Here is a 144,179-nt window from a genome sequence, read left to right on the forward strand (position 1 = left end):
GGGAAGTGGGGGCAGCATCCATGTGTCCTGGTGCTGGAGGGCAGGTGTGAGCCAGTGGCATTGCTCCATGAACATGGCCTTAGTAATTCAAAAATTATGCAGCCAGGGTTCGTTGCCCCAGTCCCGCATTATGAGACAGTCCCACCACTCACCACTGGTGGGATACTGCCAGAGGTGCCATCAGACCCAAGGAAGGGGGTGCACAATTTGCACCATGGGGGGTGGTGTGCAGTAAGGCAGAGATGCGGTTAGCCAGCTGGAGTCACTGCTGGACAGCCACAAGCAGGCTGGCCATAGCCAGGAGAAATTCCCCATTGGGGTGCTGCTGGGCATCTATGGTGACCTACCTAAGCAGAGCTTAGCAGGTGCATCTGCTGGAACATGCTGCAGCCAGCCTGAGCCCTCAGCCTGTGCAGAGGGAAGGTGTTTGCAGCTCGCCATGGCTCCCAGGAGGGCTTGTCAAACATGCGACCCCATCTGCACCATTTCCTGTTCCTTTGTTTGAAAAGGGAGCCCAGCGCTGTGCAGTCATGCTTTCGAAAGGGCAAAGGGTCTCTTTCAAAAGGATGAATCGCGCCCTCGTCCGCTTTCTGTGCGTGGTCACCGTCTTTCAAAAGGCGAACTTTCCAAGTGTGGATTTCGAAATGTCACCTTTCAAAATTCTGCTGTACTGTGGCCGCAGCCCAGAATGCATTCTGAAACAGCACCCAGTATTTCAAAATAGCACATCTAGACACATACGGACTGCATCTACACTACCCCTCCCTTTCTGAAGGGGCATGCAAATGTAATTTTTTTTCAGGAAGAAGGGTGCTTTTGATAGTGAGGCTTCCTTTTGAAGGAATCACATCTACACAGCTATTTTGCATTTCAAAAGCAGCACTGTCAATGCAGCAAGCGGCCACACTTATGCAAATGAGACATTGAATATTCATACCAGCACCTCATTAGCATTTTCAATCTGCTGTATTTACATGCCCCTTCTGAAAGGGAGGGGTAATGTAGAGGCAGCTACTTCCTATTGCAAAATCATGCCATTGGATGCCATTACGGCTTATTTTGAAACAGCACTATTCCATATCTTACCTGTGCCTGTTTCAAAATAGGTGTTATTCCTCCCGCAATGGTGTTTATGAAATTTGAAATAACGCTCCAGCTACTTCTAATTTATTTCAAAATAGCATGTGCATAGTGTACACGCTCAAAAAGTTATTTTGAAATAACTGCTGTCAGATGTGTTAGCCTAGGAGATTAAACAATGATTCCAAAGGGGTGTGTGTTAACCTTGCCTTACTTGTACCATAATTTTAGCAATTTTTGCACTACTGCAACCTTCTAGCTGTTATTTATTTTGCATGTGAAGTCCAGTGCACAGTGCCACTGAAGTATTATTAGGAAGTCACTGGGTCACATTGGCTACATCTACATGTGAAGCCTACATCGAAGTAGCCTATTTCGATGTGGCGACATCGAAATAGGCTATTTCGATGAATAACGTCTACACGTCCTCCAGGGCTGGCAACGTCGATGTTCAACTTCGACGTTGCGCGGCACCACATCGAAATAGACGCAGCGAGGGAACGTCTACACGCCACTGTAGCACACATCGAAATAAGGGTGCCAGGCACAGCTGCAGACAGGGTCACAGGGCGGACTCAACAGCCAGCCGCTCCCTTAAAGGGCCCCTCCCAGACACACTTGCACTAAACAGCACAAGATACACAGAGCCGACAACGAGTTGCAGACCCTGTGCATGCAGCATGAATCCCCCGCTGCAGCAGCAGCAGCCAGAAGCCCTGGGCTAAGGACTGCTGCACACGGTGACCATAGAGCCCCGCACGGGCTGGAGAGAGAGCATCTCTCAACCCCCCAGCTGATGGCTGCCATGGAGGGCCCCACAATTTCGACGTTGCGGGACGCGGATTGTCTACACGGTCCCTACTTCGACGTTGAACGTCGAAGTAGGGCGCTATTCCGATCCCCTCATGAGGTTAGCGACTTCGACGTCTCGCCGCCTAACGTCGAAGTTAACTTCGAAATAGCGCCCGACGCGTGTAGCCGCGACGGGCGCTATTTCGAAGTTAGTGCCGCTACTTCGAAGTAGCATGCACGTGTAGACGCAGCTATTAGGTCACACACAAACAATTCAATAATGTAAGTGGGAAGAAACAGTAGATGGTTTACGTGCCTCATCTCTTTCCATGGAGATCAAGCACATACCCACAATCCCAAATTATTATAATTCTAGATTTTTTGGCCAACTTCTCCGTCACTTTCCAAAAAAGGAGAGAGACTGGATTATCCTCAATGTTGGTGTTTTAGTTTTCGCTCCTTAGACTGCTACAGAAAGCTGACTATGATGGTTAAAGAAATGCTTTATATACACTCTTAAAAATAGACATTTTTACTATTGGCATCAGTACAGTGCCTCCCACAATTAAATGTGACTACTATACAAAACACATGAAAATGTATTGCTGAGAGGAAGTATTATTGATGACAGGATGTAAGAGATTAATAAGTATAATTTAATCACTGTATTAGATCACCTATGATTCTAGGATTCTAAATTGACAAGGTGTAAAAAGAACTAAGAAAAAAATCCCACACATGGCATTCAAATCAACATTCTTAATGCTTTCAACTTCACTTCAGTACGTTTCTAACCTCACTAATTAGTCACTATTTCCATTTCCCAGAGTAGCGCACCCAGCGTTGCTCATGCTGTCATGGTTTTAGCCATTGTGAAAAGACAAGACGCAGCATAATTACTGATCATCTCTCAATGAGTCACAGAGAAGAGAAAACCAGATAGACTGCCAGCCTCATACCAAAAAAAAGTAACAAGTTAGTGTTTAGGAAAAATGGGTTTGAGTTTATAAATAAATCCTTAAAATGGAAGCACAGTTAACATTTACCTTGAGGGGACAGAAAAATAGGACTCGTGGTTATTTAGTCAGACATCTGAAGCAGACAAAAGAAAGAGCAAGCTTCTTCAAACAGACAAAGCCAAACTAGAAGTATTGCAAGGGGCACTACAATAAATTTAAGAAAAGCATGAAGTTATAAGGAATAAAAATTATGCCCTATAAACCTATTTCTCCCTCTCCCATACCGATCACGACACTGCTAATTCAAAGCAAGAGTGAGTGATTCACACTTAACTGTGTACTGAGCTACTGCTTAGCTTCTGGCAAGTTATAAGTATGGTGAACACTAACTTAAAATTGTTTCCATACTGTAAAAAAGGATTAGTTTTTCCTTAGACCTGACATATACTTCAGTCCCATACTGTCATTCCTGTACATTAATACTAGACCAGGAATAATTTATGAAGAAAGGCTATGAAAGTTCATGTTTACATTTTCCTGCAATGCCAATATTTTTAGCCTCCATTCCTACCTTTGTTCTCATTTTTAGGATATTAGAAGTGTGCATGTTTCAAATATTAACAAATAAAGTTGAACCTATCACACTTACCAGCATAGTCTTTCAAAGGACATGTGAAAACAGGCATGACTATCTTCTCAGCGCTGGTAAGTTATGAACACAGTTTTGCACTTCCTCCTGCATTGTCCTCATATTTTCTACGTTTTCCATCTCTATGATGCAGTGATTGCAATTTACTCATGCAAACATAAAGCAAAAAGGTTATTGGGAAAACACAGTATACTGAATCCTTGCTTGGGATAAACTAGTGGTGCAAACTAGAATTTTCTTCGGTTTCATCCTTAGGTACATTTTCCTTCTAATCATCACCTTTTTATCTGCAAAAGGAAGAATTCAGGCACTTGTGTGTGTATAAACAGAGAGAGAGATTACCAGCAAACATGAAAGCACTCCTATAGCACTTTAAAGACTAACAAAATAATTCATTAGGTGATGTGCTTTCGTGGGATAGGCCCACTTCTTTCCAGATCTGAAGTGGGTCTGTTCCACGAAAGCTCATCACTGAATAATTATTTTGTTAGTCGTTGAAGTGCTACAGGAGTGCTTTCATGTTTTGTAAAAAAAACTTCAGTATGACAATATTCCTAGCTATGCACTTTAGTACCACATCATAAATATCTTCAATTTCTGCCGTGTCTTCTTAAATACAAAGAGGCATATTTGAGATACAGCAAGTCTACCCGATAAAGAAAAAAAATCATATGTAATTCCAAAGAGCTTATTAAGATAGGATTTAGAGAATTAAAGGTTATTCTATTTTCAGTTAAGTATTCCACACAATTTAACTCAAAGCTTGAGAACTTCAGTATATGAAGTTGTAATAAATCTTATAAACTACATATTTAAGGGATTTGTTTATTTTTGATTTACAAATGGCAGGCACCCAACGTTTCTTTTTATGTCTTATAAAAGTTTACAGATTTAACATTTCTTATATTATCTGTTCCTATGGCAGAAAATCCCATTATAGGAAAAAGCACTTTTTCCTTAGTCCCATATTTTAAATTCCGGAATACCCATTTAATAACCATCTGTTTTCAGATTGCTTTTCCTCCTACTTAACTTGTCAGATATTATTTAGGAATTAAAGAACATATTAATCTTATGGTATTAAAATGTAGATCCAGTATGTTCTCATTACAGTTCTGAAAACAGAAAACCGCAAACATGAATATGAAAAACAGCAAAAATACAGTATCTTATAAGGAAAAATGTGCTTTCAGATATAATTTTAATGGATAATTCATGTGGAATGACAAAACAAACATACTTAATGTGAAAAGTGACTATCATGAATTCAACAGGGTGATGATGAGTTTGTATGAACAAAAATAATAATCCACACAGGTCAAATTATAAAGAAATGCCTAGGGATTTTAAATGGTAAAGTTCATATAGGAAAGATTAGCAATCATTATGCTCAAAATAATGCAATTACTTCAGTAATTTATTCTTTCAGTATCACAGATTCCTTTAAAGAGTATTATGGACAAGAAAAATCAACTCAATGGCTTCATAGTTCTCAGCTACTCAGTTTAAAGGAATTATCAAAGGAACTATGTTAAAAACAAGTTATGGTTGCAGAGAGAAAAGGGTGTTTAACTGTAAATTTCAAAATTTTGATACATTTATGCCTTTTTTCAAGTTCACCAAAATACCAACAATGGAAAAAGCTAAGTCATCTGAGGCACTTTCTGCAGGAAAAATAATCTACATTTCCCAACAGCATATTTTCAAGTCCCATAAAAGATGCACAGGAAGACAACTGTAATATTCCTAATGTATTTGTCACAGCTAAGTGTAACACCTTAAATCACATCAGCCCCAACTGTTGGAAATGTCTCTCACTTCATGGTGTGGTTCTAGACCAGCGGTTTTCAACTTGAGCTCCAGCTGGTGCGGGGTTTGTCAATATCCTCTCCCGGTGGTTCTTTGCAAAGCTGCTGTGATGGGAAATGCTAACCCTGTAGGACCTTGTTCATGCCACGAGGCAGCTGAAATGCTGCTTCCCAGCCCATTGGGGAACCCACATCTCTCCCTGCTGTGGCAAGTGGGGAGGGTGGGCAGGAGCCCTGTGAGTAATCCAGTACTTGATTACTCAACATTCCATTCCTCTTTAGCTTGTTGTATGCACTACTATGTTGTAAACCTTTCTAGCTAAGACTGGAAACATAGTAAATAAATAAATGGGATGTGTATGAGCAATTGAAAAAAATGGGTGTGTCGTGGAATTGTTTGCCTCACTGAAGCATACCATGTTACTGAAAAGGTTGGGGACCACTGTTCTAGACCATGATAGCTTTGTATCACTGCAAAGAATATATACAAAAGTATCTTCAAAAGGAGGGGTAGTTTAAAGTACTTAACAGAGTGTAAGCATCTGTTCTTTCAAAATTAGATATATGCCCAAGTGAAGGAAAGCATTTTTCTTTAACTTTTAACAAGAACAGCAAAAAAAGCTGTTCAAAAGGGACATGAAAACATATGTGTTTTATATAGTTTTCATATTAATTCAAAATTTACCTTTCCAGATGTATTCAAAAACATACAGGATTTAAATACAGCACAAACATTTTAATTAGAACATATCACGTGGGCATGCATGTCAGTGTGTCAAATTAAAGCAGTGTTAAAAATGTTTTAATATAAAATTGTAGGCAATTAAGTTTTAAAGTAAAATTCAAGTGTTACATTAAAACAACATTCAGGTTTCTTGCCATTCAACATGTATTTCTGCTGCTAAAACAAAACTGATACACAGAAAGGTTTCCTCACTTTTAGGCATGAGTTCGCTACTGAATATTGTGAATTAAATTAATTTAGGATGTACAGTAAACCCTCAAGTTATGCGAGGGTTGCAACTCCCACATAAGTCAAATTTTGGAGCAAGTCAGGGGAACGAATCCTGGTTCCCTTGGGCTTGCAGGAGTCAGGAAATTGACCGACTGGGTTGGTCAATTTCCTGGCTCCCTTCAGCTGGTGACATGCCTGTGAAATACCTTTAACTTTACAAATTGCTCTCAATTAAGCTTAACTACCCTAGAGATAAGCCTTCTCCACACATGCCCCTTAACGTACTTTTCACTTGATTTACTAGTGATGCTGCTGCTCAGTTGGGGAAAGCCACTTCTCTCCTAATAACAAAAGCAGAGCAAAACAGCAGCCTCCTTGGAGCTTCCAGAACAGCAGGAGGGCCAGGGTTTTTTTGCCGCTGTCTGATGCCTGGGACCACAATGGAATTTATCCCCTATTTTGCTGTCCTTAGTTCTGCTGTGCACCCAGCAGCACAGGTGTAGCAGGTAAGCGGGGGGGGGGGGGGGGGGGCAAGGTCCAGGGTTTTCACTTGTGTTATTATCCACCTTTGCCAAGTATGCTCTGAGTCCATGAGCTGCAGTGGTTCTCTGTGCCCTGCTTTTCTTATTAGGAGAGAAGTGGCTTTCCCCAACCAAGCAGCAACATCCTGGGATAATCAAGTGAGAAGTATGTTAAAATTCCTACTTCATGAAGTTGAGGCTCAGTTCAAAGCAGTATGTTGCTCAGCAGCAGCAGCAGCCCCGCAATCTCTCCAGCACCTGAGAGATGCACAGGCAGGGTGAGGTGGGGAACAGGATCAACCTTCCTGGGTTCCTGGACTGCGCCCCATGTACTGCCTCATGCCAAGGAGAGCAGAAGTGGCATGCCAGCACTGCAGCCCCAGGGTGCCCTCCCCATTCATGGCTGCTTTTCAGAGGCTTCTTCCAAGCAGATCTTCTGCAAAGTTGGTTGCCAAAAATAGCCCCCAAAATTACAGAATTGATCCTAGCAAAGATGGGAGGAGGTGAACTATAAATGCTCCCTCAGACTCAACTTGCATTAATGTGAACACACGTAAGTCGAGTTCATGTAAAGCGAGGGTCCACTATACTTTAATTTTCAAGCAGGATTCATCTTTCCCTTACCTCCCCTGTGAAATTCAGGTTTGTGCTGGATTTTCTCCTCTTTCTTACAAGTATGGTAACTTCAATTTTTCACTTACCAAGACAATTTTTATTTTTTTTGAGATTGACTCTTGGAGATAGCATATCTTGCTAAACCATTTTAATCTCTGACAGAGTATACAATTGGTCTTAGCCAACCAGAACTTAAAAAATATTTTATGACTAATACAAAACGTAGTAAAGGACATGGCAATTCTTGAATCAGGTGTGTAATTAATAAAGCACTGTCTCTGTGTTCCTCTTCTAGCCATCATCTAGGGCTAAGAAGTTCAACAACTTGCATTTCTGTGCTCTCAGTGTTTTCTTTCTTTTTTCAACAAAAACATTGATTCTGCTTTCAGATACGGAAATGGTTCTCACTAAATTTAGTGGGAGTTTTATGGTTATAGCTAAGTGTAGAATTAATTGGTGTGTGAATTTTGAAGATTTTCAATAGAGAGGATGCATTTCTTTTAGTGAAGGAGTTCTCATATCTTTCCAATCTTTGAGGAAGGAAGCAAGGGAAAGATGATAAAAATCAAGAGTAGAATATAAGGAGCCAGAAGTAATGTTAAAAATTCAATCACGCAATCCTTTTCAAGCCCATAAAATTTACTAATCCAGGAAAGTCACAAATAGGTCTACCAACTGAGTCAATATTTTATTCTTACTGAATGTGCCTATTTACAATAAAAATTAAAACAAGAAGTTAATAGTTAAGGCAGATTTCGATCAAATGCATTCCAAAATCGCACAGTTATATTGGTCAGAGGTTCAAATGTTTCTCCCAGGCCAAAGACTTAAACTTGCTGTGAATTTTTGTTTGTAATGCTAACACATTTGTCTAATGACAATTTCGTTCAGTATTTTAACTATTTTATTCTCTAAGTTTTCATGGAATACACAATTAAACATTACATATACCGTACTGTATATTTCACACTCCAGATTGAAGATGATTTCATGTTTTTACAAAAAAGATGAAATGACTAAGTACATTTACAGGCTTTGTGCAGTTAGACCACCATATGCATAGATTTACTAATGCTAGAAGTCTTCTCTTCAGTATCTCATAGTACTGGATGCTCTAAAGTAGGAGAGGAATTTGTAACACAGACTAACCACGAAGTACCAGATGTTTCTTGCCATTTGTGATCTTGCAATGAAAATACGCCAGATCAGGATCACAAGGATTGTATTGAAACCATAACGTATGTTTCTTAACCTGGGAAAAAATTAAGGAAAAGTAAAAATTGTTAAGTGTTGCGAAAACACCAAGTGCTACAGATGAAAGATGACACACAGATGCAATCTCTAACTTGTTATGGAATTTAAGTTATTCCACATTTCTCACACCCTAAATTGCACTGTGGGCCAAATTAACTGAATGAATTCCAGAGGCTGGGCCCAGACTTAATCAAGAAAGGGACTCGACAGGAATGGAAAGCAAAGCCAGTCACATAAGTGGGTTAGAAACTGTATTACAGAATGAAGAGAAAATGTGTCAACAGTAAAGTGATATCAAGCAAATTCAATTCCAACACATGGTCATTTCCTCATGTATTCTGAGAAAACTAATCCTTAGTTTCCATTTAACCATCAAAATACAAATAAATAAATAAACAAAGACATCTCACCACATTTATTTCCTTAACAGACTCAGCATACACAGTATTGATTGTGACTGACAAAAAAATTGTGCTTTTTTTCCAGCTTCAGGAGTCTTAGAATTCAACTACAACTTCAGACTTACTCCTTTTGTGCTCATCTACACAAGGGTAACTCCTCACCACAGGAACACCCCTTTTCTCTTAAAAAGCCCAAAGCACTCACACAGCCAAGGAGCGTAAATCAAGATAAGAGGGTTTTCCCCCTCGAAATAATTGTTCCAGCTCCGTGAATGACTTTTGCCCCCACCCACAAGTCAAAAATGACTGTTTGTGAAACAAGCACAGGCACTGTCAACTTCACTAGCCTCAAGAGGCTTCCAACACGCCCAGGTAGGTACTCACTCCAGTCAGCACTGTGGGCTCTTCTACCTCATTCCCAAGTGACCATAAGATGCCCTCCCCATACCTTCCCACAAGCCCCAGGAATTCTGAAAGGCATTTCTCCAGGAAGTCAGCACTGTGAACTCAGATGCTTTTCCTGCCCCCAGGTGAACCAAAACCACCAGCACCCTCTGCAACCCTAGGAATTTTAAATGGCTTTTCCCCAGCTTGTCTGCATTTTAAGCTCTGCTGCTTCCCCCCAGTCCCCGCACAGGTTAGCGGAAAGCGCCCTGCCCCCACAAGCCCTGCGAATTTCAAAAGCCATTTCCTGCCCTCTCCTCAGCCTCATGGGATGCTTGCACTACCTTTGCTGGCTTTCTCTGCCCTCATTGTTTCAGTCTTCCAACAGTGGCTATCACTCCAAAAAGACTCTTGCTTGAAGTCAGGCTGAGCTGCTTGACCTACTGAGTGTGTGGGGCAAGGAGTCAGGTTTTTCCCAGCTTCATGGGAAATGGAGGATCGGGGACACCTATGAACCGATTTCATGCTCCCTGTGAGAAAAGGGTTATAAAAAAGATGCACAAAAGTGTAGGGCTAAGGTAAAAAGGAGCTTCCCCAGGCATACCACAGGGCTTGGGCAGCAAACGCTCTGCGGCTGCCCCCCCGTACACGCCCGTGTTATGAGCAGTTGGAGTCAACACTGGGGTACAGTCTACAGCAGAACCAAACAGCCCTGTTGATACCTGTACTGGGGAGTCCCAGCACAGTCCAGATCAGCAGGGGCAGCAGTCTTTGGATGAGGATCCCTGCAACCAAGAATGGACTCTGGGCTCCTAGCCCTCAGCAAGCACTCAGGAACTCTTCATCAGCCAAGATAAGATCCACACACAACCAAGCCTTGAATTGCAGCAGGAGAGCACACAGCAGAGTTGACAAGAGGCACACATCTCGGGTACATTCCTGTTTTTCTTTTTTAAATAGAACTGGAAGGAACCTCAAGAGGTTGTTGAGCCCAATCCACTGCACTCACAACAGGACCTCTCACCATCGACAACAGTTTTGTTTTTTTTTTGTTTTTCAATCTAATCTGCCCTCTCAAGGACTGAGCTCATAACCCTGGGTTTAGCAGGCAATGCTCTAACCCCTGAGTTCTTCCCCCACTCCCAACATTTGTGTAAGCATTTCTGGGGAAAGGTGGAGTTTGGGGGTGGGGTGGGGAGTCAGGAAACTGGCTAAAAATGGTGGTGGAGCAGGCAGTTTTGATAAAATGTTGGGATCCCACAAGGTCTCCATAAAACAAACATTGTTATGAGATACAGTGGGTTAACTTTGTGCGTGTATGTGCGTGCGTTTCTAACAACTGCCTCTTGAATGACAGATGCCTATACTGCCTTTCTCAAATCTCAAGAGGCTTAGGAAGAGGTCAAGACAAGAGATCTTCAAAGAAATCATGGAGAACTGTGACCACTAAACGGCAGTACTATGGCACCAAGAAAGGGAAAACCTAAAGCAAAACCTGAGGGTAGCACAGATGTATCTCAGGGGCCAAGACACTGAAAGAATAGTTCAGCCAACAGAGGAACAGACAGAGGTAATGTGCTCCATAGCCCAGACCAAAGAACAGCATTGGCAAAGGTTATCCCATGTTCACCTTCAAAGACAGATTAATTCTGCTGCCAGGACACCTCCACTGCCATGACATGACCCACCCTGGCATGTCTCCCTGCTCCCCTCCCCTTCCCAAACCACTCAATCTGCCTCCACAGCTCTGAGCATGGAGATATCTGGTCTCTGACACAGCTGTCACCCTTTACCTCTTCCCTCTCTTTTCAATACCCAACCCTAATCCCTTGCTGCTGCGTTTCAAATTTGCACAGCTGGATTCAAGAAAGCGAAGCTGTGTTGAGTACCCTTATTCTTAACACTTGTTTGGAGAACACTGGTAGCAGGAGCTGGAAGGGCAGAGTGGATGAGAGAGTCATCCAACCCCAAACACCCACAAATCCCACAAATATTCTCAGTGTTCCTCAGGGCCTCTCTGAGATTAGTGGCCACCTTATGGGTGGCCCTGAGAGCATCAGGGTCTGGCTATTCAAAAGTACCGGCCAGATGCTCTGTCTTTGTGCACCAGCCATGTGCATATACCTCCCTGTTACTCTGACATAGATTGTGATGGTAACACCATGTAATCAGGACCACGGGGAATGTGGTCTTAAAGTAAGCCAAGCCTCCCATATAAGTATCTCCAACTTGCCTCCAAGCCTCCAAATGTGCATTCAACAATCCTGTGGCATCTGCTGAGCTTGTTGCTGAACTGCTCCATGCTGCTGTCTAGCTGCCCAGTGTAAGGCTTCAAGAGCCAGGGCTATAAGGAGTAGGCAGGGTCCCCTAACATTATGATGGGCATTTACAGTCCCCTCCCAAACTTACTTTGCACTCTGGAAAGCAAGTGCCGTCCTGCAGCTTTCTGTACAGACCACTGTTCCTCAAAATGCATGCATCACTTAAATTAAAAAAAAATCATGCACCTTTCCAGACCACCCTGCATTTATGCCTATAAAACAGCCATGGTGATCTACAAGAACTTGAAGCACCGTTGGTAAGTGCCACTTACAGTTGGTGTACTCTGAGGCCAGGTGGTGGTGGTGGGCAGCCAGGGAAGGCAACCCCATTTCTTCAAAACAAGCCAGCCACAATCTCATCCTCATTCCCCATTCCAAACAGATTGCTACCCTGTGGTTGCTGATCAGGGGTAGCCAGTTTCCCCAGAGCAATGGCAACACACTTCTCAAGGCGAGACCACCTCTCATCTAGGTGTCCTTGTGGTGAAGTGACAGTGTCCACTCAGCACAGAGCTCAAGGAAGGTGACTTTACACTTCCTAAAGGTCTGTAGCCACTGTTCATCATCCGATACCTGCAGGACAAGGCTGTAGCAGACGCAATGGTCCATGGTGAAAAGGCTGTGACAGAGCAGGAAGCATCTGCTGCTTTCTGACCCTGCAGGACATGAAGTGGCAACAGCTCGCCTATGCCTCCTTCTGCTCTCTGTTCACTCAGACAGAAAGCTCAATATTGAGGCTGCTGCGCTGCAAGTCAACCACACCCCTGATGCACAGCATCCCAGAGCCATGATTTCTCTCTCAGGGAAGCATGGAAAGCAGGATCAAGGATGACCAGCAGCTGATGGAACAATTTCCTCATTTCCAGGAAACGCTGCACTTCCTGTTGACTTCCCACAATGCCTACTACGGGAATGAGATGCCAGCCATGGTGGGATACATGCCCAAAATGCATTGCTTTTTTTCCCCAAAATGAGGGCCTTTAAATGAATGCTTAAAATGCTATGGCAGCGTGAATGTAATTTTTCAGTTGTTACTTATTTTCACGTTAGAAAGTCAAAAAAAGAAGAAGAAAACCTGCAGCATAAGCACAGCCTTTGAGGATGGAATCTCAACAGGTGATTTACAAAGCTTTAAGAAACTTAATTTTCATTGTTATTCATCTTTAATAATAGTTTTCAAAGGTATGGGTGGCCCTGAACTATACAAGATTTTGTAGCATCTCTAATCTGCTGTCATTCAGTTTTTGCTCTTTCTTTAAAATAAGCACAATTAGTATGGCTGTTGCAGACATAGCTCAAAACACTCCCCTCCCCACAGCACAAACACAAGTGAACTACTTTACTCTCTAGATCAGGTGAATCATTTGCCGGCTCCTTTAAAAACAAAACAAAACAGTTATAACTATTTGTGTCAGATTAAAACTTTTATCTTGCTTCCTGACTACAGACAGATATGTTCTTCTGTTCTTATAGCAGATGTAATTAAACTGATCCGTCACTTTGCCAAGTTAGATTAAACTGCTTCATGCATTTTAAACGACTGGCTGAGCAACCCTCTTCACACCAGGCACTTACGTAAAACATATAGTGACAATTACAGCCTGTAAAAGAACTGTAAGAGCTGAACTGAAAATGACTAAGTTTATGATTTCTATTGCATCTGGACAAAAATATTTTAATGTTCTTGTAATCAGCTGTGTAGGATTTACAGTTCTGTGAATTACAATACAACTTAATATATGGAGCGATTACGGGACTTTGGTTACACAGCAAAAAAATTACTGGCAACGGAAGTCATTCACAATTTGTGATAAACAGTGCTGCTCAGTATCTGTGAATGTGCGAGATTCTGAAGACAGTCAAAGCTGTCTTTATGCAAGCTATTGGCTTTTTGTTTATTTTTAGCACCCAATTCATCTAAGTGCCATAACTGTAACTACTATGTTACTTTGCTTCCAGAAAATAGATGACACTAAGTTCTCTTCTCACTTTTCCTTAGCAATTGGCAGCAGAAATGCTCAATAGATAGAGCTCTGGTGATCTCTAGCTGGCTTTTGTTGCTGTACTTTACCTGGCTAGAGACAAAACACAGCAGTACATTGCTCCTTCCAGTCTTTTGCTGGAATTCCCATAAACATGTCCAGAAAGGGTGAAAATAGTTTTACTGACTACAACGTGCGTAGGACTATGTTTTGCATGCAGATTGGTCAGACCGCTCAAAAGCAGGCCAGTAATCTCTATCACTCATGTCCAAACAAGTTCACCTATTGAAAGGGATGGAATTCACTACTACTGAACCTGGACAATAACCCAGTCAGCACTGTGAAAGCAGATGGAAGAAATGCTCCCAGCTAACACTCAGGTACCTAGGAAACAGGGAAGCAGTTGCTTTGCAAGCCATTTTTTCCAGAGCTCGTAACCGTCCACTTACTTCAGTACAGATACTGTTTCATGTCCCAGACAAATGTCTGTCTCTCTATTTATATTAAATCAAGGCTATTCTCTTACACTGACATTGCCAGAGCTCATTCATTCTTCATCCAGGGAAGCAGTTCTGTGCAGTAAGGGCTGCACCTCTCTAGTCTGGCACTCTCTTGTCTGGCAAGATTTTAGTTAGCCTGACGACCATTTATTAGTGCAGCTAAGTTTCCCGTGGTCCCATAAAGCTTCTTTACAGCCACCAGTCCTGGCTCTCAGTGTTCTGTGCTGTTACGAGGCTGTAATTTATCCCTAAATGTGTCAAAGATCAATCACAGTGAGCAAAGTGTTGGTAATGCTGCTAGACAATATTCACCTTGCGTGGTCCAGAAAATCTCTTGTTTGGTACCAATCAGGTCCTGAGGGTGCCACACTAGAGAGGTTCAACCTGTAGTAGTTTATCTGAAGGGCCATCCTCTGCTTAGACCCTACATCAGTCCTAGATTCAAATTCTAGACAGCTGGTAACTTATAAATGACTGAAGAAGTTCACAGTCCTGAATGAATAACAAATCTGAGAAAAAGGACATGCCAGAGCCCAAGCCTCTTGCAACCAAAAAGACAGTTTAAAATAGCAGGGTCTACCTGACACTAACAGAACAGTTTAAATGGCAAAAATGCAACTTCTGTTGTGTTGGTGAGAGGGAGAAGGAAGGATCAGGTTGGGAGTTAGAAGGCAGAGAAAAGGAGTTACAACAGAAGGACTCAAAACAGTAGAACCAACTGAGAAATGGGTTCTCTATTACAAAGGAGAGGGAATAAAAGACAGACACTTTTCTGAACAGAACCAGTCTCCCGAAGTGTTATACTGAATTCTGACATCAATGGATTTATCGCTGTCAGAGGAGGAATGCAATTATATTAATAAAGAATGATTAGCATAAGATGGGACTGAGGTGACTAAAGATAGGAAAAACAATATGCAGAAAGAGAGTAATATATTAATAAATAACCAAAATGTAAACCTACTTCTTTAAGTGTTTCCTCGCTGCAGGGAGACCAGACATTTCCTCATTCAATACATACTTCTTAGTTCCCATACAGTAATTCTCCATGTATTCTGCCCAGTTTAATTGTCGAACGTCAAAATTAAACATCTATATAGGAAGAACATGTAACAGTTAAAACGTTTGAGGAAAACAATTACACAAACTCACATAAGTGCAAGAACAAAAATTGATCTGTCACTGTCAAGATAGCTCCATCACAGAATGATTTCAGGGAAATAATTGTGTCCCTGTTACTTTCACCAAAACCATTAGCAGCCAAAAATTCCAAAGCTGTAGGTTTTTTTCTGACTCTAACCAAAGGCTTCTTGCATGACTTTCACCAATACAGCAAGTCACTCAGTGACTCATTTTGCCCTTCTAGAAGATTTCTCAGAAATGGGTTGCTTTGCTATTCCGCTTTATCTTACAGGGTTTGTGAGTCTGTCTCTATTGCAATTAAAAACCCATGACTGTCCCATGCCAACTGACTCTCTGGGCGCAGGCCTACTGAGTGTTTTTAATGTAGATAATCTGTCTAAAATACTTGGAGGCCTAGATATTTATATAATTGTTTTCCATTGTGAGGCGTTCAAACTGACAGCATTTACATTACTGAGTATTATTTAATGTCAATTGATTAAAAGGTCTAAAATTGTTATTTTAGTCCTTTAGACATTTTGTACGTCACCTATGCAGTTCTGAACAAGGTGCAATTCTTTTAAAGCACACTAGATTTGCAGGAGTTTATATTCTGCATGTATTCTGTGTGGTTACTACCTAGGAATTTTTCCATCATTGCAGTAGCGTTAGGAAACTTCAATGTGGATTTATGGATTGCATAATATCAAAACAGTCTGATGGTAGCTATGACAAGTCTCAAAGAACTAAAATTTTCTAGAGGTTTTAACTTTACAAATGCTGCAGTTTTCAGATAACAGAACTAGACACGTCACAAAATGAGCAAAAGTCAAACAACTGGGTAAGATGAAAACATTTCCATGTAATTTGCGGGGAGGGATAGCTCAGTGGTTTGAGCATTGGCCTGCTAAACCAAGGGTTTTAGGACTCTGGAGCAAATAGTTTTTTTTTGTTTTGTTTTGTTTGTTTTTGTTTTTTTTTTTTAAAGGCAGGGTGGGGGAATGGTGCTTGGTCCTGCCAAGTGGGCAGGGGACTGGACTCGATGACCTCCAGAGGTCCCTTCCAGTTCTATGAGATGTGTATCTCCATATATATATAATTTATCCAGATCAATATTGTACATATAATCTATGCTAACTCTTCAGAATCCATACTGCCAATTCACAAAACAGGCATCTTCACTCCACGTGGAATACAAGGATTTAAATCAAATAGGCCAGATTATACTATTAAGGCAAATTTTTCTTGGCACCAGCATGAAAGTGAATTTGCCAATAACCACAAGAGAAATCCAGAGAGTTTATGAATTTTTCACCACCAACATATCCAGCAGGCCCGCTAGTCACATTGTAGGATATGAGTCAGGATGTGCAACAGCTTTTAGCATCCTGGAGTCCACACACCACCTCACGGTATTTATGCTTTTTCACGTACCACTGCAATAGGAGATGCCAATGAGTCTTCTGATTTAATAACAACTCCTCCCATAATCAGCATGCTTCCCACATCCTCCTGAATTTCCTTCCGTACATCTCCTTTAGCATGATATGTTTTGCTAGGAGTAAGGTGTGGTCCTGATTTTCAATGGACTTAACAGTTAAACATGGCTGGCTGATGCTTCAAAAGGGATAAAATCTCCTGCTTCTGGACTGGGATCAGACCTTCACACATCTCAGACCTCTCCAAAAGAATCTCTTCCTTACCCCCTCCCTCCCCACCGACAATTTCAATTAAAAGGGCAGTAAACATTGCCTCATCGGTGGAACAAGTCATATAGACTATACCTCCCTTTCATCACAAACTTTCAACTGGTTGGCATGTAAATTTGTACAGCTCCTCTGCCATGGCACTTTTTTATATCCTAAGTGACTTCGCTGACTCTCTCTCGAAAACATCTGCCCTAAAAATCCTGTATTTCATTGCCCCTCACTGGAATCAATCTCCTAAATCAAAAAGACTTTTTTCAGCATTCTTTTCATACTAAGATTACTCAAAAGGCTGACTCTTTTGAAGGTTCTGCTGCACAAAATCCATCTTGGTCTTAAGTCTCTTTAACATTAGTGACAAGCTCCTCTATGGGATGCCAGGTCTCCTCTGTATTGTTCTCTCAAGAGCACTGAATCAAATCTAGGGTTACCCCCATGTCTCTCATAAATTAAGGGGCTGAAAACAGATTCTTGGGGAACAGTCCTATACACAAACAATTAAAGAAGTAACTCATCCCAATCATGCTCAACTAGTAACCTACATCTTAAACACAGCTTTCAAAATCCCATTAAGTCTCTCCACTACATCATTAGTGTCTGGATGATAGTGGTGGCCTTTGCATATCTCACTTCACACAATTCCAGAAACAGCAAGTTATGTACTGAAGGGCAAGACACCAGTCCACAAGGTGCTCTGAGGCTGAGGAGCTAATTCCCAAGGAGACCAGCAGGAAGTGCCCCAAGAGTGAATTACACCCCATTACAAAGTGGTGGAGAATGTGAAAAGTTATGGTCCACTCCTGGTACAAGGGGACTGGTGAGGACTAGGTGAACTGTGTCAGAGACACAGGAAGTGTGGATGGCAGGGAAATGGACCCCAGGTATGAGGAAGCTTACTCTGCAGAGGGCTTAGGTACTCTCCCAGTATGGGCACTGGAAAGGAAGCTCCCACAGAGAGGGCTGTTGACACTGTTTGGACAATTACTGAGAGCCCAGCAGCAGTAGTAGTGCAAGACCCTGGAGTGGCCTCCAGAGATCCATGGTCCAGGTGCCAGAGCAGCAGCTAGTAATACTCTGGCTACTGACAGAAGAGATCTGGGGAAGATGCAGATATAGTGAGAAAAGGCAGGATGATAGGGCAAGACACCTGGTGGCAGAGAACACACTATGCTACACCTGGTCCAACTGAATCACAATGAAGAAATGTGTAGTTTAATTCAACTTCCAGTACCCAATCTTAGGTAAACAGATTCAGTTCTTTTGTATCCTTAAATGACTGAAGAGTAAATTACACAGAAATTACTTGCCTTTTTGTCTTCAGGGGTTAGCTGGTTCATCAGCATATTGACATTCTCAGTGTTCCAAATCCAAGAATTGCTTGTAAAATACTCTATTAACATCATGGCCTTGTGAAGACGGGTTATTGTTTTCATCATCCTGTTGCCCAAGGGAAGGGATTGACAAATTACAAGAGCAAAAAGTAAGTCCAAAATCAACATACCTATAACCAACTAAGCTGAACTCAAACTTCCCCACACCTTAATGCCTTAACTCAAAGCAGGAACTTCCAAGTCACCCGAGCACACCAAGCATGAATATCTTTAAACAGTAATGGAACAGTCTTTCATATTTTATATTTTTAAAATGTATTGTAGACCACATCTTTGCCAGCTGCTCCAGTTTGAAGTTTTGATTCAGCAACGTCAAATGGTGTTTTAATGGTTTTAAAGTGTTTTTTTAAAAAGTATTTAGAAAAGAAATATGACAGTGCAAAATGGATGATAGTAGAGGAGCATCTTCCTACTAGCTTTTCTTGAAATTCTAAAATGCGAACAGGTTGAAAAAGACATCCTATTCGTGTTAAAAATCCATCTGTATGCATAATACATTTAACTTGGGGAAAAGCATTTATGGCCATTTTTTTGGTGTTGCTGATCTGCTGTGCACAGCTGAGGATGGGGGAGGGGAAGAGTACTATGTCTGTACGTATAAAAAGATCATATTTGTGCTCCCTTAATCCCAATGGCAACTCGATACTTGGGGACTAGCCCAAGATAGAGCAGCCCTATTACAGCAAGAAACAGAATCTACTAGCAGAAGATTGACATAGCAAATTAATGGCCTGGCCCTGCTGCCATCTCTTGGTTTCACTTTGCTGGCCACAGACTGATTCAAGGGTCTCCATGTCATGGAGGGTCCTTCTCACAGAAGGGCAATCCTTCAGAGCTGCCCATGACCACAGAACACTGCAAAGCAGCACTCCTAAGGATATAGCACCAAATACGCAGAAATATTCCATTATCCTTTATTATCCAACTTAAGCCACTCTATAAAACATAACATTTGGAGAAAAGTAGGATTCAATTATTATAAATTTGGGCAAATTCCTTGTTCAACAAGGTCATATGAACATGGATCCAAGAAACAATGAATTTTGCCCAGAAGTGAAGTGTGCATAACTAGCAAATTTTCCATCTTGTGAGGACAGCAAATTGTTTGATATTGTAATACCAAGGCTAGTCAGTCAAATTTTCTATGGCTCCAAATGGCATTTCTACAACCCATATTCTTTACCTTACTTGCGCACAAAAGGATCAATTTCTTTCTGCTTTAGCAGACCCCCGCAAGAAATCATTTCCATCCTGATCTTTGTAACTGAATAGGCTGATTTGTGTAAGCAAAGGGGTGGAGAAGAACAACAAAACAAAACTCATCACCAATATGAAACGTCCTGTGTACCACAAAAATTCGTTCCTTATAGTACAATCACCATTCATTGGAAACAAGGGTCACGTACAGGTACTGTTGAGAGTTGCCTCTAAGCATTCACACATGTAGGTTTGATACAATGCTGCTTGATGATTAGTCAGAGAATCTCAACCAAAGCAGAGTCCATTGAACTACGAACGATTTCTAGCAACTAACTTTGCTCCTCAAGGATCTCTATGTACTCCTACTTGTGGAAGGATCATGAACTTCCTTGTCCACAGGAGCTACGTAGGAGATCATTACACTCTTTTTTCCCATGCAGTCAGAACTACTAGAGGTCTTAGAATGATATGCTAGGAGAAACCTGAAAAATCTTCCATTGTAGCGTTTCCCAATTTTATTTGGCCACAGAACCCTTTTAAACTTCAAAGAATTTTGTGGAATCCCTAACAACAGTCTTTTATATGGAGCTGAAAAAGTAGACTATAAATAAGTAAGGATAAGAATAAACAAATGCTAAACAAGGTCATGAGATCAACATTTAGTGTAACTGCACATTTAACTTAGAGTAAATATGGGGATTTACTTTGGTATATAACAGGCAATTGCACCACTGACTGGCTGCGCATGCAGAGGTGAGCAGTGACATCATTACCCCAATTCTTTAGCTAAGCTGGCATTACATAGGGGCACTTATCATGGTAAACATAAATGAAAATTGTTTTTAATAAAATTTATAAATGCTTAAATTTTTTTCAAATCATAAAATGTTATTGTAATGGAAATTCCTCATGGAACCCTTATTTTCACTTTGCAGAACCCTGGGATTCCGTGGAACTAGTAGTAGCACTAGTAGTAGGCATCCTTCAGTCTACATAGACTATGGATCGCGCCCTTCGTAGTTCCATTTGGAATCATCATTTGCAGTGTCAACTGTGACTGTGAAGGCCCACACGAGAGTGAAAGTCCTTGCTGCATGTGTCATGAGTGTCTGGCACGTCCTTACTGTGCTTTCTGCGGGCTCGCTTCTCCTCTGCTAGCTGTCTGATCCTCTTCTCACCCTTCTGAAGGCCCTTGTGTAGTTCCTGCGTCCATCTCTTCAGATCGTCTGCCAGCTCCTCCCAGCTGTCTGGCTCAATGTCTACCTCCCTGCGGTCCCTCTTGCAAACATCTTTGTAGCGCAATTGGGGGTGTCCGGGAGGTCTTTTGCCAGAGGCTAGCTTGCCATACAGGATGTCTTTTGGGATCCTTCCATCATTCATCCTGTGGATGTGGCCAAGCCAGCAGAGCTGCCGCTGCCTGAGGAGGGTGTGCATGGTTGGGATTCCAGCTTGCTCAAGGACAGCGGTGTTGGACACTCTGTCCTTCCATAATATTCCAAGGATGCACCTGAGGCAGCGCAAGTGGAAGACGTTCAGCCTCTTTTCCTGGCGGGTGCACAGGGTCCAAGACTCGCTGCCGTAAAGGAGGGTGCTAAGGATGCAGGCTCTGTAGACTTGCATTTTGGTGTGGGTGTACAGCTTGTTGTTATTCCACACTCTCTTGCCGAGTCTGGACAGAGTTGTGGCTGCTTTTACGATCCTCCTATTTAGCTCAGTCTCCAATGACAGGGTATCAGTGATGGTGGACCCAAGGTAAATGAACTCGTGGAAGACCTCTAACGTATAGTTGTCAATGCTGATTGATGGAGGTTCAGCAACGTCCTGACCAAGAACGTTTGTCGTCTTTAGGCTGATGGAAAGCCCGAAGTCCTTGCATGCTTTGGAGAACTGATCCAGCAGTTTCTGAAGCTGGTCTTGTGTGTGTGACACTACAGCAGCGTCATCTGCAAACAGCATATCTCTGATGAGGACTTCCCGCACCTTAGATTTAGCTTTCAGTCTTGCAAGACTAAACAGTTTCCCATCAGATCACGTGTGCAAAAAGATGCTCTCTGTTGAAGATCCAAAGGTGTGCTTCAGGAGGAGTGCGAAGATGATCCCGAACAATGTCAGAGCAAGGGTGCATCCTTGTTTGACACCGCTCCTGATGCTGAAAACATCCAATAATGTGCTGTCATATTGGATGGTTCCTCTCATATCTTCATGGGAAGACTGGATCATCTTGAGTAACCATGGTGGACAGCCTATCTTGTGGAGCAGTTTGAACAGTCCATCCCTGCTGACCAAGTAGAAGGCCTTGGTCAGGTCGATGAAGGTGACAGAGTGGCTTCCTCTGCTCCCTGCATTTCTCCTGCAGCTGCCTGAGAGAGAAGACCATGTCAACGGTAGATCTCTCAGCATGGAATCTGCACTGGGATTCGGGATGCACCCTCTCAGCAATCTTACAGAGTCTGCCGAGAATGATGCAAGCGAACAGTTTACCAGTGATGCTTAGGAGGGAGACCCCACAGTAATTGTTGCAGTTGCTTCTGTCTCCTTTGTTCTTATACAAGGTTACAATATTAGCGTTGCGCATATCCTGTGGAACCTCTCCCTCTGTCCAGCACAGGCACAGTAGCTCATGAAGAGGTTCCAGAAGGGTGTCCGTGACACACTTGATTACCTCTGGTGGTATACCGTCCTGGCCTGGGGCCTTTCCTACCGCAATGCTGTCGATGGCCTTCTTCGGTTCGTCCACAGTTGGTTCCTGATCCAGTTCGTCCATTACTGGTAGGAGCTCGACGGCATTGAGGGCTGTATCAACCACAATGCTCTCGCATGAGTACAGCTCAGAGTTGTGCTCGACCCAGCACTCCATTTGGCTTTGTCAGCGATGACTTCATCAGATTTGGATTTCAGAGGTGCCATCTTGTTCTGGGTGGGTCCTAATGCCTTCTTGATGCCCTCGTACATTCCCCTGAAATTACCAGACTCAGCACTGGTCTGGATGCTGCTGCATAGCTCGAGTCAGTAGTTGTTGGCACAGCGCCTGACTGTCTGCTCTACTGTTTTTCTGGCTGCTTTGAGTGCTTACAGGATACTCTGGCTCGGTGAGCATTTGTGCTCCAGGAGTGCAGAGTGCTTCTTGTCGATGGCTGGAATCATCTCATCGGAGTTAGCTTCGAACCAGTCATTTGCATTTCTAGCTCTTCTTCCAAACACCGACAAGGCCGTGCTGTAAATTGTATCCCACCGATGCTGCCATCTGGATGTCACATCGACACCCCCAGGGCCGCTGCGCAGATTCTCCTCGAGGATCACTCCCAACTTTTGGGCTCTCTCTGAGTTTGCTGTCTTTCTGGAATCAATGTGGGGCCTTCCAGTTGGTTTAGAGTGGTACAGCTTCTTAGGTCTCACCTTGAGTTTGGAGCAAACTGGCGAGTGATCTGTATCACAGTTGGCACTATGATAGCTGCGTGTCAGGACGTTTTTGAGGTTATCATGTCTAGTGATGACCACATCTAGTTCATGCCAGTGTTTTGAGTGTGGGTGTCTCCATGACACTCTGTGCTGTGGCTTGGTTTGGAAAAATGTGTTTGTGATGCACAGATTATGGTACATGCAAAGTTCGAGAAGATGCTGTCCGTTTTCATTCATTTTCCCACACCGAAGTGGCCTAAGCAGGAAGGCCATGAGTCACAATTGGCTCCAACTCTTGCACTGAAGTCACCCAAAATGTACACTTGTTCGCGACCAGGTATTTGCGCTATTGCAGCGCTAAGCACGTCATACAACTTGTCTTTTACTTCTGGTGTGGCGTACAGGGTTGGAGCGTAAGCGCTGATCAGGTGGACAGGACGGGCGCAAGTTTGAAGTATGACCTGAAGGAGTCTTTCTGATCCGCCCATGACTAATTCCACCATTTGTAGAAGGGCGTTTCTGATGGCAAAGCCAACACCATACTCCCTGGGTTCTTCTTGGGCTTTACCCTGCCAGAAAAAGGTGTAGTCCTTTTCCTTTAGAGATCCCGAAGCTGCGAGTTGCGTCTCTTGCAGAGCAGCAATGCCAACTTGGAGCCTCTTCAGTTCCTCATTGATGACAGCGGTCTTTCGGGTGTCACTGATGGCCTGAAGATCTTCAGTCAAACTGGTCAGCACAGTCTGCACATTCCAGCAAGCAAGCTTAAAACTTTGATGGTTTCCTTTTCTTGTTGATTTTCTTATTGGTTTGCCTGGTGCTCAAATTTCAGTCACTTGTCAGGTTCGGGAACATTAAGCCTCGTGAACCCAGTGAGGCAGGTGAACTGTGGCGGGACAGTATCCTATTGGCTGGGGGCTGCCCAGCTTTAGGCGGGCGGTGACTGTCCACTGAGATGCCATGATCTCTCACACCGCTGAAGGCAACCCCTGGCGCTCGTTCTCTACGCCAATCGAGCAAGAGCTTATAATCGGTATCTGTTACCTCCCGTGTTGGTTCAACACTGTTAAGCGATGCTGGAGTACCTCTCCAGGCGCGAGCCTGGGCAATTTTTTTTTTGGGACCCTGGGCTGCCCAGACACCAGTGTCCCCCTCTTGGATTTACTGATATAGTCCCAAGGAGAGGATAACCTCTACGTCTGGTACCCGCTCAGTTGTGGGAGTTGCCGGGTCAATGCCAGAAGTGGGCACAGAACCATCTTAGGACTCCCCTCCGGATTTTCTGTCAGGGTTTACTCCCCTAGCCTTGCTCCTTCCCAGGATAACCCACAAGGGAGCGGGGCATGGAGAATGTGGGTAACGACCCCACTACCTCTTGCACCTCCCTGGCACCACGTGTCCCCATAGCTCCCCGTTCTGTGTAATACCATTTGGGAAACACTGCTCCTTTGGGACTGACCTCTAATGTATAGTTGTCAATGTTGATTGATGGGGATTCAGCAACATCCTGACCGAGTACGTTTGTCTTCTTTAGGCTGATGGTAAGCCCGAAGTCCTTGCACGCTTTGGAGGACTGATCCAGCAGTTTTTGAAGCTGGTCTTCTGTGTCAGACACTACAGCAGCATCATCTGTGAACAGCATGTCTCTAATGAGCACTTCCCACACCTTAGACTTAGACTTCAGCCTTGCAAGATTAAACAGTTTCCCATCAGATCTTGTGTGCAGCAAGATGCCCTCTGTTGAAGATCCAAAGGCATGCTTCAGGAGGAGTGCGAAGAAGATCCCAAACAACGTCGGAGCAAGCACGCATCCTTGTTTGACGCTGTTCCTGGTTCTGAAAGCATCCGATAATGCGCCGTCATATTGGATGGTTCCTCTCATGTCTTCGTGGAACGACTCGATCATCTTGAGTAACTGTGGAGGACAGCCTATCTTGTGGAGCAGTTTGAACAGACCATCCCTGCTGACCAGGTCAAAGGCCTTGGTCACGTTGATGAAGGCTATGTAGAGTGGCTTCCTCTGCTCCCTGCATTTCTCCTGCAGCTGCCTTAGAGAGAAGACCATGTCAATGGTAGACCTCTCTGCGCGGAATCCACACTGCAATTCAGGGTACACCCTCTCAGCAATCTTCTGGAGTCTGCCAAGGATGACGTGAGCAAACAGTTTACCAGTGACACTTAGGAGGGAGATTCCACAGTAGTTGTTGCAGTTGTTTCTGTCTCCTTTGTTCTTATACAACGTTACAATGTTAGTGTCGCGCATATCCTGAGGAACCTCACCCTCTTTCCAGCACAGGCACAGTAGCTCATATAGGGGTTCCAGGAGCGTGTCCGCAGCACACTTGATTACCTCTGATGGTATACCATCCTGGCCTGGGGCTTTTCCTGCTGCAATGCTGTCGATGGCTCTCTTCAGTTCATCCACAGTTGGTTCCTGATCCAGTTTGTCCATTACTGGTAGGAGCTCGACGGCATCGAGGGCTGCGTCAACTACAACGTTCTCGCGTGAGTACAGCTCGGAGTAGTGATCAACCCAGTGCTCCATCTGTTTGGCTTTGTCAGCGATGACTTCATCAGATTTGGATTTCAGAGGTGCCATCTTGTTCTGGGTGGGTCCTAATGCCTTCTTCATACCCTCGTACAATCCTCTGAGATAACCAAAGTCAGCACAGGTCTGGATGCTGCTGCATAGCTGGAGCCAGTGGTTGTCAGCACAGCGCCTGGCTGTCTGCTGTACTGTTTTCTGGCCGCTCTAAGTGCTTGCTGGGTACTCTGGCTCGGTGAGCGTTTGTACTCCAGGAGTGCAGCGCGCTTCTTTTCAATGACTGGAATCATCTCATCGGAGTTAGCTTCGAACCAGTCATTCGTGTTTCTAGCTCTTCTTCCAAACACCAACAAGGCTGTGTTGTAAACTGTATCCCTCAGATGTTGCCATTTGGATGTCACATCGGTGCCCCCCAGGTCCGCTGCGCAGATCTTCCTGGAGGGTCTCTCTGAACTTTTCAGCTTTCTCCGAGTTTGACATCTTTCTGGCGTCAATGCGGGGCCTTCCAGCAGATTTAGAGCGGTACAGCTTCTTGGGTCTCAGCTTGAACTTGGAGCAAACTAGCGAGTGATCTGTATCACAGTCAGCACTATGATAGCTGCGTGTCAGAAGGATGTTTTTGAGGTCATTATGGCTAGTGATGACCATGTCTAGTTGATACCAGTGCTCCGAGCGTGGGTGTCTCCACGACACTCTGTGCTGTGGCTTTGTTTGGAAGAATGTGTTTGTGATGCACAGATTGTGGTATGTGCACAGTTCAAGGAGACGCTGTCCATTGTCATTCAATTTTCCCACACCGAAAACACAACAAGGTAGTGCCAAATATAGTGCCCATCTTTAACAAAGGAAAGGAGGACAACCAAGGGAATTATAGACCAGTCAGCCTTACCTGTAATGACATAACTGGCTCTGTGGATGTGGGGAAATCAATGGATGTGATATACCTTGACTTTAGCAAAGCTTTGATACAATCTCCCACAATATTCTCACCTGTAAGTATTTCATCCAGTTCTGCCCCTCCACCCCAGTAATGAAAGGATGTGGATGCACTGGAGTGGGTTCAGAGGAGGGCAACAAAAATGATTAAGGGGCTGGAACACATGACCTATGAGGAGAGGGTGAGAGATTTGGGCTTATTTAGCTTGCAGAAGAGAAAACTGATAGATGATTTAATAGCACACTTCAACTTCCTGAAAGGGAGCTCTGAAGAGTAAGGAGAGAGACTGTTCTCAGTGGTGGCAGGTGACATTAAAAAGAGCAATAGTCTGAAGTTTCAGAGGGAGAGGTGTAGGTTGGATATTAGGAAAAACTTTCACCAGGAGGGTGGTGAAGCACTGTAAAGTGTTACTGAGAGAGGTCATGGAATCTCCAGCCCTAGAGGTTTATAAGTCCCGGCTTGACATAGTCATGGCTAGGATGATTTAGTTCGGGTTGATCTTGGTTTAGGTGGGGGGCTGGACTAAATGACCTCTTGAGGTCCCTTCCAGCCCTATGATTCTATGATAAGTTAAGGAAGTAAGGATTGGATAAATGGACTATAAGGTGGATTGAGAACAGGCTACAAGGTTGGGCCAACAGGTTGTGATCAATGTCTCTATGTCTGGTTGGCAATCAGTTTCAAGTGAAGTGTGCTAAGGATCAGTTCTAGGGCTGGTATTATTCAACATCTTTATTAATGACCTGCATGAGGGAATGGATTGCACCCAAGCATTATTACAGGCTGAGGACCAATTGGTTAAGTGGCACTGCAGCAGAAAATGACCTGGAGATCACAGAGGATGAGAAGCCGGATACGAGTCAACAGTGTGCCCTTGTAGCCAAGAAGGCTAATGGAATATTGGGGTGCATTATGAGGAGCATTTCCAGCAGATCTAGAGAAGTTATTATTCCAGTTGATCTGGCATTTGTGAGGCCACATCTGGAGTACTGCATCCACTTCTGCCGCCCCCCCCAGTACAGAAAGGATGCGGATGCATTGGACAGGGCCCAGCAGAGGGCAACGAAAATGATTGGGGGCTGGAGCACATGACCTACGAAATGAGGATGAGAGATCTGGGCTCACTTGGTCCGCAGAAGAGAAGAGCAAGGGGGGATTTCATAGCAGCCCTCATCTTCCTATAGAGGAGGCTCTAAAGATGCTGTTTTCAGTAGTGATGGATGGCAGAACAAAGAGCAATGGTCTCAAGTTAAAGGTAGAAGTACAGGTGTAAGTTGGATATTAGGAAAAACTATTCCACCAGGAGGATGAAGGAGCATTGGAATGCTTTACGTAGAGAGGTTGTGGAATCTCCATCCTCAGAGGTGTTAAAGTCCTAGCTTGAGAAAATCCTGGCTGGGATGATTTAGATAGGGTTGCTCTTGTTTTGGGCAGGGGGCTGAACTCTGACCTCCTGAGGTCCCTTCCACACCTAAAACATTTTAAGATCTTCATGAAGACTTTGTAGATCAATGGAACTGGGGAAAGGAGTGTGTATAAATTAGCATTCCCAAAAATGTGAGCAAGAAGATTCTGACAGGGCACCTCTGTTGATTCCTCAAAAGGGACAGAAAACATCCCCTTTTCCTTTTCTGCCTGGATGTGAACAAGTTCACTGGGGAATATCTCACCTCTGAATAGGATGCTGACCTCCTCTGGATGGAGAGACTACACAGTATGAGATGAGAAGGCCCTGGTGATTTGATCTGCCAATATGTTCCTGACCTGTGGAGGTGTGAAGCTATTAGATGGATGTCACACTGTACACTGAATTCCCATGAAATGATCTGGGACCTTGACCGCATAGTCCATGCTGAAACTTGAGATACAGACTGACATTAGCCACATATACCAGACCACATGTCATGATCTCAGCGCACCAGTCTTCAGGGAGTAAATAATGGAGGCCAGATAGACCATGCGAAACTTCAAGTTCTTCAGTGACTTGTTGAGGCAGCACAGGTCCAGAATAAGTCTGTGGCTTCCTTTGCTTTTGGCATTAAGAAATGGTAATAATAGAACTCTTTCCCAATTCATATCTGGAGGGACCTCCTCCATCACTCTGGAGTACAGGAGGTTCTCAAACTCATAAGGGGAAGTTACTCACCAGAAAGGTCCCTGAGGAAGGGCAGAAAGAGGGGGGCAGGTCAGAGGGCAGGAACTGCAGGATGTTGCCTAAAGATACAATGAGCACCCTATGGTCCAGAGGTCAACCATGACCAAGCTGACCAGAAGGCTCTCAGGCAGTTGAGGAAAGAATAGCAGCCCTGATTGAACAAGCTGATGGAGTCCCACAGGTTGAACCATTGGAACTAGCAGGGCCTGATCGTTAGACACCTGAAATTGCTAAATGTCTGTCAAATTTTCCTGCCAAAATAAAGATGCCAAGAAGCTGGACTTATATTTCATTGTGCCACTTGCTTTGCCATTAAAAACCGACTTGACCAGGAACCCCACTGGAGGGCAGGTATCCAAGTATTCAAATCCCTTTGCCAGGACATTGTACTACTTTGCCACCTTCTTGGAGCCAGACACAACGGAAGAAGGGGTCTGCCACAAAGACTTAGCAACTTTTGGGATACTCAGGTAGATGAGCAACATGATCACCACCACTATGGAGAAGGGTATTAAAAGAAAAAGGTTGACCTTCAAGTTCAGGCTTGCTGTCACCCTGATGCTGCGTGAAGCCATTAGGGAAGCTGCTTGTTTGTGAGGGGCCCGTCGCTGCTTAGGCTCAAGATAACACATACCAGTGCACTGCCGGAAAAGGGGCAGCTTCCCCTTGCTTGTGTGGGGACAACTCCTTGCAAGTCTGGTTCTGCCATGTTGCCAAATCTCACGGCATTGTACTCCAACTGCACTGCAGGCTCTGCTAGGGCAGTTTGTGTGATGTGGCCTGGGAGGAAAGATGGGTGTACAGGATTAGCACAAAAACGGTGCAATGCTGCTACTGAGTGGGCCACTGCCTCTGCTTTCACATCACCATCGAAGAAGCTGCACTGGTACTGTGAGCCAGTGATATGCTTTTACAAGTGAGGGGCTAAATTCTCTCTCCAACTCAGATCGCTCTCCTTCCAGTAACCAGGACAGGGTGCGAGTCTGTAAACTGACCTTCTGTGGTGACCAGTAAGGAGATGGCAAAGATTGGTGCCTGACCAAAGAGTGGCACCTGGGAGCTAAAGAAAGATGCTGCAGCTGGTAATGGCCTGCAGCTGGAGGGGGAATAGACACTGGGGGACCACCTAGCAGATGTTGATCTGGGCCATAATGATCTTGGTGAGAGGCCCAGTTGTACTGTGGGTGCAATATTGTGACTCAATTGTCTAGTGCTTTGTACAGAGAGATCTTGGCACGAGGGACCCAGGTCTTCAACTATGCACCCAGGCTGTGGTGCCAGGTTCCTAGGCACAGAGATGAGGAACTGTCTCCTACTTTAGAGGTCATACCCATAACTACCTTGCCTTCAGATGCCAGAGCCTTAGCTGGGTCTGATACCTGGCTTGTCAACTTGTGGTGACCAGCCTACTTGATCTTTCTCCACCAGGCCCACTTCATGAACAGACGGGCCTACAAGGGGCTGGAATTCTCTGTCACTCCTGGGAGACAGAAGTGGATCCCTGGTGAACTAGGGGACCCAGAGTGGTACCCCCAAGTGGCTCCATAGTGTTTATGTAGCCTAACTCTGATCTTTTTGCACACATCTTCCTTTTCCTGAGGTGCTAGCAGTCTTTGACTTGAGCCAGTAGCAAGGGGAAGTGGTGCTAGATGGAGTCCGGTGCTGACATGCCCATGATGAAATGCTGGCCTTGGAACAACATCTGATGCAGGACAAACTGCAGTCTCCATGAGGGGACCGCCTCATGGTAGCAGATATCCCACTCCTTTTGCATTCAAGGGTGGATCCTGTTGTAGATGCTGCACTTGTCTTTTCTGTGGGACTTCCCCCCAAACACTTTGGAGAGCTGTTGTAGGGGTTGCTTATGGGCACTGGCTTAATACTTGGGGAACAAGGCATGCCCTTGTTCTGAGGAGACGTCCCGGATGGGATTCTAAAAGGAGACAGGAGAACAGACTGTAAGAACCTCTAACTCTAACACAAGACAAGAGTGACAAGAAGGAACTGAGATGGTGCAAGGTTGATGATGACTAATTTAACTGCATGAGCATGGCACTCAGGGGAGCACTGTAGCCAATCCTACAGACACCAGTAAGGGAAAAGTCACCAACAAACCTAGAATGGAATTGACATTAGCATGAGGAACTATCATTCCAGTGACATCTCAAATTTAATCCCTGTCATCTTCTGAACATCTAAAAAGGAAGTTGGCATTTAAAGTGGGTGGGGAGGTTAACTGAAGCAGTTAAAAACTTACATACCATTCATTACTATAAGAAGTTATTTGTCTTCTGGTTACATACAAAGTCTAGGGAATGACTGCTAGGCACTGTACAAACAAACAAACAAACAAAAAAAAAAGATGGTTCTTGCCCTGAAGAGCTTACTGTGTAAGAAATGTATTTGCATGTTGATATGCACAAACAAGGCTGCTCTCCTCACCCTCTACTGATATCTTTTACTTGAGACAATTCCAAGATCAAGCAGGCCTGGTACATATTAAAATAATGGCCTATTGAGTGTTTGTTTTTGTTTTTTAATGTACTGATGACATCTTTGCTTTTGCCCACACAAAGAGCTAGACTCTACGATAGTGAATGGCCATTATTTACTTTTCAACTCTCCATTATGATGGCAATGTACTGAGAAAATAAATATATTTCTAAAAATTGGCTTGCCATAAAAAGGCAGCAAAGAAGTCTAGAAGAGATTGTACCATTTTTGAAGTTTGGAACAATGGAAAGTTAGGAGTGTAAATTACTGTGTGTAATTTAGTTTTATTTATTCTTTTCCCCACGTCAAAAGAAGTTAGTGAGATAAAAATATTATATACTAAATGGATGGATGTTGACATAATACAAGTAATCAATAACTGGAAATTTAAATACAAGTAAGTAATACCTGAAAAATTACTACATATAGGAGCTAAAACTGCATCATCTATAACAAAACATAGAAGTTATATGCCATATTTGTGAAATTTTTGTCTTCATATTCAGCTTATAATAGCAACAACCACCTCAGAACAGGACACTTTAGGACCTCGTGACTGACTGTCCGTATGAGCCTAAAGCACAGTTCAAAGTCAACTCTTCCCAGGAAGTAATTTTTTTCCCTCAGAATATCCAGCCAGTTGATTGTTATTACTTATACCAGTAGATTTAAGATAAAGCTTTATGGAACCAGCATATCTACAAGCCCCCACACCTTCCTAGCACACAATTTTTAGTGCTTTCCTTCTTACCACAGTCTCAAACAGAGAAAAACAAACATAGTGCAATAACTTGGGTAGCATACGGCTGACCGCAGTCCAGCACAGATGCAAAAGGGGGTTAGAATGGATAGTAACATTGGGGTGTGCTTGTTTTAAAGGATTCATCTTGAAAATCAAATGTATGTAATATCCTGTAGGAAAAAAATTGGGATCAAAGTATTTTGAATATTTGTTATTCAGAGAAAAATGCCCGTAGTTAGGTACTGACTACAAAATTCTCCTGATGTAACAATGATGATTCAGATCTTAGCACAAAATACCAGAACAATGCATTCTCATTATTGCCAGAGAGGGGCGGAAAAAGTCTTGAAATATAAGTTCTCCTCTTAGAGAGATAACTTAACCTTAATAAACAAGCATAATCTGGAAAGTAGGTCAGTAATGATATGCAATTTTCATGTCACTATGAGATTGTTTAAACACCGGAGGGAAAAGGTAAGACAGAGCTAAGTCACCATTACCTTGGGCTTCTTCCAGTAATCCTGAGGTAGACATCGTACAAAAATGCTGGGGCCTTATGGCTTACAGCAATCCAGTAATGATATAAAAGATGATTGGAGGTTAAATTTACATTGGGCCGTCTGAAGGCCTGTTCGAGAGGATTCCTCTTGAAAGTGGAAATTACATGGTATTCTGAGAAAAAAAAAGTGTGTGCAATAGGTTGTGTAATTACTAGGTAAAATTTAATTGTTTTCCAAGCACATTACAGTTTTACTCTTACTGACGTTAATTCAAATGTAAACAAATCCTTAACATTTCCGTGACCCGCCATCAGCTAAAACAAAATCATGAAACTGTTCAACTTGAATGGATGTTGGACTGCCACTTTGTCCCAAGAAGTATTTCATACACCCACAACTCTAGTGGAGGCTTGAATATAGTATTTCACTGCAGCGCCTCTTTCTGCTCCTCTTTTCTGCTTGGGGGGGGGGGGGGGGAAAACTAGTCAATCTCCTGGGGGCAAATTTAAATATGCCCATATATTTAGCAATAGACCTAATCTTACTACACATTATTTGAACCTTCCTTTTCACCAGATCGTAGGCATTTCTAAGCATAACATTCACTTCTTAAACATGTTAAGAAAAAAGTTTAGAGTTTTATTCTGCATTGCTTGCACATCCCACGTTCACTGACATCAACAGGAATTTTAGCCGTCAAAGACATGCAATATAGGGGCCTTAAATAATTACAGGCACATTTACTTCAGCTTTCTAGACATTTCCTACATTTTTCACACTGGTTTCTTGGAGAAAATGTGTTCTTATCGCAAACTACATTGTGGATTTAACTAAAAACCAGTAGCTCTCCAAACAATTTGCCTTGAAAATTAAATGTTTGGAATTATGTTTGAAAATTATGATTGAAAATCCTTAGAACTACAGGTTCAGCCACCCTAGCCTGGTACTATCTGTAATCCAGCATGACTTCAGGTAGCCTGATGACTAGTTCATGTGGCCAAGTTTCCTGCAATCCCATAAAGATTGTTTAGAGCCAACAGTTCAGGATTAAACTGTTCTATGCTGTTATTCAGCTGTAATTTATCCCCAAATGGCTTCTAAGAGCCCAGTAAGCAGTGGAAGTGTTGGTAATGCTGCTAAACAATATTGACCTCTTGTGGTCTGGCAAATTCTCTCATTTGGCACAGGTCAGGTCCCAAGGATGCTGGACTAGAGTGGTTCAACCTGTACTTTTAAACTAACTACAGTGCAGTCTGTGAAATGAAAATAGATAAATATTTGGAATAAACATATTCCAACCTTACTAAGATTTCTGCTCCAAAACATATGCCTTAAAAATGTAAGAAATTACATATTTTCATTTAATAAAAAACAAAATATTATAGAATACAATAAATATTAATATTAGAAAGATTAGACTAGCTGAAAGTGTTATGATTTGAAAACAGATTGCCAAATGTAAGGACTATTCTTCTCTTGAATTAATATTTGATCTCTCAAAGGTAAAAACAATAACCACATCAATCTGACTCTACTCTAAAGCTAATTTGCCATCATACCACTTAAGTGTGCTGCAGTGTGCAAAATCCATCTCCCTTTTGGGCTATTGTTGTATTTGTTACTCATATTACTGCAGTCTGTATGAGCCCTAATCATGGACCAGGAGCTCACTCTTACAGGCACTGTACAAAACACAGAACACAAAGTTCTAGATCCATTTAGCAAGACTACTGCTAAAGCCAGCATTGAATGCTCTGCCAACATCACAGTCTCTGCTGCGCCTCCGAACAGTGCTTTATTCATCAGTAGAGTGATGAATTGCAGGCAGAATAGGTTGTGGGAACAATCAGAAAAGCATCAAGACTCCCACATTTTATGTGAAGATGGAACTGGGAGGAGTTACTGCCAGGAAAATAAATAGTGTATGGCAGGAGAACAAACAAGGAACAGAGAATACAATTAAAAAGTGATGGAACCCATTGTAAAGTTGAGAGGTATGACGGGAATTTGATTCTCAAAATGCTATCTTTTTTTTAACATCAGTGGTCTCAAGTTCTTAGAAAAAATTACTGAAATTGCTAACAAAGGCTTTCTAGAAACAGTTTTAATGGCCACATTGTGGGGGTTTCATTATTCAATATACTTTAAGAGACAACTTTTTCTTTTAACAAGAGTATGTATAGAAAGGACACAGCATACCAACTTCACCCCAGTGGAAAGGATTAGTGCCACCTGTTGTGCAGTTGTACACCATGATGTTTCTTGGTCTGAAAAGAGCATCAAATAGAACTAGTTAAAAATGAATTAAAATTTGTTACACAATAACTCAAACTATAACCACTCTTATTCCCTAAACTTGAGACATCTGGATAGTGGGGGTGCGGGAGAAACCAACCTAACTGCCTTAACTTGATTTCTACTCTTCAGGCTTTCTTCTTCCCAACAGCTTTCTCTCAAGAAATAAATAATTAAACTTCAACTCTAGAATACTTATAAATTTGAAATTGACAGTCATAAGGATCAGGAAGGAATTTCCACTCCCTCATCTACAGCACTGAACAACTGACTAAACACTATCAGATAGTGGCCATTGCCATAGGCAGGATACAGGTTTATGGCCTAATATGTAGAATCCTAAGTTCCCTAATACAGTGGAAAAAGCAAACTACACATTAGTAGTTAAATACTTGGTTAGATTTATAGAAACATGAAACAACCACTCCTCCAGCTAATTAAACAAGAACTGCATTGTCACCTGCTATACCTATTAACTCCAGAATACCAAGCTGCTGCCAGTGTTGTGTTGACAACTACATCTACTGGAACAAGATCTGCAACTGCACTGTTGGAGGCTCTCATTGTTCGAAGAATTCCTTTTCCTGCCTTAAATAACAGAAACAGAAGACATGAGTAAAACATTTAACATAATGTGTTGCCTTTCAAAGGCACACATATTAAAATGCTTACTTACCGCAATAAAAAGACCACTGGGCCCATTAAAGTTATCAATCCATCCCTATTGTGTAAAAAGCCAAAAACAAAAAAGGAGTTTCAGTAAAAGGTTACTGATTTCAACATAGTTTGTCTGACAAACAATTTACAGTTACAATTTAAGGAGACACCATATTCCCCATTTCTACTTACCGTTAGAAAATAAAGGTACTTTCATTTGAAACAGCTTTGTTTGCATACCCGTGAAAGAGCATGCATTAAAAAGCTACTACAATTCCAGCAGAAGAACTGCACACAAGTAGCTAACTCCTCAAATTGAGCTGCTTTGTATTCATTTGTAAAAGGTTACTGTAATGCTACCATTTATTAAGTTATCACCTATTTACAGTCTGAAGTAAGTTTCCTAACAGCAGCTATAAAGCTAAGTCATACTGTAACAAGAACTTCATGCAGTGACACAGAAAAGTTGCCACCTATCAACACTACGTTTTTGGGGAACTAGGGCATAAAACTAAGTGAAGACATATGCGCACATGGATCCCGCTTGGGGCATCAGCTTGAACAAAAGATAAAACACTGAAACTGACAAGGGTGGACACCTAAATCCACACAACAAGGGTGATTGGATTAGGGAACTATCCCCAGCCTTCATCTGCATCTGAGATAGGGAAGCACAAATTGCACTGAATTCTGGGATACAGAAGCAGGGCAGCATTGCCTAGTGGGAAACCTCTGCTTCAGATGCTAATAAAAGCATGCCTGCCTGCACCCAGATCAGTAATTATCAGACTCATTTTAGTAATAAATCATTTACAGGTATCCAATATAGTGAAACTGTCTAATTCCATAATGAGCCCCCACAAAGAACCTCCACCCAGAGCCAGGAATGATCAGTTTCTACTGTCTAGCCCAGAGGTCTTTAACCAAAATAGTGAGAAGAGCTATTTTTTCCAAATTCAGTTGCAAAATCAATACTTCAAGAGCTGCAGTGCATGTGAATACGAGAGAGCCCTTAATAAATAACAACAAACTGCACTTTTTGTAACCCCTATTTTGAAAAACAGCACACACACAATGATTTGTACCAGTTAGAAAGTTAAGTTACCCGTATCGCCAGGATTTAGCTGCCTCAGCCACAACCCCCTACCATCCCCAGGCTTAACCTCTCTCAGTCCCAAACCCACCCACTTCCCTCCCCAGGCTTAACCCTCCTCAGCCCCAAACCCACCCACATCCATTCTCCAGGATTAACTTGTCTCAGATGAACTCCACACACTACCATTTCTGCCTCCTCCTCAGCACAGCTGCATGGCTCCAGCAGGGACAGACATGCCCACCTCTCCCGGCAGCTCTCCGCTTCCCCCAACTGCAGCATGGGGGGCTCCCTGCCCTACCCCATAGAAATAATGGAACGAAATGTAATTGGTTTAACAGCCGCATCTCTCATGCTGCCCCGATGTCCACTAAACCAATTAAATTTAGTTCCTTTATTTCAGCGTGGCAGGGCAGGGACTGGCAAGTGGCTCCAGAGCTGCAGGTTGACAACACCTGGTCTAGCCTCAACAGAGCAACTTTGGAATACTCCTTTGTACAGTCTGTTTACCCATAAACAAGTCCAGTGTTCCTACTTGAATCATTAGTTTTTTTCCTACAAAACTACATTTTTTTTTTCTTGGCAGTCACTAGATAATGAGGATGACATCCTAATGTCACCCTCCTCTTTGTGAGTCCATTGATGGCTGATCAGCCCAATTCTAAGTGCCACAGGTCTTATCACAGAAGGGGCACGCATTGATACCTGTTTGACGAGAGCAAGGCAGTTTTTGATGCTCTTTTCTTCTCCAACTTTGTCTGCACTGCAGGGGGACTTTTCAAATTGTGCTATCCCCTCACAGATTACTGCTGTCGGGCAAGGCTCTCTCAAGTGTCAACACCTATAGTGCACTTTTTCCTTTGTCCCTTCAGCACACCCCTGTATCATTTCCCCGGCCCCCATAGCTCCTCCATCCTTTCTTTATCTTGGAGCAGAATCTGTTTTGGAAGGTGCTGATCAGACAACTGAACCATGTGACCAGTCCAATGAAGGTGCTGGTGAATAATGACTTCAGTGCTGGTCAGGACACACACTCTCGGGAGCATAGGCACACAAACACTATTTAGGATTCCCCTGAGGCAGTGTTGATATTGTTCAAGTCCCTTCAAAGGATGTTTGTATGTTATCCAACTTTCACATGTGTACAGTAGCACTGAAATAAGGCCTGCGCCGTATACAAGGAGCTTTGTCTTGGGATAGATGTCCCAGTTTTTAAAGAGCCTTTGTCTCAGGTGGGCAAAAGCAGAGCTTGCACTGCTCAGACGTTGCTGAATTTCTGCTGGACAATGTCTATTTTAGCAGAAAAATGTCTTTCAAGGTATGGAAAATACATTTTCCAGAAGTTCTCTGTTTACTTCAATCGACAGTACATGAGATTGCTCTGTTGGAGAGGGCTGATGGAGTACCTTGGCGGGGGGTGGGTGGGGGCGGGATCACGGCAGAAGATGCAGAACAGAGATGGGGCAGCGACACAGCCTTGTTTGACTCCTGTTTTGACCTCAAAAGGGTCGCTTTGGGATCCACTGTTGCTCAATACTGTGGCAGTTATGTTGTCGTGACGTGACCTCAAGATGCTAACAAATTTTTTGGGGCAGCCGATCCTTGAGAGGATGGTCCACAGGGCTCTATGACTGATTGAGTCAAACACTGGTTAGGTCGATGAAATTCACATGTAAGACTTTGTTTCGTTCACAACGTTTTTTTGCAGTTGCCAGGTAGCGGAGATCATGTCCACTGTTCCTTGAAATGGTCAGAAGCCACTCTGGGATTCGGGGAGAATTTCTTCCGAGAGTGAGAGGATCTGTTTGCCACGATTCAACCTAAGATCTTCCCTGCTATTGCAAGGAGGGAGATGCAATGATAGTTTCCATTGTACAACCTGTTGCCCTTCTTGAAGTGACTGATGACCAGTGGGTTGCTGAACTCTTGCAGCAACTGATCCTTATCCCACATCTTGATAATCAGGAGGTGGAGTTTTTTGCAGTGCTCTGACCCGTCTTCTTTCAAGACTGGTGGAGATTCCATCTAATCTTATTGTACTTCATTGCTTTAATGTCAGCTTGAACATCCCTCAGGGTAGGAGATGCTGCAAGATCGTCCCTAGGTGGTTGCTGAGGGATTTGGTCAAGGGATTCTATTCATGGATTCACGGTGAAGGGCAGTTCATGAGCTCATTATAGTGCTTCTGCCAACTTCACTGTCAAGAGCTAGATACAATCCTTTGATCTCGGGGGATTGAGTCCATGGCTTCGATCCATGGCCTGTGTGCTGGTCCTTCACTGAAAGCTTCCAGATTTCACAATCCTGCTCCCATGCCCATTCGCCATTTGCTGCAGGGCTTTAGTTTAAGAGAAAGGTATACAGAGGAAGATGCATGTGTGTGGCTTCTTTTAAAATGAAGGGACTGTTGCACTGTGCTACCACACAGTTCCAGGTGGATAGAAGGCTCTGATCCAATGGCATATGATCTGTACAGAGGACCTTAAAAAGCCCAAATTTGTCCTTGCAAGGAATACGTATCTACTGTGTTTCACAGAGGTTCATTCATAAGATTCCTTTGTGTTGTTAAATTTATCTACAGTACATACATCTCTAATGTCTGGCCTTCACTTATGGTTTATTGCAGTGTGCTCAACAGCAGTCTCTCATCGACACTCCCCCACCCTCCAGCTGTTAGACTGGCACAGACCCACAGGAGAAAATGAATGTGGAAAGATACATTCACAGAGCACCCAGAAGCTACTTGCATGGACAAGAACCAGTTAAATGCAGGGAGGAGAATCACATTTCAGGAGAATTGAGCTGATTGGACAGAAAGGAGAGCAGATCATAAGGTGAGGAGCTAACACAGAGAGCTTGAATTGGAGACCTAGAGGGAGATGTTGCAGCTGACAAGGCAGAAAACAGCTTCCGCAGTCCCTGGTACAAGAACACACAGCCCCACTGCAGCCCATGATGAACCACGTGTCCTCCTCACCAGATGTGATGTGACTGGATTTTTGTCACCATTGTACGTGGGCCACCTGGCACAAGATTTAGTGCCATTATGGGAGGTGCCTACTGAAAGCTGGTGACACACTGCATCTGTCTAAGTTACTAGTATGTCTGCGCCATGTTTGTATATAAAGACTGAACATTTCTAATGCAGCTATAGAGCCAGACCCAAGAGTACACAAAAGGAGAAATGATCACTACCCCAGCCAGGATGAATGGACTATAAACAAAGGAATAGACTTCCTGGATGTCAAATACACATCTCAGGAATTTGGGACTGTCACTGGGAATGCATCCAATCACAGAGTGCCACAGCAGCCTCCCTGAGTCTGGTGATCCTGACTCCCAGTGCCTGATGGGAAGGAGATGACTTTTTCCCACCAGTTGGAAAACTACAAGAGGGGCCCTAGCAAGGTCCATCTTAGTTCTTTCGGCCACCATGAACTGCGCCTGTCTGCACCGAGAGCCTGTCCCTCAAAAGGATGCTTACAAAGTCTTTCAAGAATCAGCATATAACAATCACTGGCCTGAATCAATGCCTGTAATTGATGTATGTAATGTATCACGAACAATTTCTCTCTCTCACCCTGATCTTGATTCTTTTTTAATATGCTTTTTAATTTTCAGATCTGAAGCAGTGGCATTCAGCAAGGTAATTTGGGTAAGATCCAAGTATAGGTTGACCTGGGATTGTGGCCAGTCCCTCTGGGGCCTGGAAGAATGTGTGGTGTTGGTGAAATAGGTTTTAAGAACCTCTCACCTGAGTAAGTGGCTGTTGGTCTGGGCTGATATAGCAGATGTGAAATCTGTAGGTTTGCTTGTGTGGTGTCCGGCTGGCCAGTGGGGATGGCAGGCGTACTTTTCTGGCTGGTTGGGTCTGCCTTAGTGAGAAGAAAATCACAGCCTGGAGGTGTAAGTGGCCCAGATTTTAAGCAAAGATACCCTGGATTGATTTCCTTAGCTGTGCCCAAAAACCCCATCATATTACACTGTGGTTCCCTAACCTCCCCTCCTTGGTGCCCAAGAATGCATGGAGGATGGGCAGCCTTGCATTCCACTCCAATGGAAACTAAGAGCAGAAGATGAACATTCCCCAAAATGCCCTTGCTTAACCACCACCTCCCCACTCCTGAAGACCTCCTCATGAACTCCTTTAGTGCTCCCTGGATAAAACTGATTAAGCTCAAAAACCCAGTATCTTTGTTGCTTGTGTTTAGGGAGTTGGGGAAGGTGATTTACAAGCAAGTACACATTACAGAGGAGAAACCTCCTTGAGAGCAACAGACATGACTGCTGTGTTACTGTCTGGTCATTCATAAAGCTGTTTTTCAAAGCCTCCTTGATTAGCAGTGCCCCTCGCTGTGCTCTTCTTATTGCCCTGGTGTGTAGCTACCCATAATTACCAGCCAAGTGATCTGCCTCTGCCCTCGAGCCTGGCATGAAATTTTATCCCTTGCTTTCACATAAATTAGTGAAGCACACAGCAGGCTGCCACTAAGAGGGGAATGTTGCCTTCATGGAGGCATGACTCAGAAAGCTCCTGAACCCGGCTTTTAAACAGCCAAATGCACATTTTACTACCATTTTGCACTTGCTCAGCTTGTAGTTGAAAGTGCTCCTTACTGTAGTCCAGGCTGCCTGTGCATGGCTTCATGAGACAAAGGTGCAAGGGGAAAGTTGTCTCCAAGAATCTCTACTGGCATCTCCAATGATGATTTTCTAATCTCAGGGGAAAGTTCCATTCTGCAGCCTTCTGAATAGACCAGTGTTCCTAAAGATGTGTGCATCATATAATTTTCACGAATATCCCACATTCACATCTGTGAAATGATCCTTGTGATCCACCAACACCTGCAATACCATGAAGGAAGCACCCCTTATGGTTTATGTACTCTGTGATAAGGTGGTCTGGTGCAAAGGTAGATGAAACGCACATCCCCACCTCCACAATTAGGGAGCCCCATCACAGCAAAACCGTCAACGATGTACTGCATGATTCTGTGATGCTCTGAGAAACAGATTCACAGAGTTGGAAGGGAAAAGGTCATCGAGTCCAGCCCCCTACCCAAAGCAGGATCAACCCCAGCCAAGTCATCCTGGCTATGAATATGTCATGCCAGAACTTAAAAACCTCCAGGGGTGGAGATTCCACCACCTCCCTAGGCAACACATTCCAGTGCTTCACCACCCTCCTGGTGAAGCAGTTTTTCCTAATATCCAACCTACCCATTTCCTTCTGTAACTTCAGACCATTAACTCTTGTTCTGCTGCCTGTCACCACTGAGAATAGTTACTCTCCATTTTAGAGAACCCCTTCAGGAAGTTGAAGGCTGCTATTAAATCACCCCTCGGTCTTCTCTTCTGCAAACTCAATAAGCCCAAATCCCTCAGCCTCTCCTCATAGGTCATGCTCCAGCCCCTTAATCATATTCATTGCCCTCCCCTGAACCTGCTCCAGCACATCCACATCCTTTCTATACTGGGGGGCCCAAAACTGGACACAATACTCCACATGTGGCCTCACCAGTGACGAATAGAGGGGAACAACCACCCCTCTAGATCTGCCTGAAATGCTCCTCCTAATGCACCCTCTCTTAGCAGAAGGGTACTGATAGCTTTAGCTACCTGGATCACAGCAGGCCCCACTGTAGATCTGTTCACTCAGAATTGATTGACCACTGACCAGTAGCTGTCTGGCATTGCAGGCTTCCACACAGCAACTGCCACATGCTTCTCAAATGTCAGAGCAGGTCTCATTTTGGTACTGCAGCTCTTCAGGGCAGTAGAAAGCAATTCACAAAGTTCCATGAAAGTGGCCTTATGCATGCGGAGGTTTTATAGCCACTGCTGATCATCCCATACCTGCAGAACAATGCAGTCCCACCAGTCTGAGCTTGTTTCACAATACCAGAACCAAACACTCCAATGTGTACAAAGCATTCAGTGCATCAGCATCTTCCCGTTCCTCCTCTCTAGTGTTTCACATTCATATATGTCTGTGTCCCCCTTTGAGTCTTCCTCACTCTCAAGGCTACACATAGCAAAGCACAATGTGGGAGGTGCTGATACTTGCCAGAAAATCTTTAAGATGCATCAGTTCCATGCTACCCTTGCAATGGTCTCTGCATGTATATGTAAAAAGGGCGCACGCACACTTCTTTGCCCTTGATTTCCAAAGGGAGAGGCAGGGGTGAAGTGCACTATGGGATGCAGACATCACACATCCACATGTACCCATGGCACATTTCCCCCTCTCCCCCAACATATACCGGTACGGAAACCCACAATGCAAAGGAGTAGTAGGAACTGTGGGATAGGTACTCACAGTGCATTGCTGACAAAGTCATACCTGGCCAGTGACAAAGTCTATGTGGGGACACTGTCAACTTCATGTACCAGTCGCGACTTGCACCCTGGACTTTACAAAATCAGGTGCTGGAAAAATTGACCTTAACTTGTTTGACCTAATTTCCTAGTGTAGACATATGCTTAGAAGTCATGGGAAGTAACTGACGAGAGAAACTTCGAAGAGCTTCTGTCTATATAGAACTGAAGCCCCAACTTCTTTCTTCAATGTTACACAATTTAGTCTCCTTATAAGAAAAAGTTTGGATGAACAATAAATGTGTAAAGTACACAAGGACAGTGAAAAATATCACTTTAGGCTAGTATGTATTCACTCCACTAGTTTTAATTAAATATACTCTTCCTGTGTTTTAACAAATGCTACTTAATTCACTTGATAAGCCCATACACTCCAAAGTTATGACTAAATTATCCTTCATACCCAGTGCTGCCTTTATTTTACACAAGAAAGCTACCTCATTTGGTTGAGGGTTTTCCAGTCAGATTGCTATCCGTAATTAATTAATTTTCAGTTCTGATTTCTATGGGCTTCTGAACAAGATGCCCTATAATAAAGGCTCACAAAGATGCATGCACAATGTGCTGGTCAAGAAATATACAGTTTGTATAGTATTCAGGAGGAGGACCAAAGAGAGACTTACAGGGAAAGGCTCCTTCCAGCTGGCACCAACAATTGACGGACGTATAATAGCTATGTTTAATTTTGCACCTTCCTGCTGTACAACATATTCTGCTAAGGCTTTTGTATACGTGTAAGTGTTAGGCCTCTCTCCAATCAGTTTTGGAGTAATGTCATTCACGAGACCATCATCCATCCACCTAAACAAGAAAAAAGACAGGTTTAAGTACTCCACAATTCACTTAAAAAGGAATATAAATCACAAAGCAGAAATTAGAAGAAAAATCTGACTAAAAATACTGTTTTTGGGTTTTGTTTTGTTTTTTAACAATCATAAGAAAAAAAAACCACAACTCTGCCATGAAGCCTCTAGGGGTTCCATGCCAATGCCAAGCCTGGATAAATAAGACAGCTTACCTAAGATGAGGGACAACGCACTAATCATAAAACAATAATATGAATGAAATCTAACACCAGTACGACTAACTGATAGAAGATGCTGGCTTGGATGTCACCCAGATAAACATGGCCCACTATACCAGTCAAGCTGTCATGGTTGGATTGATAAGTTGGCTACTGAAAGAAAATTACAACTAACACACATACTATCAATTGGAACATGGAACTTACGAACACTCTGACTGGAAAGTCAGAGCTGCTTCAAAAGGAGATAGAGAGATAACAGTGCAATATACTTGGACTGGCAGAGATGTGTTGGAGGGCATCGGGTGAGATGTGTGGTTGTGAAGTCACTTGGTCAGGGAACAAAATGAAATAAGAGGTAGGAGTTGGATTCCTTCTTAGCAAAAAAGCTAGAGGACCATTGTTAGGATACAAACCAGTGAGTGCAAGAATGATGGTAGCAATATTTGAAGCGAAACCATTCAACATCTCGGTCATTCAGGTATATATACCCATGTTATACACCATGGAAGAAGAGATCAAGCTATTCCATAAAGACTTGATAAAGATGGTTGACAAAAGAGGAGATACCAAAGAGAATATGTTGATCATCAGAGGAGACTGGAACATGAAAGTCAGAACTGATCATGAAGGTTGGAAGAGAGTCATGGGAAGGACTAAAGGACTATAGGAAGTGGACATGGCGATCAAATGATGGAAAGACCAACAATGTGATAGATATGATTTTGATAACAAGATGGGTAACATCAGTAAAGCAGTAGTGAACTTTCCAAGGAGCAGATACAGACTCAGACCACAGTCTAGCGATCGCAAACATCAAGATGAAACTCAAGAGAAAGCATAAGAGAGTTTAAGAAAAGAGACATGGTGAGGCTGTGCAATGAAGAAATATGGAATGTGTACAGAGCAGCATTTGAAGAGAAGTTCAGGAATGCAGGCACAGAGAAAGACTTAGATAAAGTCAAAGGAACAGCCACGGCAATAGAAGCGGCAATTGAGCAGACTGTTCTGGAAGAACAGAAGATCAATAAGAAGTGGATTACACAGAAGACACTGAAGTTGGTCCAAGAGAAGAGTGCTTTGAAGATCAGAAGGGATGTTTCCAAGAGGGCAGAACAGCAATATAGAATGAAATGCAACAAGGTAAGGAAAGCTGTCAGAATGGGTAAGGTCAAATGGCTAGAGAAGCAGTGTGACAATATAGAGCAGCATTATGGTGAGTGTAAGACACCAGAGGTGTATAAAATGATTAAGAATATTAAGAGGAAGTGGCATGCAAAGCAGATGGTGATCAAATACAAGAATGACGACGAGGTGTTCATGAAAAAGGAGAAGGTTGTACAGCAATGGACCTGATATTCCACTGATCAGCACAAAGCACAGATGGACCCAAGTGTCTCAGAGACCGATCAAAGAACTAGAAGAGATATGTCTGTCAGGTATCAAGAGCAAGACTTATATTTTTAAGGAGGGAGTAGGTAGAGCAGTGGAACAACCAAAGAACAACAATAGCCATTGAAATAAGATCATGGGAGAGATGATCAAATATAGCAGAGAAAGTATGATCCAAGAAATACACCAACTACGTAATATCACATGTAAAGAAGGGAAGGAACCTAAGGAATGGACAAGGTCCATGCTAGTGACAATACACAAGAAAGGAAGTACATTAGAATGCAAGAACTACAGAATGATTGCCCTAACAAGTCATCTAGGCAAGGTGCTGATGAGGACCTGATGGAGAGACCGATATCGCAGATAGAACATCTAGTGGATGATGAAGTGGGGTTCAGAAAAGATAGAAGTACCATACGGCAGATATTGGCACCAATATTGATAGCAGAGAAAGCTCGACAAAAGAACAAGAATATTTACACTTGCTTTGTTGATTTTTCAGAAGGCATTTGACAGTATAGATCAGAAAGTGACTTGGGCAGTCTTCGTTTCGTGCAGAGTGGACTGCAGACTGATAATGTTGTTGAAGGATATTAGTGACATTGCGGAGGCAGCAGTGAGAACATGCAGGGAGTTGGGAAGTTGGTTTAGCAGGAGTAGAGGTATGAGATGAGATCCGATATCGCTGAGTATCTTCATCACTCACCTAGAGAGAGCAATGCAAGATCAAGGACAAGGTAGAAATGATATCTATGCACAGGAAAAGAATTAGCAACTTGAGGTTCATGGATGTTATAGTTATCATTGAGGAAGATGAGGAGAAGCAAGCGAAAAAACAGTGCAGGTGCTAAACAAGGAAGGAAAGCGGTACAGACTGATTGTGAACATTGATAAAACGAAAACAATGGTATTTGGAGATAAGGAAATAGAAAGATCAGTGTAGATGGGATTGAACTAGAGAATGAAATGTGTGTATTCAGCAGCATGTTGTACGAATGTGAGACACGGGTGATCATGAAAGATTCAAAGAGAAGGATATTGTTATTCAAGAGGAATTGTTATAGAAAGATCCTGAGAATAGGATGGATGCAGAAGGTTACCAACAAAGAATTATACAGGAAGATACAGCCGAAAGAGAACCTACTGCAGAAGGTTATACAACGCAAGTTACAGCTATTTGGGCATATCTGCAGAATGAACCACGAACAAAGAGTCAAGAAGGAAATAGTGAGGAATGCATTGGACACCACTGGGCGCTGAGCCCATGATTGTTGATGATGAAGAAAAAACTAGCTGTCAAGTTACATAAAGTCCATATATTTGCCTACTCCCCCCAACTTCTGCGTACATGCCAACTATAAATGTAAAGTAATTGCCCAGCTTTCTAGGTTCTTCTAAGATTGTGTTACTTATATTTGGGAAAAATTAACAAGGGAAACAAATTGGCATTCCTTTAGGCAAATGGTCAAATTGAGAAAAGTCATGTCAGCTGATAAGGAAGGAAGGCTTGTCTGCACAATTAAAATTCTATCAGAGTTCTTACAGATTCACAGGCTGCTGCCTTCACTTGCAGCCCAATTTACATAGACTATTCCTGTATCAAGATTAGTGCCTGCTGTAGTCCAGCAGCCTCCAAAAAGCCACTTGCTCCTTTACCTACACCTACTAGAGTGTTTGCCCTTCATATTTTGCAGGCCATTATCCAAGTTTCCAGGTACGGTTCATGCAGTAGACCAGACCAGCAAAAAAATATGCTGAATCCTCTTCTACCAACCTTCCTGTAACAGTGGACATATTTGTTTTTAGATCTGCATTTCTGAAAAAGCATGCAGCACATAAAGTGGGAAGTATAGCTCTGGAAATATCTCTTCAGAGAAGTCAGCAAAACAGCAAGGGTCCCAGGAATAAATTTAGTGTTGGCTATTTCTGACATTAAGAGGTTCTAATGCAAGGAGCAATTGCTGTTGCAATCACCACTGGTCATCATTGCCATTATTCATGGCCGGGCAACTGGCAAACAAAGTTTGCCTCTACAGACTATTTTTATTGTAATGCAGTGTTTTCATTCCAGGTTTAATTCTTGAGTCCATATTTGATTTTTTAAAAATACTCTTACTGGAAACAAACAAACAAATCTTCAATTACTTTAAAGAGATCAGTTAGTAAATTAGAAACTGAACTTTAAACGAATGCAATTTTAGAATACTTTAGGGGAAAAAAGGGTGGGTTTGAACTTAGGTTATTGGGGGGGGTGTTTCTAGATATTTAACTTTATACAGCTTTGCCTAATACACACCTTTATATAGGGTTGTTTGAGGGAGTATTATGGGATTGTCTGTGCTTGAGGTGGTTTTAAACTTTTGGCATCTGATTAATTGTTTAGTTTGATACACTGAATATTTATCATCAAATGGGGGAATACTCTGTCTACAAAAGCAGTGTGACATTTATGCTTATTCTTGAATAAATGTCCTAAGATAAGTCAAACTTTCTATATCTTAGTTTCCTCTTCAGTAAAATGGGGATAATTGCTGTGTAGTTATTTTCAGATTTTTTTTTTCAAAACCTTTTATCAATGTTCAATAGTAGTGGAGAAGAGCACAGAAAGTAGGTGTAGATTAGTCAGGGAAAAACTATTGTAGGCCCCTCTGTATGTGGGAGCCTCTAGCTGTCGCTGTGTGCAGCAATCTGGCTCTAGAGACAATTCGTGTGAGCCTTTGGGAAGGAAAGGGGGCTTTTTGGCTAGACCATGGTGTCCCAAATTGGTAGGCATGCCCCCCAGCAGGGCATGAAGAAATTCCATGAGGGGGCATGAGGCAACCCAGCTCCCCCCGCCCCCATCAGTCTCCCCCCACATAGAAAGAGACGGCCTTTGCTTCTGTCTCTCAGCCCCTGCCATTTTACATGGATGGCCTGGCAACAGCTGCTATAAGAACCAGGCAGCCGGCAAAGATCCACTTGGAGCTAGCTGCCTCCTGCAAAGGTGACTGAATGTGGGTTGGAGCAGGCAGGGGAAGAGGAGGAGGATGGGGTTAGATGGTTGGTTGGGGATGGGGTGAGAGCGGGAGCTAGTGGTGCCTGGCTTTGAGAGACTGGAGGAGCACAAGCAGGTGGCTTTTGGGGTTCGTGGGGCTCGGGATGGCACGCGGACAACTGGCCCTGGTAGCATGAGGTGGCATGGGGCTCAGGCGACTGGCACATAGCTTGGGTGGATGGCCTGGCAGTGTGGGGCTCAGACAGGGGGCAGATGGGCGGCTCGGGCAGTGCAGATCTCAGGTGGATGGGTGGCTTATGTGGGCAGCTCTGGCGGCTGGCACGGAGCTCAGGCACCCGGCCAGCTGGGGCTGCACCAGGCACCCACAAGGGCCCCTAAAACCTACTTGTGCTTATTCTTAATTTTAAATAACATTTTTATATCAAGTTTTTATGTTTATTTTAAATTATTAATTGATTCTTTTGTTAAAGGGGGTTGGATGATGGTAAAAAACAGATGGGGGGGTGACAGTTTCTCAAAAATCAAAAGGGGGCATAATGCAAAAAAGTTTGGGAACCACTGGGCTAGGCTGAAAAAGACGATGGTGGTCTCCTGTAGTTGGAGAGTCACGGCTAATTGAACAGACTGCTTCAAAGCAAGTGTGAAGTTTTCTCCCAGCCAGAAACTGCACTGGGGAGCTGCAGCCTGGTAATGAGACACACTGCAGGGAAGGAACTTTATCTGTCTCTGTTAAAGTGCTGCAGAAGCCAGCGCCAGGTCAGAGGGCCTGGTCTGCTTGTTGCTTTGCCTGGACTGACACACAGAACCCTCACTGAGGTGTTTGCAATCCAGTGAACAACAGCCACACCCCAATGCAAGCCAGTAACCAGAACTGCGAAAACTAAAGAGTGTGTACACTCTGGGGTGAAATAACTGATGGTAGTGTACATGCTAGTTGTTTCATTCATTTATGTGTATATTGATAATTCATTTAGTTCATGTTTAGTCTGCAACCCTGTCTCCTTAAGTTGATAAGTAAAGAATAAACACATTTTAGGTAGCCCATTAAACATATAGCATTCATAATTGCTGATTGGGAGTTAAATCCAGATTATAACTGAAATAAAAGTTTCCTGGTGAGTCCCAAGGCACACCATTAAGTGTGTACAGAGGCCAGCCAGGTGGAGACACTGCCATTTTACAGAGCTTTAGAAATCAGGGGTGGAAATGAGATTCCCAGCTATCCAACAGCACCACCACTGGGACACACAGGATTCTCCTTTATCATTGAACCCATCAGGCGCATAGACAAATAACCGAGCACTGCCTGCTCCCAAGTAACCCAGGGAGCAGTGAAAAAGGGTTACACTGTAAAGATTCAAAACATACTCTAAAGAATCTATCAGTTTCTTGGGGTTCACAGGGGGCGGATATATGACTTCTTCAATATGCTTTCGATTGCAATATGCATATGCTGTTGAAACATGCACGAACACCTCCAAATTCTTCATTCGCTGGGCCAAGCTGATGAGCTGTTGTGTTGCAATCACATTTAACTGAACAGCGTCTCTGTTTAAGAAAATAAACAAATGAAGAGGAGTAAGAGTAAGCATGTGAGAGAGTCAAACTGAGGTTGTAAGTCATAGGTGATTATTCACATTGCCCTAAGAATGCTAATATGTAACATTTTCCCACATCTTGTCCAACAAAGGTTTAGATGTGCCTAGTAATGGCTTGCACCACTTTCCTTGTAAGGCTGTTCTGTCATCTTAGAACCAGTAACACTGAAGTTGCTAATACTCAGCCTAATTTTCACTAATTTAATTTCAGTTTCTAAAAGTTGACGCTCTCTAGTCTGGCACCCATGGGACCTGACTGGTGCCCAATGAGAGAACTTGCTGGACCATGAGAGGCCAGTATTGTCTAGGAGAATTACCAACAATTCCACTGCTTACTGGACGACTGCAAGACAGTTAGGGGTAAATTGCAGCTAAACACCAGCACAAAACATTGAGAGCTGGGACTGGTGGCTTTAAACGCACCCTACAGGGCCACAGGAAACTTGGCCACGCCCATGATAAATGGACATCCACCTAACTAAAATCATGACAGATTATGGATGTTGCCAATGCAAGCATGCTCAATTAAAGAGGTTCAACCTGTAGTTTTCCCTTCTGCCACATAAAAGTTCATCAGCATACACGGCATTCATCTAGTCAAGCTACAAAACTTAGTTTTCATAAAATAAAATCCTTATCCACTAAAAACAAGGGAGTGAAAAATGTGTACATGACAACCAACAACAGTCAGACTCTCTAACCCTAATCCTATTCTTTCTTCACATCAGCCGTCTAATCAGTATCAACAGGTAATTATTTATCAACCTGCAGAGGCATCCACATCAAGTAGTCAACACACTAAATGCAGCAAGATCTGCCCTATTCAAAATTTCAACTGGAGATTTTCAAAGACTTAAGGTCAGCAATTCACTGCCTTAGAAGGGAGAGAATCACCTACTGGTCAGGTAATGATCCAATATTGTGGGGTTGTTTGTTGGAAGGGGAGGAGGATGACCATTATATGCTAGTGACGGAAATCTTGTACAGGAGGAAGACTACGAAAGATATCCAAGTCTTGACTGCTTGTCATTAAAATTTCCACAGCACTTTCTGAAGGGCGAGGGATGAATCCAACTTGAATTTAGCCACTATATGGGCTGTGACTTTCTGGGTCCACAAATTTTACCTATAAAACTTCATGTTTGTAAGGTATTTTTTCACTTCTATGATGTTGTTACTATGGGCTGTTGCCTTTCTTGCCTGAGCTAGTGGTATATTTCACTAATACTGGTGGACTGCTTTTATCAGGTTGTCAAAATTCTGTTTAGATCAAGTGCTAGACTGATATTGAATTCAAGGCTTTGATTTTTTGTTTGTTTTACAGGGTACAGAGATACCAGCTTTTTCAGTAATCTCTTAGCAATTTTTAAAACAATCCACGAAATCTTGCAGCAAAAGCACTATAAGCTTATAACACCACTTTATTTAAAGAACAAGTGTTTTTTCTCCAAAACTTAACTACTTAGGTTTCAATTTCATCTATTTCAAAAGACATTAAAAATTCTCAGCTTTTGTAACTTAGGAAATGGGGAAGATTCTGAAACCAAAGTTCAGAAGTTAAATATTTTGAATTTTAAGTCAAGCTTCTCCATGCAGGAGACAGCTGATGCACAATCCTAGGGAAACTTGTCAGCTACGACTGCTCAAGAGAAATGCCAACTCAGCACACTTCCAATTGCCCTTTCCAGCTAGCTGCATCCACTCTGTTCCGATTCCAGAGAGTTTCCAAACTTGTCTGCAGATTAGAAATTACAGGAGGCTTGAGGTACTGTGCACTCACTCCAGTTGAAATTCTCACCAAGGGCTTCTGTAAATCTAGCTGTTTAGCTAATTCTTATGTTAAACACACAAGGGAACTGTCTAAGTACACTAATTTTTGGGAAGGCAAAATCAGAAGGGGGTTTATTCATTTTCATCACATAGCACTCCCATAGGGACACAATCACTACCTGCAGAAATTCAAAAATTAGGGTTTCCTAACCCCGTATTTCACTCTTCTATAGCCAAAATTTCTCTCCCTCCTCCCTCCCAATGAAAAGAGAGAGATTTCTTCTATAGCAATCTTTTCCTATCAAAGTCAAAAGTATACTGTAACATTTCAACATTAAAAAATTTCTTTTAAGAATGAATACACTTATCTCCTTTGCTTCTGTCAACCCTTTTTCTACAAGCACCATTTCCTTAAGCCTTCAGTAATTATTTTCCCTCAGTCTAATCTCTTTAGAAGCCTTCCTCGTTATTTCCTCACCTCTTTGCCTTTTTGTTTCTTATTTTTCTCCATATTCCCTCCAACCTCTGTGATATCATTTTGTTATTCCACGTACCACATATTTCTTCTTCCTCGAACCCAGCTTTAGTATAGATTTGATTTCCTGATCTCACAGTCAGATGGAAAAGCCAGGGCTAGAATTTTATCTGCATGCCCTCAGGAGGGCAGCATTTTGTCTTCAGCGCTCTCTTACCTTCCAAAATGGCTGACCATGAAATTACATATACATGTGCACTCTTTTCATGACCTGGTTCTTAAAATGGTGGTAGCTCAACTCAAATGCTGAGTCAGGTGCCTCCATCCACATCCACTAACTATGCACCAGCTACACTCATCACAGCAGGGGCACATAGGACACATGAAGGTTGCCAAGACCAGTACAAGATGCAACATTACTAAAACTTTCTCTATGTACCTTGTGCCCATACCAAGCCTGAGGTCAGGCATATTCTCCAACAATGGGGTTTACACTTCTTAAAATTCTAAGGGTAAAATCCTTCTTTGGAAGTTTCCTCATGCAGAAGCAAAAATGAAATTAATGATGTCAAACAAAAAATAAAACCAAATAAAACCGGGAAAAAACAAGGGTTTTGTGTTTATAATAGTTTGTTGATCTTTTCAAGCTGCTGCCCCTTTGAGAACTAGGACTAAGATAATTAAGTTACATAAGTTTTATTCCTATTAAGCTTTACACTCACCGTAGCGTTTCATTGAATCTGACTGTAGCAGCACAATGGAATACAATATTAATGCAGTTTATGAGCTTTTCTTTGTCCTGTGCACTAAGGTCCAATTCAGACTGTGTAAGTTCACTAGTAACTGCTATTATTTTCTCTTTAAATTCAGGCTGTTCATCCCTTAACCTGTCAAATAGCTGTCAAAAGAAAATCAGGTTTTAAAATAAATTCACACAAATGATTTAAGAAGTGAGCAGTTTAATTTATTTCGTGTAGCAGGAGAAAGGGTAATGAACTAAAAATATTTTCTGCCTACAACAAGAAGCATTACTTCCTCAATAATGCATATTAAAATAGGGTAGTAAAATTCCTTATCACCGAACAGCACGAGTTGTGACTGGTAAGTTATTCAACTGTCAGAGCAGCCTGTGACCTATGCAGGTCATTCCAAGTTAGTGGCAAAGCTGAACATATGTGATGCATTTTTCAAAACTTTCTTTATTGGAACTCTTTTTCTTGTCCTTAACACTAAGTTCCTTCAACTCTCACCACTCCAACAGAGCCAGAGAAGGCCTCTAAAAATTAACTGATGTCAGACACAAAGTTACAATTGTTGGTTATGTAAACTGAATAGAACATCATATTAAAATATTTTAATCCAACACCACACTAACAAAAATGCAAGAAACCTCCAATTAAGTACCACCAATTACTACTGAAAGTGTTGTTCGAAGACTGAACTTGCGAGATTGTGCTTCCTACCAGAAGGGAGTTCAACTGTGCTATGAGTCCTAACTTTGTAAAGACAAGTGCTGGTGAAGTCTATGCTGTTCAAGTACTATTTTTTAAGCATATAAAATGCTACTGGAGATCAGAGTTAAAGATGCCAGCTACTATGTAGCAGACAACTTGTCTCAATATAACCAGTCAGTTCTTCACATTTACATAGATACCTCAGAATTCGGCCAACCTGCAACTTCTCCAAGCTTCAACTTGGAGACAACTGTTAATCTTGCCTTGACCATTATATAAGCTAGTGCGCACAGCAAAAGTATAAGGCTGAAAAAATAACAAAGACTGGTTCCTTAGTTTCTATAATTAAATGGCAATGCATTTGAAACAGTAAACAAAATCCAATGAAATGGCTAAGCATCTAGCTAGGATTTAAACCCTCCAGAACTCTTGATTCTTGTAGCTGCAGAAGTAACTGAGAACAGCTGCCACACTTCTGGATTTAAAAAACAGATACTTTGTTCCTCCAAGTTACTGCAATGTGGGTAAAGGAGGAGTTGGCTGACTGGCAATATTGTTACACTGAAGGCATGAATTCACAGTAAATCAGTTTTTTTAACCAGTTAAAATGGTTGATATAAAAGGTGTAAGAAGAGGTAGTATGGTTTCATAGATTTCAAGGGACAGATCACCGCCATCTCCTAAAGTGATCTCCTGGATTTGAAATACAGTTATTTTAATTTAAAAGTTGCCAGTGTTAGACAATTTACCACAATCCTTGATAAATTGTTTGAATGGTTACACTCAATTTAAAATCTGGGCTTTATTTTCTGATTGGTCTAGACTGAACTTTCAGACATTTGATTTTGTTTGGTTTGCTAGACCAAAAAGGGCCCTGATCAAATATTTGTTCCCCAGACATTAGTTACAAACTGTGATTACGGTCATTTCCTAGCTTTCTTTCTAAACTAACTGACTGAGTTCCTTGAGTTTCTAAAATGAATGGTTTTACAATTCTTTAATCATTGTCATGGCTCTTCCTGATCCATCTCTAATTCATAAATATGGTCCCTGGTGCCCTCAGTGGACAGCTTGCTAATAGCGGTCACACTAGCGCCAAATACAGAGAGGTAATATAAATTCCCTACTCCTACTTGAGATTCCCCTGTTTAGGCATCCAAGAACCATGTAGGCGCACATTCAGCTGATGAACGACTATGTCCTGCAACCTTTTCAGACAGACTGTTTCCAAGAACATAGACCTCTGTGTTCCTAGATGTACTACTTTAGACTTAGTCATATTAAAATGCATATTTGCTTATGTCCAGTTTATTATCTAGTCCATATTGCTCTGCAAAAGTGACATGCCTTCTTCATTATTTGCCACTACTGAATAGAATAGAATATTCAGTAGAATACTACAACCAGGAATAAGGAGACCGGATTGTCTCCAGCCTCATTGCTAGCCTCCAGCATCACCTTGACTAAGTCACTAGATCTCTGTGCCTGTTTCTCTAAACACCTTTTGTTCCTCTCCCCAGGATAGGGAGCATTTATTCTCCTTTCTACAATGCCCAGCACAATGGCCCTTTATCTTAGATGAGAGTAGTAGGTGCTATGATTGTAAAAACAAGGTATGAAATTATGAGGTCAGAGTCATGGTTTTGGTTAAGCGGCACTCTCAGAGCCAATATTTCCAAATACTCTAAAAAGCAATACACAGAGCAGATTAGCCTTAAAAAAAACACAATAACTTCTGACAAATGAGGGCCCAATGTACTATTCACAGAGCAAGCTGAGTTTATTTGGTTAAAGATACAGGTACCTAAAATGATTTCCTTTTAAAGTCTGATGGATCTTAAAACCACATATGCGCTGTAACCACATAAAATTTATATTAGAAACAGAGAGAAAGCTGTGCTAGTCTATATACTATCAAAACAAAAAAGCAGTCAAGTAGCACTTTAAAGACTAACAAAATAATTTATTAGGTGAGCTTTCGTGCGACAGACCCACTTCATCAGACCATAGCCAGACCAGAACAGACTCAATGAGGTATGGCTATGGTCTGACGAAGTGGGTCTGTCCCATGAAAGCTCACCTAATAAATTATTTTGCTAGCCTTTAAAGTGCTACTTGAGTGCTTTTTTGTTTTGATAAAATTTATATATCAGACTGCCTCTGAGCTCCTCTGTTGCCTAGCACTAAGTTTCAGTTTCAAAAACAATCATGTCTTGCATTTGGGGTTCTACAGACAGCTCTAAGCATTTGACACAAAACACACAATATCACTAAGCCACCTTGAACTGAAAACTGATGTACCTTACTGGGGTTGGAGCAGGCTTCGTGGTGTAAATAAAGGGTATCCTGACAAATCACCTTCTCAAAAAGTTCGTAAGATGCAATGCATGCCACAGGTGCAAAACTATAGCTTCTGGGAACACTTCAGGGAGGAACACACAAAATGAATAGATTCTTTCCTGGCACAAACCATCACACAAAGTCAGGGTGGGAAAAGACCTGGCTGGTGCAAAGTATGGCAGTCACAAAATGCTGAGATCAGGACAGGGAGCTAAGAACAGGCAGGCCTGAACTATGACTCAGAAACCCAGTACTGGAATCCCTTGGGACTGACAGAATTAATATATGGTAGAGACACTGCTAAAATCAAACTAATGAGCTGAAAACTAACAGGATGAGGGACACTGCACTAATTCAGCTAAGGAGATTAGAACATGTAGGCTTGGAGGAGTGCGAACAGACAACTCAAGCAAAGAGCAGGAAATGAGAAGTTCACTGTATACCACACAGCATATTAAAACTGAGAAGGCGTACCCAAAAGTATCAGAGGCACAGAGAGACAGACGTTAGCACTAAAGAGAATACCACAGGAAATAATGCAGCAGTTTTTATAGCTCAGTAAGCTATGCACAACAGTGAATCATTTGGGGTTTCTGACCAAGATAGATTTTAGGGTTCCCCTTTCGGGCAGAGGTTTGAGCACTGGCCTTGTAAAACCAGGGTTGAGAGTTCAATCCTTGAGGAGGCCACTCAGGGGTCTCGGGCAAACAAATTAAAAAAAATCTGCCAGGGATGGTGCCCCTGTCAAGAGGGCAGGGGAATGGACTTAATGACCTCTCAAGGTCCCTTACAGTTCTAGGAAATATATATTTTTCCCCCATCAGGAGAAGGAAACTTAAGATTTCTCCCAATACCCCCTCCTAGAAGAAAAAAGGGTGACCATAACCCCTTCTGCCCACAACTAAGTTCATAATTCTAAGAAAAGGTCAAAGGGAAAAGCAGCACAATACATAATGGATTTTAAAAAGGCAGACATTAGAAGACAAGAAGAAGCAATAAATTCACGGGGGAAAAATAGTTCCAGAGAGTTGCCAGTTTTTCCCCCAAAAAGATACGTTAAGAGCACAAGAGCAAACTATCCCACTGAACAGGAAAGACAGGAATCATGGAAAGAAACCACTCTGGTTTAACCAGGAGATCTTCAATTATTTGAGCTAGGTCAAATTACAAAGAATGAGTACACAAAATACAAAAATTAGAAAGACCAATGCACAAAACAAGATTTAACTAGCTAAAGACATCAATTGTAATAAGAAAACAGGCTAAAAAACGACTTAGACAAGTTAGATGTCTTCAGGTCACCAGGGCCTGATGAAATGTGTCCTAGAATATTTGTGGAGCTCAGCCAGGAGATATTTGAGCTATCAGTGACATCTTTGGAAGATGGAGAGACTCCAGAGGACTACAAAAAGGTAAAATGGAGGGCCAATCTACAAAAAGGGAAATAAGGACAACCCAGGAGATTACAGAACAGTCAGCTTAACTTCAGTACCTGGAGAATAATAAAGCAATCATTTTGCCAATACATGTAACAGAAGAATGATAAGCAATAGTCAGTATGGACTGTCAACAACAAATTGTCAAATCAACCTGTTTTCTTTAAACAATTTAACAAGTCTTGTGGACATGGGGGTAGCAGAACACATGGTATACCTTGACTTCAGTAAGGCTTTTGATGTTATCTCCCAACACCTTCTCATGAACCAAACACACAACCCTGATAGCTAGTTTTTAATACCACACCAGTCAGTTCCTAAAATGCTTGTGCAGTGAAAAACCCGTTTCAAAATGTTTACACTTGCTCACTATTTCATAAGTTTCCTTACAATGGAGAAAGAAGATTTGTATCACTTCTTTAGTCTCTTAACGCAAACATCTTTCAGAGACATACCTTACAGCTTATCATTTCTTCCATTCGTTCCTGAGGTGTCTGTCCTGCTTTATGTCTCACCAATATATAAACTGCTTTCACTTTAGGGCAGGACCTCAGTAGCTTTTCCAGAAGCACCTTTCCCATGAAGCCAGTAGCTCCTGTGAGAAGGACATTCTTTCCTTTGTAGTATTCTGGGATAGAGACCATTATGACCTTAAAGTTCAAAAGCAGACATTAGAAATATGTCACTTTATGCAGGCCTACAGAAGTGTATCTCCACGATCAAGGCCTGCAACCAAAATAGCAAGAGTCATTTTTTCAAATTTGGTTACAAAATCAATCCTTCAAGAGCTGCAATGCATGTGAATATGAGACAATCCTTAACAAATAACATCAGACCTGACTTTCTGTCACCCCTCTTTTAGGAACAGTGCACACACAATGATTTGTATGAGTTAGAAAGTTAAGTTACCCCAAGCATAACCCCTCTGAGTCCCAACCTCCCACCCCCAGACTTAACTTGCCTCAGCACATCCAGCTCCTCCACTGCTCCCTGCCGTCTTCTCGGTGGGCTGTGCAGCACTTGAAGGGGCAGGCCCAGTCGACTCTCCTCCCAGCTCCCTGCCCTGATGCGGCTTTCACTTCTGGGACTCCCTGCTGCAGCTGACTGCTCAGTGGCTCCAGAGATTGCTGCAGCTTAAACAAACAAAACTAAATTCAGTTGGTTTACTGGTGGGCAAGTGAATTTAATTTTTTTGTTTAAGTGGTGGCAGCCACCAGAGCTGCAAAAGGAGTCTGCAGTGGTAGTGCTCAGAGCCGTAAGAGGCCAGAGTCGCAGGTTGCTGACCACGGTTCACGATAATGGAAAGTTACAAACATTCAGTCCTGTGGCTGAAAGAATTCATCCACCCATCCATCCATCTATATCTCCTCCTTTCTTACAAAAGTAGAACTTAAGTTTAGGAAAATGCCACAAATTTTAGAAGCAATTCACAGAACACTTTTTTCTTCAAAACACTAAGATTTCCTGAGCCGGGGTGATATGCTGCTACCACCCAAGTCCAAAAACCCCTTTAAAGAGCTCAAAATAACACACCTGCCTCTCTCTCTGTGGGGTAACCCCACGCTCTCCCGCAGGAGAAAGCTTAAAAACAAACTGCGATTTCTTAAGAGCTGACTTTTCAGTCACATGCACAAAGTGCCTCCGGCCTGCTAGGACACAGGAATCAGTTCATACTCTTAGAAAGTTCACACGCTTATTAAGAAAACAAAGACAACATACTTGTAAATATACCAAGGTGCTACAGAACAACTGGAAGAAAGTAGATGGAAAAAAAAAAAAAACCACCACAGAACTGCTTCCCTGGGACTCAGTTTAAAAGTTACAGTGTACGGTGGGGGGGGGGGGGGGGGAGAGGGGACACGACTCAGAGGGGTTCCACAAACCAAATCCAAAACTACAAAATAGCCTGATTGTAGCTCACTAGACATCCCCTTTCTATTCTATGACTGCTTCTGGGCTTAATCCATCTCTCTCAGCTCACCTTTGCTCACATAAAAACTGTTGCAGATCACTGCTTCGATTCAAATCTCTCACTCTTCCCATTGGCTCACCTGTGTGCCTGGCAACAACACTTCCTGGAGATTTCCAGGAACCCACTATCTCTGAGTTTAACCCTTCACAGGTAATTTACTTAAGTGGTAGCTGCGATGTCTAGAAAAGGGTAATAGTCCTTCCATTCACCACAAATACTGTTTAAAATTCTGGTTGCTCGTGTTCAAGGGTTAACCTGAAATAGTTGAAGAGAAGTGCTAGTAGGATGATCATGGGAAGGATGGCTTAACTTCAGAGGCGACAGCAAGAACTTGGCTTGTTTAGCTTAGCCAAACAAGTAGCTGATGGGATACAATTACTCCTGACAAACACCAAGAAAGGTGAAGTATTATTAAATCTATAGAAGAATACAGGCACAGGAAAAATGGGTATGAACAAACAGACTGGAAATTAGAGGGTTTTGCCATTCCACCTCATGCTTTATGAAAATTAGCTTATGAATATTGTAACAGGGTAGACCCAGCCTGGGCTAGGGGAAGCGCTAATTAAGCTCCCAGCTGGAGGCAACTGGGTTTGGCAGCAGCCAATCAATTAACGAGAGCCAGCTGATCTGACCGGCCTCAGGCTTAAAAGCAGTGGAGGCAAACAGGGAGGGGAGCGCATGAGAAGTGGAGGAGTTTGGAAAACCATTGTGAGAAGAAAAGAAGAACGCAAAAGCAGATAAGGAGTCATGAGGGTGCTCCTAAGGGAGCTGGGAAGGGAGGAGTGCCTAGGCTCTCCTCCCCCCAGCCAGGCTGACAGCTCTGGCTGGGACTAGAGGAGAGAAGGTGACCAACCAACAGACCAGGACAGGAGAAATAGCAGCAGCCTAGACCCTACAGTCCAGGGCAGAAGCAATGGTTGCGATCTGGACACAAAGGACATCTTGTCACAATATGAACCTCAAGATACTTTACCTCAAAGATACTTTATGCAAAGGATATCATGTGATCTCATTTTAAAAGTTGTAATTTGTAACCATATTTACGTGAGGTCAGAAATACTAAGTGTGAACTTGTTTCATTTGTCCAAGTATTCTAGTAAAAGCTATTAGTGTTACTTTAGGAGCTTAACGGTTGGGTGACCAAGTCAATGACCTGTGAATGGTTTGGTTTTTCCTGAAAGCCCAAACTGTGGTTGGTCAATGCTATCTGATACTGGAACCATTTTGGATCCGGCACTTTTCCATTCATGGTGCAAAAAGTTTGACCAGAACACAAACAATTCCCACCTTGGACAAGGAGGATGTAAAGGTGGAAACAGACAACAGAAGTGGCCAGATGCCAGGAGATACGCTTTCCGCCATCCCACCAACATGTCTGGTGGAAACATCTAAGACACTAAGTAGGTACAAGTTCAGAGGCTACCTAGCTTGCGAAAAGCTAAGTAGCACTGTTACGTTAAGAATTTGCATGTAACAAGTCTTCATGTCTTAGGACTAGCTGGCGTATTTTGTTTATTTTGACTTAGCAACTTTGTAAGGGAAAACAGGTCACTTAAATCCTACTTTTTATATTTACAAGTGTTTTTTATTATAAAGCCCAGTGTAAATAATTGTTACCCGAAGGGAGTAACTATGGTGAATCTCTTTCACTGATAAAGAGAGGGTCCTTATAAAAGTTTACACAGAGAAAGCTTATGCAGAGTATGGAGGATTTATTTGGGGTTTTTGTCCACTCTTGGAGGCTATGTTCCTAGGGCTCAGCTACAAGGCTGTTGACTGCTCTTCCCAGAAGTGAACTTCCTCAGCACAGCAAAACAAACAAAGGGGAAGAGGGCTGTTCCCAAACTTACTCTTGTGGGTAATGTAGACAGGAAATGATATTCCCCGCCTCCAAGTAGCTTTAGGAAAATAAACAATACATGAGGCGGGACCTCTAGGTCTGTTGAGCACTGTTCTTACCATCACAAGCAATCCCATCATGTAGTTACATTCATCAATTTGACCAGCTCACCTTTTAAAACTAAAGAATTGTGTTCCAGAACCTCAACACTTTTTTGAAACCTGTGACTGTTTGATTACTGAATTCCCCTTAAGATTGTCATTCAGTCTGCTGGTCATGCCACTAAGCCTGCCAATCTATCCTCTGGGGCTCTCTACCACTTGTTTCTGCTGGCTCAGATCCTCTCATCTTTCCCAAACAAGGCACGGATTTGGGGTTACTGTCCCCCTGTAGAGTAATGCAGACATTGAACCATTTCAGCTCTAGGAGGATGCAGTTCCTGTGGTTCATCACCTAGGAAACCAACCTCCAGATAAATCACTTACTTTGCGTAAAAGAGTTTTACACAGGGAAAGCTCATAGGTTAGAATCATAGTACCATAGAATGCTAGGATTGGAAGGGACCTTGAGAGGTGATCATGTCCAGCCCCTGCCCTCATGGCAGGACCAAGTACTGCCTAGACCATCCCCGATAGACACTTATCTAACCTGTTCTTAAATATCTCCAGAGATGGAGATCCCACAACCTCCCTAGGCAACTTATTCCAGTGTTTGATCACCCTGACGGTTAGGAATACTTTCCTAATGTCCAACCTAAACCTCCCTTACTGCAGTTTAAGCCCATTGCCTCTTGTTCTATCCTCAGGAGCCAAGAAAGGTTAACTCCTTTTACCCATGAAAGGAGATATGTACACTGATTACTTTTCCCAGACCACCACGAGGTCCAAGGTAAATGTTAAAAAGTATGAAAAGCAAGACTTTCGTGGCTGCAAGTGACAGATCAAAGTTATTAAATTAAAACAGAATAACGCATACCTAGTTCTAAAACTTGTGTTACATACATTTTTACCCTAAACTGCTGTTCTTATTACATGTTCAAGCTTCAAGTCCCCGACCAACTTTTTTTTACTCTGACTTGGGTCTCTGGCCTTTCAGAGTCTTTCCAGTGTACTCTTTGGGTGCGTCAGGCAGCTTCAAAAGCCAGCTGAAGGTGAAATGGGATCGCTTGTCATTGCTTGAGCAGAAGTAGGATATACAGATCCAGAAGAACATTGAAAGGAGAGGTTACTCAACCTGTGCAGTAACTGGATTTTTGTAGTAGTGCCTCTCAGCTAGCAGCCCACATATGCAGAGCACAGGTTTGAGACACCCACTGTGCCACCTACTGTGCATGCGTGGGCAGCCTGTCACCTCTTGTTCTTTGTTGATCCAGACACCAAGGTAGAAATCCAAAGAAGAGGGGAGGTGGATGGGCCGTGGAGCACCCATGGGGACAACTGTCTTGAAGAACTCCAGTTACTATACAGGAGGAATAACCTCTCCTTCTTTGAGGGGCCCTGTGGGTGCTCCAACTTGGGTGACTACAGAGCACTTTGGAGGTTCAGAGATAGGACCTTCAGATTTTGTGTGTCAGCAGACAATAGTATGGAGTGACCAAACTTGGTTCCAAGTCAGGGCAGGCTTGTATGGCACAGTGACATGTAAAACTATGTGCAGAGGCCCACGTGGCCCCTCTGCATAGGTCTTCTGTGGATACACCCTGGAGAAAGGCTGCATGTGGCCGATGCCCTCATGGAATGTGCCTGAAGATTCACAAGAGGCTGTTTATTAACATTAACGTAGGTGAGGTCTTATGTAGCCAGAAATCCACCTAAAGAGTCTCTGCTTAGAAATGGGCATGCCAAGGGACCTGTCAGATGTGGAGACAAACAATCGAGTCATTTTACAGAAATCTTGTGTTCTTTGCAGGTAAAAGGACAGTGCTCGCCAGACATCCAGGCACCTGTGCTCGCCACTTGTATGTGGTTTGGGGAAGAATACCAGTAGATAGACCAGCTCATTACAATGGAACAAGGTGAGCACTTTTGGGAAGAACTTAGGGTGTGTAAGTAACACCACTGTCTTTCTAAAAGATTGTGTGGGGAGGCTCTGACATGAAAGTGCTGATGTCCCTTATCCTGCATGCCAATGTTATTGCCACAAGGAAAGTTACCTTCATGGAGAGATGTAGCAGGGAGTAGGTGCCCAATTGTTCAAAGGGGTTCCCCATGAGAAATGTCAGAACTAAATTAAGGTCCCATGATCGTGTTGGGCACTTAACTGGGGGAAAAAAGGTTTTGAAGACCCCTTAGGAATCATTTGACCATAGGATAAGTAAAGACTGAACGGTCCTGAATCAGCAAGTGGAATGCCAATATGGAAGCCAGGTGGACCCTGATGGTGCTTATTGATGAAATGCCCACCGAGCCCAGAAGGGTCATTGCTGAGTCAGCTGCGAAGCCAGCGACCAACCTGTACTGTCCAAGCAATGACTAGAGTGCCTACGACAGCTACGGTGTGACGTTCTTGAGCCCCCACTCTGTCTGGAGTTCAGGCAGAAGGAATCCAACTCCAATGCTGATTCAGAAGCAGATGATAATGGCAGGGCCATCAGAATCAGTGCTGAGGACAGTGCTGGTGATGGAGCATAGGGCACCAGAAATTGGCCCACAGTCTGTTGGGTCGGCACCAGAGCACTCAGTAACGAATACGGTGTCAGTGCCAGCATCACGTCCATGAGCCCTGACTGCTTTGTGTCAGAGCTACGGCTCCTGTCCTCCATAGACAGAGAAGGACCTGACACCATCATCTGTAGAAGTCCTTTCTGCCACTCAAAACGCCTCCAGCATTGAGGGCAAGTCCTGAGCCTGTGGGGTCCTGCTCCATTCCAGCTTCAATGGACACGCATCCTGCCCTTCAATGGTCTTTGACTTGAGGCCTCCCCACTTCTTCAGCGAGCGGTGCCTCTGATGCCTCCTCCTCTTCATCGGCACCAGAGATTGACTCCTATGGCACCGAGAAGGTGACGGTGCCTGCACCTGCTCTCGGTGCCAAGAGTCCTTAGGTGGCACTGTGGCTGACAGCGCCGGTGCACTTTGCACCAAGGAGGCTCCACTCTCCACTCCTGCAGGAGACTCTGGAGGCTTAAAAGCCACCTCCATTAAGAGGACTTTAAGGCATTGGGCCCTGTCTTTTAAAGTTCTGGGCTTAAAGGCTTTACAAATAGGCCAGCGATCACACAAGTGTCTTTCCCCCAAGGAAATCAAACAGGCTGAATGGAGTCACTTTTGGGCATATGTTTGCTGCATTTTGAACAAGTCTTATAACCTGGGAAACCAGGCATTCCCCAGTGCTGAGGGGGACAGAAGCCCTCCCCCCCAGCTATTAGTTAAAACACTAAGACTAACTGCCAATTTACTACCTTCGTTTGATATTTTAAATTCGAAATTGATGCTATACCTGTCCTGTAATATCAACATTGTCATCAGTATTATGGCTCAATAAATTGAGCTAATAGTATTTACAGTGAAGACAGTGATGTTTTAATATTGTGCTAACTCCTTTAAATTTGATTTTACCTCGTAGTGTATAAGCAGCCCAAGTTTCACCCAGCAGAAGATCTAGCATGATAGTGATAATTATGCCATGCTTTTCATCTTCAGAATTCTTCCCCTACGATCCTCACCATGCCTCTGAGATAACTGACAAAATATATAGTCTTAAATCAGTATCAGGTTGTTTAGCAACACCACAAGTATCCATGATACTGAACTCATTTTCTTACAAAATTCTACAGTGCTTTTTCTGACCCATGCTTGCTCAGAGCCTCCATTAGTACTGAATTATGTGTCAAGTCATTTCTAGCAAGCAGTCCTGCTACCTGAACAAGCTAAATCTCAAACACCGGAAATTTCAGGAAGCAAGGAATACAGTTTTCTAATTATTTGCCCAAGATTCTTATCCAAGAGCAGAGAATGAGAATAGGAACTCCCGCACCATACACATTATATATGAAGCATCTAAAAGCTACACCAGGGTACCCAAAGAGGGAGGTAGGCCCCTGTGGGGGCATGAAGTTTCATAAGGGAGGGCAGCATGACAGGCTGCTGGGTCTCAGACACATCCATTTCATTAAAAATTTGAATATATTACCATTTTTATGTATATGCATTCATATTTATACCCCAATAAAGTTTTTCCATTCTACATAACCCCTTTCGGCACGTGTAAGAAAATAAGGTTTCTTCATACGAACATAACCGAAATTTCTATCGCTTTGAATTGCATTATGCAGGTTGTAGGGGCCATGATAATTGCAGGGATAAAAAGCACAACGAGATGTAAAAAGTTTGCTCACCCCTGAGCTATACAATACAACTGGGGCAGCCCCTGACCAGAATGAGCACTTAAACCCCCAAATGCACTAACTTTTTGGTCAAGTTGTTCACTGATTGAATTCATACTGGAAGGAACGTGAAGCAAACAGGATTTTTGAAATAACTTCACTTGAAAAGGCAGACAGCAATATTGTCTAGTAGCGATGTGAAAATATGCTCTCTTCCTCAATTACTGTGAGCTTAACTCTTCACAAACTAAACCACCTCTGATAAGGAAACGACTGAGAAATTACTAGCCAATTTACTCCTGCCCTCCCTCCAACATTCCCCATCTTCTTCCACAGGATACATTTACACTTCAATAAAAGACCCTAGTTCACACACAGCGGTCCTATGTCTGCTGACTTGGGCTCAGGCTACAGGGCTGTAAAACTGCCGCACAGATGTCTGGATTCAGCGACAGTCTGAGAATTGGGACCCTCCCTACTCTGGAGACACAGCAAAGAGAGGGTGACCATCCATCCCATTTTAGCCAGGACTGTCCCTTTATTTAGCTCCCGACTTCTTTAAGTAAACAGACTAATTGTCCCATATGTTGCAAAGCAGGGACCTGAATTTTAAAGAGACAGCAGTTGAAACTGCAGGTGTTGTCTATTGAAAGAGCCATCTGGAGAGGCAGGTGGGCTCTATAAATAGATTGTTTAAAGGCTGTTGTCAGCAGCCCCTGGGGCAAGTGGCAGGGGGTGAAGGAGGGGCAGGGGGACAGCAGGCAGAGTCTGGCGCATGACTGCTGCACACTCTGCCTGCGAAAAACAGAGGAAGAGGAGTCTCATATCAGACGGGTAGCCGAGTGAGTCTGTATCTTGAAAAATGACATGAAGTCCTGTGGCACCTTATAGACTAACGTATTTTGGAGCATAAGCTTTTGTGGGCAAAGACCCGCTTTGTCAAATGCATGAGTGGGGGAGTTCCAGAGGAGGGCTTAAATATATAGGCTTATGAAAAGGAGGGAGTCCCAGGCAAGAGGAGGGCCAGAGTTGACAAGGTCAGTTCAGTCACAGAGGATGTGGCCCATTGGCAGTTAACGTGGTGTTGTGAACACCAAGAGCAGAGAAATCAGGTCAGTTCAGGCAGGGGGGATCTGGCCCATTACCAGTCACTAATGTGGAGGTGTAAACATCAAGAATGGAAAAACTGCTTTTGTAATTGGCCAACCACTCCCGGTCTCTATTCAATCCTTGGTTGATGGTGTCAAATTTGCAAACAAACTGCAGCGCAGCAGTTTCTATCTGCAGTCTAGTATCAGAGGGGTAGCCGTGTTCGTCTGGATCTGTAACAGCAACGAAGGGTCCTGTGGCACCTTATAGACTAACAGAAAAGTTTTGAGCATGAGCTTTTGTGAGCACAGACTCACTTCATCAGATGCTGGTCTTGGAAATCTGCAGGACCAGGTATAAATAAGCCAGAGCAAGGGTGGGGATAACAAGGTTAGCTCAGTCAGCAAGGGTGAGGCTTACTACCAGCAGTTGATCTGGAGGTGTGAACACCAAGGGAGGGGAAGCTGCTTCTGTATTTAGCCAGCCATTCGCAGTCCTTGTTTAAGCCTGAGCTGAGGGCATCAAATTTGCAGATAAATTGTAGCTCAGAAATTTCTCTTTGGAGTCTGGTCCTGAAACTTCTTTGCTGTAGGATAGCTACTTTTAAGTCTGCTACTGTGTGGCCTGGGAGATTGAAGTGCTCTCCTACGGGTTTTTGTATATTGCCATTTCTGATATCTGATTTGTGTGCGTTTATTCTTTTACGTAGAGACTGTCCAGTTTGTCCGATGTATATAGCAGAGGGGCATTGCTGACACATGATGGCATAAATTATATTGGTAGATGTGCAGCTGAATGAACCCAGGGTGGTGTGGCTGATCTGGTTAGGTCCTGTAATGATGGTGTTGGTGTAGATATGTGGGCAGAGCTGGCAACGAGGTTTGTTGCAGGGATGGGTCCCTGAGTTAGAGTGACTGTGGTGCGGTGTATAGTTGCTGGTTAGGATTTGCTTCAGGTTGGCAGGTTGTCTGTGGGCAAGGACTGGTCTGCCTCCCAAGGCTTGTGAAAGTGGGGGATCATTGTCCAGGATGGGTTGTAAATCCCTGATGATGTGCTGTAGAGGTTTTAGCTGAGGACTGTAGGTGATGGCTAGTGGTGTTCTGTTGGTTTCTCTCTTGGGCTTGTCCTGTAGCAATAGGCTTTGTGGGACACGTCTGGCTCTGTTGATCTGTTTTTTCACTTCCTCAGGTGGGTATTGCAATTTCAAGAATGCTTGATAGAGATCCTGTAGGTGTTTGTCTCTGTCGCAGGGGTTGGAGCAAATGCGGTTATATATGTTAGTGCTTGGCTGTAGACAATGGATCGTGTGGTGTGTCTGGGATGGAAGCTGGAGGCATGAAGGTAGGCGTAGCGGTCAGTGGGTTTACGGTACAGGGTGGTATTGATGTGGCCATTGTGTATTAGCACCGTGGTGTCCAGGAAGTGGATCTCCTGTGTGGACTGTTCCAGGCTGAGGTTGATGTTTGGGTGAAAGTTGTTGAAGTCCCGGTGGAATTCCTCCAGAGTCTCCTTCCCATGGGTCCAGATGATGAAGATGTCATCAATGTAGTGTAAGCAGAGACAGGGTGTTAGTGGACGAGAGCTAAGGAAACGCTGTTCCAGGTCAGCCATGAAAATATTGGCATATTGAAGGGCCATGCGGGTACCCATAGCTGTGCCACTGATTTGAAGGTCTCTATCGTCGCCAAATCTGAAATAGTTGTGTGTGAGGATAAAGTTACAGAGCTCAGCCATCAGATGTGCTGTAGCATCATCAGGGATACTGTTCCGGACAGCATTTATTCCATCTTTGTGTGGAATGTTGGTATAGAGAGCCTCTACATCCATGGTGGCTAGGAGAGTGTTTTCTGGTAGGTCATCAATGTATTGCAGTTTTCTCAGGAAGTCAGTGGTGTCTCGGAGATAGCTGAGAGTGCTGGTGGCATAGGGTCTGAGGAGAGAGTCCACATAACCAGACTGTCCTTCAGTGAGCGTGCCAATGCCCGAGATGATAGGGCGTCCAGGATTTCCAGGTTTGTGGATCTTGGGTAGTAGGTAGAATAGCCCCGGTCGTTGCCAGCTCTGCCCACATATTTACACCAGCAACACCATTACAGGACCTAACCAGATCAGCCACACCATCCTGGGTTCATTCAGCTGCACATCTACCAATATAATTTATGCCATCATGTGCCAGCAATGCCCCTCTGCTACATACATCGGACAAACTGGACAGTCTCTACGTAAAAGAATAAACGCACACAAATCAGATATTAGAAATGGCAATATACAAAAACCCGTAGGAGAGCACTTCAATCTCCCAGGCCACACAGTAGCAGACTTAAAAGTAGCTATCCTACAGCAAAGAAATTTCAGGACCAGACTCCAAAGAGAAATTTCTGAGCTACAATTTATCTGCAAATTCGACGCCCTCAGCTCAGGCTTAAACAAGGACTGCGAATGGCTGGCTAAATACAGAAGCAGCTTCCCCTCCCTTGGTGTTCACACCTCCAGATCAACTGCTAGTAGTAAGCCTCACCCTTGCTGACTGAGCTAACCTTGTTATCCCCACCCTTGCTCTGGCTTATTTATACCTGGTCCTGCAGATTTCCAAGACCAGCATCTGATGAAGTGAGTCTGTGCTCACAAAAGCTCATGCTCAAAACTTTTCTGTTAGTATATAAGGTGCCACAGGACCCTTCATTGCTGTTATCTGCAGTCTGTTTTTGAAGATTTTTGTTGTAGGATGTATCCTGTGGGGTAGAGCCTCAGGTTTAGAGTGCAGCAGGAAGGAGCTACAGCCCCCACAACATTCAAACAGTAGGAAAAAGGTGTGGTGATGGGACAAATAGGGTGGAGGTAGGGAGCTTGGTTGCTCCACTTTGTATAGATGTCAATGGCTTAGAAGGGAAATAATGCTTTTTACAGCAGAAGTCTTTAGGAGTTTTGTAGCAATTGGAAACTGATTTGATATATATTTTAAAAAACATTGTTACTTTACTAATTGATGCATGGGAAATTAAAAACTGGAAGAACTTTTCCATAGATTCTGTTTGACTTTTCAGTTAGAGTTGGATTTCCAGATCAGTGATTTCCATCAAGTGTTAGCATTTGTTTCAGAAGCAATATTTGAATCAGTGGTCTGCAGCCCTTATCTTAGTCTGGCCATGCCCCGGGGAATGAGAGAACTAGCTAGGCCAGGACTGCAAAAGGGTGGGGGGGGGAGAGGGGAGTTGAAGGAAGGGGTGACCCACAGGCAGCAAATAGGAAACAAACAGGCACCATGTGGCTTGGGCAGCTCTGAGGTGGAGAGGGGCAGCTGAGCCCAGTGATTAGATGGGAGAGAGAGAGAAACCCATGATGGGAGATTTCATCAGGAGACTGTACGAGGCACCATCAGGGCAAGGGTTGAGGATTTCCGAGCCTTGCAGTGCCGTACCTCTCATGAGGGCTTATAAATTACAAGCTCCGACAACTCTGTTTACATCCTCTTATTGGGTTCAGGCTAACTACATGATACGGTTGAGTGTTGGGAAGACCCCAACTGCATGGTGCCTCTGGGAAGGGAAGGGCTGCCCCTGTACAAATGTAAACCATAGGAAAGAAGTTTCTCAGCCTCTCATACATGCATGACCCCCACAGCGCAGCTGTCATGTGGTGCGGTGGAGCAACACTGGAGGAAAAAAAAAATCCAGGTGTTCAACTTACAGAGAGAGAGAGAGCAAGAGAGAGAGAGAACCATGAACTCTGCACTGTGGCTATTTTTAATGGGTAGATGTGCTCACCGTGCTGATAGCAAAGAAAGAAGTTTTTCGGCCTCTCTTATAGGCATGATCCCACAGACCAGCCACCAAGGGCTTCTTGATGCCCAATTCAACTTTGCGGGCTTCCTGCAACCTAATTTGTGCAAACCTAGAGAGCAGCAGAGATGGAAGCAGCCAGAGTGGACAACTGTGGAGCATTGCGGGATGCATATGGGAAACCTCTGGAGGCTAATAAAGCCTATTAAAATGCATGGTGTTTCCACACTAGCCTTAATTCGAACTTTAAAAGTCAAACTTGATGCTACATCAAGTCACCCCTCACGGTGTTGTTATATCAACCTTAGCGATTCCTAAAATCAACCTAATGGCATTTGCAGTGAAGACAGTGACATTGTAAAATCAAGCTAACTGCCTTTAATTTGACTTGATCATGTAGCATAGACATAGCCTCAGTATACTAAATGAACAAATTCAGAAAGAGGAAAAGTTTTACTCCAGTGTGGATGCACTGTAGCAGGTTCAGCAGAGGGCAACGAGAATTATTAGGGCCCTGGAGCACAAGACCTGTGAGGAGAGGCTGAGGGAATAAATTTTCCAGGGAGGCTGTGGAATTGTCTCACCTGCTTTTGAAAGTCTCCAAACACCTGGAGTGGAAGGTCTAGATGGTGCTTGGTCCTGCCATGAGTGCAGGGGAGTGAACTCATTAACTTCAAACTTCCTTAAATTCTACAACATATGCCCACACTACTACCACCACCACGACCATCCAGTGCTTAAATGAGAAACACCTTGTTTAACTGAGCAAGACTTAAGTAATGTTGGTAGGCAAAGGAAAATACTTCTGAGGAGCATATTACCATGCTGCAGCCTCCAGTGGTTCATGATACACATCTGCAATTGGTCAAGTGAACCTGTAATGCAGGAATACAGTTGGACCTATCGATGACATGAGCTCTCCGTGCCACATCTTTGAATAATGCTTCCTTACCATCTCCACTCAGATGAAGATTTCAATCTATCTTTGTGAATCAAGGCCTGGCCTGAGTTATTCTTGTCCTTGATACTTCTCAGCTTGATTACAAAAAAGTAGTATACCTAGGCACAAAGCTTTCGGCAATTAGAAAACTCCAACTAGTGCCAGATGTGTTGCAGCATGTCTTCTCAGCAACACAGACCACAGTTAACATATCAGACCTGCTCTCCGTTGTTCTAACTGGCTTTCCACAGTCCTTATCTTCAGCTCAGGATATCTAAAATACCACTAAAAGTTCTCAGCAAGTAAGTCTCCATGGTAAAATAAGAAGAGCTCTTCTGAGCAAGACAGATGGAACTTTGTCAGAGAATGGTACAAGATTATGGAATGAACTCACCCATACACCTCTCCACTTTCCACTCTCCGTTCATTTCTTTAACCTTCCCTTTTCTTAAAAACACAAGCAGGTATATTCACATTAATTCTTCCCCAGAAAACGAAAATCCCAACAAACAAAAAACTACTTCCTACCAAAACGAGACATTCCATGTGAATACCTTATCCCTTTGGTGAGAGGATGAGAAAACCACCATTGTGTGACAAATGTGCAATTACATTGCTTAATACAGTACCTGAAGGTGTCCAGATATTACAATGCTATGTGGGTAGAAAAGAACAAAGCTAAACTGTCTCGTTAAGGTAGAAAAATGAGTGCTTTTTCCTGGGTTAACCACATGAAAAAACAGTTATTTTTTACAAAAATCCAGATATTTCTGACACTGCAGTGATGTCAAATCTAGTACTCAATACTTTATAGAAATTTTTGTATTGCAACTCATCTCCTGGAATCAGGTGAACAGACAAAGAGTTTCCATTATTTGGAAATCTAATAACAAGAAAGAATGGGAAAAAATGAAAAATGTTTAGGGGATTTGGTGCAAAATGATTTCTAAAACTTCTTTATTTAGAGCAAAAATAATTAACTGTTGTACAACTGGCTCATTTCTTTACTGCTGTTTGCACCAGGCTTGTCTCCATGATGGGATGGACTGATGCTGTGGCAATTCATCCACCACGTGTTGGTTTAGCAAGTCTAGCAAAGACCTCCTAAATTAACTGCCAATCACTCTCCTTTCAGCTGTGGTCCTCCACCAGAATGAAGTAAATAGGGAGAGCTTCTTCTGTTGACCCTGCACAGTGGGAATCCTGCAATAAGTAGTTCTAAACTATGTTGATTTGAGTTATGCTACTAATATAACAAGTTGCATAGCTTAGATTAACCCGCCTCCATAAAATCATAGAGGCAGCCAAGTTAATCTGTATCTTTATACATAGTGTAGACCTACCCATAGAAACTCACCCTGCATATTACTGTAGTATCCGAACACTTTCAGGTAGTGTATTGAAACAAAACAAAGCAAGTGAGGACTAACTATTTGATAAATGCCAGGCATAATTTAAGCACTGATGTCCTCAAATATAATGGAGTTAATTTATGTATGACCCAGGTGGGCCTACCTGCCTCATTAGAGGACGATCACCGGAAACATAATAGGACAGCTGAATCTTTGCAGTGTAATGTTAACTTGGCAACTGCTATTACTGTTGGTGATGCACAAGAAAATCCTCATTCTAATTCAAAACCACAACTTTTCCTAGAGTGAATTTTGTTCAGTAAAATCTGAAATCTTGGATGAAGATGGTAAGCCTTCATTGTTCAATGGCACACGTGTCTTCAGTGGACGAATGTATATGCTCTGTGTTGGCTGCATGGTATTCTGTCAGAACTGACACACTTAGAAACTTCAAGGATTGCTGTGACTGAAGCATGCATTGAAGAATCTGTAATCCAGAGGCTGTTTACAAAATATAGTCAAGTGACTTCACTAATGAATGCCTGCCAAATAAATAAGCTAAAAGATGGTCTTCCAAAAGCCGAGTCAGATCTAAATGAAATCAGATATGATATTTGCTCAACTTCAACCTCAGCTGAAGTATGATTTGGGTAAAGAGTAAAGTCCAGTCTTTGCATGCCCACTGCTTTTGCAAAAGGATCCTCAAGTTGAAACACTTTTCCTGCATTCTTTTTTGTAAAGGTTTATGTTGTGGCTTGCAGCCACAACAAAGGTACAGGAAGACACTAACAACTTCTACAAATATAATCCATGACTGGTACCCACTTAATGCTATTCATATTATACCACATAACAGCTGTAAAGACACATCTCGAAGAAGAGAAATGATTTTTGGAAAAAAGTACCATCAGTATTTATGATACATTTCATAGAAAGTTTGCCACATAACCTGAAGAGTTATTCATTTCAGTTTGAAGGAGATATCTACCAAATAAGAGCTGTTTTTCAGTATTGACAAGATCCAAAACACTTCAAAACCTGGGCTTTCAATCCTGACGCAACTTGGCTTGAATGTGATGACACAGAAGGTCCATATAGCAAAATAGGTGAGAGCTTTCAAGTTCCACCTTCAGAGATTCACACTGTCATCCGGAAAAGGAAAGCATCCCAACTGCCACATAACATAAGCTCACAGGTCCAGAGTGTAAAATCTGATCATCTTCATGCTGCACAGTCAAGTTCTTCTCTAGTTTTGCACTGTGATAGTGCTATAGACAAAATACCTATAAGTGTGTAACACAAAAGGAAGTTGTGAGCATTTCATCTAATGAACAATGGAAAGTGGCCAGAGATAGTGACAATAGCTTGCTTTCTGGGACAGAGTATTTGGCAGATGATGTTATAACACTGACACTTGCAGAAATTCAAGTTGATTCTGAAGGTAAACCACTGGACAGTACGTAGATGGTGGGAAATAATGTAATTACTGAAACAGGCATACTTAAACAGCAGGAGTCATCTTATTCAGATCAAGCTCAGTGTACAGAAGATGTTTGTAGTCACACTACTTCCAACATGTGCACCCCACCTGAAAATGCCAGCGTTTCATGACATCTAGGACAGCTGAACCTAGCAAATACAACACCTGTTCCCACAACTCATTGACTCATCAACAACATCAAAAGCTCAAGAGGCAGGGGGCAAAACCAGCCCATCCAACACTGTGAATATCCAGTTAAATTCAGAACACTTACAGAACAAGAAATTACCATTAATGGGGAATGTTACACAGAAACCCTTTAACACCAGAAACACAAGCAAAACTGTAGCAGACTCTCAGGATACAGCTTGGTCTGCTACAAAAGAGAGGATTTGTAGGAAGTTGGGTAAAGGGGTTACTAAGCAGGCCTAATACCTTCATGTGCCTCAGCTCATCATAATGAGAAAAGTTACAAAAAAAATCCTTCTTTACCCAGATTTGCTGACTTGAACTTCCCTAAGAAGGGGGCAGCTAATTTTGGTGGCTTTCAAGCTAAAGGTACAAGCAAACCAACTGAGGAGATGCCTAAATCAGCTGCTTGTCAAGGTAGAAATCCTCCTTCTGCATTAACAAACATGCCTGGTCCTTCTGTGCATGCTCGTCTACCTGCAGTAAACCCCATAGTTGATAGTCCAACTTTGAATATATGTCTGGAAGCTCACTGGTACCTGAACTAAACTAATTCAGACAAACATACTTGTTTAATTCCAAACCAGTCCTGGTGAAAGTTAGGGTGACTATCTCCCCGTCCCAAATGAGAGACAGGCGGCTCCTCCCAGCTCTACTAAGCCCCAGGGAGCCGAGAAGGAGGAGGCAGCCACCGGTGCTCCCTGGGGAAGCCGCAGCCATCTACACTTCCCAAGCCTAAGGGAAGCGACTTAGTGTTCTCTGGCCACCAGCAAGGTCAGCAGGAGGAGGGCTCAAATACAGGACAATTAGCCTATTTTAAAAAATAAGTAGGGATGCCTTTTTGGCATCCCAAATACAGGACGGATGGTCACCTAAGGAAAATAGCAATTACAAATGTGATGTGAAGGATAAAGAATCAGATGCCAGCAAAACTCACATACTTACTTTAAAACTGGTTAGAAAACTGAAAGCTGAAAAGAACAAGTTGGCGCTACTTGATAAGCTGGCAAGGGATCAGATGCGTAACAGAAGCTCTCCAAATAAAGATGTAAAAGATCTGTTAGAGTCTGGATCTCATTATGAAAATGAATCCATGAAGAATTTACTGAAGGAACTGCAGTATCAGATTGATGTTGCAGACAGTATACCTGTGTGTAATACAGACTCCAATATGTCACCAACTATGCAATAATCAGAGTATTGCAGAATTTTTAGCAGACTGTCTCCTACTCCAACTGTTGCTTCTTCTGAGTTTCCAAAGCAAGAAGATGAGTGTAGATAATTGGATATGGGGATAGCAATATTGCAGCACCAGTGCATACTGAGAAAACCAATCTCATGTGGCCCTGTGGCAAGCAAATATCATAATTAGTACAGTTCGGTAAAAGAAAGCAAGTATGAAGGTCAGACTGACTCACTAAAGAGCAAATCCTGCTTGAAAAGGCTTGTCTTTCACAGGAAGAGATCTTTGAAGACCTTCAAGTTCTACAAAGGAAAACAACTTTGCAGATCTGTTCTTTTTAATGTTGACCTCAGTGGCAGGCAACAATGATTTACCTCATTTTGATGAAACTTTGTTTGAAGCTTGTTGATTTGTTTTTAACATATTGAAAATTTTGCATAACAATCTGCACAAAAAGTACTATTAAATTATACGGGGGGGGAAATAGAGAGGGAGAGATAGCGCAATGGTTGGAGCACTGGCCTGCTAAACCCAGGGTTGAGAGTTCAATCCTTGAGATGGCCATTTAGGGGCCTGGGACAAATAGATTAAATATAATATGATATACCTACATCAGGGATGGTGCTTGGTTTTGCCAAGAGGGCAGGGGACTGGACTCGATGACCTCCCAAGGTCCCTTCCAGTTCTAAGAGATGTCTATTGCCATATATTTATTTATATTTACATTAAAAAAAAAATACATAGTTCTGCATCCTCCAGGAGAAGTTTCTGCTGAACACTGCTGGATAAGAATGGGTCTCTGTTGTTAGTCCTGAATTCAAAGCATCTCTGCAGAGCAGTTCAATGTGGACTATGGGCCCTGAATACAGCATTCAAGAAAGGACCCCTGAATCCCATCCTCAGATAGAAGTTAAAGCTACAATGGCTACTCTGTTTTTCTTCAGTCAGGGCAGCAAATATTTAACCTATTGCTTTGTAACACACATGAAGAGCCATGACCCTCTAGAAAAAACATGCTTCATCCCTATTTTATAGCAAGCATTTTGCTGAATCAGAAGGATATTTTCCAGATGTGTCTGGACACAGAGGATTTGGTTGCCTTCATAGACAAGTTTCCAAGGAAGGCTCAACCCTCTATTGTCTGAGTCTGTCCTGAAACACTGCCTTAACAGAGTTAAAAGAATTGGTCAAGTTTAAAGTCCAATAAAAGAAGAGAAGAGAGAGGGAATAATAGAGATGAGAGGGGAAATGAAAAGGTATCTAAAGCTAAGAATTGACCGTTTAAGATTAGCACCCTACCTGAAGCCTGAGCTGCGGAAAGAAAAAGTAACAAATTATGAACAATATCAAAACATTTCCCAAGCACTCTAAAAGGTCAGAGATACATATCTGCCTCACTCTCCGGATCATCACCTTGTTGTGGCAAGTCGGCTTGTGTGTTGCAATGAACCCAATGCAGTAGGGTGTCTCATACTCCCAGCAGGGTCATCATTTCAAGATACTTGAACAATATCATCAACACTGCCTCAGGAGAATAGTAAATATCTCGAGAGATAGGCGCACGAACACTAGCATCCTGGAAGAGTCAAAACATTACCAGAGTGATAACGGTTTCAAAGCATCAATAACTTAATTGTATTGGTCATGTGGTTTGGATGTATTCCAAACCAGATTCTGTTTCCTGAGGTGGAGGAAGGACAGAGGAGCACTGGGGGCCAGCAAAAGTGATATCAGGATAAGCTGAAGGCACTTGTGAAAAAGTGCAGCATAGGTGTTGACACTTGGAAGAACCTTGCCCAAGATGATCCCTAATGGAGAGCAGTAATCTGTGAAGAAGTGCCACAATTTGAGAGGTTCTACTTCTTATTGAGTGATCACCCAGAAAGAGAGATGTATTTCCTAGTCTGTCATGCAGAAATGTAACACTGAGTTCATACATGCAAACTATTACATTCTGTTAATGTAGCGATGAACAGTTATTGGACATAGGAAAGTCAAACAAAGCAAGATACAAGGCAACTCTGTAGCTCTATCTAGAGGCCAGAGTGGCAAAATCCAATGTAGAGCCAGTAATATAACTGCTACACTCAAACATTAAAACAGAAAATGAATTCAGAAGTGGCCAACCTGTCTGCATTGGGGGCCACATGGCATTTTTTTTACATGTTCTGGAGGGGCCAAATACCTTTGTCCTGCCTCCCCCCTTCCACAATGCTCTGCCCCCACTCTGTCCCTTACACCTACTCCCTGTCCTGACTTTCAACAAGCTGGAGCGCACAAGGGGCCATAAAGGTTGAAACTGGAAGTGTGAGCTCTGGAATGGGATCAGGAATGAGGGATCTGTGGGCTCCCGGCAGCAGGAAGGCCTCAAATATTTACACTGTCACTTGTCAATAGCATAGCCCACATGGCGCATGTATGCCACTGTCAATGCCAGCAGGCTTGGTGTGGGACGCTGCAGCAGGGTGAACTTGGCTCTTTCTGACTGCATAGAGTAGGAAGACCAGCAACTGGAAACAGCTTGGGGGAGCCACACACGTTCCACACCTCCTAGCACCCTGGCCACACTTATCCACGAACACTTCAGTGGAGCCCGCCCCGCCCAGCACTGTGCCTGCATCCCCATGCGGGTCCCTCCTAGCCCCTCCCCCAGGCAAGGCCCTGTCCCATGAGTCTCAGGGGCTGTGTCAGGCTGGCACAGTCTCCCCACTGCATTGTAGTGTTCTTCCCTTCAAAAAGATCTCATATGCAAAATGTAGGAAAATTGGCTAGACATAAATGTGCTGATGCAGTAGCTGGACAATATTTAAGAGTAACAGAGAGGAAGCCGTGCTAGTCTATACACTATCAAAACAAAAAGCAGTCAAGTAGCACTTGAAAGACTAGCAAAATAGTTTATTAGGTGAGCTTTCATGGGACAGACCCACTTCTTCAGACCATAGCCAGACCAGAACAGACTCAATATTTAAGACACAGAGAACCAAAAACAGTAAGCAAGGAGGACAAATCAGAAAAAGATAATCAAGGTGAGCAAATCAGAGAGTGGAAGGGTGGGGGGGAAGATCAAGAATTAGATTGAGTTAAGTATGCAGACGAGCCCCTATAGTGACTCAGAAAGTTCATATCCCGATTTAAACCATGTGTTAATGTTCCGAATATGAATATAAATGTCAATTCGTCCGTTTCCCTTTCTACAAAGGAGCGATAATTTCTTTTCAGTAACACACATACCTTGAGGTCCTTGACAGAAATGTGCGTTACTCCCACCCAGACAAGTCACAGAAAGTGACTTTCTGTCAAGGACCTCAAGGTATGTGTGTTACTGAAAAGAAATTATCGCTCCTTTGTAGAAAGGGAAACGGACGAATTGACATTTATATTCATATTCGGAACATTAACACATGGTTTAAATCGGGATATGAACTTTCTGAGTCACTATAGGGGCTCGTCTGCATACTTAACTCAATCTAATTCTTGATCTTCCCCCCCACCCTTCCACTCTCTGATTTGCTCACCTTGATTATCTTTTTCTGATTTGTCCTCCTTGCTTACTGTTTTTGGTTCTCTGTGTCTTAAATATTGAGTCTGTTCTGGTCTGGCTATGGTCTGAAGAAGTGGGTCTGTCCCATGAAAGCTCACCTAATAAACTATTTTGCTAGTCTTTCAAGTGCTACTTGACTGCTTTTTGTTTGGACAATACTTGTATTTCCAGCCTCGGAATTCAAATGTATCAGTTTGGTTCTGGATAGCCACTAGAACAGGCTCTAGGATGGCCTTGATGAGAGGCTGATGTGTGTGCCAGATAGACAATAACACCACGATACTCCCACCCAGACAACCCCTAAAGTTCAGTCTATACCCACCAAGAAGTATTCAGAAGCAGCCAATCAGAATTCCCACAGTTGTGAAAAAGAGGCCATGACATCAAGACAACTTAGCCCTGTCAAGAGCAACACATGGGTCGCCGACCATTTTCATTCAGCCTGCAGCTACACCTCACCGAGTGGTAAGCAGGGGCGCACCTGGGTCGGGGAGGCTGTGACAGCTCAACAAACCCACCCAGCCCTGCAAGACAGACCCTGCCTATGGGTGGGACCAGGCAGGTCCCTCACAGGCCCATGAGTGAGCAAATGAGTGGAGCAGGTTCCACTGTGGGTTCCAGGGATGGGTGTGGCCAGACATTGCCCATAGGGAGATGAGCCTCGGATTGCATGTGGGGGGGTGGGGCATGCATGGCTCCACTGAACTGTTTCTATTTGCTGGTCTCCCTGCTCTGTGCAGTAAGGAAGAGCGACGCTTGCCCCACCACAGCAACTCTCGCATGCTGCTGTCAGCAGGCTTGGCATGCACCATGCCGGTCATGTTAGTGACAAACAGCAGTGCTGCCGGGATCCCTCAAACCCCTCATTCCTGATCTCGCTGCAGAGCTCACACTCCCTGCTGGAACCTTCATGCTCCTTCTTTGCACCCCAACCCACTTCACCAGCTGGTTGAAAGTGATGGAAGGGAGTGGTGGGGGAAGGGCAGAGCAGGGGCAGAGGTACTGTAGAATGTGGGGGCAGAGGGCAATGCAGGACAAAGGTGTTTGGCCCCTGGAACACATACAAAATTGCCATGTGGCCCCTGATGCAAAAAGGCTGGCCACTCCTGGGCTGGACTGTACATCACCAGGATCCTTAAAATTAATCTAATCTGGAAGAATGAGTATCAGAAGCAACCCCATTAAGTCATCTTGGAATTGGCTACACCCACATGGCTACACCAAAGTGAATACCTTCCAACAGACTATGTGAAGTAGTATGCACGGTCGGACAAATATATTCCCAAGGTTTCTTTCAATTACAACCATTAGATTGCAAAAATATACAATGACTTTAATGTGATAGGATCAACTAACCTTAATACACAACTACTAAATGGAAAGACACACTGTCTATTTCATATATTAAAACTGATTTATAGATATGGACTAAGCCAAACCCAAAAAAGACTGCTCAGCTAGATCAACTGTAGGCTTATGAAGAGGCATAACAAGCAATAAGCAATGTCACTTTCTTAATTCCTTAACTCCTCCTAAATTCTCCTTCTTCCTCCCACCCAAGTGTGACTTGCCTTTAACAATTTCTCACATACTGATGATTTTTTCTGTTTTGTATATCACATTACAAAATTCATGACCTATGATATATCATTATTCTTTTTAGTTTGAGTAAACCATCTTTCTGAATGTAATGGAAAGAGTACCTTGTCTACTGCTCAGAGCAGACACTCAGGTCTCTAGAGGCTTGAATTCTACTTCCAGCATTTCATTGATTCAACTTAAGCAAAAGTCTATAAATGGCATGCCAAGATTGAGAATAGCTTTCAAAGCACACTGTCAGCAAAACAGTTAGCAGAGGCCCTTTTTCAGACACAGGTTTGCAGTGTTTGTGAGGCCTGTCTCTCTCTCTGCCTTAGCTACCCCATTTGTGAAATGGGTTTAAGAATAATTATTCCTGTCTCACAGAGATATTGGGAGAATGGACCAAAACTTATCCAGTTGAGCCCCACTAGCAGCCTATGGCAAACTTGCTTTTGAAGCCTCCCAACTGCCGGGACCTACACACCAGCGCATGAACGGAAGCTGAAATCCCATCAGTAGTAGGCAGATCCTGAGCTTTAGGTCATCACAGACAAAGGGAAGCAGGTGGAAGAAACTCCAATAACTCATGATGAATGTGAGCACTCATTTGCCATCCAAGCTGAACACTTGGCTTCTCCCCTCCTGCTCCCCAAGAGAGTCTCAGGAAACAAGGGCAATAGCCTGTCACTGAGGCAGTCCTCAGAGGAATTAACAAAAATCGAAAGTGTACCCTCGTTGACCCATTTTGCACATAAAAACATCAACTCACTGATGTCCAAGTTATTGCAATACATTATCATAGAACCATAGAACACTAGGACTGGAAGGGACCTCGAGAGGCCATTGAGTCCAGCCCCCTACCCCAATGGCAGGAACAAGTACTATCTAAACCATCCCTGATAGACATCTATCGAACCTGTTCTTAAATATCTCCAGCAATGGAGATTCCACAACCTCCCTTGGCAATTTATTCCACTGTTTGACCACCCTGACAGTTAGGAACTTTTTCCTAATGTCCAACCTAAACCTCCCTTGCTGCAGTTTAAGCCCGTTGCCTCTTGTTCTATCCTCAGAGGCCAAGAAGAACAAGTTCTCTCCTTCCTCCTTATGACTCCCTTTTAGATACCTCAAAACCGCTATCACATCTCCCCTCAATCTTCTCTTTTCCAAACTAAACAAGCCCAATTCTTTCAACCTTTTTTTCATAAGTCACATTCTCTAGACCTTTAATCATTCTTGTCGCTCTTTTCTGGACCCTCTTTAGTTTCTCTACAACTTTTTTGAACTGCAATACCCAGAACTGGACACAATACTCCAGCTGAGGCCTAACCAGCGCAGAGTAGAGTGGAAGAATGACTTCTCGTGTCTTGTTCACAACACACCTGTTAATGCATCCCAGAATCATGTCTGCTTTTTTTGCAACAGCCTCACGCTGTTGACTCATATTTAGCTTGTGGTCCACTATAATCCCTAGATCCCTTTCTGCTGTAGTCGTTCCTAGACAGTCTCTCCCCATTCTCTATGTGTGAAACTGATTGTTCCTTCCCAAGTGGAGCACTTTGCATTTGCCCTTATTAAACTTCATCCTGTTTGCCTCAGGCCATTTCTCTAATTTATCCAGATCATTTTGAATTATGACCCTATCCTCCAAAGCAGTTGTAACCCCTCCCAACTTGGTATCATCTGCAAACTTAATAAGCGTACTTTCTATGCCAATATCTAAATCATTGAAGAAGACATTGAACAGAACCAGTCCTAACACAGACCCCTGCGGAACCCCACTTGTTATACTTCTCCAGCAGGATTAACAAGTTTGTTTCCCTAATTTCCACTCTGAAATTTGATTTTGAGACAAGAACCTCCCAGAAATATCATTAGCAGAATTACTGTTTAGTTGGGAGCGCCAATGTGCACACCAATGACAACACTCACAAGAACCTTCTGTAATGTTAACAGTTTTTACTAACACCATTAGCAAAGTTACAAATAATGCAACCCAGTAAAGTACACAAGTCAAGATAATGCAGAACAATCTGAGCATCCATATATTTATAGAACAACCTAAAGTTTTAGTTTTTTTCATCTTTCCCTTCATTACCATCAGTCTTCACCCAAGCCTCTCCCAAAGGTACACTGGCCAACATACCTCTTTTGTGACATTTTATACTGTTGCCACAATGCCCTGTGCATACTCAGTGGAAATTTCAGACCTATTACGTCATTTGTAGTTCTTCATCCCTCTCCCAGGAGTAATTAATCCTTTCACTTCAAATCTTATTGGCATTAATATCCATTAGTTACTATGGCAGTCCTGTAGTCTGACGCTGCAAATGTGCCCAATTTAAAATAATCTCAAGGTGGTATAGAGTAACATATTGTAGTTACCTGACAGCAGTAAAGTCATTATAGAATTCTGTCTTGTGATCTTGGCTTATTCTTGGTTAGCTATTTATGCTTAAGGCTTTTTGGGCCTCGTGCCTTAATTAGTTTATCTAAGCAATCATTTTACATGGCTTGAGACTAGTAGGCTCATTGCATTATGGCCTTCACTTATATCTATGCCTCAACCTAGCAAATATCTGTATCTATGCTATACTGTCGGCCATATTCGAGACTGCTGTAAAATGTAATAGAATTATCACACCCTTGTTCAAACCAAAAATAATGTATGCCACTTCCCTACCAACATGAACTGGTCTGATTATGCTAAATACTTTGACTAGGCATTGGTATCTAAAACTAAAAGCAGCATGCTTTGAACTTTTAGTTTGTCATATACATGCTTCCACTTTCCCCTGGCAATTTTTGAGATTGCTTTCTAAAGAAGTTTCAAAACAGCAGACACATGAAGAAAGCAACTGATGACTGGTATCCCTCACATGCTAAAACTTACTAAAGGTCCGTGGTCTGCTTACTGAAAAGCAAACAAAAGATAACTTATAAGATTACATAAAATAGGATAAGATAAGTTATAGACTAAAAAGGGATCGCATAGGCAGGTATTAAAATAGCAATTATCTAAAAGTAAACAGATCTGAACCCTGTATTCAGAGTCAAATGTGGGCAATTAAAATTAGCTTTAACTGACAGTAAAGTTTGGTTTCTACATGGGAATTTTTTACTGGACTACATGTGATTTTTCACTCACATTAAAACAAGTTGCTCTTGTGCAAACTTAAAATAAACAGTGGGTTAGGATATGCTTAATTAAGTGTTCACTTGCATCTACATAACATATTACTGCTGCTGCAGACAAGAACAGTTTGATTCTTAGATTTGCGGGGAAAAAAGTCCACCAGCCTATGATCTTTCCATTTGTAAACTGAGAATACTGGACATGAAGTAAGGAGACAAGTATAAAAATCACACAAAGACACTTTTAGAGAGTTGTATTTCAGTATCAATTCATATTTGACTTCATTGTGCTGCTTCCACATACAATTCTCAAACTTCCACCATTCTTCACCGAAACGAGGAGACAAACCACAGGCCAAAACAGCCAAGTCCATGATGAGCAGGGCAGAGACCTACGCCAGGTAAAAATAAATAATCTGGAGGAGAATATGACATCTCTCTAAATCCAGTGGCAGCATGTTTGTGGGGACAGATTGGTCAAAGGCCACTAAACTTGGGGCTCCCACAACTTCCCCATCATGACAATCTCCACCTCCTGAATCTCCAGCTCACACTCAATGGCTACGTCCACACTAGCCCCAAACTTCCAAATGGCCACGCAAATGGCCATTTCGAAGTTTACTAATGAAGCGCTGAAATGCATATTCAGCACTTCATTAGCATGTGGGCGGCTGCGGCACTTCGAAATTTGCATGGCTCGTCCCAACGGCGCTCCTTTTCGACAGGACCCCACCTACTCCGAAGTCCCCTTATTCCCATCAGCTCATGGGAATAAAGGGACTTCGAAGTAAGCGGGGTCCTGTTGAAAAGGAGCGCCGTCGGGACAAGCCGCGCGGCGGTGAGGTGCGTCAATTTCGAAGTGCCGCGGCCGCCTGCGTGCTAATGAAGCGCTGAATATGCATTTCAGTGCTTCATTAGTAAACTTCGAAATGGCCATTTGCGTGGCCATTTCAAAGTTTGGGGCTAGTGTAGACACGGCCAATATCTTGTACTCTTTTAGTGCTGCAGGGAGAAGTACAGTAGCCCCAGGAAAGAAGGGAATCTGTTTGAGCACTATTTACAATAAACAACTTACTTCTTTCAAGTGCAGGTCTTCATCCACCAATAAAAGGTTTCTTTTCATTTAGAGCAGGGGAACTGTTCATGACAAATTAACAGGGAACATTGGGAACATTTTCAACAAAAAACTGTAAGTAGAATAGTGTAGATAAGGGGGTGGGGATGAGGAGAAGGCAAGGTTTTAGAATCTTCATTATACAAAACTTTCACCAGGGAGTTAGATTCCCAATTACATGAAAAGGTAAGGTATGTTGAACTTCACTATGAAATCATTCCAATTAAGCATCAAGCCAGGTGCAGTTTAAAAGCCACAGAAAATGTCTTCCATTCTCTCACAGCATCCTGTTAAGAATGCGGACAATTCAAGAAATTTTGCCATTACACTCAAATAATTTCATTACTCATTCCAATGAGCCACTATTGGTCTATTAATCTGTATTTGAAATCCCTGAAACAGTGTATACAAACCACACACCAGATTGGTTTAAAACCTTGCTTTGGACTATAGGTATTCCATCCCCCCCATCTGCAAATGATGCCAGTCTAGAGGAGTTAGGAGGGAACACCAAACAGAAGGCAGCCATCCTGGGAAAGAAACAGGCTGTTGAACTCCCCAGATCCCAAAAAGAGTCCTGTCAACCAACACAGACTCTATCCCTGAAGACAGTGGAACACAGATCCCTTGGGCTAAGAGAGGAAAAGACAGTTTATACTGGAGACCACTGGAGTGGACTGTGATACTTCCAAAGCTTTTCAAAGTGAAAGAGACCAATATCTTGACTAAGGCTGCCTATAGATTCTCTTGCTTTTCTTTTATGCTTTTGTTTAGCCTCATTTGCTGTTTGTTCCAGCTGGGACCTAGACTGGTTAAGAAACATCCAAAAAACCTTGAACAGAGGGTAACAGGACAGACTTGCTATATTGACATTCTACAAGACCCTCTGGGGTGAAGATTAAAACCATGCTCTTCATGTAGCCCCTAAAGCGAAGTTCTGCCAAAGTCAGATTAACGACATTTGATGTCATTTTTGCTTACATTTTCACCATGGCACTGAATTAATTTAGGCAAGCTATCTGAAGCTATCAATAATTCCTCTAAACTTGCTTCTAAAATATTATTCCTATATTCGTCCTATTTAGTATGCCACTAAGACATGGAGATGTTGTTTAAGGAGTACAGGTTATCCATTTTTGCTCTAGTATTATCTATAATTCTTCAAAACTTGCTTCCACAGTTTTATATATAATACTACAGCAAAAATGGACAACCTGTGCTCCTTAAACAATATCCACGTCTTGGTGGCATACTAAATAGGATGAAACCATCCATGGACTGAAATAGCAAGTAGGAAACATTCACTAGTAAGCGTGCCCTCTGCACACCCAAGTCAAAATTCTATGCACTACGGTAAAAATAAAGTTTATGGCCTTCATGTTTGTGAAGATAGCCTTCCAAATGCAGTGCAAGTGATGCAGTACCGCTTTTCTTGCCCACAAACAAGTACTGTTTTGCTGGTACTCAAGTGGCACTTCTACCCACTTCTACCTTATTTGCAGAAAAACAGATAATGTTAGTAAAAGTCACAGCTGTTACCTAGGGGCAGGCAAAAAGCTGTGAAACTTACAATGTCAGTTTCACACTTCCATGCTCAGAAGGGCTATTAAGATGCAGTAGAATTAAGAACTAGAATTATTCACACAGAAGCCTAAAAACCAGAACTTGAAAAGAGGCAAACAAAAGAGCAACTTCTGCTTACAATAGTCCAGAGAAAGGAAAAAAAATATCCTTTCAGCAACTAGAAAGTTCAGTACAGGTTGAATCTCTCAAGCCCGGCATTCTTCGGACATAACCAGTGCTGAATGAAAGAATTTGCTCGACCATGGGAGGTCAGTAGTGTTTAGCTGCACTATCATAGAATCATAGAACACTAGGACTGGAAGGGACCTCGAGAGGCCATCTAGTCCAGCCCCCTGCCCCAATGGCAGGAACAAGTACTATCTAAACCATCCCTGATAGACATCTATCGAACCTGTTCTTAAATATCTCCAGCAATGGAGATTCCACAACCTCCCTTGGCAATTTATTCCACTGTTTGACTCCCCTGACAGTTAGGAACTTTTTCCTAATGTCCAACCTAAACCTCCCTTGCTGCAGTTTAAGCCCGTTGCCTCTTGTTCTATCCTCAGAAGCCAAGAAAAACAAGTTCTCTCCTTCCTCCTTATGACTCCCTTTTAGATACCTCAAAACCGCTATCACGTCTCCCCTCTATCTTCTCTTTTCCAAACTAAACAAGCTCAATTCTTTCAACCTTTTTTCATAGGTCACATTCTCTAGACCTTTAATCATTCTTGTTGCTCTTCTCTGGACCCTCTCTAGTTTCTCCACAACTTTTTTGAACTGCAATACCCAGAAGTGGACACAATACTCCAGCTGAGGCCTAACCAGCGCAGAGTAGAGCGGAAGAATGACTTCTCGTGTCTTGTTCACAACACACCTGTTAATGCATCCCAGAATCATGTCTGCTTTTTTTGCAACAGCTGGTGACTCATATTTAGCTTGTGGTCCACTATAATCCCTAGATCCCTTTCTGCTGTAGTCATTCCTAGACAGTCTCTCCCCATTCTCTATGTATGAAACTGATTGTTCCTTCCCAAGTGGAGCACTTTGCATTTGCCCTTATTAAACTTCATCCTGTTTGCCTCAGGCCATTTCTCTAATTTATCCAGATCATTTTGAATTATGACCCTATCCTCCAAAGCAGTTGTAACCCCTCCCAACTTGGTATAATCTGCAAACTTAATAAGCGTACTTTCTATGCCAATATCTAAATCATTGAAGAAGACATTGAACAGAACCAGTCCTAACACAGACCCCTGCGGAACCCCACTTGTTATACTTCTCCAGCAGGATTGAGAACCATTAGGAACTGCTCTCTGGGTACGGTTATCCAGCCAGTTATGCACCCACCTTATAGTAGCTTCAGCTAAATTGTATTTGCCTAGTTTTTTGATAAGAATATCATGCGAGACTGTATCAAATGCTTTACTAAAGTCTAGGTATACCACATCTACCGCTTCTCTGCTATCCACAAGGCTCATTATCCTATCAAAGAAAGCTATCAGATTAGTTTGACAAGATTTATTCTTTACAAACCCATGCTGGCTGCTTCCTATTACCTTACCACCTTCCAAGTGCTTGCAGATGATTTCTTTAATTACCTGCTTCATTATCTTTCCTGGCATTGAAGTTAAGCTGACTGGCCTGTAGTTTCCTGGGTTATTCTTATTCCCCTTTTTATAGATGGGCACTATATTTGCCCTTTTCCAGTCTTCTGGAATCTCTCCTGTCTCCCATGATTTTCCAAAGATGATAGATAAAGGCTCAGATACCACCTCCATCAGCTCCTTGAGTATTCTAGGGTGCATTTCATCAGGCCTAGGTGACTTGCAGACATCTAATTTTCCCAAGTGATTTTTAACTTGTTCTTTTTTTACGTCAACTTCTAACCCTAACCCTTTCCCACTAGCATTCACTATGTTGGGCATTCCTTCAGAGTTCTCAGTGAAGACCAAAACAAAGAAGTCATTAAGCATCTCTGCCATTTCCAAGTTCCCTGTTATTGTTTCTCCCTCTTCACTGAGCAATGGCCCTACCCTGTCCCTGGTCTTCCTCTTGTTTCTAATATATTTATAAAAAGCCTTCTTGTTTCCCTTTATGCCTGTAGCTAGTTTGAGCTCATTTTGTGCCTTAGCTTTCTAATCTTTCTCCTGCATTCCTGTGTTGTTTGCCTATATTCATCCTTTGTAATTTTTCCTTGTTTCCATTTTTTATACAACTCCTTTTTTATTTTGAGATCATGCGACATCTCCTGGTTAAGCCAAGGTGGTCTTTTTCCATATTTTCTATCTTTCCTACACAGCGGAATAGCTTGCTTTTGGGCCCTTAATAATGTCCCTTTGAAAAACTGCCAACTCTCCTCAGCTGTTTTTCCCCTCAGTTTTGTTTCCCATGGGACCCTACCTACCAGCTCTCTGAGTTTACCAAAATCTGCACTCCTGAAATCCATTACCTCTATTTTGCTGTTTTGTGTTCTACCTTTCCTTAGGATTGTGAACTCTATGATTTCATGATCACTTTCACTCAAGCTGCCTTCCACCTTCAAGTTCTCTACCAATTCCTCCCTATTTGTTAAAATCAAATCTAAAACAGCTTCCCCCTGGTAGCTTTTTCAACCTTTTGGAATAAAAAATCGTCTCCAATACAATCCAAGAACTTACTGGATAGTCTGTGGCCTGCTGTATTAGTTTCCCAACATATATCTGGATAGCTGAAGTCCCCCATCACCACCAAATCTGGGGCCCTCCTTGACTTTGTTAGTTGATCAAAAAAAGCCTCATCTACCTCTTCCACCTGGCTAGGCGGCCTGTAGTAGACGCCTAGGAGGACATCACCCTTGTTTTTTACCCCTCTTAGTCTAACCCAGAGACTCTCAACACATCCATCTCCTACGTCCATCTCCACCTCAGTCCAAGTGTGTACGTTTTTAATATATAAGGCAACACCTCCCCCCTTTCTTCCCTGTCTATACTTCCTAAGCAGGCTGTACCCTTCAATACCAACATTCCAATCATGTGTATTATCCCACCAAGTTTCTGTGATGCCAACGATGTCATAGTTATGTTTATTTATTAGCACTTCCTGCTTATTACCCATACTTCTTGCATTTGTATATAGGCATCTAAAATATTGATTTGATCTTGCCTCCCTGTTTTGCCCTTACCCTCTTTTTACTCTGACATTGTTGCCCATGCTCCCTCCCATTTCTGACCCATCACCCAGGTCTCCATGTTCTCCACTTACCTGTGGGCTTTGCTCCCCTGCCCCCATCGAACCTAGTTTAAAGCCCTCCTCACTAGGTTAGCCAGCCTGTGTCCAAATACAGTCTATCAACACTTCCACTGCTTATTGGGCTCTTACAAGATATTTCGGGATAAATTACAGCTAAATAACAGCATAGAACACAGAGATAGGACTGATGGCTGTAAACAAACTTCATGGGCCCTGGGGAAACTTGGCCACACTTATGATATGTTATCATCCAGATATCTAAAATCATCCCAGATTACTAATGTTGTTGAACAAGAATGCCAGATTAGAGAGATTCAACCTAAAGCAGGAGAGTTAAAAGGAGCTCATTTGCCCTTTTGGATACAGGCAAATGGTGTTCCCGCAAGATTTTAAGACATGTATCAGCCTGTGCTTACCAAAGGTAATGACAGTTGCCTTCTTACAGTTTAGAAAAGTTGAAGGACACCTCCATCGTAATCAAACCGATTACTGTCCACCAACATTCGTGTCTCCTCACCAACGCCTAATACTAATGGCAAACTTGTACAGGAAGATTTTACCAACTTTAGAAAAAATTGTTTTAAATTTGAACAGCAATGTGTTTGAGCAACTCTGTTATGCCTCTTCTTACCTTCAAAATATCGTTTATGGGGATATACCTATCTCATACAACTGAAAGGCACCTTGAGAAGTCATCAAGTCCAGACCCCCGCCCTCACAGCAGGACCCATCACCATCCCTGACAGAATTTTTTTTAAACGTATTTGCCCCCGATCCCTAAATCGTCCCCTAAAGGATTGAACTCACAAACTGGGTTTAGCTGGCCTATACTCAAACCACTGAGCTATGACTATTAATAGAGTAAAAAAAATCAATTTAAAATCTGTTCCTTTCAAAAGCATAATGCTAAAAAACACAACTTTTCTTCCTATCTCCAGTCTGGCTTTACAATCTTAAGAGCAACCCCTATAATTATTATTGGAAAACCAGTTTCTTCTATGTGTACAACAGCTTTTCAAGGAAAAAAAAGTGGTATGTGACAAAGCCCCATGAATGACAAAACAAACATAACAATTTTAACAAGGTTTCTCACTCTTAAAGCTTACCACTAAGTACTGCAGTTCATCAAGTAACACCACATATTACTTCACACCCCTGCATTTGTAGTTCAAACTACTTAGATAGTAGAGATTAAAGAAAAAAACAGATTAAGATTACATTTTATGCCAGAATCTCACTGTAATACTAACACAGTTAAGCAAGCATCAACCTTTACTTTTCACCAAAGCGTTTCAAGTTGATCAGGTTTCAGATAGATTTTGTTTCACTCATTTCATGATAATTAACTTTGACTTAGGAGTTCACCATTAACTTCTGAACTATTGGAGGGTTCATACACAGTGCTCTTCAAAAACCCAAAAGATATCAGTTGCCCAAAGGCAAGTAGGCTTTAAAATTCTATACTGGGTAACAGATGACAGCACTTTCTTCAAGACTCAAGCCACATCTACACTATATTGCCATAGTTACACCATTGTATTCTAGCTAATCCAGGGATTCCCAACCTACTGATCAGGACCCAAACATGGGTCACGATTATATTTGTGAAGGATCACCAGCAGCTTGGAGCTGCATGTGGAAGCCATTTGCAGCTCCTTAACACTGCCACATCCAGCAGCTCTCTCTATCAATAAAGAAGCAATTAGGCATTACAAAGACAGCTTCTCCATCTTTGATATTCATAGCCATTGGATAGACTCTTGCAGTAAGTAATTTTCACTCCCTTCCATTCTGTGTAGGTGATCTGTCAGTTTTCATTTTTTTGTTTGTATCTTCCTCCAGCCCAAGTGCAACTCCCCCCAGCTCCTCCAGCCACTGAGCGTGGGGTTTAAGCTGAGAGCGCAGGTGGGGAACAGTTTAGGATGAGGGTCTTTCACCCACCACAACTCAGATCAACTATAATACTCAATTATAATAAAGTGTTATTTTATTAATATATTTTCCCTTTTTCTATGAAATAACTTCTAGGAATATATAAACATGAGGAGGTACAATTTTATATTCTTACCTCAGGTGCAAAATTAGTTAGATACAGCATTGCTCCCTCCCTCTCCACCCCATTTTTAATTGCTTTGGGTCACCAAGTCTTCCTGACTTGTCAAAATGGGTCACCACCTGGAAAAGGTCAGGAACTGCTGATCTAGATCATAGACAAACACTACAGCACTAAAAAGTGATCTTCTGTCACTGCAGAAACTCCACTTTGCGGTACAATAGCTAGGTTGACAGACACATTCTGTCAACTTAGATATGTTTATGCTGAGGGTAAAATAAACATCTGTGGCACTTGTGGGTGTTAATTTTCACACCCTTTAGTGCAATAGTTATGTTGACCTATGTTTTAACTTGTTCAGCGACAGCCAAACAAACGAATAAGTACATCTGTATGATCATAGAATCACAGAACAATAGAGCTGGAAGAGACTTAAAAAGCCATCAAGTCCAGCCCCCTGTCCAAGGCAGGACCAAACCTATTGTGACGGAAGGTCGCAAGCTCAACAGCCCTGAGGGTCACTTCTGGTTTATGTCTTATGTTCCTAAAAGCTCATGTCCCCCAAAATGTTCTGCAGAGGAAGTTTTATCTTCTTCCTCTGATGCATGCGGGATGGCTACGGCTGAAGACTGGACACTGAACGGGGAGGCAGGGCTCTGAAACAGTACCAAGCATTCTCAGTTTCAGGTGCTTGGCTGACTTGGTCTTACTCATATGCTCATGTTCTATCTTATCACAATATGCATGGTAAGTTGGTAGTAACTGAAGTTTTTTGCCTTCCTCTAATATATGCCAGTATTATCTGTGTACATCTAAAGTACACAATTACTTCCCTGTTGAGCAGTAAGAGAGGAAGCCGTCCTAGTCTATACACCATGAAAACAAAAGTCAGTCAAGTAGCACTTTAAAGACTAGCAAAATAGTTTATACTTGGCTGTTTTTTGTTTTTATTCCAGATTAATTTATTTTGGAACAAGGCTGCTGTGTAGACACATCCTATGAAAGGATGCCGATTCTTCTTTACCTGGAGACTTCTGTCCAGTGATTCAGCAGGAATGGGAAAAGGTTGTAGGGCTTGTCCACCCTGGCAAGTTACTGCAGTCTTTCCCCCTGGCGGGAGGGGGTAGTATACATAGAATGGTGGGAGAGCTCCATTCTAGTGCTTTTGCCATGGCTACCCTGCTGCATTAACTTCAGCATCTAGACAAAGGCATAGATGGGTTTCTAAACCTGCCACTGCCCTAGGCCAGGAGCTGAGGTGGAACTGTGAAGTGCCATATTGATAGTTCTTGCTGAGTGGGGACAAAGGGGCACTTTCTTGCCTAAGATATGATAATGGAATTGAAGGCCTACTGACCTGGATATCTTTGCCACCAGCTCCCACACACTAATTCCAACAATAGGGGCTCGTCTGCATACTTGGCTCAATCTAATTCTTGACCTTCCCCCCCACCCCTCCACTCTCTGATTTGCTCACCTTGATTATCTTTTTCTGGTTTGTCCTCCTTGCTCACTGTTTTTGGTTCTCTGTGCCTTAAATATTGAGTCTGTTCTGGTCTGGCTACGGTCTGAAGAAGTGGGTCTGTCCCACGAAAGCTCACCTAATAAACTATTTTGCTAGTCTTTAAAGTGCTACTTGACTGCTTTTTGTTTTGATAGTGTATAGACTAGCACAGCTTCCTCCCTGTCACTAATCTGGAACAGCTATTCCAAATTAGCTTATTTTGAAACAATGCTGCTTCACACAAAATACATTGAGCTATTTGAAAATACATAGTCTACATCAGTGTTTCTCAATTTTATTTGGCCACAGAACCATTTTAAACTTGAAATAATTCACAGAACCCCATTGTGAGGTTCTACTCTTCTCTGCAGCCCACAAATCTGGCCTCCCATAACCCAAGCTTTACCCCCGCACCCCACCCTTTGGTTTAACACTTCTCAGCCCCAAACTGGCTCCTGGAACTAAGTCATCTGTGGCACTGGCTGGGGAGCCCAGCAACAGGAAGGCTGGCATGGAGGTGTTCTGCTAACAGGGGTGAGCTGAGCTATGCCCACCACAGGGGTGTGGCCATCCAGTTAGCAAAGCAATTGAGGGATTCTCTGTGGCTTTCTGCCCTACTGCTGCTGAAATAATGGAACCAAATTCAGTTGGTTTAACAGACAGATCCCTCCTGATGGCCATTAAACCAATTAAATTTAGTTCTACTGTTTCAGCGACAGCAGGGCAGGGAGCCACAGGGGAGTCAGCTATTGTAATGGAATGTTCTCACAGAAGCCTTATTTTCATTCGTGGAATCCTGGAGTTCCGCTGATCTACATACATAGAGCCTACTTTGAAGAAGAGTTATTGGCGGTACCATGGCTTATTTCAAAACAGGTTCTATACCCTGTCTTAACAGCACCTATTTCAAAATAGCTATTTTGAAATATGCATTATTCCTTGTGAAATGAGGCTTGCCAATTTTGAAATAAGTCAACTGCTATTTCCAATTTACTTCAGAATAGCAGTTGCACTGTGTAGATGCTGAAATAGTTATTTAGAAATAACACCTGTTATTTCAAAATAGCTATGCTGTATAGATTGACCCACAGACTCTTGGATTGCAGAAAGCCAGACTGTGTCCCCTTCCTGTAAAGCTACTCTCTGCTTCCTATTCAGCTGCTGTTGTCTCCTTTCCCTCAGATGTTTTAATGCTGTTGTGATAAGAGCACTCAGAAGAGGCCATCACCTGCCCCTGAGAAGTGGTTGTCAGGCAGGTAGAAAATAGCTGCTTTATACAGAAGGTGCTTTAGTTCATGTAATTACGCTCAACCAATCAGAAAACTTTACTAGTGGAAAAATTAGGGGGCAGATGCTGGTGAGAGTAAAGTGAGTATTGCTCTTTCCAAAATTCCTCTTCGAATACAAGAATACCAGGAGGATATACGGGGAAAGGAGACTGAGGTTCAAGAAACGTACAAGCCGGGAGACATCACAGCTCGCCAGAGTGCTACTGCTCACAGGCCACATGCAAACGCAGCAACAACTCTAGTGCCACAGTGTCGGGAACAGAGCCAGCAAACCACAGAGCATTAGAAAGTTTGCACCTAGAACAAGGTGGCTACGAGCCCCGGGCGGTAACGCTCCCCGCACTCTGAGCGCCCCCCCGACCAGAGCATCACGAATGCACGAAACTGCGGAGCTCTTACAGTCTGGGGAGGACTCGGCGGCGAGCCCCGTCTTGTCAGACAGAAAAGCCCGAGTACAGCCCCCTCCCCAACGGAGGCAGCCTCAGCACAACAACGCTTCGCAGCGCTGCTCCCCCAGCGCCACACACGCCGGCCCTCCCCGCCGGGCACGGGCACGGGCACAGCCCCGGCCCCGGCGCTCCCCTCCCCCGCAGCACGCCGCCCGACCCGCACCCACCGCCCCGACCGGAGCCTGCCACCCCCGGAAACGCACCACGGTCCCACCCCCGCAGGGAGGGCCCGGCGCGCCCAGGCCCGCTCCTGGCGGCGCCCCTACCGTGGTTCTGCCGCGGGCCCCACCAAGCTTAGGCGACCCTCCGCCTCGGCTGCTCCCAGCAGCGGCCACCGACGTCAAGCCACGCCCCGTCCCCTCTCACCCTGTCACCCACCCAGCACCCCAGCCGCCCAGAGAACCGCTACTATTGGTCACGCAGCTGCATGTGGTATCCGCCATCCTATTGGCTCCCCTGTATGCCACTCACGAGGCGCGAGAAGCGCTCCGCTGATTGGTAGGGTCTCAGAGCCGTCTGGGCCCGCCCAGTAGGTAGACACCTGCCGGTGGGCTGTAGCGGGAAGTTACGCGGGCGGGGGGGGGGGGTGAGCCGTTGGTGGGAGCGAGCGCGTGACGGCGGGGGGCTGCAATAGACTAGGCTTGAGGTCCCGCGGGCCGCGTTGGTGCTTTGCGGCGGGCTGGGCGGGTCGGGTCGCTCTCCCCTTGTGCCGCCGCGCTGCTGCCCTAGCCCCGCCCCAGGCTTGCCTCTAACCCCGTCGCTGTCCCGGGAGCCGCGCCCTGCCCGTTGCTCGTCCCTCCACACGCGTTGTTGCCCAGCTTCGCCTCGCCATCCCCAGTAGCGACCCCACCGCGCGCTGGGGCTCCGAGCAGCTCCCCTGTGCGCCCTGCCCGGCCACCCCCAGGCGCTGTGTCCTCAAACCCACCGGGTCCGCAGCTGTCACTCCCAGCCACCGACCCTGCCAACTTCCCCCATATAACTTCCTACTGCCGCCGCCAGGCCCTGCCGGTCACTCCAAAGTCCCTCCGTGTGAGCTGCGGCGTGGTAGCCCTGCTCGCGTCCTAGCTCTCCGAAATGGAGACACTGTTGGGATATACACCCAGGTCCCAGCGCTATTTCATCTCACAACACCCAGGCTTGCCATGTCAGCAAGGGCACCGTTTAGGGAGAGTAGCAGCCATGCATAGTGGGGGACAGCTTGTTCTTCTTCCCATTCCCTATCAAGGAGCAAGGGGAAAGTGCCTAGCTTGCTTGCATTGCACGTGCCTCCTCTTCATGGCTGGTGAGGGTCTGGGGCAGAGGAGTCATTCACACAAGCAGTGTAGTTTTTCAGGTGGCAATCTCATAAGACCAAGTAACATGTCAGCAATCCATTGGCATGATCACTTACATGTGTAAATTCACCCGAATTTGTGAAAGACAAGTGCTCTACTCCCACTGCTTCCTGGCAGTCCATTAGTATTGGGTTTAGTATAAGTGCAAAGTTTCCAGGAATTTAAATGATTATGATAAGTGCCCCTCCTAGAAGCATTTTGATATAAACAACCCTGTTAATGTCGCCGTATATGCAAGGTCATAAACTTGCACACACAGTCTAGATTCCAGGGCTCAGCAACCCCCAGTATAAGTGCAAAGAGTGGAGAATTGATTTTCATCGGCACATGGGCCAGGAACTCAGCGCCTTACCCTCCCTCCCCATGTAGCCGTGAGCTTGCTGAAAGTCTTGCTGCCTGTGGATTAATAAAAGACCAACTAATGCTACCAACCACCACCTAAATGGTAAAGCTCGGTGTCTTTATTTATTAATGAAGCTGATGCATCTATTAGTGTCTTCAAAAAGCATCACTGGCACTCGAATCCTACAGAGATGTCCAAAGGTCAAATGTCAGCATTCTGCCTGGAAAAGGTTGCTGGCCCCGGGTCTAGAGACACTCTTCAGTTTGCCGCAAGGGTGGCGGGGGTGCCCATGTCACTCCCCTACCTCATAGTCCTTGGCTTTTTCAGCTCTCCAGCAGCAGGCACCACCCTTGGGCTTCCCCTCCCTGCAATAGAAAGACCTAGGGTCCCACAACTCCACCATCCCTAACCAGGACTGATAAATTACAGAAGAATAGCAGAGGATTTCCGCTGACTCCGACCATTTTATGAGCTTTAAAACTCAACCTTCCTAAATGCTTTAAAATCTGAATGGTTACTCTGAACTGCTTAGAAATCTGCATTCTGGGGAGGCAAAGTAACTCATGATCCAAATTTGGGGTCACTTGACCTATGGACCCCTGTGAGTTACAGGTGGCTCACCCCATACCTTTTCCCTTATATAGACAGGTACTAAATGGCTGGGTGAATCACAGACACACCTCAGTGTCTTCATTGAGATAGATGGTGTGAATTTACTCCACCATCAGTTAACAAAGCTAAGGATAAGTCAACCACAACACCATAAGACAAAAGAAGTTTTGGAATAGAGTCTAGTTGGAACATGCTACAGTTTTCAAGTGGTAGCAATTTGACTTTTATGAGAATGTTATCAGTTTTAGTGGGAGAAGGGAAAAATTAAGCATGTGAACACTTTATGAGCAGGGAACAGTATTGGGAGGAGAGGTGATATAATGGAAGGAAAATGTACTGCAGTATGTAGGTCCTTGCTCTGGGGTGGGGATTGGGGAGGTTCCCTGTGTTAGTGAGACAGCAGTTAGTTGTACTGGGAAAGATCACAGCTGGTTCCTAATTGCTGGGGATGGGGAAATATGAAGATTGATGAAGGTGGCTCAAGCTCCCTTGCCTGTATAAAAAATGTTAACAGCGTCCCCAGACAGATGATTTGCCCCAGACCTTGTACCACCTAGGGATGACCCTGACTAGTGGCCAGCTATCAGAGAATCCTGTGTGAAAAGGAAGTTTATAAAATGTCATAACTTCCTGGTGAAGAGAACATACCAGATAACTTAAGGAGAAGACTATACACAGTTATAAAAGTTGATGCCAGAGCTGTCCCATCCATGGGATGAGGTTGGGCAGCTGCATCAGGCTTTGTGCTTTTGGGAGCCTTGCGGCAGCTGCCTCAGCCATCCTATGGACTGTAGAAGGGAGAATTGCCTGGGGCTTGTGCTAGGGATTACCTGGGGCTGAGAGAACAACAAGAAGTCTTGTGGCACCTTATAGACTAACAGATATTTTGGAGCAGAAGCTTTTGTGGACAAAGACCCACTTCATCAGATGCATGAGTGGGGGTGGGGTGGTTTCAGAGGGGTAGTTAAAGAGTGGGGTCCCAGTAAGAGGGAGGGCCAGAGATGACCAGGTCCATTCAGCAAGGTGGAAATGGCCTGGTATCAACAGTACTTATCAAAAGAGGAAAAACCAAGTCAGATCAGACAGGGGGATGTGAGCCTTTGTCAGAGTCTGATGGGGAGCTGTCAGCACCCAGAGCAGAGAAACTGCCTTTGTAGGCTGCGAGCCACTCCCAGTCTCTGTTTAATCCATGGTTAATGGAGTCAAATTTGCAAATAAATTGCAGCTCAGAGATTTCTCTCTCCATTTGATTTCTGAACATTTTGTTTCAGAACTGTCACCCTTAAATCTGTGATGGGTGCAGCAGGGAGTCACCTTCCCCTCCACACTCACCATGTGGGAAGCAGAAGCGGCAGCCTGCTCCACTCTACCACATTCCCAGCCCACTGAGCCTAGCTTATCCGCAGCAGGCCAGGAGGGTGGCGAAGCAGAGGAGGCTGCTGCTCCCACTGTCCATGGGGTGAATAAGGGGGAGGTGATCACCTGCTGCTGCTACTGCCACCATCACCACGTGCAACCCTGACTCCCAGTTAATTCTCCTGGCCCTGTTGCTGGTGGACAAGCTAAAGGGATAGGTTGGCGCAGGGGAGGGGCAGGGCCCGGGTCACAGGGACATAGGGGTTGTCCCAGTCCCCACACCTGGGACACTAGTGGGGGGTTGTATCAGGCCCTGGCGCCTCCTCAGGATGGCCTTTATGGATGTAGAAATAGGGGTTTCCTTTAAAGGAAAACCTATTAATTCACATAATCAATGTAACATTTTTGCACTGGATACAGCATTTCAAAGAGTGATTCAAAGAACAGAGGGCCATCATTAGCAACTATCAGAAGAGTACATGTGACGCACAGCCCTGATACTTGTTACCGCATATCTGAAGGTGACAGTGGCTGGAAAAGCACAATGCTGTTGGATCTGCAATGAGCCTGGAGAACACCCAGTGCCGAAGTGGAAGAAAATACATACTGCTGGAATTAATTGGTGAATGTTTGTCGTCAATCACTGCAGACAACAGAAGAAATTTAGCACCTACTGAGCTTAGTGGTTCTGAATACTAAATGGACTCTTGATTTCGTGATCTAAATTCCTAATGGTGGTGTATGATATTTAGTTTAATTGGAGGGTATTACAACAACTCCTGGGGTAGTAATAGAACACATTTGTCCCTGACCAAGGTACAGATAATGCGACTGAGATGCTGAGAGTGAAAAAAATTCAGACCATGAGAACAGTGTCCAACATAGATAGTATGTCAAAGCTGCCCGTTAAAGGGGAAAGTCTAGAACTGTGAAACATCTCAGCATATGTCTACAGTAGGAAATAAAGTTGAATTTCTTAAAGTTTATTTTTTACTGCTAGATTTTATAAAATCAATGGTTAGTTTCCACAAGTTCAGAAAACGATATAGTGCATTCCCACTACCTTCACTAAGTTTGACTGTCAGCAGTCAATTGTGGGTACCTATCCCACAATTCCTGCAGTCCTGTTGAATTCTGGGGAGTTTTTTGTTATGGGGAAAAAAGTGGCTGTGGATGTCTGGTGTCATCTTCCCAGAGTGCGTCGCCCTCATTCCCACTCCCATGGTAAACAAACTGCCAAAGGCATTTTCATGCCACTTTTCCACAGGCAGCCCGTGGCACAATCTGTTACAAGGCTCTCATGGATCTGGAGGAGCGTGTTGCAGAGTGTGTTATGGCCACTTCAAGAAGTGTCCTGTAGTATCTTCTTAGACAAAGCAACTGGGAGGAGGAGGACGCTGATTCAGAGCATGACGAAGGATTGGAGAGCAGGAATGCAGAGCTGCTGGCTAAAAACTGCACACAGGGGAGTGCCAGTTCTGGAGCCTTGAAACCAGCACACACTGGTGGGACTGCATTGTTTTGCAGGTATGGGATGATCAGCAGTGGTTGCAAAACTTCTGCATGCACATGGCCCCTTTCATGGAACTTTGTGATTTGCTGTCTCCCACCCTGAAACTTTGTGACACCTAAATGAGACCTGCTTTGACTCTTCACAAGCAAGTGGTAATTTCTCTGTGAAAGTTTGCAATGCCTGATAGCTACTGGTAAGTGGGAAATCAATTCAGAGTGGGCTGTTACAGTGAGGGCTATTCAATAGAAGTAGCCAAGCCAATCAGTGCCCTTCTGCTGCAAAAGACAGGGACTCTGGGAAATGTGCAGGACATAGTGGATGGTTTTGTTGCCATGGGGTTTCTTAACTGCGGCAGGGCAATAGATGGAATGCACATCCCCATCCTGGCACCAGATCACCTGGCCTCAGAGTGCATACATTGCAAAGGGTACCTTTCTAGGGTGTTGCCAGATGAAAAAGGTTGTTTTGCTGACAGCTATGTGGGATACTCAGGAAAGGCGCACAAAGTGCGCATCTTCAGAAATTCTAGTCTGTTCAGAAAGCTCCATAATAGGACTTTCTTTCCAGACCAGAAAATCACCATTAGCAATGTGGAGATGCTCATAGTGATACTGAGTCACCCTGCTTACCCTCTGCTCACTAGGCTTATGAAGCCACACGCAGGTACCCTGGACCACAGCAAGAGAAACTTCAACTACAGGCTGAGCAAGTGCAGAATGTGGTAGAATGTGCCTTTGGCCACTTAAAAGCCAGATTCATGTGCTTTCTGATCTGTTTGGACCTCAGCGAAGCCAAAATTCCCACCATGGTGGGGGACTGCTTTATGCTTCATAACCTTTGTGAGGCGAAGGGGGAAAATTTCATGCCAGGGTGGAAGGCAGAAGCAGGTATCCTAGCTAGCACTTAGGAACAGCTGGACACAAGGGCAATCAGGAGAGCACAGATAGGCGCAATGCACATCAGGGATGCTTTGAAAAAGAGCTTCATAAATGACCAGCCAGCCACATGAATCTGCTGCTTTTCAGTAGTACACTCACCTCCTTCCCCCACAAAATGATGTATGCTTGCCCTTTATGGAACCACCTCCTACTGCGCACCACCCCCTTCCACCCAACCACAACCCAGGTTAACCAATAAATGACACTGTGGTTTTCTGACCTACATAATTTTTATTCAGAAGCTGAGGGTTAAGGGGTGGGAAAGCAAGGGAATCTTGCCATCACATGTGGGGAAATGTGAGCTTTCTGCTGTGGTGTGGAGCATCCCTGGTGGAGGACTGTAAGGCTGTCCTTGCCTTCCCCTGCATTCCGGGCCCCGGCTGAGGGGAGGCCAGGGAACATTGTGAGGAGGTCAGGTAATTGTTCATGATGGGCCAGGGGCCCTATGCAATTCTAGTATGAACTGGAGGATGTCGGTCTGTTCCCTAACAGCCAACAGGAGCTCTGCCTTACTTTCCAAGTCCTGCCTCCTATGCCTACTGGAGTATGCTTTGCCACCACTATGTCCACTTTCTATCCACAGCAGCTTGCACTCACTCTTTCTGAACCTATTGGAATTGTTGCAGGATGAAGTCCCATACAGACTGGGTACCTGTCTGCTTTTTTTTTTTTCCTGTGGTGCATCAGGGCGAGCCTGTGTGTGGGCAGGGATGGGATAGCAGTCACACTATCAACTTGCTCTGCCTGTGAAGGACATTCAAGGTCAAATTTTGGATACAATTTTAAAATCTGAAACAACGCACCAAGCCATAGAATGAGTGGGTGTCTGTTTCACAATCACAGCATCTTTTGTGGCAGGTAAGGGAGTGGGGGTGGCATAGTATGGCACCCATTAATGTTGGACTTGTCAGTGTCCCATAAGCAGGGACCGGGCAGCCCACCAGCCCCATGTGGTGGTGGGGAGCTAACCTGCCAGCTGCGTGGTGGGGGTGAGTCTTACATCTGCATGGAGAGGTAGGGGGGCAGTCCTGTGAAATGTAAAGCACAGAAAAAAACTGTTTCCTCCCACATTCTGTGCAGGGAAAAAGCATTTTAAAGCACTCCTTGGTAGTATGGCTGGGGCTTGTGCAGCCACCCTGCCCCATGGGACTGACAGTGGCCAGCACCCATGCCCAGGGGCCGCTTGCTGGGTCCAGGTGGGACACGCTGCCTTGCACATGGTTGCATATGCTTGGCCTGCAGCATGGGTTCCTCTCCGAGCCTGTCTGGCAAGGCTCATGGCACACCCCATCTGTGGCCCCCCCATGCCCACAGGTGTGTGACCCATGGGGCACTCACCAGATGGTCCCGCAAAGGAGTCCAGAGACACCCTGGATGTTGCCTCTCTGGAGGGGCCTAAGTCCAGGGTGATGAACAGGCTGGACTTAGGGGCTGACTCTGGCTCTGCCTGGGGCTCCAGTGGGGTTCCCAGCTGCTCCGGCTCCAGTGCCAGCTGTGGTCGACGGGGGTCGGGGGGCAGGGCTCCTCAGCCATGTCAATGGCCTCTCGGCTGGGGGCACTGTCCTCACCCCCCCAGGAGTTGGTGCAGTTCAGCCCACATGTACCCCTGCTGCAGCTCCTTGACCTTTGTCTGCTCCTGCTCCTGCTCCAGGGCGCGGGAGGGTGTCCATGGTCAGTCATGGAGAGATGGGCAGACCCCAGGACATGGCTGCATTTAGCTCTGAGGGTGGGAGGGGGAACATGCCATGGTCCAGGCAACATAGAGGGCTGGCTGCCCATGGCCCCACCCCTTCTGGCCACACCCCACCTCTTTTGGAAACACGGAGCTGTGCTCCTCCCCACAACTTTGCCCTGGGGCTCGTGGGGACTGTGGGCTCCCCCAGATACAGGAAGCACATGTAAGAAAATAAGCATGTAGAATGTAAAATCTTTATGAATTGGTATATAAATGTGAATACACCTACATAAAAACAAACATTTCAACATTTCTAATGAGCTAGATGAGCTGGAGACCCAGCAGCTGATCATACTGCACCCCACTTATGAAATGTCATGTCCCCCAAAAGAGCCTGCCCCCACTTTATGCACCCCTGATCTAGACAATCTATAGGTAGAGGCTGCTGAAGATGCAAACATTTTAATCCACACTCAATCCACACCTGTGATAATTAACTTTGTCTCTGGCCTGCAATCCATACTCCACCTTTATATGTAACTGCATCTGCACCAGAATCCTGTCTCAAGTCACCTCTCAGGAGAAGTGCCCATCTGCCTGCACAGATATTCTACAAGAAAACTATGTGGCTTAATACATATACACATTATTGCTATTGATATTATTTAAAACATCAAATTTACTATGCAACGAGCTTGAGAAGTAGCCTTTTATCTAAAAATAATAAAATACATGTCTTAGATAAATGATGCTCAAAATGACAGATTGAACTACAAAATACTTGGCTACACAACCCAGATGTTGTTAAACTGAGTTTTTTGTTGAAATGGAAGACACAGTTCCAATGAAACATCTCCAACACATCAAACATCTGATAAAATGGGTCTATCTCACAGAAGCTCATCACCTAATGTCAGTTTGTTAAAGTGCTACATGACTGCTGGTTTGTTTATTTAGAATACAGACTAACATGGCTACCTCTCTGTGACATTTTGAAAAGTTCTCTTGCTTACAAATTCTACCCTGAGATGTGGCCAGGCCTGCCAACAGAGGGGAATCAAAGAGGGGGGCAGAGGGGCCACCTTCCCCCACCTTGCTCCCAGGCCTGCAGTGGCTGTCGGTGCTGCTGGCTGTGACAATAGTGTAAAATAAGTTAGGGTATGTCTGCACTAGTGTTATTGTAGAGTTATTCCAAAATAAGATAGACATGTTATTCCGGAATCCACTCCAGACAAGCCCCAAAACAAGCAAACCATATTCCAAAATAGTGTGTCTACACATAATAGAGCCTATTTTAGATTAAAGCCCTGCTTCCAGGGGCTCTAATCTGAAATACTATGTCTACAAAGCAGTTTTATTTTAAATAAGCGATTCCAGAATAGCTTATTTCAAAATAGCCCCATTCCCTATTTACATAGACCCTATATGGAAATATCTAGTTTGAAATAGGCTCTATTCCTCATAAAATGAGGTTTACAACCTTTGAAATAATGTGCCTGCTATTTTGAACTTACTTCAAAATAGCAGTTGTGTTGTGTAGACGTTTACAAATTTATATTGAAATAGCAGCTGTTATATCAAAATAAGTTTGCTGTGTAGGCCTACCCTCCCAGCAACAGCCTGCAGGAGAGCTCTGCTCCCTCAGGTCTTGTGGGGCCAGTAAAAAGGGTTTCGTGGCAGGAGTCTACCTGTGTGAAATATGGGAGTAGCTGGTGGAAAGGGCATGAAGGAAATGTGGAAAGCTTTAAGCACTTTGCCTTTCTCCATCCACCTCTATCACTGACACTCATACAACTCCTTTCATGTTTCTTCTATGCTCCTTTTGCTGTCTACTCTCCCTTTCCCCAAAAAGAGGAAATGACACTTGTTCTCAGGTAGGCAAACCAAATGTGGGAATTTCTAGGCCAAGCTATTTGGAAGATGATACATGGATGTTTTTTCCCTCAAGTGAGTGGGTCACTGTTCAGGTAAACTGCACTAGTATTTCCCTCTCCACAGCAAGGGTACCCACTCTTAGGTTTCTGGCACCCCAGCCATCATCTTCCTGGATAGAAACACACATCTTTCCCCTTCCTAACCATGTGTATGTCCAAGCTGCACAGGTCCTTACCAGCCTGATTTGCCTTCCCCTTAGAGACTATAAAGAGCGTAACTGCCCACAGTCCTGAAACAAAGAAATTTCAAAACTCAAATGGAGAGATAAATCTCTGAGCTGCAATTTATTTGCAAATTTGGCTCCATTAACCATGGATTGAACAGAGACTGGGAGTGGCTTGCAGCTTACAAAGGCAGCTGCTCTGCCCTGGGTGTTAAGATCTCCCCATTAGACTCTGACAATGGCTCACATCCCCCTGTCTGATCTGACTTGTATTTTCCCCTTTTGATACCTACTATTGATAATGGGCCATTTGCATCTTGCTGAATAGACCTAGTCATCTCTGGCCCTCCCTTTTTCTGGGACCCCACTCTTTAAATACCCCTCTGAACCGCCCCCCCTCCATGCATCTGATGAAGCGGGTCTTTGCCCATGAAAGCTTACGCTCCAAAATATCTGTTAGTGTATAAGGTGCCACAGGACTTGTTGTTCTCGAAGCTACAGACTAACACAGTTACTCTCTGACACTTGCCCACAGTTAATTCCCCTACACAAGCACATTTACTCTTCAGATAAAAACACCAAAACCAGTAAAAGAACCTACACTCATGACATTAAGCGTGCGTCCACACTAGCAGGCTACTTTGAAGTAGCTGGCACAACATCGAAATAGCACGCGTCACGTCTACACGCGCCGTGAGCTATTTCGATGTTGAAATCGATGTTAGGCGGTGAGACGTTGAAATCGCTATTCCTATCTGAAGATGGGAATAGCGCCCTACTTCGATGTTGAATGTCGAAATAGGGCGTGTGTAGACGATCCGCGTCCCGCTACTTTGAAATAGCGGGGTCTGCCATGGCGCTGGGAGGCCTGGCGGGATTTTATGGCCACCTTTAACCTTTAAATGTGGCTGCCACATTTGAGGAACTGGTGGCCCGGATGCCCCCCCCGATGTCCTCCGTGCTGCCCTCCCTGCCGCCCCACCTGATGTCCCACCTGCTGTCCCGTCTGCCACCCTGTCCAATGTCACCCCTGATCTCCCGCCTGCCACCCTGTCTGATGTCCTGCCTGCTACCCCACCCACCAGCTCCACATGGCAGGAGCCCACTGGGGCCAACGACCGGGCCGAGGACCCGCCTCAGCCATACCGCCCCATCCTCCTGGCCCCCCCAGCCAGCCACGCTGGGGACCCCAGCTGAGGGGGGGCCTGTCCACCCGAACACGGCGGGGGTTGCACCCATCCACCCCCGCCCTGGAATGATGGACCAATGTCTGGCCTGCCCACGTCTCCCCCGTGTATATAGTTGTCCCCACCTTGTATATAGTTATTTATAGTTGACACCCCTGTATATAGTTTGTTATAGATGTCCCCACCTGTATATAGTTATTTTCAATGATGCTGTTTGTATTTGTTTTATATGCACAACTGAGGCGAAATTTTTGGTTATTTAAATTATGACAGTTTTGTTTTTCAAAAATCCCATGTCCCATGTGCTTTTGGTGAGGGCGGGGTGTGGGTTCTGGGGCGGGGTGCAGGGATGGCCTGGGTGGTGCTCACTAGGCCCCCTGGTCGAAGTACTCCTACAGAGCCTCCCAGACCCGGACCCCGTCCCGGTGGGCCTGGCGGCTGAGGGCAGCGGCTGGCTGGGGGTAACCTGTTCCAGCCTCCGGTGCCCAGCCCTGCATGAAGGTCTCCCCCTTGCTTTCCACCAGCTTGTGGAGCGTGCAGCAGGCACCCACACCCTGGGTGATGTTTGGGAGGCCCAGGTCTAGGCGTGCCAGGAGGCAACACCATCAGCCCTTCAGGCGCCTGAAGGCCCACTTGACCACTTGGTGGGCATGGTTGAGTCAGGCGTTGTAGCGCTCCTGGCTAGCATTGAGGTGGCCTGTATAGGGCCGCATAAGTCAGGGCTGGAGGGAGTAGGCTGCATCTGCCACGACGCAGAGGGGTATGGTGGTATCCCCCAGAGGGAGCTCCCTCTGGGGGATGTAGGTCCCCACCTCCAGTCGGCGGCATAGTCACGAATTCCGGAAAACGCGAGCATCATGTGTACAGATGGGCCGGCCCACATATATGTCCTGGAAGCGGCCACAGCTGTCCACCATGGCCTGCAGGACCACAGAGTGATAGCCCTTCCTGTTGATATAGTGCCCACCACTGTGGTCTGGGGCGCAGATGGGGATGTGGGTCCCATTGAGGGCTTCAAAGCAATTGGCAAAACCCATGGTGGCGAATCCCGCGACGGCCGCGTCCAGGTCCCCAACTTGGATGACCCTCTTCAGCAGCAGGGCATTGAGTGCACGCACCACCTGTGAGGAGGGGACATGGGTGCCTGTGAGGGTATGCAGAGTGTGACCCGCCACCTAGGCCGCCTGCCCAGGGCCCCCTCCCCAGGCCCCTCACCCAGACCCCCCCTCACCCAGGCCCCCCCCCAGGCCCTCTCCCCATTGGGTTCAGAGCCAGGCCTCCTTACCTCTATCACGACAGCCCCGACTGTGGCCTTGCCAACACCAAACTGCTGGCCCACGGAGCGGTAGCTGTCTGGAGTGGCCAGCTTCCAGACAGCTATTGTGACCCTCTTCTCAATGCTGAGGACAAGCTGCATCTGGGTGTCCTGGTGCCTCAAGGCGGGGGCGAGCCACTGGCAGAGCTCCATGAAGTTCTGCTGGCTCATGTGGAATTTCCACAGCCACTGGTCATCATCCCATTCCCCCATAACCAGCTGCTCCCACCACTCAGTGCTGGAGGGGTAGCTCCAGAGTCAGCGGGGCACCCAGTGGAGGAGGGGAAGCAGGAGGGCCCGATGGTCGGGGGCGTCTCCTTGTGCCCCTGGGGAGGGCTCCCATTCCAGAAGCTGCTGGGCGGCTGCCCATGCAGCATCTAGCATGGCACCTGCTCCATGGGAGGTGGCTTGAAGGGCTTCCAGCTGCTGCTGGATGTCCATGTCTGCGGGCTCGAGGTCTGCAAGGCTTGTATCACCAACGCAGGGCTCGTGCAGTGCAGGCCGTGTGTGTCTGGGAGGGGCCCTTTAAGGGAGCGGCTTGCAGCTGCCCCAGAAGGGCTAGTCTGCTCTGCGACCCCATCCGCGGGCTTTCTTGGCCCCTTATTTCAAAAGAGGGTGCTTGTGTGTGTGGACGCTCTGCATTTCCTTCCAGGGCAGCTCCTTTTGACATTCCCCATCGCTCCTTCGACGTTGAACGTCGCTGGGACCAGCCCTGGAGGATGTGTAGATGATGTGCATCAAAGTAGCTTATTTCGATGTTCTTACTTCGAAATAGGCTACTTCGACGTAGTGTGCTAGTGTAGACGTAGCCTAAATGTAACAGAGATTACCGCAACTCCACTCACAGGTCATAGTAAGGTGTAGTCTCTTTTATTCAACTTGAGCCTCTTGATCTTGAATATGTAATTTATAAATTTAGGGCAGAAGCCTGGGTCAAGAGGTCAAAATTGGCATTTCGCCCCCTCAAGTATTTCCTTGGCAATCCACTTATCCAAAAGTTTATTGTTGTCTGGCCCACTCTTTATAAAAGTCCTGTGAAGCTCAACACTTCCCAGGGTTCACATTAGTCATGTCTCCCCTGCTGAAAAAGCCACAATACATAAACTGTTCTCTTTATAATGCAATGAACTCCGCATATACTTACATTTAATTCAACATGATATAACGTAATGCAATGATGTCTGTTCAGGATATTGCAGGAAATTGACATATCTGTCACACAACCCTTTGTCTTTGCATGAACCCCCTCCCCAAAGAACAGCCCACTACCCTGATGGGATGCAGCAAGCAATCCTTTGTCTTTTTTTAAGGGAACAAGGCAGGGAACCTCTCACTTGGAGGTAGGAAATCAAGGTCAAGTCAAATGACTCAAAATTCAGCCTAACATCAGCTCCTAAATTGGATGCTCTGCACAACCTTTTTTGAAGGAGCCTCTTCTATCCCATTGTTGCACTCTGCCATTCCCTGTTCTTATCCCCAGACTTGACACAAGCTAAGACAGACAGGTCAAACTCAAAAGTACTGAGGGCTACACAAGTGAAAATGGATGGCTTTCAGGGCCACCAAAGAAAACGTACTTCTATTGAAAAGTTATGATTTATTATTACAGATTATGTTTTATGTATATTTTATAATATTTTTCAGGTCTTGTTTGACTATAATACAATGATTTTAATTGAAAATTTAATACTTACATGAATTTTATTGTTTTCTCAAATTTTATGAACTATTAATAAAATTATAAAAGACACACGTAGCAATGAGGGAAGAAAGAGAGAGAAGACACTGATGATAAAAGCAGACCAGGGAGACAAGCCAAATCATCTCAAAGAAGGAAGGGACAGTTGGTTTTGCAGTGAACATGCAAAGCGAGGTGTCAGGATGCTGGCGTTCTATAGCTAGCTCTGCACTGTCTGTGTCACCAGTTCTATCATGTCTGACAATGAGGATAACCTACTGTAGGCATCCTTCAGTCTGCGTAGACTACGGATCGCACCCTTTGTAACTCCATTTAAGATCATCATTTGCAGCTCTGACTGTGACTGTGGAGGCCCACATGAGAGTGACAGTCCTTGCTACATCTGCTGCATATGTAGTGGGTGTCTGGCAGGTCCTTGCTGTCCTTTCTATGGGCTCGCTTCTCCTCTGCCAGCTGTCTGATCGTCATCTCGCCCTTCTGAAGGCCCTTGTGTAGTCCCTGCTTCCAGCTGCTGCGGTTGTCTGCCAGCTCTTCTCAACTATCCGGGTTGATGTCTACCTCCTTGAGGTCCCTCTTACAGATGTCTTTGTAGCGCAACTGGGGGCATCCAGGAGGTCTTTTGCCAGAGGCTAGCTTGCCATACAGGATGTCTTTTGGGATCCTTCCATTATTCATCCTGTGGATGTGGCCAAGCCAGCGGAGCCGTTGCTGCCTCAGGAGAGTATGATGGTTGGAATTCCAGCTTGCTCAAGGACGGCATTGTTGGGCACTCTGTCCTTCCATGATATCCCAAGAATGCACCTGAGGCAATGCGAGTGCAAGACATTCAGCCTCTTTTCCTGGCAGGCGTACAAGGTCCAAGACTCGCTGCCTTAGAGGAGGGTGCTGAGGATACAGGCTCTGTAGACTTGCATTTTGGTGTGAGTGTACAGCTTGTTGTTGTTCCACACTCTCTTGCTAAGTCTGAAGAGAGTTATGGCTGAATTTCCGATCCTCCTATTTTGCTCAGTCTCCAATGACAGGGTGTCAGTGATGGTGGACCCGAGGTAAACGAACTCGTGGATGACCTCTAATGTATAGTTGTCAATGCTGACTGATGGAGGTTCAGCAAGGTCCTAACCTAGTACATTTGTCTTCCCTAGGCTGATGGTAAGCCCGAAGTCCTTGCATGCTTTGGAGAACTGATCCAGCAGTTTTTGGAGCTGGCCTTCTATGTGTGTCACTACAGCAGCATCGTCTGTGAACAGCATGTCTCTAATGAGCACTTCCCGCACCTTAGACTTAGACTTCAGCCTTGCAAGATTAAACAGTTTCCCAACAGATCTTGTGTGCAAAAAGATGCCCTCTGTTGAGGATCCAAAGGTGTGCCAGGAGGAGTACAAAGAAGATCCGGAACAATGTCGGAGCAAGGACGCATCCTTGTTTGACGCCACTACTGATGCTGAAGGCATCCAATGATGTGCTGTCATATTGGATGGTTCCTCTCATGTCTTTGTGGAACAACTGGATCATCTTGAGTAGCCGTGGTGGACAGCCTATCTTGTGGAGCAATTTAAACAGTCCATCCCTTCTGACCGAGTCAAAAGCCTTGGTCAGGTCGATGAAGGTGACATAGAGTGGCTTCCTCTGCTCCCTGCATTTCTCCTGCAGCTGCCTCAGGGAGAAGATCATGTCAATGGTAGATCTCTCTGTGCGGAATCCACACTGGGATTCAGGATACACCCTCTCAGTGAGCTTCTGGAGTCTGCCGAGGATGACATGAGTGAACAGTTTACCAGTGATACTTAGGAGGGAGATTCCACGGTAATTGTTGCAGTTAATTCTGTCTCCTTTGTTCTTATACAAGGTTACAATGTTGGCGTCCCACATATCCTGTGGAACCTCACCATCTCTCCAGCACAGGCACAGCAGCTCATGTAGGGGTTCCAGGAGTGTGTCCAAGGCACACTTGATTACCTCTAGTGGTATACCATCCTGGCCTGGGGCCTTTCCTACTGCAGTGCTGTCAATAGCCTTCTTCAGTTTGACCACAGTTGGTTCCTGGTCCAGCTTGTCCATGAATGACAGGAGCTCGACGGCGATGATGGCTTTTTCAACCACAATGTTCTCTTATGAGTACAGCTCGGAGTAGTGCTCGACCCATCACTCCATCTGTTTGGCTTTGTCAGTGATGACTTCACCAGATTTGGATTTCAGAGGTGTTGTCTTGTTCTGGATGGGTCCCATTGCCTTCTTTATGCCCTCGTACATTCCCCCGAGATTACCAGAGTCAGCACAGGTCTGGATACTGCTGCATAGCTTAAGCCAGTAGTTGTTGGCACAGCGCCTGGCTGTCTGCTGTACTATTTTTCTGGCTACTCTGAGTGCTTGCTGAGTACTCTGACTCGGTGAGCGTTTATACTCCAGAAGTGCAGCGCGCTTCTTTTTGATGAGTGAAATCATCTCATCCGAGTTAGCTTCAAACCAGTTGTTTGTGTTTCTGGCTCTTCTTCCAAACACTGACAAAGCCATATAATAGATTATGTCCCTCAGATGCTGCCATCTGGATGTCGCAACAGCACCCCCAGGGCTGCTGCGCAGATTCTCCTCAAGGGTCTCTCTGAACATTTCAGCTTTTTTTGAGTTTGCCGTCTTTCTGGCATCAATGCAGGGCCTTCCAGTTGGTTTAGAATGTTGCAGCTTCTTGGGTCTCAGCTTGAGCTTGGAGCAGACTAGCGAACGATCTGTATTGCAGTTGGCACTGTGATAGCTGCGTGTCAGGAGGACAATTTTGAGGTTGTCGTGTCTGGTGATGACCAAGTCTAATTGGTGCCAGTTTTTTGAGCATGGGTGTCTCCATGACAGTCTGTGTTGTGGCTTGGTTCTGAAAAATGTGTTTGTGATGCACAGATTGTGGTACGTGCAATGTTCGAGGAGATGCTGTCCTTTGTCATTCATTTTTCCCACACTGATGTGACCTAGGCAAGAGGGCCACGAGTCACAATCGGCTCCAATTCTTGCACTGAAGTCACCCAAAAGGTACAATTGTTCACAAGCAGGTATTTGCACTATGGCGGCACTGAGCTCGTCATAGAACCTGTCCTTTGCTTCTGGTGTGGCGTTCAGGGTTGGAGCGTAAGAGCAGATCAGGTGGACCAGATTGGCGCAGGTTTGAAGTTTGACCTGAAGAAGTCTTTCTGATCTGCCCATGACTAGTTCCACCATTTGCAGAAGGGTGTTTCCGATGGCAAAGCCAACACCGTGCTCCCTGGGTTCCTCTTGGGCTTTGCCCTGCAGAAAAAGGTGTAGTCCTTTTCCTTTAGGGATCCCGAAGCTGCGAGTCGCGTCTACTGCAAAGTGGCGATGTCAGCTTGGAGCCTCTTCAGTTCCTCGTTGATGACAGTGGTCTTTCAGGTGTTGCTGATGTCCTGAAGATCTTCAGTCAAACCAGTCAACATGGTCCGTACATTCCAACAAGCAAGCTTGAAATGTTGATGATTTCCTTTTAATAATTTTCTTGTTGGTTTGTCTGGTGCTCATTTCAGTCACTTGTCAGGTTTGGAAACCTTAAGCCTCATGCACCCAGTGAGGCATTTGAACTGTGGCAAGACAGTACCCTACAGTCTGGGGGCTGCCCAGCTTAAGGCGGGCAATGACTGTCCAACGAGATGCAATGATCTCTCCCACCGTCGGACGCAACCCCGGCACTTGTTCTCTATGCCAATTGAGCAAGAGCTGCTAACCGGTATCTGTTGTCTCCTGTGTTGGTTCAACGCTGTTAAGCGATGCTGGAGTACCTCTGCAGGCGTGAGCCTGGGTAATTTTAAGGAGACCCTGGGCTGCCCAGACATCAGGCCCCCCTCTTGGCTTTACTGACATAGTCCAAAGGAAAGGATAACCTCTACATTTGGTACCAGCTCAGCTGCAGGAGTTGTCGGGACAGTGCCAGAAGTTGACACAGAACCGCCTTAGGACTCCCCTCCGGATTTTCTGTCAGGGTTTACTCCCTTAGCCTTGCTCCTTCCCAGGATAACCCACAAGGCAGTGGGGCGTCTTCCTCCGCCTTCACAGAAGTTGTCGATTTGCAGCACCACACCTCCTGGTCCGCCGTTGAGACTGTGCATTAGAAGGGAGAAGGAACAAGTCCCCCCATAAGGTCGGTATGTGAGACAGACCAGACCTCCGTCACTGTGTTTCGCCTGCGAGCTGACGCAGTTGCCCGGAGGATGGCGTCACTGTAGTGCACAACAGCTGCTAGGAGCCAACAGTGAGAGTTGAGTGGTGGGTGAGGACCAGGGCTTCCGTCCGCCTGAAAAGGTGCAGCTGCCGCAGAGTCAAAGGTACTACCTCTACCCCAGCCACCCCATATCCACCAAGGATAACCTATGACCCAGGAAAGTCATGAGTTACCAATATGAATGAATGGGCTTTGATATTTGTGGCTGGGAGAAACAGCAAGAGTTAAAGAAGCAGGAACCTGAGGGGAATAGACCTCTACAGACTCAGGCTGTGTCTACATGATGAGATAGTATTGATTTTAACTCAATGAGACTGAATTTTCCAAGCTCCTGTCCCCACTGCAAATTTCATAAGCTCCATTTATGGAGCGCTAAAATTGACATAATATCAAAATCTTAATAGCATAGTTAACTGGACAGGTGTAGCATTCATTTCAAATTTCAAATTCCAAATGAAGGGAAATGAGGAAGTGCCATGATTTCAAATCAAATCCATTAGCCTCCAGACATGTCCCATATGTGCCCCACAATGCCCCACAGTTCTCCGCTCTGGCCTCTTCCATCCCCACTGCTCTCAGGTGCAGACAAATTAGACAACAGGAAGACCGTTTCAATTTGGCACCTGGAAGCCTGTCATGAGAAGCTGAAAAATCTTCTCTTTCTTTGCTAGTAGCGTGGCTGTGGGGTGTATAGTTCTATGTATACCCCCACTAGCCACCTTTTTTTTCTGTGCTGCCTGGCACCAGCTGCTGCCCCCTATACCATGCGTCAGCTAGACTGTGGGTGCAGGTCATGCTTGTCTGATAGGCTGAGAAACTTCTCATCCGTTTATGTTTTCTCCTGCTCCCCCCATCCCCTCCCTTCCCTCCCTGAGAGGCACCACACGTTCTGGAACTTTCCCTTGCCCCCATCACGTGGCAGCTAGTCTGTGGGTGAGGGTAGTGCTTGGATGAGAAACTCCTTTCCGGCCGCTTACATTTTGTCCTGACTCCCACATCCCCTCCCTTCCCTACCCCTGGCGGTGCCATGCAGTCTGGAACTCTCCCATGCCCAACTGTATCATGTGGCTCGACCCCGAACCAATAAAAGGACGTGCTGCACAAGGTGCCAGGCAGCTTGTGCACAGTGAGGGTCCTTTGGCTGGCCGGGGGAAATCTCTCTCGGTGGTCATGATTTTCAGGGGCTGTCTGTAGTCAGCATTCTTTTACGTGCTCAGGGAATGTCTCCCTTGTTGGGCAGAGTCTTCAGGGGCTGGCTGTAGTCTGGGTTCTTTTAGCTACCTGGGGGATGCCTCCCTCGGTGGTCGTGATTTTCAGGGCTGGCTGTAGCCAGGAGTCTTATAGCCACCCGGGGGATGTCTCCCTCAGCAGAAACAATTTTTGGTCAATAGAAGAAAATACTTTGGCATTAGTGTGGCTGTCCTCTCAGACCAAAATTTTTGTATGGGGTTTATCCAAAGGGGCTGGCTGTAGTCAGGAGTCTTTTAGCCACCTGGGGGAAGTCTTCCTCAGAGGTCACGATTTTCAGGTGCTGGCTGTAGCCAGGGGTCTTTTAGCTGCCCCAAGCTGTACATGTTTCAAAGAAGACAATGTAGTAGCTGCACAATTACCACCATTCTCAACGTAAGGCTTGCAGCGAGGAAAATTCTTGTTCTGAGGGTCTTTTTTGGCAGGTCCAAACCTGGCTGTAGTCTGGCGTAATTAGCTGCCCTAAGCCAGAACAGTTTTAGTGATTCATTTGAGTTTCAGTTTCATTCGAGTTTCAGGGTAGTACCCGTGTCTACCTAGGGTCTTCTTTTCCAGGAGGCCTAAATCCATATTCAGGGCCAAACATAATTAAAGCCTAGATACATGGCTAATAGGGACAGGTGGTGGGTCTCCCTGGTGAGTCATGATTTTCATGGCTGTCAAAAGTCTGCTGTCTTTTAACCACCTCAAGCCATTACTGATACAATGATTCATTCGAGTTTCAGTGTAGCATCTGCGTCTATTTAAATATATTCATCTTCTAAGGGTCTTCTTTGCCAGGAGGTCTAAATCCAGATCCAAGCTTGCAAAGAACCAGTGCTTTTGCATTCCGTTTTCAAAAATCTGTTGGTTGGGACAGGTTTACTCTCCTCAATTATAAAAAGCACATCTCTTACAAAGCCAAGCCAGACACCTGTCTGGAAAAGGGGGTGTTTGTTTAACACAGCAGGGAAAGAGAGGAATGAAATGTGAGAAGATGTCATCAGATACCCACATCTACCAGGGGGGCATTTTCTTCCCATGCTGCACCAGTGAAAACAGCCAGCTCAGGGAAGTGTAGGATAGGTTCCCACAATACATTGCTGCAGCACTCAATTTAAGCTACTTGTGTGTGGCAGCAATAAATCGATTTTGTGGGAAGCATGTGGGAAGGTGAAGATGCTCAGAATCAAATGGATAAAACCCAGCGTGAGGAAAGCAATTTTAATTCATAGTGTAGATGCAGCCTCAGAGAATGAAGATTAGTTCACCACAAGCTCACTGGTGGAATGCCCCTGACTTTATGTTGCTAAGGATGTATTTAAGTGGCAATATTTCCATTGTACAGTGTTTGCTTTGTCAATCACTGTGACCAGGTGTTAGTGATGCATTGGCTGATTTTATGTATTTCCCTCTCACCTTTGTACAGGGTGGGTACGACACAGTGAAACCCCTCCCCTGCCCCAAGAGCAGCCGCTCTCCCCATATGGGCGTTAGAGTTTCCCCCATCCCCTTTCAGTGGGCCACAAAAGACATCACAATCCAGTATTTATTTTCCTGTATAGAGGAAGCCAGGAGAGAGGAAAGGGGCCAGGTGGGACTGGGTGGCCCTCAGGAGGGGAAGGGATGATGGGGAGAGACCAGGTCAGGATCTCACAGCTTTTGTGGCTATTGTCCAAAGTTTGGAAAGGAGATTTCCTTTCAGTTCCACCAAAGGAGAAACACTGTACTCCCTTCCCATTCTGAGACCCTCCACCCTCACCGCACCCTCACCCCAATTTCTCTGCACTTCCTTCTCAGACATTCTGGGGCTTACACTGCAATCCGCCATTGCAGTGTGTTCCCCCCTCATTTCAGACTCTTTGGGGCTCGTAGTGCCCCCACTGCAGCACAGTCCCCATTGCACCATCCTGGGCCCCTTGAGGCCTGCACTGCTCCCCATTATAGTGCAGCTGTCATTGCACTGCCACCCATTGCAGAGCAGCCTCCATTGCACTGCCCCTTCAGGCCCTCATGACTTGCACGGTCCCTACTCCATGCACTACCCCTGGGCGCCCTGAGGGTGCGCTGCACCCCACTGTACTCCTTCCCCATATTACACTGCCTTGTGCTCTTTGATTGCCCCTTGCTCTGCCCCCTCACTCCCCCATAACCCCCTACCTGCAGCTTCCCCAGGCAGGCCCCCACTCTGCCTCAGCCAATGTGGGTTTCACCATCCCTCTCCTTAGAGCAGTCCACACGCCCTTCTCTGGCGTGCATGATTGGCAGGGGTGGAACTAACACCAATCCCAGCTCCTCGGGCTGCCCACGTCCAGCGCATGTGTATTAAAATACCTTGGAAGCCAAGGGGGATTTAATACACATGCACCTGACACAAACAGCCCAAGGAGCTGGGATTGGTGTTTGTCAGAGAAGGTGTGTGACTGGGTGGGCTGTGCTTAGATGTTTTATTAACGTCAATGCACGTGGGTTGCAAAAGAAATAACTAAATAGGTCAGGGCACGATTTTGACATGGCCGAGCTAAGAGATTTGCCAGGTCTTGACTTCATTTAAACGTTTTAAGGTTCTGTGTACAATACATTTAAAATTCCAAGAGTTCTTGTCTGCGCAGTGCAGCAGCCGTTTTTGTTCTGCAAATGGATACAGCCCAGTTACAGAGGAAACTCATACACTGAACACTTACAACCGGTGCCTTTTTTGTGCTGAAAAAAAAAAAAAAAAAGAAAAAAGGAGCCAGTACTCAGCCCTACCCTTCACCGCCCCCACTCCCGCCTCCAGCCAATCCCATGGCTGAGGCTGCCAAGGCGCCAGTATTCAGTACCAGCAAGTACCAACACAAAAAATAAAAGCACTGCTTATAACCCACTGGTGAGTGCCAGTACCTGGAGATTGAACAAGGGACCTACAGTGCTAAGAGCATGAGCTTCTACAGCTTGAACTAAAGAGTAACTGTCCCTTTAACAACTGCTTATTCTCTGTGAATTGGCACAGAAGGGTAGCTTTACTTTTGTTCGTTCTGGTTTTCTTTATTCTGAAAGAAGTCATTTTGGGCTTTATCTTTTCAGGTTGATCTTTCTACACAGAAATAGACTGTCAATTAGAAACAAAAAGAGACAGAGTGAGAAGGTGAGTGCCACAACTGGTGTAAATCGGTAGAGCATTAGAGAGCGTTAGAGCTTTGTATGGGCTACGCTGATTTGCACTAGCTGAAGATCTGTCCCAGAGAGAGGAAGAAAGTGCTACAGTGTAAGACTACTCATTTTAACAGGCGCCAGGATTGAACGGTCTCAGAGGAAACTGCCCTAGTAGCAGTGCCCATATGCCCAGCACCTGAAAGAAAAAAAGAATGTTTCAGCTCCAGAGGATTAGAAATACTGGGCTAAGCTACCACCCGCCAAAGCAACACTAAAACTCAGGCTGATCAGCAAGTGAGCACTAACAACCACCTGGCCTTCATGGTTTCCTGTTCAACTACTGAAATTCTTGTGGGGTCACTGCCATAAGCAGTACAAGCGTTGGGGACCGGAGAGACCTATTCTTGAAGAGCCCTGACCTGAATTATGCTTATCTGAATTCTGAGAAGGGAAAGCCAAGAATGAGGAAAAAGCATTAATTCAGCCAGAAGAGAGAGAGAAAGAGAACATAAATATCATAAATTCCATACTGCCACATGAACCAACAACTAACAGACTTATCTCTTGCAGGAGGGGCTATGTTCCTCATGACAGATGCCTGTGATGGGAAATTTACAGTAGTGTTGCTATACACATTGGTTCCGGGATATGAGAGAGACAAGATGGGTGAGATATATTTAATTGACCAACCTCTATGGGTGAAAGAGACAAGCTTTCTTCAGAACCTACACAAAGCTCTTCAAGTCTGGGAAGCGTATTCATTGTCACAGCTAAGTACAAGAAGGAACAGTTTGTAAGGAGTGTAGCAAGGCACCCCTTTGTCTGATTCAGGTCCCCCACTTCTGCCCCTGACTGTAGGGTTTAGGCTGTGGCTACCTCTGCTACTCTGGCCAGTTAACCACTCTCCTTCCTTCCTTTAATCACAGCCAGGACTGCCTGCCTTGCTGGGGGAACGGAGCCAGGACACTCTTCCCTCCCCAGCGCCCTTATGAGTACTCACTCAACTCCTTATCTGTTTTGCCTTTGCCTTAACTTCTTCACAATAGCATGCCTACTTGGCTCGGCTGTTTTTAAGCCTGCCAGCAGTCACATCAGATGTCTCTTGTTAGTTCATGGCAGAATGCACTAACTGCGTCCCTACCTCAGGCTGCCAGACCGAGCTGCCTTTTCCCCCATTCATGGAGGGTCTGCTGGTCTCCTTGTTACAGGAGGTAACGTTGTCAGAGTACCAAAGTGGGCAGTTCAAACCTTCGCAAGTGTAGGAGTTAGGATTACTGCAAGAAGCCACAAATCAGTATATTCACTGAGTTGGTGATTTTTAGGATCTAATAAATTTATGAATTTAAGGCTATGCCTCCACTACAGCCTATGTCAGTACAACTTACATAGCTTGGGGTGTAAATAAATCACTCTCCTGGCTGATAAAAGTTACGTTGACATAAGCACTAATGCAGGAAGGAGGCTCCATAGAGCAACCCCCTGCCTCAGGCCCTGCACAAACCTTGCCTCTTTCCACCTTTGCTCTTCCCCCAAGCTCTTCCTCTGCTCTGTCCCACCCCCCTTCATGCCCCTGCCCTGTCCCCATTGAATCCTTTCCCAGAAGCCTTCTCTCCCAAGAGACACAACCCAGAATATTCCCTTGGGGGCCTGGCATGGGACATCAGCAGGGGTCAGCCCCGACACCTGACACTCACCACAGGAAGCAAAGCAACACAGCAGTCTGCACCATACCACTGCCATTCCCCAGCTGGATTGCTCCACTTCTCTGTGGTGGCAGGAAGCGAAGTGCCCTGGCTCCAGCCCACTCCCCAAAATCCAACATCACTTGGTGGATTGGAGTGGACCAGAGCTGGGACTGGGGCTGGATCATTTCACTTCTCACCACCATGGGTGGTGGTGGTAGGGGACTCCCTCCTAAGAGGGACTGAACCATCCGTCTGCTGACCGGACCTGGAATCTCATGAGGTGTGCTGTTTACTGGGAGCTCGAATTCAGGATGTGACTGAGAGCCTTACAAAACTGCTCAAGCCTTCGGAATACTACCCCTTCCTACTTCTGCATGTGGGAACTAATGATACGGCCAAGAATGACCTTGAGCAGTCCCTGCAGATTATGTGGCACTGGGAAGAAGGGTCAAAGAATTTGGAGCGCAAGTGGTGTTCTTGTCCGTCCTTCCTGTCGAAGGGAAAGGGCTAAGTAGGGACCGTCGAATTGAGGAAGTAAACACGGTTACGCAGGTGATGTCAGAAAGGGCTTTGGATTCTTTGATCATGGGATGCTGTTCTGGGCACAAGGATTATTGGAAAGAGATGGGGTCCACCTAACCAAGAGAGGAAGGAGCATTTTCTCAAGTAGGCTTGCATACTTAGTGAGGAGAGCTTTAAACTGGGTTCACTGGGGGACAGTGACCAAAACCCTGTGGGTAGAAAGGAACTTGGATGCCGGGAAGAAATGCAAAGAGGAACGTACAACAAAAGTGGACCCTTGGTTCGATTAGTGAGGGCGGGGTAATCGACTGGTTATCTAAGGTGTTTGTACACCAATGCCAGAAGCCTGGGTAACAAGCAGGAGGAATTAGAAGCCCTGGCCCAGTCCAAGAACTATGACTTGATTGGAATAACAGAGACTTGGTGAGATGACTCACATGACTGGAGTGCTGCCATGAAAGGGTATAAACTGTTCAGGAAGAACAAGCAAGGGAGAAAGGGAGGAGGGATTGCACTGTGTGGCTACGTCTACACATGAACGCTACATCGAAATAGCTTATTTCTATGTAGCGGCATCAAAATAGGCTATTTTCATGAATAACATCTACACGTCCTCCAGGGCTGGTGCTGTCGATGTTCAACATCAACATTGGTCAGCACCACATCGAAGTAGGCACTGCAGGGGAACGTCTACACGCCAAAGTAGCACACATCGAAATAAGGATGCCAGGAACAGCTGCAGACAGGGTCACAGGGTGGACTAGCACTTCCAGGGCAACAGCTAGCCGCTCCCTTAAAGGGCCCCTCCCAAACACACTCAGCCTGCACAGCACGTGGTTTGCAGAGCCATAGGCACGCACACCTCGGGTGATGCAGTCATGGACCCCAGCAGCAGCAGCAGCAGCAGCAGCAGCAGCAGCAACAGCAGCAGCCAGAGGTCCACCCAGCCGCCCCTGCAGGAGCAGTGCTCGCCCTGCTCGATGCCATGCAGGAAGCAGCTGATCACATCCTAGCCACAGAGGAGGAGCTGCCCGCAGGGGAGGAGGAAACAACCCCAAACCCTGCAGCCCCCCCGCCGCACACGCCGCTGGCTGTGGAGCTACCCCACAAGCACCGACTGGTGGGAGCGGCTGGTGGTCGGAGAGTGGGACGACGACCGCTGGCTCCAGAACTTTCAGATGAGCCGGCAGACATTTCTGGAGCTATGCCAGTGGCTCACCCCTGCACTGAGGCACCAGGACACTGCCATGCGGCGTGCCCTCAGTGCGGAGAAACGGGTCGGCATCGCTGTCTGGAAGCTGGCCACTCCAGACAGTTACCGATCCGTGGGCCAGCAGTTTGGCGTCAGCAAGGCCACCGTTGGGGCTGTCCTCATGGAGGTAAGAGGACCCACGGGGGGAGGGCGAGGCAGCCTTGGTAGGGGAGGGGAGCCCTGGCAGGGGAGAGGTGGAGAGGGGAGGGGAGCCCTGGCAGGGGAGGGCCACACACACCCTGAACACCCCTCATTGGTGCTCTCCCATGTGCTTCCCCTGCAGGTCGTCCGCGCCATCAACGCCCTGCTCCTCCACAGGCTCGTGCGGCTTGGGGACCCGGATGCTGCCATCGCGGGGTTTGCTACCCTGGGCTTCCCAAATTGCTTCGGGGCTCTGGATGGGACCCATATCCCCATCCATGCCCCAGAGCACAGTGGAGGACGCTACTTAAACAGGAAGGGCTACCACTCAGTGGTCCTCCAGGCCTTGGTGGACAGCCGGGGCCGCTTCCTGGCCATATATGTGGGCTGGCCTGGCAGCACTCACGACGCCCGGGTATTCTGGAATTCAGGCCTGTGCCACCAGCTGGAGGCGGGGACCTACATCCCCCAGCAGGAGATCCCTGTGGGAGACACCACCATGCCCCTCTGTGTCATCACAGATGCAGCATACCCCCTCCGGCCCTGGCTCATGCACCCTTACACGGGCCACCTTTCAGCCAGCCAGGAGCGCTTCAACATGCGCCTGAACCACGCGCGCCAGGTGGTGGAGCACACATTTGGCTGCCTCAAAGGGCGCTGGAGGCGTCTCCTCACCTGCCTTGATGCGGGCCCCACCAATATCCCCTAGACTGTGGGCACGTGCAGCGCCCTCCACAACCTCGTCGAGAGCAAGAGGGAGGCATTCCTTCGGGGATGGGCTGTGGAGGCTGGCAGGGCCGATGTGCAGCCACCCGCTGCCCCCCAGTCGCCAGGTGGACCCTGAAGGGACCCGGGTCCAGGAAGCCCTGTGGGCCCAGTTCGACGAGGCCGCGGGGTGAACCCTGGCAGGCCCCACACTGCACCTCCCCCCATCCTCCACAACACTCCCTACCCCTACGCCCACACCACAGAGCATCCAAGAGCACACCCCCCCCCCCCACACTTTTCTTGTAAATAAAAAGAGACGTTGTTCGTCAAACCAGAATATGTTGAACTCTTATTATTATCATACTATTTACAGCCAAAATAAATATTATATATATATATATATATATATATTTTATAATATGACAGGAAAAAAAGGGGAAGACAAGGAAGGGGAGAACTATTTACATGGGGGGGGCAGGTATCATCATAACAGGGGTCTAATACAAACTATTTACAAAAGACAAGTGAAGGGGATATGTACAAAGGGGGGGGGGGGCCCACGTCCTGGGCCCCATGCCCCCTAATGTCCAGCACTGGGGGGTGGGCGGCCGCGACCCGCGCCTCGGCCTCAGCCCTGGCCAGGGCTGGCTGGGGGCCGGGTGGACCGGGAGATATGGCTGGCGGGTGTCAGCAGTCCCCAGGTCCCCCTCGGTGGAAGGGCCCTTGGTGGCGAATGGCGGTGCAACAGCGGGTGGAGCAGCGGGTGGAGCGGTGGGTGGAGCAGGCAGGGCGCGCAGAGTGGCGGCCGGCGCGGCATGAGGGGCCAGGTGGTCCGCGATGTGCTTGAACGTGCGCATAAAGGCCCCCCATGCCTCCTGGCGCCAGGCCAGAGCCCGCTCCTGCAGTTCAAGGCGCTGCTCCTCCACCCGCAGACGCTGCTCGGAGACCTCCAGCTGCTGACGGAGGATCGCTAGCAGCTGGGGGTCCGTCGCTGTCCGGGAGTGCTGGCTCCACCGTCGTCCCCGCCATGGGGCTGGTTGGTGCTCCGCCGAGGGGCTGGCCTGGACAGATGGCCCCGCTGGGCTCTCTGGGACCACTGACACCTCGCCGGTGCTCTCCAGTCCCTCCGATGGTGCAGCTGCGGAACATGGGGGGGAAGAAGAGTGGAGACAGTGGTTAGTGTGGGCCCCAAACTGTGGCCCTTGTCCCCCCACCCCTCTGCTGCTGGTTCCCCATCCCCGTCCTTGGGAGATGCTGCTGCTGCTGATGGGTGTCCCACCCCCTCCCCCCTGGGGAACGCTAGGTTCCACTCCCCCCATCCCCAGGGATGGAGCATGGCACTGTTGTGCTGGGGGGGCAGGGGCTGATGCACTCTTCTGAGGGACATGCCACTGCTGTCCTTGGGGCCACGGTCATCTGGGCATGTGGAGGGCCCTGGTCGTGTCTGTTACCCCTGCCCCTCAACCCCAGGGGTGTGCACCGGGGGGGGGGGTACATACCTGATGGTCCGCTCCCACAGTTGGGGGACACCCACTGGGCGGACACCCTGGTGGAGCTCCGTGATGGGATGTCGATCCGGAGCCGCCCATCGCTGAAGGAGGATCCCCCCCCTCCTCCGGTGCCCCAGGGGTGGGCTCCTGGGGGGGCCCCTGGGGTGCGGGGCTTGCCTCCGGGGTGGACTCCACCTCCGGGGCCTGCTGGGGCTCGTTGGCCGAGGTATCAAGAGTGGCCAGAGGGGAGGAGGTGTGCCGGGGGCTCAGGATGGACCTGAGCTCCCTGTAAAAGGGGCAAGTGATGGGGGCGGCCCCAGATCGGCCGGCTGCATCCCGGGCCCGGGCATAACCCTGCCGCAGCTCCTTCACCTTACTCCTGACGTGGTCAGGAGTGCAGGCAGGGTGACCCCGGGTGGCTAGGCCCTTGGCCAGCCGAGCGAACGCATCCGCGTTCCGCCTCTTGCTCCCCATTACCTGGAGCACCTCCTCCTCGTTCCAGAGCCCCAGCAGGTCCTGAAGCTTGGCCTCTGTTCAGGAGGGGCCCCACTGACTTTTGCCAGGCTGGCTGCCGGGCTGGGAGCCCTGGCTCCCCTTGGGGGAGTGCCCTGGGGGCGCTTGGGGGGGCTGGCGGGCGGCCATTGCAGTGGGGGGGGTGTCTGTGGCTGCAGAGGGGCGTGCAGGCTGGTCACGTGGCTGGGCTGCCACCTGCACGCTCTCTCAGCTTTCTGCACAGGAAGGCAGGGGGCAGGAACCTTTAAGGGGCCGCTGCACGCGGCGACCGTCAAGCTCAGGGGATGGAGAGAGCGTCTCTCAACCCCTCAGCTGATGGCCACCATGATGACCCCACTATTTCAATGTTGCAGGACGCGCAACAGCTACATGTGCCCTACTTCGACATTGAACGTCAAAGTAGGGCGCTATTCCCATCCCCTCATGAGGTTAGCGACTTCGACGTCTCGCCGCCTTACGTCGATGTCAACTTCGAAATAGTGCCCGCCACGTGTAGCCGTGGCGGGCGCTATTTCGAAGTTGGCGCGGCTACTTTGAAGTAGCCGGCACGTGTAGACGCGGCTTATGTAAGAGAGCACTATGATTGCTTGGAACTCCAGTACATAGAGGGAGAAAAGCCTGTTGAGAATCTATGGGTTAAGCTTAGTGGTGTAGGCAGCACTGGAGATGTGGTGGTTGGTGTATGCTACAGGCCGCCAAATCGGGATGATGAGGTAGATGAGGCTCTTTTTGGACAACAGGGAGAAGTTTCTAGATTGCAGGCTCTTGTTATTGTGGGGGATTTCAATTACCCTGACATCTGTTGGGAGACCAATACGGCGGTACACAAGCAGTCCAGGAAATTTCTGGAGAATGTTGGGGATCACTTCTTGGTACAAGTGCTGAAGGACCCAACCAGAGGACGTGCGCAGCTCAACCTGCTACTTACAAACAGGGAGGAACTAATAGGGAAGGTAGAGGTGGGGGACAACCTGGGAAGCAGTGATCATGAGATGGTAGACTTCAGGATTCTGACCAAAGGAAGGAAAGAGAGTAGTAAATTATACACCTTGGACTTTAGAAAAGCAGACTTTGACTCCTTCAGGAACCTGATGGGCAGAATCCCCTGGGATGCTATCATGAAGGGAAAAGGAGTCCATGAAAACTGGCAGTATTTTAAGGAAGCCCTATTGAAGGCACAGAAAGAAACTGTCCCGATGTGCAGCAAGAGAAGTAAATATGGTAGGAGACCAGACTGGCTTAATGGGGAAATCCTTGGAAAACTTAGGCACAAAAAGGGAGCTTACAGAAAGTGGAAACTGGGACAGATGTCTAGGGAGGGGTATAAACGTATAGCTCGAGAATGCAGGGCAGTTATCAGGAAGGCAAAAGTGCAACTGGAATTGTGAATTGCAAGAAATGTGAAGGATAACAAGAAAAGTTTCTACAGGCATGTTAACAAGAAGAAGGTGATCAGAGAGGGTGTGGGGCCCCTACTGGATGAGGGAGGTAACCCAGTGATAGATGATGTAGGGAAAGCTGAAGTACTTAATGCTTTCTTTATCTCTGTCTTCACGGACAAAGACAGCTCCCGTAGTAATGCGATAAGTGATGCATTGTGGGATGAAGGTGGACAGCCTTTGGTGGGGAAAGAACAGGTTAGGAGCTATCTAAAAAGGTACATAAATCGATGGGCTCAGACCTAATTCATCCTAGGGTTCTGAGGGGGTTGGTGTATGTTGTTGACGAGCCCATGGCTGTTATCTTTGAAAAGTCGTGGAGATCGGGAGAGATCCCAGATGATTGGAAAAAGGCAAATGTAGTGCCCATCTTTAAAAAAGGGAAGAAGGATGATCCAGGGAACTATAGGCTTACATCAGTCTCACATCAGTCCTTGGAAAAATCACGGAGGGACTCCTCAAGAAAGTCATTTTGAGGCACTTGGAGGATGAGAGAGTGATCAGGAATAGTCAGCATGGTATCATGAAGGGCAAATCATGCCTGACCAATCTGCTTCATTTCTAGGATGAGATAACTGGCTCTGTGGATAGGGGAAAATCAATGGATGTGATTTATCTGGACTTTAGCAAAGCTTTTGTTTTGGTCTCCCACAATATTCTTGTTGGCAAGTTAAAGGAATGTGGATTGGATAAATGGATGGTAAGATGGATAGAAAGCTGGCTAGAAGGTTGGGCCCAGAGGGTAGCGATCAATGGCTCGATGTCGGGATGGCGGTCGGTTTCTAGTGGAGTGCCCCAAGGTTTGGTTCTGGGTCCTGTTCTGTTCAACATATTTATCAAGGATCTGGATGAGGGGTTGGATTGCACCCTCAGCAGGTTTGTGGATGACACTAAGCTAGAGGGAGAGGTAAATATACTGGAGGGTAGAGAGAGGGTCCAGAGTGACATAGACAAATTGGAAGACTGGGCTGCAAGAAATCTGATGAGGTTCAATAAGGGCAAGTGCAGATTCCTACACTTGGGCCAGAAGAATCCCAAGCATTGTTACAGGCTGGGGTCCGACTGGCTTGGTAGTAGTTTTGCAGAAAGGGATCTGGGAGATGTAGTGGATGAGAAGCTGGACATCAGTCAACAGTGTGCCATTGTAGCCAAGAAAGCTAATGGCATATTAGGTTGCATCAAGAGGAGCGTTGCCAGTAGATCCAGAGAAGTGATTATTCCTCTTTATATGGCTTTGGTGAGGCCACATGTGGAGTACTGTGTATCCCCCATTTATAGGAAGGATGTGGATACACTGGAAAGGATCCAGTGGAGGGCAACCAAAATAATTAGAAGGCTGGAGCATATGACTTATGAAGAAAGGTTGAGGGAACTGGGACTGTTTAGTCTGCAGAAGAGAAGACTGTGGGGGGAGACTTGATAACAGCCTTCAACTTACTGAAGGGAGGTTGCAAAGAGGCTGGAGAGAGGCTGTTCACAGTGGTCACGGATGGCAGAACACAGAACAATGGTCTCAAATTGTGGTTGGAAAGGTCCAGGTTGAACGTTAGGAAATACTTTTTCACTAGGAGGGTGGTGAAGCCTTGGAATGGTCTACCCAGGGAAGTAGTGGAGTCTCCATCCCTGGAGGTGTTTCAGTCTTTCCTCAACAAAGCCCTGGCGGGGCTGATCTGGTGGGTTTGGTCCTGCTTAGGGCAGGGGGCTGGACTCGAAGGCTTTTTTAGGTCTCTTCCAGCTCTGTTGTTCTACGATTCTATGACCTGGTTGGGAGATGGTGATTTTCTGGTGTGGGAAGAAAGTCCCACTCTGCAGCTTTCTAAACAGACCAAAGTTCCTAAAAGATGCACCTTTCCTGCCCATCCCACACTAATGTTGGTGATGTGACCCTTATGATCCACCAGCACCTGCAACACCATAGAGAAGTACCCCTTATGGTTTATGTACTCTGTGGCAAGGTGGTCTGCTGTCAAGATAGGCCTGTGCATTCCATGTATCATCCTGTTGCAGTTAGGTAATTCCAGCATGGCAAAACTGTCCATTATGTCCTGCACACTTCTCAGAGTCACTGTATTTCATAGCAGAAGGATATTGATTGCTTTGGCTACCTGGATGACAGCAGCCCCCACGATACATTTGCCCACTCCGAATTGATTGCCCACTGCCTGGTAGCAGTCTGGCATTGCAAAAGTCCACAGAGCTATTGTCACACACTTCTGCAATGTCAGAGCAGGTCTCATTTTTGTATTGCAGCATTTCATGGTGGGGGCAGGGAGCAATTCCCAAAATTCCATGCAAGTGGCCTTATGCAAGCAAAAACTTTTTAGTCACTGCTGATCATTCTATACCTGCAGAACAATGTGGTCCCACCAGTCTGAGCTTGTTTCATGGCTTTTGAACTGGGGCTCCACTGTGTACAAAGCATCGAGTGCAGCCAGCAGCTCCATCTTTCTCTTCAGTGTCTCCCATTTGTATATATCTGTGTCCTCCTCGGAGTGTTCATCAGCTGCTTAGGCTCTGCATATGAGGTGCTCATTATACTTGCAAAAACAGTTTTAAGCTGTGTGGGTTTGTAACACGTCCCGTGACGCCCAGCCCCTTGGTCTAGGGCGGGCGGCAACAAAAAAGGGGGTTAGGGCACCAGCCCGTACTCAGTTCGGGCAGTCAGCGGCTCCCCGCTACCACCGTACAGGCCCCCAGCCCTCCGTCTAGGGCGGGGCAGCAGTTCAGAAGAGTTGTATAGTTCTAGGCCCAGCCCTCAGTCCAGGGCAGGGCAGCAGTCCCACGTAATAATACAGTTGTGGGCCCGGCCCTCAGTCCAGGGCGGGGCAGCAGTTCACAAGAGTTAAGCACCGGCCCAGCCCTCAGTTTGGGGCGGGGCAGCAACACAAGGGTTAAGCACCGGCCCAGCCCTCAGTTTGGGGCGGGGCAGCAGCACAAGGGTTAAACACCGGCCCAGCCCTCAGTTTGGGGCGGGGCAGCAGCACAAGGGTTTACAGACAGGCTCAGCGGGGGCTGGCCCTGTCAAGGAGGGGGTAGGAGGTCGCAGGCCCTCCCACTCCACTGCGACCCGGCCCGGGGCCCTGGGGGTCGCTCACATGCAACCCCGGCAGTGGGGATCCAGACCGCAACACACTGCCATTGGTTCATGAGCGACGTTCCCCGGGCCACTTCCTACCTCACCCTCCGTTGGCGGCAGGTCCCAGTCCATCTGGTCGAGGGGTCCTCCTAGGTCGGTCTCCTCTGGGTCATCCACCTTTGGGGGCTCCGGCCAATCGTCCATAACAACGTCGTTAGGGTAGTCAGGCGGCGGCAATACAGGAGACGCAAGGTGGTCCTGGGCCTGAGTGCTGTAAGGATCCGCCGGGACTCTGGGGCAGCCCGCTCCCGGGGCCTCTTCCAAGGCGGGGGGTCTCCGCTGGCGGGAAGGTCCTGGTAGGTCCGGGAAGTCCGGGTAGTCTCCTTGGGGCATACGGACCCGGGATTGCGTGGAGCCTCTGGGGGCCTGCTCCTCTGGCCTGGCCGGGCGGCCGCAGGCCCTCTCCCTTTGGCCCCATGGAGCTCGTGCAGGCACGTCCTCCCTGCCCGGAGGCCCAGCCCCAAATGGTTCCTGAGTCCCGCCTTTGGCTCTTCTAGCCCTTGGCCCCGCCCTCTGAGGGGCGGGCCTCTGGTCTCCTGGCTCCGGCCCCGCCCACCAGGGCCTCTGCATAGCTTCCCCTGCCTCCGGGTCTGCAGGAGGCCATACTGACTCACTACAGGGTTCCATGCTAGCCTTGCAATGGCATATTGAAAAAGGGCAGAAAAAACCCTTTGCGCTGTTGCTTTCCAAAGGGAGGGGGAGAAGAGAAGTGCATTATGGGATGCTGATGGCACATACCTGCAACGATTCACAGCAAATGTTTGTGCTGTCAAAGACAGGGACAGAAACCCACGATGCAATGGGACAGCAGGAACTTTAGGATAGGTACCCGCAGCTCATTGCTGACAAAGTCAAAGCTCGCAATGCTAATGAAGACACACACCATTGACTTTATGTGCCAGTGTGGACATGCATTCTCAACTCTGTAAAACTGAGTGCTAGAAAATCACAGTGTGGACATGCCCAAAGAGCAAAGGGCTTCAGGAGCCTGACACAGCCATGGTTAGAAGGAGTGAAGTGTGAGAACAAATTTTGCACCACCTGTGCACAAACAAGCTTGATAAGGGAGGATTCACTGAGCTGCTTCAGGAACTGTTAGTTCTGAATGTACGTATATTACTTCCCCACAAAACAGGTTTCTAATGTTGTCCCTGCATATATTCTGTCCCTCTGACTGCAGCTGGGCTCACTCATACTTCTTTTCACATAAAGTATTGCCATAAAATAGCAGTTTTAAAAGTTTCCCTTTGGAAGCACAGGAGAGGAGCTCAGAAATTTGCCTGAATAAGGACTTTTTGTTAGAGCATCAAGGTCTTTCAGGACCTGATCTGTGACACAGTGAAAACCCTTATCCCTCACAGTATCAAGGTCTTAGAATGGCAATTTGTCAGCTTTGTCGAGTAAAAGAGATTTGGTTAAGCTAGATTTTACTCTGTCCCATCAGTGCATCACAGTTGCAAGGCTTTCTCTACATAGGGTGAGGTAGCTTCTCCTGGGCAATGGAGCCTCATGTCTTTAGCCACATCTACACTAGTGAGTACTTTTGGAATTTCAGGTCCTCTTTCAAAAGAGAACACAGAGCATCTACATACTGTGTGCTCTTTTGAAAGAAAATCGAAGAAATGCACCTCCGCTTTTCAATCCGGCCTTCCTAATTTGAAATAGGAAAAGCCCCCACCTTTCAAAAGGCTGTTTTGAAAGAAAACATGCGAAGATGCTCCACAACCTGCTCTTTAGAAAGATGAGGTCCACCATAGCGCCGGCCAACTGGGATGCAGAGATGTACTGGCCAGTGCCTGCCGGGCTCTATGATCTGTGAATCCAGCAGCGCTTAAAGCTTCACGGACCCAGAAACCCCGTTTCAGGAAGCTGAGAGAATGCTGGCAGCTGCCATTAAATGTGTTGCCCCTGCGTGCCCCAACCAGACCTCCAGCAACTCTCTGACCACCATGGCCAGTAGTCAGGCACGCGAGGATCCCCAGGGTCTCTTTCCTGAGCCTTCCCAGGGCTCAGGGACCTCCTTGGCCTGTGGCAGGCAAAGATCCTCAAGAAAATGAGGACAAAGCAGCAGAATGGAGCCACTTTTGCTCAGCTGGCCGACAACCTGTCCTCCAGGGCTATACTGTCTGCACTACCGAGCAGGTCAGCAGTAAGGTTAAGGAGCCGCGGCAGGGCTATCCCTGGGGCCGGGACCTGGCCAGCCATCAGGGCAGGGCCCGCATCCTGCCCCTTTTACAAAGAGCTGTGGAGCTTCCTCGGGCCCAGCGAGAGCTCATCCCTGCCTGCCGTCCTGGACAGTGTTGCCGAAGTGCCCCACCCCAAGGACAACAAGGAGCCAGGACCTTCAGCCAGCCCCACCACACCAGGCCCAAAGCCAGCTCCAGAGTGGTTCAGCTATCATGGAGACCTGGTCGTCAACCTCCCCGCCTGCTCCTCCAGCCATGCCTCTTCCAGCTGGGCATCCCCTGATCTCAGCGTTGGACGCTCTGGTAAGTACTCAACAGGGCACACACCCCGGATCACGTACCCACCAGAGTGCCCCCAACACCCGCCGCAGATGCTGGCTGGCCACAGCCCAGCTGGACATGGCCCTTGGAATGCCATAATGGCTACTAACAGCGTTCAGCACCTGCTCCCGTGGACAGTGCCATGGCCTGCTCCCTGTGGGAGGAGGTGGGTGTGGCCAGACCTTGCAAGGTGGTTGCCCCCACAGGGTCGGGGACCCTGTCTGCCTCCATGATCCCCCAGGAACACCCTGCTGATGGATGGGGGTTGGGAGGGTGGCACACAGGGCAGGGGTTCGGGACTCACGACCGGTCCCTCTCTTCTCTTCCATTTCTGCAGCTGTGCTGTTGGAGGGCCAGGATAGCCTCCCACCAGCCGTGGTCCTGGACAGCCCACCAGAGGTGAGGGATGGAGACTGGGGAACCCCCACCACCAGCACCAGGGTGTCTCCACTACAGGAGGGGCCAGAGGTGGAGCACGGAGGACGTCCTTCTCACCACCTCTGTGTGGCACCAGGTCAAGATCATGCAGTGGTGCCTCCACCTGGAGGAGGCCAAGGCGACCTGTCAGTAGGTGTCCTGGGAGGAGTTGATGGGGACCCTGAGGGATGTGGCAGGCACCCTCCAGGAGCTCCTGGCCCAGCTTACCCCTCCAGATGCCCCTCCAGCTACCTCCCCTGTTGGCTCCCCAGCTGGCCCATCTGATGAGGGCTCTGCTGAGGCCAAGCCCCCTGCCAAGCTGGCCCCTGGGCTTTACCTCCCCATCCTCCCCACCTCATCGCATCTCCACCAGTGAGCTCGAACCAGGGGTGGCCAGGGATCCCAGGCATGTTGTGGCTTGAGGCCTTCCATCCCTACCTGGCAATAAGGCCCCCCGATGAGAGGCACCCATGTCTGCCGCCCAATGTAAATAATTTGCCCCCCTTCGGCCTGTGTATATAGTTATATGGTTCTGTTCTAAGTTGTTAAAAACTGCAGAGTTTGGTTAAGCATAATAGTTTATTTTGTCCACATCCCCATGGGGGGGTGGCATGGGGGGTGACAGGGAGAGGGAAGTGTGCTGGTGGGGGGGGAACAGGGAGTGTATGGGGACCTGCTGAGGGTAGCCAGGGTAGTGATTAGTGAGGTCTCTAAGCAAAGTGCTCATGGAAGGCCTCCCAGATGCAGACCACATCCCGGTGAACCTGGCAACTAGGGGTGGCGGCCAACTGTTCGGAGCCTGGCCTGGACTTGACCGCCAACCCCTGGATGAAGGCTTCACCCTTACTCTCCACAATATTGTGGAGGGTACAGCAGGTGACCACGTTTCGGGCATGGTTTGTCCACACGTAGGGCCACATGAGCCAGGCCTGCAGAGGCTGGGCGGTGTCCACCGCCATGCACGGGGCACTGGGGTGTCCTTGAGCGGGACCGCCCTCTGGGGAATGTAAATCGCTGCCTCCTTGCGGTGGCACAAGCTGGAGTTACAAAACCCCTGCACATCATGGATGAGCCCAGCCCAGCCCACATACACATCCTGGAACTGGCCCCTGCTGTGCACCAGGGCCTGGAGCCTTACGGAGTGGTGGTAACCCTTTCTGCTTGTACACCAGCCCCCAGTCCGTTCCAGGGTGCAGATCGAGGTATGGGTCCCGTCCAGGGCACCAAAGCAGTTTAGGACCCTGAGTGCTGTGAAGCCAGTGATGGCTGCATTCAGGTCCCCCACATGGATCACTCTCAGCAGGAGCCTGGCATTGATGGCCTGAACCACCTGTGTGGGACGGAGGGTGTGTGTGCTCATGAGGGTGTGATGGGGAGTGCTCAGGCCCCCACCCCATGCCCCTTCTGGCCTCCCAACCCCTCAAATCCTCCAGCCCCCCTGCCTCCTATGCCCCTCCCTGCTCCTGGCTCACCGGACCCTGACGGGCTCCCCTTTCCCAGGATGCCCCTCTCCCTGGTGGGGGAGTGGGCTGAGTTTGCCTTATCTCCATAGCCGTGTCTACACGTGCACGCTACTTCGAAGTAGCGGCACTAACTTCGAAATAGCGCCCGTCACGGCTACACCCGCCGGGCACTATTTCGAAGTTAACTTCGAAGTTAGGTGGCGAGACGTCGAAGCCGCTAACCCCATGAGGGGATAGGAATAGAGCCCTACTGGAGGTGTGAACACCAAGGGAGGGGAAGCTGCTTCTGTATTTAGCCAGCCATTCGCAGTCCTTGTTTAAGCTTTCGTGGCCCACCACCCCTGCCCCGGAATTTAGCCAGCCATTCGCTAAATACAGAAGCAGCATCCCCTCCCCTGGTGTTCACACCTCCAGATCAACTGCTGGTAGTAAGCCTCACCCTTGCTGACTGAGCTAACCTTGTTATCCCCACCCTTGCTCTGGCTTATTTATACCTGGCCCTGCAGATTTCCAAGACCAGCATCTGATGAAGTGAGTCTGTGCTCACGAAAGCTCATGCTCAAAACTTTTCTGTTAGTCTGTAAGGTGCCACAGGACCTTTTGTTGCTGTTACAGATCCAGACTAACACGGCTACCCCTCCGATTCCTTAATAGAAGGTCCTTTGTTTATCCATTTCCTTCCTTGTCCATATGATGGTCTTGTCCTTCAATGAACAATACTCAGCTGCCCTGTAGAGGTAGCAAAGCCACTCAATGAATTCTTGTTAGTGATTGGAAGGACACAATTAGTTATCCTTATAAAAACATTCTCTCCTTCTCTCCACTTGATGGCAGTGTTGCAAATAGGACTCCCAGAAAGTGCATAGCTACAGAGCAGAGGCAGAACCCAGATACCTTATGTTAAACATCTCACACCCTGAAGCACTCTGAAGTGTAAAGAAAAGCTTTTTTAAAGCTAGCGACAAAGCCAAGAGATTTTACTACACGTGTTTTACAACCTGGAATTATAGCTTTTCTCCAGTATTTGCAACCTACACAATTTGCCTAATTTATAAATGAATCTGATTTGTAGAATTCCATTTTTTATGTCAGTCCTACATTTTTCTCCTCCTGCATGATACAGCTGCTAATGTATATGAAATCCCTTTTCAGGAAACATTGTTAAGGATGATAGTCTCACAGACTGATCGACCTCCACACGGGTCCCTTGAGGAATGAATCAGAAAAAAAACATATGGAGATACACATCTCATAGAACTGCCAGGGACCTCTGGAGGTCACCGAGTCCAGTCCCCTGCCTTCTTGGTAGGACAAAGCACCAAGAAAGCTTTTATTAATGAGCAGCACTTAAAATTAAAATGCAGGAGGATGGAGAGGTAGGGGACGGAGGACTAAATGGCTACGTCTACACGTGAAGCCAACATCGAAATAGCTTATTTCGATGTAGCAACATCGAAATAGGCTATTTCGATGAATAACGTCTACACGTCCTCCAGGGCTGGCAACGTCGATGTTCAACTTCGACGTTGCACGGCACCACATCGAAATAGGCGCTGCGAGGGAACGTCTACACGCCAAAGTAGCACACATCAAAATAAGGGTGCCAGGCACAGCTGCAGACAGGGTCACAGGGCGGACTCAACAGCCAGCTGCTCCCTTAAAGGGCCTCTTCCAGACACAGTTGCACTAAACAACACAAGATACACAGAGCCGACAACTGGTTGCAGACCCTGTGCCTGCAGCATGGATCCCCAGCTGCCGCAGCAGCAGCCAGAAGCCCTGGGCTAAGGGCTGCTGCCCACGGTGACCATAGAGCCCCGCAGGGGCTGGAGAGAGAGCATCTCTCAACCCCCCAGCTGATGGCCGCCATGGAGGACCCGGCAATTTCGATGTTGTGGGACGCGGATCATCTACACGGTCCCTACTTCGACGTTGAACGTCGAAGTAGGGCGCTATTCCGATCCCCTCATGAGGTTAGCGACTACGACGTCTCACCACCTAACGTCGAAGTTAACTTCGAAATAGCGCCCGACGCGTGTAGCCACGACGGGCGCTATTTCGAAGTTAGTGCCGCTACTTCGAAGTAGCATGCATGTGTAGACACAGCTAATGTGAGTCACACAGGCTGTGCCTACACTACAAAATAACTTCGAAGTATAACTTAGAAGTAAGTAACTTTGAAGTAGCGTGTCTACACACGAAATGGACCCTCCTTTACTTTGAAGTAGGCTTCCCCTGACTGCAAAGTTAAGTGTCTACACACAATTGCCCCTACTTCAAAGTAAGGGGCCAGAAAATGATGCAGGCATGGGGTCACATGGCCGACAAGCCCTTCTGGGCTCGCAGTCGGCTGACCCCTTAAAGGGCCCCTGCCAACACCCACATCCTGCACGTGCTCAAGGCTGACAGGCAGCAGACAGCAGCAGAGCATGTAAGGGGAGAATGGCTGGTGACCATGACCGCTCACACCCTCCCCGAGGACGCTCTCCACCCTGGTCAGCCTGCTGGCCATGCTGCTCGCCCTGGCCATGAGCCTGCTGCCCCTCCCCCACTCCCCTCCTTGAGCCAGTGCCAGCTGGTGCTGGAGGAATGGGATGATGAGTGGTGGCTGAAGAACTTCTGCATGACCCGCCAGACATTCGAGAACCTCAGCCATTGGCTCGCCCCAGTCCTCCAGCACCAGAACACCTGGATGTGGCCAGTGTGCCTGGCGCAGAAGAGGGTGGCCATCACACTATGGCAACTGGCCACCCCTGACAGCCACAGAGCCATCAGCCACCAATTTGGAGTCAGCAAGGCCACCGTTGGAGCAGTGCTGATTGAGGTACATCCGGCTCCCACCATGGACCCACCCTGGGAAGCGGGTGACTGGGAAAGGGTCAGGGGGCCCCTGCTTGGCGGGGGGCAGGAGGCAGGGGGCCTCACAGTCATGCATTCATGGACATCCCCCCCTCCCCCCACAGGTTGTCCAAGCCATCAACACTGTGCTCCTGCAATGTGTCATGACCCTGGGGGACCTGAACACTGCCCTTGCTGGGTTCGCAGCCCTGGGCTTTCCCATTTATTTCAGAGCCCTGGATAGGACGCATGTGGCAATCCGGGCTCCAGACCACAGTGGGGGTGCCTACATTAACAGGAAGGGGTACTACTCGGTGGTACTCCAGGCCCTGGTGGATGTGAGGGACCATTTCCTGGATGCGTGTGTGGGGTGGCCAGGCAGGGCCCATAAAGCCCAGGTATTCCAGAATTTGTGGGTAGGACGCCAGATGCAGGAGGGCATATATGTACCCCTGCAGGAGCTCCTGCTCGGGGACATCATGATGCCCACCTGCATCATGGCTGAGGCCACGTACCTGCTGCACCTGTGGCTCATGCAGCCATATACCTGACACCACGCCATCAAAGGACACCTTTAACGGTCACCTCTACCACGCTGGGGGACAGCAGAGTAGGCATTTGGGAGGCTGAGGGGGAGGTTTCGCAGCCTCCTCACCAGGCTGGATGTCAGCCTCCCGAATGTCCCCTCAGTGATTGCTGCCTGCTGTGCCCTCCACAACTTTGTGGAGGGCCGCCGGGAGCCCTTTATACATGGCTGGGCCGTGGACCCCGGGGCCATCTATAAGCAACCACCCACTGCCCCATGACACAGAGGGATGGGGTTAGAGTCTGGGAGGGCCTGTGCCAGGCCTTCATGCAGGGCCTGCTCTGACCCCCCGCCCCAGCCATATGCTGCACCACACACCACCCCACCCTCACACCCTTTATGCTGCCCCCCCTCACCGTGCTTCCACCAAGCACCGGGGACCCAGAGTTGGGGTGGGAATAATGAACTTTACTGTGGGGAATAAAGAATTTCACAAAACAGAACAGAATGTGGTAACCTATTTGGGGTGCACAGAGGGCATGGTCGTGGGGGGGAGGCAGGGGCCAAGGTTGGGGGGACTGAACTGGGAGGGGGGCTGGGAGCCATGTCAGCCATGGCTGCCCCTATTGTCCTGGGTCCAGGGCCCCCTGCAGGGCTGCGACGGGGCTGGAACCACAGGGAGGTAGGCCTGGGGTGGGGGTGCCATGGGCTCTGCCTCCGCAGGCTGCTCTGGGGGGGGGCCACTGGGCATAGGCCAGGTGCACCCGTCTTGGCCAGCAGCCACAAAGCCAGCTCGAGGAGCTCAGCTGGTGCCAGGTTCGCCACACGGTGGGCAGCTGAGGTGGGGCAGCTGCAGGAGGGGTGGCTGCGGGTGAGGCTGGTGAAGGGGCAGGAGGCTGGGCGAGGTGGGCAGCCAAAGCCTGGGCCACGGTGTCCATGCTGCTGTCCAGCCTCATACACACTTTCTGCTCCATCGCCAGCCCGTCCCGGAGCACCCCAGTCATCTCCCGCACAACTGCCCAGTTGGCGGCCTCCGCCTCATCTCTCCAGCATTGTTTCTGGGATGCCCAGCCACAGCCATGGGGGGACGTGGGCTGGGACAATGGGGTGGCCTCCTGGCCCCCTGTGACTGTGGCCCACTCAGATGTGCTGTGTGGCTGACCGGCAAGGGACCCATGGAGACAGAAGGTGACAGGGAGACGGCCCATGAGTGCTGGCTCCCAATCTTGGGGGGGTGGGGGCTGCTCCTTTGCCCCCTGCCCTACTCCCCTGCTGCCTGCTGGCCTGTGAGATCCTGGATGCCCAGAGGTTCCCAACTGGGGAGGGTCAGCGCGTGTTCCCTCCCTGTCCCCCATCCTCAGGCATGGGGGCTGTGGGACTGTTCTGGGGGGGCCCTATCCCCGGCCCTTGTGATGTCCCGCTCACCCCATATCAATGATGCCCACCTGGGTGTCCTGGAGGGGAGGACAATGACGAGGGTCCTATCGCTGGAGCCCCCATCATCACCTTTGGTCTCAGTGGGTCGGTCCCCATCCGGGGGGCCGGCGGTGCCGGAGGGGCCTGCCTCCTCACTGCTGTCCGCAGGCAGGGGACCAGCTGTGTCCACTACATGCTCCAGGGTGGCTGCCTCCCTCGGCCCCTGGAGCCTGTGCAGCTCCCTGTAGTGGGGGCAGTGCATGGGCCATGCGCCTGACTGGCTGACAGCACCAAGACCCTTTATGTAGGTCTGGCAGAGTTTCTTGACCTTGATACAGACACTGCTGCTGGTGTGGCTGGTGTGGCCTCGGGCAGCAAGGTCACTAGCCAGAACGGTCGAAGGCCTTGGTGTTGCGCTGGCAGCTGCCTGTTTGCCGAGAACCTCCTCCTCCCTCCACAGAGTGAGGATGTCCTTCAACTCCAACTCTGTCCATGAGGGTCCCCTCCTGGCATGACCCTTGCCCGGGCTCTGTGTGGGAGGCAGGGAGGTCCTGGCATGCTGTCATGGTGGCTGGGGGCGCGGAGGTGGGCTGGTGCTTCACGCAGGGGCAGTCCGAGTGGGAGCTCATGCTGCCCCTGCTTGTGGCACAATCTCAGCTTCCTGCCTGGGGTTGCCAAGGAGCTGCTTCCTTTAAGGCAGCCAACAGGGACCATAGAGCCCTGCCTGGGCTGGCCAGACTGTCTCCATCCTCCGGGGGGGTGCGGGGAGGCCCACCTCCTTGGTGGACTCCTTATTTTGAAGTAAGGAGTGCAGAGCATCTATACACACTTAACTTTGAAGTTAAACTTTGGAGTAAGCCACAAAACTTCAAAGTTAGCCTCCCTTACTTTGAAGTAAGGAAAAGTGTGTGTAGATGCTCTGCATGCTACTTTGAGGCAGCCCCTTACTTCAAATTAACTTTGAAGTAAGTTTGTAGTGTAGATGCAGCCACAGTAAGTAGAATCACAGAATCACACAGAATCACAGAACCATAGGGCTGGAAGGGACCTCAGGAGGTCATCTAGTCCAGCCCCCTGCTTCAAGCAGGATCAACCCCCACTAAGTCATAACAGCCAGGACCTTGTCCAGCCGGGACTTAAAAACCTCAAGGGATGGAGAATCCACCACCTCTCTAGGCAACGTGTTCCACTGCTTCACCACCCTCCTGGTGAAGTGGTTTTTCCTAATATCTAACCTACACCTTTCCCTCTTCAACTTCAGACCATTACTCATTGTTCTGCCATCTGACACCACTGAGAACAGTTTCTCACTCTCCTTTTTAGGGCTCCCCTTCAGAAAGTTGAAGGCTGCTATTAAATCACCTCTAAGTGATTTAATTGATTTAAGTGATTTAGTTTACATTCTGTAAACTAAACAAGCCCAAATCCCTCAGCCTATCCTCATAGGTCTTGTGCTCCAGACTCTTAATAATTTTTGTTGCCCTTTGCTGAACCTGCTCAAGCAAATCCACATCCTTTTTATACTGGGGGGCCCAAAACTGGACACAATATTCCAAATGTGGCCTCACTAGTGCCAAATAAAGAGGAATAACTACTTCTCTAGATCTGCTTGAAATGCTCCTCCTAATGCACCCTAGTATGCCCTTAGCCTTCTTGGCTACAAGGTCACACCATTTACACATAGCCAGCCTTTCATCCACCATAACCCCTAGGTCCCTTTCCATCGTACTGCTGCTGAGCCAGTCGGTCCCCAGCCTGTAACAATGCTTGGGATTCTTCCACCCCAGGTGCAGGACTCTACACATCTCCTTATTGAACTGCATCAGATTTCTTTTGGCCCAGTCCTCCAATTTATCCAGGTCCCTCTGGATTCTTTCTCTACGCTCCAACGAATCTACCTCTCCCCCTAGTTTTGTGTCATCCGCAAACTTGCTCAGGGTGCAATCCAGTCCCTCATCCAGGTCATTAATAAAGATGTTGAATAACACCGGCCCCAGAACCGAGCCTTGTGGCACTCCGCTTGAAACAGACCGCTATCCAGATATTGAGCCATTGACCGCTACCTGTTGGGCCCGACCATCAAGCCAGCTGTCTATCCATCTTATAGTTCAAGGATCCCATCCATAGTTCCTTAACTTATGGACAAAAATGTTGTGGGAGACCGTATCAAAAGCCTTGCTGAAGTCAAGGTACATCACATCCACTGACTTCCCCATGTCCACAGAGCTTGTTATGTCATCATAGAAGCTAATCAGATTGGTCAGGCAGGACTTGCCCCCAGTGAATCCATGTTGGCTACTTTTGATCACTTTCCCACCTTCCAAGTGCTCCAAAATGGATTCCTTGAGGATTCCCTCCATTGTTTTCCCGGGGATTGAGGTAAGGCTGACCAGTCTATAGTTCCCTGGATTGTCCTTCTTTCCTTTTTTAAAGATGGGCACTACGTTTGCCTTTTTCCAGTCATCCGGTATCTCCCCTGATCTCCAAGAGTCTTCGAGGATAATGGCCAAAGGTTCAGCAATGACCTCTGCCAATTCCCTCAGTACCCTGGGGTGCATTAAATCCAGACCCATCGACTTGTGCACATCTAGTTTTTCTAGATAGCTCAGAACTTGTTCCTTTCCCACAGATGGCTGCCCTCCACCTTCCCATACTGCATGGTCTAGGACCGTCGTGTGGAAGTTGACTTTGTCCATGAAGACTGAGGCAAAAAAAGCACTGAGTACTTCAGCTTTTCCTGCATCATCTGTCACTAGGTTACCTCCCTCATCCAGTAATGGCCCCACACCTTCTCTGATAACCTGTTTATTGTTCACATGCCTGTAGAAACCCTTCTTGTTACTCTTCACATCCCTTGCCAGCTGCAGTTCCAATTGTGCTTTCGCTTTCCTGATTACTGCCCAGCATTCTCCAGCTGATGTATATTTGTGCAACTGTACAAAGTATATTTGCGCAACTGCACAATCAGAGCCTTACACATCTCAGTGGCTCATGACCACCTTCTACCTAAGAGCTGTAGGCACCCTCACCCTTTGCAATACTTGTGTGGGTGAAAGACACACAATGAAGTTAAAGTATGTATTTGTATGAGGACAGAGTTAATGTTACAGTTATAATGCGGGAGGTTATCTGTCAGGCAGGTTACTGAAGTATATGGGAGATATGAGGGAGACAAAGTTGGTGACCAACTTCTTTTGGTGAAAGAGACAAGATATAGTTAATGTTAGTTGTGGTTACTTTAACTGAGATTTTCTTAACCTCCTTTTTGTTTAAATTCCCACCTTTACCTATAACAATGTTGGGGGGATTGTTTTTTCTCCCCTGGAAGATGTTTTTCCATTAACAAAATTAAATTTCTATAGTACTTCTATCTGAGGTGCTCTAGAACAGTTTTTTCTTAAACTTTTTGAGAGCACAGAACACCAAACAATAATATTTTTATCTAGAATGCCGATGAAAATTTCTTTAAAAAATTGTCAGCCTGAAAAAAAACACACAAACCACTCAACCCCAGCAATGCATGCAGCAAAACCAAAATGAAGTAATTTAACCAGGTATCATAACACTGAAGACGTAATGCTGTATCTGGTTTTAATAACAGAAAATATAGTCTTATTGTGAAACTTTGAATAATTTTTCCAAATGGTTTTGTCACACCTGTGAATTTATGTAACACCAGCGTTCTGCAGAACACTATTTAAGAAACACTGTTTTAGAATATGTGAACTTGAATCAATTAAACATGATGGACAGGACAACACTGAATTAGTGTCCTCGTTTTACAGATGTGAGTGGGGGGGTGTCTAACACCTCTAACAATCAGGCCATTGGCCAAGCTTATACAGTACGTCTACTACAAAGTTGTATCTCTTGGCCTCAACTCTCCACTGCCTTAAACTTTCTGTTTCTATTTACACCCACACAAAGTACAGCTATTGCATAGACTCACAGAAGATTATGGTTGGAAGAAGACCAGGGGGTCATCTAGTCAACCCCCTGCTCCAAGCAGGACAAACCGAACTAAATCGTCCCAGTCATGGCTTTGTGAAGCTAGGTGTAGAGACCTTTAATAATGAAGGTTCCACCACCTCCCTAGGCAATTTATTCTAGTGCTTTGACCTCATCTCAGTGAAACAGTTTTCCCAAATATCCAAGATAGACCTTCCCCGTTCCAACTTAAGCTCCATGTTCTATAATCTACCATTGCCAAGAACAGCTTAGCTCCATCCTCTTTGGAATCCACTTTCGGCTGAAAGCAGCTGTCAAATCCCTCCTCACTCTTCTCTTCTGCAGCCTAAATAATCCCAGTTCCCTCGGTCTATCCTAATAAGTCATGTACCCTAGTGCCCTATTATTTTCGTTGCCTTCCACTGGACTTGCTCCAATTTGTTCACACTGGGGTGGGGGCGTGTAGGGGGAGGGCCTCACCAGTGCCGAAAAGAGGGAAATAATTACTTCCCTTGATCTTCTGGCAATGCTCTGACTAATGCAGCCCAATATGATTAGTAGAGTGGCTTAGGGAACAGCTTCACTGCTCCCCCAGTGTGAAGTTCTGCCTCAGGGCCTCCCAGATGTACACAGCCCCTTTTTGGGCCTCTGAGATGGCATCTGTGCATGGCTGTTTGTAGGCTCTGGCTAGGCACTTGGCCTAGACCCCCCTGATGGTCCCGGTATACATCTGCCTGTAGAAGCAGGAGTTCCAGAACATGCAGGCATCATGCACCTTTCCCGACCACCTGATGCTGACATCTGTGAACTAGCCCTGGTAATCGGTCATGGCCTGCAGAACCACTGAAAAGTGTCCCTTGGAACTGACGTAAGTGGATGCTTGATGTTCTGGGGCACAGATGGGGATGTGTGTCCTGTCAATGGCCCACCACCCCTGTAGCTGGGGAAGACCAGGGTGCTGAATCCTGTGATGACAGTGTCTGCATCTGCCAGACAGATGACCCTGCACAGCAGGAGCACAGTTGAAGTGGGTATCACAGGGCTGACAGGGCATCTGCAGGCTCTTCTCTGGTCTCCCTCTGCCACATCACTGGGGCAAGCCACGGCAGTTGCACCCACCCCGGCCAGGCTTCATGGGGCGGGATGAAGGGAACCCACCTGGGACGAGGACTTGCAACACACCCAGTTCCACCCCTCACGCCTCCCTGTTCACCATGGCTACCCATCCCTTCCTGCTCTCCTACCTCCAGTGCAGCCCATTGGGCTAGGAGCACATTACCCGCATGAGCAGGCCCCCGATGGTTGACTTCCTCACACTGAACTGGTTCCTAATGGATCAGTAGCTGTCTGGTGTGGCAAGTTTCCATAGTGCAGCATTTCCCAAAGTGTGGTACAGATACCACCAGTGGTTCACAAAAAGATTTTGAGGGGTACGTGACAGAAAGTAAAAATCAGGAGATGAGCAATGGGACGGTACTGGGAGAGGTGGTATGTCAATAAGGCTGAAGTCCCAAAAGGGGTACACAAATGTCTGAAGTTTGGGAAACACTTCCATAGTGAAATGGCTACTCACTTCTGGAGTGTGGGGTAGGCCTTCAGTGGGCATCTCATTGCTGCAGGGGAGGGGTGAGCAACTTGCAGAGCTCCAGGAAGGTGGCCGTCATCATTCTGACGTTCTGTATCCATTACTGCTCTCCCCTGCACTCCAGGATGACGCAGCCCCACCAGTCCACACCGATGTCCCACTGCCATATGCAGTGGGGCACAGAGAATGGACGGCGGCCTCCAGCTAGTGAATCAGCTGCCAGAGCTGGGTGAGTAGGGTCTGCAACACGGCCTCAGGGTGGGGTTGCTGTGGGTCTTGGGGGTTGGGCCACAGCACGTCCCCACAACTTGCAGCATCTGAAGCAGGGGTGGGAGACCAGCTGGGGCCAGCTCCATAGTGGAGGCTGCTGTGCTGTCCTGTCCTGGGGCAGGGCAACCACAGCAGCAGCGTGAATGCTTTGCTGTCCCTCAGGAAGGTAGCCAAGCAAGCAGGGAAACCTGAGGAGCAGCTGTTCAGGGGGATCTCTTTAAGCACAAGCCTTAGATAGCCTCAAGCAGCAGCTATAGGAAAGAACTGCTAGTCTGATGCCCTGGCTGAACTGCTTCAGGTGGCCTTATATGTGAGTTAGTGTCCAGTAGGTGTGGACACTTTATTTAGAAATGGCAAAATGCTATTTCAAAATAATTTTCAGGTGTGGGTGTGTTATTTTGAATTGACTTTGACGTAACCTATTCCGAAGAAAGGCTGCAGTGTAGACACGGCCTTAGAGTTTAGCAGCATATAGACATAAATGGCTCATGCCCTTATGCCCCTGCAAAACTTTAGTTGCAAAATTAGATGCCCCCACATGCTCCTTCCCTGCCTTTCTGGATGCCCCTCTGTGTTCCCCTACCCCCCCCAGAAGGCACCAGTAAACTTAGTTGCCTTGGTAAACTTATTTTCAGTCATATTGAAAGAACCTGCCTTGAGGTAGAACTTTGCAGGATATTGTTTCCCAACACTGCATTTACTACACAGGGGGACAGTTTCTAAAGGTGATCTCAATTCAAGCTCCT

At 46.1% G+C, this 144,179-nt stretch overlaps 1 protein-coding gene and 1 pseudogene across 3 annotated transcripts; one reads left to right on the forward strand and one right to left on the reverse strand.

Annotated features, from left to right (window-relative positions):
• Positions 1-4,292: 4,292 nt before the first annotated feature.
• FAR1 (fatty acyl-CoA reductase 1) lies at positions 4,293-95,274 on the reverse strand. 3 transcript variants are annotated; one of them, XM_074997336.1, is made up of 13 exons: positions 95,196-95,274; positions 58,280-58,451; positions 57,774-57,968; positions 52,811-52,986; positions 49,614-49,793; positions 43,455-43,632; positions 35,380-35,424; positions 35,173-35,291; positions 34,608-34,675; positions 32,409-32,580; positions 18,357-18,486; positions 15,186-15,313; positions 4,293-8,631 (listed from the first exon to the last, which is right to left on the reverse strand). In XM_074997336.1, exons 3-13 carry the CDS (start codon positions 57,960-57,962, stop codon positions 8,469-8,471), a joined length of 1,548 nt encoding a protein of 515 aa, XP_074853437.1. In that variant the 5' UTR covers positions 57,963-57,968; positions 58,280-58,451; positions 95,196-95,274; the 3' UTR covers positions 4,293-8,468. The 3 variants fall into 3 exon arrangements, with proteins under 3 accessions (XP_074853437.1, XP_074853435.1, XP_074853436.1); XM_074997334.1 differs by having other exon boundaries at positions 35,164-35,291; XM_074997335.1 differs by lacking the exon at positions 95,196-95,274 and adding an exon at positions 76,883-76,900 and having other exon boundaries at positions 35,164-35,291.
• Positions 63,489-75,878, forward strand: LOC142015113 (SUMO-specific isopeptidase USPL1-like; annotated as a pseudogene).
• Positions 95,275-144,179: the final 48,905 nt, after the last annotated feature.

Source organism: Carettochelys insculpta, chromosome 6 (assembly GCF_033958435.1).
Source record: "Carettochelys insculpta isolate YL-2023 chromosome 6, ASM3395843v1, whole genome shotgun sequence".
NCBI classification, from domain to species: Eukaryota; Metazoa; Chordata; order Testudines; family Carettochelyidae; genus Carettochelys; species Carettochelys insculpta.

Excerpts from the sequence above, each read along its gene's own strand:
- FAR1 (XM_074997334.1), bottom strand. The coding sequence starts at position 57,962 with ATGGTCTCTATCCCAGAATACTACAAAGGAAAGAATGTCCTTCTCACA. Across the intron at positions 34,676-35,163 it reads GGAGTTAATAGGTATAGCAG|ACCAAGAAACATCATGGTGT; the intron begins GTGACAATGCAG and ends TGCTCTTTTCAG. Across the intron at positions 8,632-15,185 it reads GCGAGGAAACACTTAAAGAA|GTTAAGAAACATACGTTATG; the intron begins GTAGGTTTACAT and ends ATTTTTTCCCAG.